We start from the raw sequence: 144,179 nt of genomic DNA on the forward strand, positions 1-144,179 counted from the left end.
TTACATAGTTTGAGATGGCAGGAGCACTGGCTGCTGTAGCATTGAACAGGCCTCTTATCTACCTGCAGCATGCTGGACAGAACTTGTCAATAGGAGAGGTCATCCTTTTTATTTGGTTATTTGAATTATCTTACAATTTTCCTATAAGAGAATAGCTCTAGTCATGAACGGTGCTCACAAAATAATTTCTTGCTGTGTTTATAGATGAAACCACAGCCATGGAAGTAGCTACCAAGTGGGAGCTGCCTGCAAGCTACTCAGTTATGATGAGCCGGATGAGTTGATCCTGCAGTCATGGAACCTATGCCACACACAGAGCCTGAGACCATTTCATATATGCAGGACATATGCACCTACTGAGGTTAAGAGTTATATGGACCACTAACTCCACAATGCATAGGGGTCTCTGGTCAGGATCATTACATTCTACCTATGGATCCACATGGAGCTTACCTTTCCTTAAGATATTAGAGATTCTATGAAGAACATACAGGCTTCTCAGGCTTCAACTACAAGGCACAATAGAGCAGACATGGTCTGTTCAAGATCACTAGCTCCTCGAATACAATACCTTCTGCAAGCTTTTCAATATCCTCTCCCAAACCACCTGTCACGTCCTAGCATAGCAAAAAATCTGCAACTATATTTGTCAATTCAATATTTTGTATGGGTACAGTGCTCTTTGCTAGATGTGTACTTTACCCACTAACTGCCCCATTGTAACAATACATAATGGACATAAACAACATCCACTCCATTTGGAGATTGAACTTACCTACCATCATCTACTGATACGCAAGTTATTTTTGACACACTGGAAGAAAACCCTCTAAAGGGTGGGGCTGCATCTGTCCCGTGTAAGAGAGTGAAAGGAATAAGGGAGTGTCTTTACAAACAAACAGCTGGTAAGATAAGACCTGAGTCTGCTGGTAAGGTAAGACCAATACTGAGAGATAGAAGAAACAATGGGAAGGATTTCCATAGGAATGCCACTGATTGACTTATCCAAGACTCTGGTAATAAACTACAAGAACAGAGACATAAGCAAAAGAAGAAAAGGGGAATTAAGGGAGTCTGCATTAGGGGGAATGTATATTACGCGGGCTCTGCATTAGGTGTTCCGGGAAGTCTGTACCTCTTGAGTACCTCAGCCAATGGAGAAAGAGAGAGGGAAATTGCAGCCAGGAATTAGGACAAAAAGGAGGCTGCATCCTCTTATCAGTTTGAGAGACCCCATGGGAAATGCCCATTACCTCTTCCTTTATTCATTAACAAAGTTACAGCACTTCTCTGTCTCCTTTTTGGACATAAACCTCCGGTGTTTGTGGATTAATTTTCCTGACAAAATGGGGACTCGTCTGGGATCCTTCCACCATCCAGGGGTGGCCTGCAGCGAGCAGAGCTGAAGACATTGTGGCAGGATGTCATCCCCATGCCCCGCTCTATCACATGGCTGGTACATAAAGATAAACTTAGGTTGGGTCAAAAGCCCATCAAGGGGTTATCTCTTGGTGCCCAAGAGTCTGGAGCCTCCAACCTAGAATCCATATCTTGGTATGGAGAGCGGATGTGGAAAGAGATGAAAATAATAAATACATGACCAAAAGACACACTTTTACACTACAAAAGACACATGAAGTATCACAGAGGCAGAAGTTTCCTACACACACTCTGGAAATGTGCAAGGAGCTTCTCCCCAGAGCCTGGACACAGGCTCTGCTGGTTACTTTCCTGGGGATTGAGTGAAAGGATTCAGAGGTATACTTCACCACCATATTAGCTAGGTAAAGATACATTGGTTCTTAAGTTATATTGTTTCTTGTTAGCTGTAATAATAGGTACCTTTTCATGTGCTGCATTTTTAGCTACTCGTAGTTTTCTTTTATTTTATTCCTGTGTAGTATGTAGTTTTGTCCTAAGTCTTATGTCTGTTATTTTCTGTGTCTAATAAATTATAATTTATGTCATATTAGACCTAATTGGCCATTATTAAAGAACTCGCAAATGAGACCAGGTCTTGGGGTGCAGGCCATCCCAGTAAGAGCTACTGCCTGCTGCCACAGGCCTAGGCAAAAGGCAGACATTCAGCTAAGCTCCTGTCTCCATTCGTAACAGGCATGCCTCACGCAGTTTCGGTGATCAGCTCCCCTTGGTGGCGGCTGGCACTGGGCAATTGATTGGGTTCCCATGACTGTCCAGGGGACAGATGAGCAGTGGACCAAGGAGGTCCATGAAGAGTCCACAGGAAGGACCACTGAAAATCTCACCGGTGAGTACAATGGGATCTTCGGGGAGTAAACCTGGGAGGGCACCCATGGAAGGTAGCACAGGCAAAACAGGGCACCCATGGAGGGTGGCAAAGGTAAAGTCAGGAAGGGGCCCCAGAAACAGGGATGACAATCCCATAATATCCCTGAAGAGTTCCTTGGGGAGAATTTTTGGGCTGAAGTTTTGGGACTCTGCCAAAACATTCCTGCCAAGGCATTCCCACAGGGATAACTAAGGAGATAGTGATGGAATATTGTTATTTTGTGTGGCCAGGATATGATTTGCAAAAGGGGATTAAATTGCCACCTTGTGGAACATATAGATCAGATTATGTGGTTATACTTAGAGGAAAATTGGAAAGGATTGCTTGAAAGGGAATGTGGAGAGATATGGTTATGACAAGCAGCCAGGGAGGTTTATGTGTTAAGAAAGAAGGGAGAAGAAGGAAAAGAGGAGAAAGGGAAAATAAGTGAGGATTAGGATGTTTTTCAGCACCTTTCCCTGTCTTGTCCTGCAATTTTGCCAGCTGACCCAGGGTCAGCTGCAGGTCCCCTGCATCCTCAACTTCCGGAGCAAAGGGATTCGGGGAAAACTGTTCCTATGGCTCCGCCTGAAGAGAATGACACTGAAGGGGGAAGAGGGCTGCAGATTGTATCACCACATAGAAGGGGAACACAGTATAGGACATCAGAGTCCCCTGGATCCAAGAGACAGAGGTCCACCAGATGCCACTATGGCAAGTCCTCTTGGGGGGTCAGGGGGGAGGGTTTGAGTTTGTAATTGTACCACTTACTACTCAGGGTATAAGAGTGTTGAAAAAGGAATTACCCCCATATTTGGAGGATCCCATAGGGGTGGGGGAAAAGATAGAAGAATATTTGGGAAATGTGTATTATATGTGGAAGGACTGGGATTTTCTTTTGGGGATTTTATTGGGTCATCAGAAAAATGAATGATTTTGCAGAAGGCTCAGCAGCTATGGGAGGATGAGCACCCACAGGCAGTGGAGGAGGGGTGGACACAATGCACCTATGGTGGATGACGCAATCCCCCACATGGATCCCAGTGGGGCCCAAATAATCAGGCTAGTCTGGCTCCGAGATTACTGTGCTTATTTGATTAGAGCAATCAAATTGGCAGCTCCCAGAACTAACAATATAGCTAAGGCTATGTCGTTAGAACAGGAAAAGGATGAAAGCCCCTCTCACTGGCTGGAGAGGATTAGAGATGCCTTGCATGGGAAGTGGGGGGGGAAGGGATGGATCCTGAGGGACCAGCCTTTGATACATTGTGGAAAGTACCGTTTGTTACTAAATCTTGGCCTGATTTAAGGAAAGGAGTAAGGAAGGATGAAGAGTGGCAGAATAAGCCTCTGGAGGAATTGGTTAGAAAAACACAACAGATATATCTAAGAAGGGATGCAGAAAAGGTAAAGGCGAAGGCAAAAGTGATGGCAGAGTTCTTCCAGCACCGGGGGGAAAAAACCACAGGGTCCAAGGGCCCCCCCTAGATGGAGGGGACAGAGTCGACCACGAGGAGGTGGCAGAGGCATTCCCCCCTCAGCACAGGAGAGCCGAACAAAGCAGCGGTTGAGAAGGGATCAGTGTGCCAACTGCGGGGCAGTGGGACGCTGGAAGCAGGAGTACCCACAGAAAGAGCTGGATCCTCAAGAGGAGGAAGTCCAGAGGATAATAGAAGTGGATTGTTAAGGGTGTCAGGGGCTCCAATTATACCAGGGACCCACCACACAGGAGCCCTTGAGAAATTTTAAAGTGGGTCCAGATCAGGAGGAGGTGTGTTTCCTGGTAGACGCAGGAGCCTCTTGTTCCACTTTGAATTTTATCTCCAAAGGTGGCAGTTGTCAAAAAGATCTTTGATTATTCAAGGGGTGAGTGGAAAAGATGAGCAGGTGTGTTTTTTTCAACTGTTATTGGTAGATGTGGGGGATAGGTTTGAAATACATGAATTTCTGTTTTTCCCAGTTGTGATTGTAATTTAGTGGGAAGAGATTTGATGGCTAAGGTGGAGATGCAAATTAATTTTGTGGGAAATTATACAGAGGCTAACACTGTGGTAACTTTGTGTAAAATGTCTGAGAAGGCTTATGCTGAAATCAACCCAGAAGTGTGGGCAGCCCCAGGAAAATATGGAAAATTAGATATAGAGCCTCTACTAATTACTTTCAAGCAACCAGGACAAGTGGTGTCTAAGAAGCAGTACCCTATCTCAAGGGAGGGAAGGAAAGGGTTACAGCCTGTCATTGAATCCCTGCTAAAGGCAAGTCTTTTGGGGTCATGTATGTCTCCCTATAACACTCCTGTCCTGCCAGTTAAGAAAAAAGATGGAACCTACCGAATGGTGCAGGATTTGAGAATAATAAATGAAATTGTTAAACCCAGGCATCCCACAGTTCCAGATCCCTATACCATTCTAAATCAAATCACTTCCTCACATCAGTACTATTCAGTACTGGATTTGAAAGATGCTTTCTGGGTGTGTCCAATTACAGAGGACAGTAAACAGTGTTTTTGCCTTTGAGTGGGAGCAGGAGGAAGGGAAGAGAATGGTAAAACAGCAATTGACATGGATGGTCCTCCTGCAGGGATAAACAGAGTCACCGGTTTTGTTTGGGCAAGCCTTGCAGAAAATATTAAGAGAATTTACCCCACCCTCAGGAGTTAGGTTGCTGCAGTATGTGGATGATTTACTTTTATCAGGAGAGCAGGAAGAAGTGGTTGAAGAGGCTACTGTGAAGCTGCTTAATTTTCTTGCAGAAAAAGATCTTAAAGTGTCTGAAAAAAAGGTGCAGTTGGTAGAGAAAAAAGTTAAATATTTGACACACTTTTGATTGGAGGTTTACAGTGTATTGATCCAGAAAGAATAGAAGGAATCTCAAAAGTATCATTACCCCAGACAAAAAAGGAGTTATGGCAATTCTTAGGGTTGGTGGGGTACTGTAGAACATGGATGGAAGATTTTACTGTTGTAGCCAGACCTTTATATGACTTTTTAACCAAAGACAGTCGTAATGTTGTGGTATGGACACCAGAGGGAGAGCAAAGCTTTAAAACATTGAAAGACAAATTGGTTAATGCCCCGGTCTTAGCTCTTCCAGACTCAGAAAAAGAATTTGAGTTATATGTGGATGTTAACAGGGCCATGCTAAAGGAATTTTGGTACAAGAGCATGGGCAAACACGATGGCCTGTTGCTTATTTTTCTAAGTTGCTGGATCCAGTGGCCAGAAGCTTGGCCTCATTGTCTGCAGAATTGTGCAGCTGCAGCTTTGATGGTGACTGAGGCCTGAAAGCTGACAATGGGAGGATATCTGATTGTTAAAATTTCACACCAAGCTTTGTTAACTGAAAGATACTCTAAGTGGATGATCAGCTTATTTGGTTGTTATAGTATGAATCTTGTTTAATGGAACAGGAATATTTTGAATTGAGAAGCGGGGAAGAGTTTAACCCAGCCTCCTGTTTGGGCCGCCCTGAGGAGGGGGGCCAGAAAGAAATCCATGACTGCATTCAAGTAATAAACCTCCAGACCTGGGCTAGGTAAGATTTGTGAGACGGTCCCTGGCCTGGAGAAGAGAATGTTTTTATTGATGGGTCATCAAGGGTGATAGACAGGAAGCGATTTATGAGACATGCTATCATCAAGGGAAGGGAATTAAGGGAAGGGGGGATTACCATGTGGGATTACCACCCACATAGTCTGCTCATACAGCAGAGCTGTATGCACTTGTGAGAGCCTATGAATTATATCGGGACAAGAAAGTGAATATTTCTATGGACTCTAAATATGCGTATGGAGTAATACATGCATTTGGGAAACTATGGGAAGAAAGATGTTTACTAACCTGCAGTGGAAAAACATTAGCTCATGAGACCTTAATTTCTCACCTGTTGGAAGTGGTGAATTTACCAAAAAGGGTGGCAATAATACACGTTAAGGGACACCAGGCAGGGAGCTCAGAAGAAGCAATAGGTAATCGACTGGCTGATGAAGATGCCTAAAACAGCCTACATGAAACAGAGGCCAGGGCAAATTAGAAGTAGACAAATTTATTCGAGACCTTCAAGATACACTCGGGCAAGTAAAGTCCCCCTCAAGGGACTACACCTAAAATGGATGCCGGGTCACTAGCTCTTCATTTTTTATAAGTTTTGTCTTATTAGCATATTGGTTCCTAATTCTCCAATCACACCTTCAGGTGATGATACTGACCACCCCAGGCCCTGCTCCCCCCTTTCCACTGTTGTTTACGTATTGTCAGGCCCTAGGGTAACGAACATGTCCTTGAATCTCTATCCAGAGAGCTTTGTTTTGGCTAAATGTGTTGGGAACAGAGGCTTCCAGCATTCTGTAAGAGCACAGAACTACACCAAGTTACAGATACACGAAGAGGAAAAAAACCCCAAAATTATTAAGGCATCAGCTTGGAAAGCTGCACTGCTACCAGAAACCTCTAAGATCATCTCTTTGCTGCCAGTAGCTCCACCATGGCCAGAGAAACTATCTTTTCCAAAAGAGGAGCTTGAGATAATTAAGAAGAGTGGAGTAGAGGAAAGAGAGGATAATTGGTTTACAAAGAATGGTAAGCAATGGATACCAAGAGCTCTAGCCTTACAAGTATTAAAACAACTCCATGGGAGGAGTCATTGGAGCTCTTGGGGTTTGGCAGAGGCGTTCCTCAAAATGACATGCTGCTGTGGGTCTTTTTAATCTGACAAAATGAGCTATTGAGGGTTGTTTGATTTGTGCTAAAATCAATGACAGGGTTACAAAGAAAATTGCCAAGGGAGGGAGACCTTGGGCTGTACATCCCTTCCAAAGATGCCAAGTGGATTTTACTGAAATACCTCAAGTAGCAAGGTTTTAAATATCTTCTGGTAAAAGTATGTCAGCTAGCAGGATGGCCAGAAGCATTTCCAACTGCTTCAGCAACTACAGGATCGGTTATTAAGGTGTTTTTGGAACAAATAGCTCCACAACACGAAATTGTAGAAGCAATAGACTCAGATAGGGGAATTCACTTTACAGGAAAAATTCTTCAAGAGGTCATGGCTGCTTTAGGCATACAATGGAGCCCCCATACCCCCTGGCACTTCCAGAGTTCGGTTTGGGTAGAAAGAATGAATGGGGAAATAAAGAAACTCCTCTTGAAGCTGGCAATAGAAACTAAGATGCTATGAGTACAGCTTTTGCCACTGGCTTGAGCAACAATAAGGGCCAGGCCCAGAGAAGATATTCAGTTATCTTCCTTTGAACTGATGTTTGGAATTCCTTACCCTTGTAGTTCCCAGCCTAGTGGGGGGTAGAGATAAGTGATGTATATTTAAAACAATATGTGGCCCGGATACTGTCTCTTGTGAAATCTCTTTGACCGGAAGCTCAGCTGGCAGAGACCCGGCCTTTGGACTTTGCTGTTCACAACATCTAGCCAGGAAATTGGGTCCTAATTAAGGTGTGGAAAGAAGCACCACTGGTGGCAAAGTGGCGTGGACTTTTCCAAGTGTTACTGACCACAGAAACAGCCATCAAGACAGCTGAACACGGAATGATCCATCACACTCAAGTCAAGGCCTCTAAAGCCCTGGAGATTTGGCCATCTCAGAGGGAGGAAAAGGACGGAAAGCCATGACTGACACTCCACAAGAGTGGACTGGAGCAGTAGCCAGTGTGTTGACACCGGAGGAAGCCCTGTGTGCCTACCACAAACTGTCTGCTGAATTGGTCTGCGTGGGCATCCCTCATCTCGGATCTCCAGTCACTGCCGGGGGGCTAATCCTTGCTGTCTTTGTTTTATGTTTAAGTGGTTTCTGTGCCTACACTCGCCACAGGTGGTGCTGAAGATAATGTAAAAATTAGATTAGATGACTAGATTACACTATTAGAATGTTTTTCTTAATAATCTTACCTTTATATTGTCAGTTAGGTTTGAGCCAGAAGTGGGAGAAAAATTTTTTAACCCTAGGAGAAGAAGTAGCAAAGAACTTAAACCTCCATAACTGCTGGGTCTGTGGAGGGCCAGGAGGATCTGAAGAATGGCCATGGGTGGCCAGCCCAGTCGAACCTAAATGGTGTGAGTGAGGTACATAACAGAATGGGATTTTGGGATGAGGAAGGCAGTGCATGGCAACTTCATTGTTTTGAAAAAGGTTTTTATTTTCTAAATGGAACAGGGGGTGTATACCTGGGAAAAAGTGTTTGTGACTGGACTCTATCTTTGGGTTTAGATTGTTGGGCCCCCAACTGTCCTCCTTATGACTGCTCCAAATACCAAAGCAGATGGAATCAAACACATATTAAGCCCACTAATGGTAGCTAGGTAAGGTGTTCCTACCATAATTACCAAAGCGATTTTGAAGGCTGTAAAGCAGTGGGGAGGGACAGGTTTTTCAACCATTTATTTTTAACCTACCCTCGAGATAATTCTACAAGTAGGACACATGTTGTCTGGGACTATCACTGGGAGTGGCAACACCGGAATGGAACCAGAACTCTTTTTAGTAGGTTCTCGTCGAGATCTAACAAAACAGATCTGGGTTGTAACGGTAGGTAGAAACCTCATATGGGAGCTTGGAGATGCAAATATTGTGACTCTTATGGTAAGGCAACTGTTGTTGAGGGACCGTTAGGCCCAGGAAAGAAGCTGTATTTTGACCCACCAATTGATGATGAAAATTGGAAAGGCCCCTTTGCTAATGGAATCTGGGCCTTGAAAGGGCATTATTGGATTTGTGGCCAATATGCTTATCGCAGGTTGCCTCCAAACTGGTCAGGAATATTTTATGTAGAGTATATTAAACCATTGTTCTTTCTGTTACCACGAGTTCAGGGAAATCAGTTAGGAATCAAGGTATATGATCTAAATAGAGACAAGCAGTCAATAGATGCATTCCTAGCTGAAGGGAGCACCCAAAAGTGGGGAAAAGATGAATGGCCACCTGAGCGAATTATACAACACTATGGACCAGCCACTTGGAATCCTAATGAATTAATATCAGGTCCCAGAGAACCCATTTATAATATAAATTGGATCATTAGGTTACAAGCTGTCTTTGAAATAATAAGCAATCAGAAAGCTACAGCTCTTGACCTTCTTGCTGAGCAATCAGATGAGGAATGTGATATTTCAACATTGGATGGTACTGGATTATCTATTAGCAGAAGAAGGGGGAGTGTGTGCTGTTTGCTGTTTGCAAATACATGACAAACTGCTGTTTGCAAACACATGACAATGGAAAACTAGTGCAACAAATAACAAAGGGAACAAGAAAGTTAGCTCATGTACCAGTCCAAATGTGGATAGGATGGGAATGGGACATGTTTTCATGGTTACCTGGTGGTCTATGGGTTAAACAAATGTTCTTTTTCCTCTTATGTGCCATAGCAAGTCTAATTTTTTTACCATGTATGATACCTTGCTTAGCGCTACTCATTCAGAATGTGATCAAAGGAATGCAGGTGGTAGCCATGCCTACTGATCCAGAAATGGCTATGAAAGGACAAAAATTCATGTCAGTACAAATGATCACAAAACCAAAAAAGACCCAGGAAAAACCATCAAGTCAATGATAACTAAAAGGTTTGTAAAGACCATTATTGAGCAAATAAAAAGAGGAGGGATTGAAAGGAATAAGGGAGTGTCTTTACAAACAAACAGCTGGTAAGATAAGACCTGAGTCTGCTGGTAAGGTAAGACCAATACTGAGAGATAGAAGAAACAATGGGAAATATTTCCATAGGAAAATCCACTGATTGACTTATCCAAGACTGTCCTAGGTTACAATATAGATGTATTCAAGTATTCTATTACCACCAGCTGTGGTCCGTTAGCTATTATACTCTGCTAATGACCCACCCCGAATAACAGACAATGGGCCATTAAGGACCCACCACATGACTCATGGACTTATCTTATCCTATTGTGAGATACTCCACCCAGGAGGGAGGAGCCAAGCATTCCCACCTGGATATAACCTGGCTTTGGAACTGCCCAAGGTAGCCCTGTCTACTGGGTTCCCAGAGGACAAGAGCTACCACTGGACCTTCAGCTGGAGATCAGACCTTCACAGGATCATTGCTTCAACTGAACTACTTCAGTTGGACTGCTACCACCACCCTAACCAGGTGTCAGGTTGTATCTGACTTCGTCAGTGTCTTCCCTTGTATTATTTCACTTATTTTTAATTTTTCCTATTAATTTTAATCCTGACTTCTGATTTCCCACTGGTTTGTTTTCAAACCAATACAAAGACTTTATTAATAAACTACAACAACAGAGACATAAGAAAAAGAAAAGGGGAATGTGTATTAAGGGGGTCTGCATTAGGGGAGATGTATATTACGTGGGGACTTCATTAGGGAAGTCTGTAATCTTGAGTACCTCAGCCAATGGAGAAAGAGAGAGGGAAATTGCAGCCGGGAATTAGGACAAAAAGGAGGCTGCATCCTCTATCAATTTGAGAGACCCCATGGGAAATGTCCATGACCTCTCCCTTTATTCATGAATAAAGTTACGGGACTCCTCTGTCTCCTTTTTTGGACATAAATATCTAGCTATTCTATATTGAGCTTGAATCTCAGAATCCTCACACACTGGACACCACTTCACTCTCAAGTTAGAAACGCGGTACCACTTTTTATGACACACAGCACATTCACACAATGGCCAAGCCTCACAGTAATTGTTTTTACATTCAGGGCAAAGAAGTATTTTTGGCGTCAGACACAAATCTCATTTATTTCACTCAAAGTCAAACTGCTATAAGGGAGAGAGGAAAACAGAGGAAAGGTCAAGATCTTCCTCTTTGCTCAGAGTCAAGTTACTAAGGGAAACAGAATCTTCTGTACTCAAAGTCCAGTCACCAAGGGGGAGGGAAAAACAGTCATAAAGGTCTGTGCATAATGTGATTGAAGAATGTTCCCTTTATAAAACTATATCCCAATAAGTTTCTATTACTTTTCCCTTATTGTTTAACTATATTATCAAATTTTCACTTAGCCACTGTCTTCCTATACAAAAAGATTTAAAAACATACACCAGAACTCTCATCACATTTATAACATGGCCACGTTGCTTTCGAAATCACAAACAATACCACTGGTCTTGACAAAATCTACACTGTGCTAAAATCCATACACAGTGGTGTGACTTCAGTCTCTTAGTCACTTTCAAACACCCACATGCAAAACAAGGGAACCCAAAGCAAAAGCCCAGTGCTTTATCAAAGCTCAATGCTTGCTCTACCTGTATTCTACAAACATGGTATGGGGTTTTTCCTATACTCTTGTTGTATAGCCACTGAGAGGGCAAAAGGTTTTTGTTTCCCTTTATCTTAGCCGCGGTGGCAACAAGCTCTAACCTAGTTTAAACACACACAACAATAACTCTAATCCAAGTTAACTACACAAAAATTTATACAACACATGACAAACACTTACCACAACACAGCAAACACTTTTTACAACCACAACAACAAATTACAACATAAATTCCAATATACCAAAGCTAACAATTCCCAACCATACCCAAATATTCATTCCAACTTTATTAAAACACTCGCTTCATCCCTTCACCAGCTGGTTCCCTCACAAGGATCCGAAACTGTGGTTAAAAAGACCCCCACTCACTTCACAGATCCAGACTATCTAGTCTGTGTCTCATACACACATTCACACAATCACACAAACACTGGTGTTGGCAGCAGTTCAAAAAGTTTCTCTTGCGATCCACTCAATCCACCTCCAGGATCACTAGTGGGCTGCTCTATCAGCCAGAAAATTCTCCCCTTGCCGGCTAAGGATGGCAAATTACCCCACCAATTCCTGGTTCCCCCAGCCGGCTGTTTGCAAGCTTAATCCACTCAGGGACAAAGCTGGATGCAGGGATGTCTCTCTACGATTCATCAGCAGCCCTAGCCACGCGTATACGACTTACAGGCTTCCCTATACCCAAAACACATACCGTTTCTCTGCCGTATCAGATGGTCATTGTTTGCCCCTGCAGTGAGCGGCCGAGGAGCAGAGGTCCTCCAGGAAAATCCCGGGGTGTGCCTTAGGATGTCAGCCCCTCAGTCAATCCTGCAGCCAGGCAGACTTTGTCCCATCTGGATGCCAAATTGAGGTGTGGATTGACTCCAAAACTCAAATAGTTATGAAGTAGGTATGCCATTTATTCCAGCTGGGGTGCATAGGGGGTAGGCCCTCCAAAAGCATGCATACCTCTGCAGCACTTCACTGAGTTTATATTAGGTTACAAGTTTCATATGCATGAAGTTACACAAAGCCCCTATACATATTCATTACCTATCCCCGTTTTGTATTATAATGAGCTCAAATTTCATTTAAATATGGTTGCACAGGTGCAGTGTCACTTGATTGAGTCAGTGGGCTCCAAGGATCGTACGATGAAGTAACCTCGGGATGAACTCTTCACCCTGTCTCCTTGCACATGTTCCCTGGGTTCTTGGTCCAAGTCCAAACTTTAGAGCTGACTTGAGCCAGTTCTGGGATCCGAAAGCAGGATATTCGGTCACAGTGGCTAATTTTTATCAATTATTTGGCATTCCTTTCTGCATCCTTCCTTTCTGCTTGGCAAGAACAAAAATCATTAAGCAAATGATATATTATTTTCAACAATCAGCTTCTAGTAAATCATTATCCAACCTCTGGCCTCCTAAATCAGTTCCAGAAAATTATTATCCAACTTCTAGCCCCCTTAATCATGTGAGCTAACTTTCTTATCCCCTTTGTTATTTCATTGTTATTTCATTGTTATTTCAATGTTATTCCATTGTCATCTATTTGCAAACAGCAGTTAGAGTCATTTAGTTTTCCACACTATGCTTCAAGTAGGCTTCACACAAAGCTTGCTTTCTGGGCACAGAAAACAGTCACTGCAGGGATACTAAGGTAACATAAGGCACCTGGAGGGAAGAGCTCACCCTCTTTACATCCTTCTGATACTGCAGAAGGGCACAACATCAGGTTTACATTCCCCACTGAAATTACTGACTCTCAGGGCAAGCCTGTAAGTTTTAGGTCAATAGTCCTAACATTATATTCTTGGGGAACCGTAGAAAACATTCAGCAGGCACTGCCTTCATCTGAACTGTGGAGACCACCATGGACAAAGCAAGCATAAGAGTGACTTCTGTTTACAAAATACAGAAAGGAAGGAGTTTCATGCCTCTTCACATGGGACAGATGAGGCTGTGAATCTCTCTTCTGCCACCCTAGCCATGGGATGTACATGTCTCTTCATTGATTTAGGGGGGGCTAGAATTTATTAATTTAGGAGAACTAGAAGCTGGATAACAATAATAATTTTTGAACTGATCTAGAAGGCCAGAGATTGGATAATGATTTACTAAGATTTGCTTGCTGAAGACAATGTATTATTCGCTTAATGATTTTGTGCCTACCTAGTATCAGGGAGGATATAGAGAAGAGAGCCAAATAATTGAGAAAAACTACTGAGTGTGACCGAACAGCCTGCTCTCGAACCCCAGAACTGGTACAAGTTGGTTCTCCGGCTTGGACTTGGACCAAGAACCAAGGGAGCGTGCGCAAGGGAACAGGGTGAAGAGTTTGTCCTGAGGAAGACTACTAACTTCATCCCTCATTCATCTTTGGGACCCTCGCCCACAATTAATCCATGACACTGGGCTTGTGCGAACATATTTAAATGAACTTTGAACTCATTATAATACAAAGTGGGGATAGGTAATAAATATGCATAGGAGCATTGTGTAACTTTATGCATATGTAACATGTAACCTAATATAAACCTAGTGAAGTGCTGCTGACAGTGGGGCTACCCCCCATGCACCCCAGCTGGAATAAATGCATACCTACTTCATAACTATTTGAGTTGTGGAGTCAATCCACGCCTCATCATATCCTCACAAAAGAACAAGCCACTTCAAAAAGTAGCAGACAAACAGACTAATAAAAACCAGCCAGTGCTACACAGCCTTAAAACAGTCTAATAGATATTCCTCTAACACATCGCTTACTGCAGTATTGACAGTGTCAAATCACAAATAGAGGGTTCTTCCTTGTTGTTTTGAAGTTATATTTTATCAGGGACAAATCCATCAAGTCCATTAGAACAAAGCAGGGAAGCTCTCTGCTGCCAAGGCTCTACCCTTAAAATATCCCCTTGCCTGTACTTTAAAGTAGAGCATCTCTCACAGTCTTCATAGCAAGCCAGACCAGCATCAAATCAAGACAGTATCCAGGTTCTGTTTCTCAAACTGCATTTATAACTGTGACAACTGATTTTCAGCTCTAGCTGGGCAGCCAAACCAGAGCTGACACGCTGGCTAACACAGTGTCAGAGACTGGAAAGGTTGATGTCCCAAGATATTTTGGGATGCATGTGGGGGGAAGAGGGGCAGGTCAGACCTTGCCCTGGCAAGACAGTGAACTGCCGCCTACCACCCATACCTAGAGCCTGTATCCCAGCCCCACAGTGTCTGCCAATCATTGGCACACCGGAGGCAGTGCTCCACTCTCATCTATCCCTGCTTCTGAGTGGCCAAATTGTTGAAAGATCCACCATAAAATTTTTTAATCAGCGGTTTTGTTCACCTTTGCCACAGGAAAAGGAATTTTAAGTTTCTTAAAATTAAGTTTCCAGGACGTGGTTCCACCAGGCAGGGTCTGATGAAATCAAGTTATCTACAGACTGGGAGTAGCCCAAAAGACAAGGGCCATCAGCGGCCATTAACAGAACATCAGCTACAAACCTCACCCCTGGCTGGTCAGAGACACCTGGTCTGGGAAAAGACAGATAAGAAAGAAGACCTAATTGGCATCAGAGGCAAAGAAATCTGGATCCAATAGAAAACCAAATACTAAGAACTATGCAACTTGAGACCAATAAACACGGAACCAATTCATTTCTATGAGTTTTGACTGTATAAAATATCGGAAAAATCTAGTAAAAGCCATGTCTCATGGAATGATTCTCTCTGCACACCCAGGCTATGTGTGGACGAGATGATTTCTGTGGCACATCCTGGCCAGAACAACATCCTGGCCAGAAAATAAAGTAATGCCTTGACTCTCTAACATTAAAAATGTTGTTCTAGGGTTTTTGTTTTTCCTGCAGTTTCAGTAACAAAATGATCAGAAGTCCCACCTCTGGAGAAGGCCCAGGATGGTCAAGAGGTTTTTAAGGCTTAAAATGAGGCTAGCACACATCTTGACCCTACCTTTCTCTTGGAGTTTGTATTTGAATGCTGCTGGAACCCAGGAGTGCGTAGCTATAGGTATGCCTCTCTATGTATTTTCTTTCTTCTAATTCCCTCTTCTTGAAACATTTTGAGTAACTTAACATTGAATGGCTTTAAAGTTTGCCAAATTAATGGGCCAAATTAATGCTTTGCACAGTGTTTTATGTTGATTGGATGTTGTACTAAATCTTTTGCCGAAGTTCCCTGACTTTCTACAGTTTGCCAGTAAACTTTTGCCTTTTTTTGACCTCTTGAGAATATCCGGTCAGTATTTCTCCCGTATGTCTAACCCAGAGTACATGAACCACTGTAAAGTCCTTTTATTGGGGCCTTACACACAGGTGCTTACATAGAAGCAACAGAGGAGGAAAAGAGTGCACTGGCCGCACCATGCCCAGACTGGACTCTAGAACCTGGCAGAGTAAACTTAAAACAACACCTGAAGCTATGCAAGAGACACCATCAGCTCTCCACTGTACTTCCTAATGCATTTACTATGAGCTTCAATGGAAAACACCAATCCTGGCACAAAGTCGACCTGAGAGACACAAAAATTCAGAATCAAGTGGTCCTAGACACTCCAAATCCATTAACAGCAATGAAAATGCTACTTCAAACATGATAGGAAAGTCCATCTCTCTGATGTTCAACCATCATTATACAGGACATTTCTAAAATGAAAAATACTAGACATTATTTCTACCAGAAGATGGTAAGTGAGCCAACTAGGCAAGGCTCCACTGAACCTGCTATTTGTAAACAGTGAAGGACTGGTGGGTGGTGTGACAGTTGGAGGTTACCTTGTGCACAGTGATCATGTAATTATACCGAGTTTTTGATTCTTGGAGGAGTAAGGAAAGGGATCAGCAGAAACGCTACCTTGGACTTCTGGAAGGCGGACTCGGCCAGTTTGGGACGCTGGTTGACATAATTCATTGGAAAGCAGTCCTGAGGAAGCAAAGTGGTCCAGGAAGGCTGGACATTCTTGCAGAAGGAAATCTTAAAGGCATAGGACCAGGTTATCCCGATGTACTGAATGATGAACCATGGAAAAAAATACTGGCCTGGCTGAAAGAAGAGCATTGGCTGGAACTCAGGAAGATGGCTCAACAGCTCATGAAGAGTACAAGGATGCAGGGAGAAAACTAAAAGGGTCAAAGCCCAAGCAGAACTTAATCTGGCTTCTGCCATAAAACACAACAAAAAATGTTTTTACAAATACATCAGCAACAAAGGAGAGCTAAGGAGAATCTCCCTCCATTATTGGATGTGGGAGGTAACATAGTTACAAAGGATGAGATACTTAATGTCTTCTTCCCCTCAGTCTTTAATAGCAAGACCCATTGTTCTCCAGATACCCTGACCCTCGAGCTGGAAGACAGGAACAGAAGCAGGACAGGAACAGAATGAGGCTCCCACAATCCCGCAGAAAATGGTCAGCAGCCTCCTACGATGTTACTCCCTGTGGGGAGACAGCAGGACCCGGCAGCCCCCTGAAACGAAGTCCCTGAGGCGTGTATCTCCACTGAGTTCGGGGTGGGCGGCCCCCGGGGTGCACTCAGCGTGGTGTGAGTCTCCAGTCACATAAATTCAACAGGAAATGAAGTAAGATGAAAGAACAAACTGGACCCATCTCCGTTCTGCCAGGGAAGTTTATCTGGGGTCCTTAGGTGGGGTTTGCAGGGGAGGAGAGAGGGGGAGGAAAGTGGGGGTAGGTCAGAGGGGCTGACAGCTTGAAGATGGGAGACCCCGAACTGATGCAGGCATCAGCTTGTAAGGGAAAGGAAGGGTCCCGGAGCCAGTCCCGGGAGGTCTGAAGGCAAGACAGGCAAGGGAACACACCAATAGATTTCAGATACAGCAGGATGCACATTTCAAAAAGAACCAGTAACATACAGAGCAGGGGAACAAAGGAAAGCCACATGGAGATTTGAAAATCACATTGCTACACTGCTATGCCACTTAGAGATTTGTTAGTCTACAGAGCCAGATGAGATCCACTCAAGGGTACTGAAGGAGCTGGTAGAAGAGCTCACCAAGCCACTTGACAATCATTTATAGATGTCCTGGCTAACTGGGGAGGTGCCAGGTGACAGAAAGTTGGCGAATGTGATGCCCATCTACAACAAGGTCTAGAAGTAAGATCCTGGGAACTACAGTCCTGTAACCCTAATGGCTCTCCCCACATGAGCCACAGGGTCCTGCACTGCAATGTCAAGGCTGAGAACATCATCCTTGACCTGGCCACCAGTGAGGTGAAGCTGATCAACTTCAGTTGCAGCACGTATCTAAAGGACATGCTGTACACCTAGTTTTCAGGTGAGCCCACACTGCGGCCTGGTCGGGCACCAAAGGTTTTCCTCTTTGCTAGGATGAGAATAATTCTTCAAGTTGCTTTTTTTCATGGAGGGTGGGTGGGGATGGATTCTGTGGCATGGGAGCCAGCTGGGACTGGTGTGGGGAGAACCAGCCCAATAAAAACAACCCATGGAAGATAGCAGAGAGGCATTTGCAAAACCCTCATGCCAGCTGCTTTCATTTGCAGGCATGGAAGGGCTTGCAGTGTTCTACCTCCCTCCTCTACCTTGGCCTGTGATATTTTTCTTGACCAATGCAGGGGTGGGGGAAGATAAAAGGCAGTGTTTTCCCTACTCCTGCATGGGTGTTTTCCTTGCATGTAGTGGTTGAGCCTTCCCAGGTGTCCCTGTGCCCTCTTTCAGTGTCAGGGACTTTCTTTCACAACCCAAAGTTTGCCAACTAAAGTCAGGTGCTGGCAAGAAGGCAGCAGGTCAGATGCAGTCCTCGCATCTTCAGGGATGCCAGGCAAGGGCAGCATGGACCTGATGAGCTCCACCTGTATCCCACGCGAAAGCAGGTGTACAGCCCACCAGAGGGGATAATCTTCCAGTGCTACCATGGACATCCAGAGATTATCTGGTCCCTGGGCATTCTGCTTTATGAGATGGTCTATAGGTTCCGTCCCTTCAACAGAGATGAGGACATCATTCTGGGCCATTATCTTCTTCCCTCCATGGCTATCTTGCGCTGGTACCTGGCTTTGCATCACAGGAGGAATAACAGTGTTGGGAAATTTCAGGTGGCACACAAACATTGTGCTCTTGCAACTAGAGATGAGGTTGATTTCCCATGGTTAGTTGGAGGAGCTGGCACATGTTCTACCATCCTGGTCTCCAAAACAGAGGATTGGGAGGTTTGGGTACAGCTGTGAGCATTTGAACTGTGGCCTAAGGCACTGAAGACCCTTGAAAAGAGGGGCCATTGACCAGCATCTTTTGGTTTCTCTCCCCAGAATGCCAGCACATTGTCAAATGGTGTTTATCCATGCATCCCTTGGACAGACCATCATTTGGAAGACCTTTCAACCATTGTTGGCAGCAAGATGTTTGCCTGCCCCAGGAAACGGCTAAGATTCACCTCCCCCGCACAATAGGATCCAGAAAGTAACAGCTCTACACATCTCATGGCATTAAGAAGCAAAGAAGACCAGACTCTTTCCCTGCAACTGTAGCAGAGTAGGGATCACAGCTGATGAGATGCTTCTGCTGGTCCTGGAGGAAGATGCAGAAGTGGCTAAGCACTCTCCATCATATCTGAGAAGCAGTGACAGTCTGGCGAAGTTTCCACAGACAGGAAAAGAGAAAACATCCCCACTGCAGACCCCTGGCATTGTGGACTCCCTTTCCCAACTGTGGCATTCTGCAGCACAGCCATCCTCAGCTTGGCCACCAGCGGGGCAAAGCTGATTGACTGTAATTGCAGCAGTTTCCTTGAGGACACTTTATACCCAGCTGAAATCAAGATGAATCTATACCTGGTGAGAGAGGGAATGCTCCTGGTCCCAGGCGTTGCACAGTCCAGCCTGGCTGGGGGACTGGAGGTTCCCTGCTTTGCTGAGGTGGGAATAATTTTTCAGCGAGTTGCCAAGTTTTTTTCTGGTGGGGCTGGGCACGGATGTTGTGGAAGGGGAGCTGGTTCCTGGTCTTGCTGACAGCTTCGACCACCCACTCTAGCACTGGCTGGGGTGAGGGGAGCCTGACAAAAACATTGACCCCTAGGGGTAGCAGAGGCAGTGGTTCTGAATCCATGAACCAGCACATTTGCTTTGCAGGCCCTTGAGGAAGGGCTGGGAGAGGCAAAGGCAAGTTTTTTCCCCACCTGTGGGTAGGGGTATTCCTTGCAGATAATGGTTGAGTTTTCCTCAGGCCTGTGAAACAGTGATAACATTTTACCTTGTTCTTGTTTCCATGTTTTTGTTTTTAATTTACTCTCATGTATTTGTTATTTGTTTTTTAAAGGAAGATTCTAGCTGGTGCCTGGCCTGCATTAGAAGTGCTGGGACCATCTGCAGAGTGGATCCATCGTCACCCTGGCCATTGTCTGCAGGTACATCTCCTTCAAGACAGATAAGCACATCATCTGGGATCAGCTCCTCTTCCAGCAGGCAGTCTCTAAAGGTGGGTACCTGGTCTCACAGCACTGGACAGGATAATGGGTAATGGAAAACAACAGCGGGTGCACATGCTTCCCCCCACCCTTGCAGCTCTGAGGAGGCTAATGGTTAACTGTGGGAGGTGGCACAAGTTCTGCCATCCTGCTTTCTTTCAGAAAGGAGAACTAATTGAGAGGTTTGGGTGCAGCTCTGAGCATACCCACAGCATGACTAGGCACTGTGAATGGAGAAGGCTGGACAGGAGCCTTCACCAACTGACCATTTTCCGGTTTCTCTCCCCAGAGTAACAGCACCTTATCACAGCAAAACAGCATCACTCAGCCTGTCAGTTTGGTCATGACGGGGTGTTTATCTGCTGTCAAAATAAAACTTTTTTGTAACCAGAGTATTTCTTTCATCCTTTCCCAAGCTTTTGATCCCCTTCCTCTAGGTTAATCTTTTTGTGCCCTTTACGCATTGGCTATTGAAGTTGGGAGAGGGTTAAGCAACCTGAAAAATGAAACAACAGCTCCTGTTGTTTCAAACTGCAGTAGCTACTTCAGTGACTCCGAACTGCCAAGCAAGCACATACCTTTTTAATGCTGCTGTCTGTCCCCTAATAACACACTCACCAAATCTTTCCAACCAGCCATAACAGCCCTCCACAGACCAAACAAAACCCCATAAACTTGAGGGAAGGACAAACCATGCTGGGTGTTAAAAAACATGCCCTCAATAAAACAAGAAATGGTATTGTGCCATGTTAGTTATCTTTATGTATACTTTCTAGTAACCTTGTACCTTTTTGTGACCAGTAATTTTGTATAACCTGCCATGCAAAAGGCACTAACAATTTTCCCTGTCCCCTTGCAAGCATCTATAAAATTATCTAAGTAATATAATTAAAGACAACTTACACTTTTTCTCAACCAAACCCCAGCTGAACTGATCAAATATAGCAATTTTTCTATAAGCTTTCCATAATTACACCTAATGCTTGTTTTTTATTTGCCCAACAAGCAGTGTGTGTTCTCCTGCAATACTGCCACTGTCATATTCTATTCACCTGCCTGTCACAGATTCATTGGTTCTCTGGTTCTGATTAAATAAATTGTGCTTTGGTAAAATAAATTTTAAAAAAGCTTTCTGTATTGCTATCCAATTGTCACTCATTATTACTTACAAATTTTTTTTCATGCCTATACTTGTATCAAGCCAAAATAACCCTTTTTTTTTTTTTCTCCTTGCTACTGCTTTATCCCGTTCTGGGTATTTTGCTGAATTTGCTTTAATTTTATGGTAGCAAGAACTTTGGAATCTCTTCAATTAACGTGCCCATGCTAAAAGACCTCTTAATTTTTCTTTAAAAAAAACTAATATAAATCTTGATTTTAAGAAAGAATGTACTGATGATTTACTTGTACTCAAGAAAAAGTCCTGATCTGACTGTCATGGTTTAATACTGAAATTGCAGTTTTCCTTGTACCACAAAATGTCCAGCTTCAATGGGGTGGTTTAGAGGAAGTGAATGAGAAGATAGGCCCCCTACCACATACCAAACAAGGTTTTAGCAGAGTTTTGTACACATGAACACAATGAAAACCTCCAAAGTATCCATTTATCTTCAGAATGCCTACCATTAAGTACTAATCAAGAGTTGAGATTTTCTACTGAATAAGTACACAACAAAAAGCAGAGTTAACAACACAGACAATGTGATCACCAAACCATAATTGTCTCCTACTTAAGAAGCAGGCCTAAGTAGTTCTGCTACTTACAAGCTATCTCATCTCAAAGGTAAGAAATTTTATTTTCCAAGTCCAGGAGACATCCAGAGACACAAAGTTTTAGTTTTGCATTGTCAAGATGGCTGTTCTTTGAAATCAGCTCTGGTCAAGTAGAGTTACTAACCCTCTGGATTGCAAAGGTCCTGAAACCTGCCTTGCTTTGTTTGAGAAATACTCCCAAAGAGTAGCAATTTCCAAGAGGAAAACACCTGATACAAGTCCAAAAGAATGATTTGTCTCAGACCAATGCTCCTGCTGACCCTCAAGGAAAGTTCAACACAGGGGCAGTGCCACTTCAAACACTTCAGAATTGACACTGCAGGAGCTACTGATTTTCTACTTGTGATGTACCAGCTTTAAGAGTGGAAGTTCTTATGAGTATTCACTGTCTACAGGGAGTATGCTTCAGACAAAAAACACATCATTCCAGAAAATACCTTCTTCCTTGTGCAGCTCCTCTGCTCCATGGCAGTACTGTCAGTTGCAAACTAGGTTAAGAAAAAAAAATTCAAACTCACTCTTTCAAAGGCAAAAAAATACTTTGTAAGAACAAGAAGATCAGATTTTACTATTCTACAGATTTTGCTCTGTCCTGTTAGCATCTCAGTATTCAAATGAAAACACAAAACATCCAGTTTTGGTCAGTAAAGTGTCCATTTAATAAACTCCTTAGCCACATTTCTCACCCCCTTCCTCCCACCATAAAATTTCAATTTGCACTTAAGCAGATGACACATAATTTGATGGTGAACAACTTCAGTTTTTAAATCTGCACTCTTAACACTAAGAGTATCAGGTGCTAGCATTTGACAAAATTACATAGAAGTCAGATGTGCCCATGCAAAAGCAGATCTTTATATACAGTCCATATTTTTCCTTATAAATTTAAATATTTTAAAAAATGTATTTTCAAAATGTATAAAGTTTAGGGAATACCCCAAATGCATCTTAAAATAAAACGCTATCTGGTTTCAAAGGTTATTTCAACAATGAAGTCTAAATTGCACCAGATAAAAGGCACTTGTGCTGTGTGATGTCTTAAGCAAGTATATGTTAGTTTCGTAATACAGTGTCTTGAATTCATGCAGCTGTCTCTGAGCATCAAGCATCATTAAAGCAGCCAAAAGAGATCATGAGTAAACTTGATTCCACAGTTGTAAAAACATACAGCATTGTGCTCCATCTTTGACTCTAGAATCAAATACTACTGAAAAATTGCTGTCATTCACATGGAAATTCAAACTACATTTCATTCTCTCATAAATTACAAAAAGTATGTCAATTATGAAACTAAACCACCAGTGAACAGCTCAGTGTTCATATATTTTGTGACAATGAAAGTCTGTATTTATAAACTAAACTAGTTATTCAAGGAGCAGTGCATTGTATTTTCAATTTCCATTTCACTGTTGAGATAAAAGCGCAGTCCTATTTGCCTTCATCTTCTCCAGCCTTTTCATTAAATGGCTATTGGTCATCTCCATCTCTTCTATCTTATCCAGTGCTGTTCTTAACTATAAAATGAAAAAAACTATGATCACTTTAGTTTATTTGGACTTTGGGCTGTTCTCAAGTTTTGCGAGAGGAATACAAATATATATTTCATGAGTGCCACAGAAGTTAAGATATAACACTTTCATTACTGCAGGCAGATGAAAAAGATTTAAGCTGTTAAAAATAATTGTGAAGCAACTGAAACAAGCAGCATATAAATTCCAAAAGAAGTAGGTGCCTGCAACCTCCCATTACATGAAAGCACTTTACCTAGAACAAGGTAAAGTACTCTCCACCATTATTACTTGCATACAGGTACATATTCCCATCATAGGTAGCAGGCATCGTCAGTGATGCAGCAGCTCTTAAGCAAGAATGATCAACACTGCAGCTGGATATAGCTTCCTCCCAGAATCCTGCGAGGTGCAAGTTGGAAAATTCCCAGGCTATCATTGGACATAGGGACAATTCCCCTTTCTTGCAATTTTTGTAGAAGGATTACTTCAAAATATTACAAGTTATCACATTTAGAATAAAATACCACTTAGATCTTTCCTTTCAAGGAAGTACAGCATTGAATTGTAGTTAGTATTACTTTAGTGTGCTAGATGTCTTCTGAATGTAACACTGAGACTTGAAAAAAAACCACTCAAAAAAAACCATCTCAAAAAAACCATTTAAAAGCTGTAACTGAGGAGTACAAAAAAAATAGAGCTTGGAGGTAAAAGACAGAGCAGCTCAAGACTGAAAGGAACATACAGCTGAAAAGGAAAACATGTCAGTTACCTCTCGCTGAAGCTTCCTTTTTTCAGCTTTGAGTTCATCTTCTACTTTTTCTGCATTTTCTGCCGCATTTTTATACCTTGCAACCTGCCCCTCAAGTCGTCCAATCTGTAAACCCAAACAAGACAACAGGAACAAATACTCAGGTGTTCTACCTGGGCTTCACCTGCCACCAGCTATTCTTCCCATGACACAGCTGAGAAGATACAGAAGGTTAAAGAACTAAGTAGAGAGAGAAGGGCTGGAATATGAAAAATCAATTGGGAAACATGTGGGATTAAAAACGAAAGAAAGTTGAAAAGCAGAAACCGTATGAAAAGGTGCAAAAAGTAGAAAGGAGACTGAACTGTTAACAGGACATCATGAAAGAGGTCTTGAGCCCTAGCACAGAGTTCAGCAGTAAGGAGAGGGCTTGAGACAAATCCTGATTGCAACCTGCAGATGTTAAAACTCCTCATTGGATTGTTCTATTTACAGCTCCCTGCTACCCCTAAATCCACATGACAGGCTACTACACTGGATCTGTGTAAAGGAGAAGAGATATGCATCTGTGATTTAAAGTATAATCCTTTATGTAATTTTTAGGTAATAATCTGTAGTTAATTTCCAAAAATACAAAAGTATGGTAGAATATAAAGAGGAACCGAAGCTACTAGCTCAAGAAAATAAATTTATGTAACTTAATTACTTGTAAAAAAGTTGTAAATACTGTGGGAGGTACATTATTTACTCTCTAAATCGGAGAGTTATACATCTGTGAGAACAACCACACTTTGTAAGTCAATAACATGGTATTACAGTTCAGCATCTCAGTAGATTTTCTCTTATGGTTAGACTGTGCACAGTTTAATTGCTGGAAATATGAAAAAATATGGTGTCATTCTATGCAAACTAAAGATCAAACAGTAAATGAAATTATGAAATACGCTTTCACAGTTTTTGTTGAAATAGGTGCTGTAATAACAAACATGAAGAAAGACTTACATTTTGTTCCAGAGTAGTTATATCTTGTTCAGCTTTTGAAAGCTTAAATTTGTATTCACTAATTTGTCTGTTGGCATCTCCTAGACAAAAATTTACATTAATACATTAATCATAGCAATTCTCTAAACTAGCTGTTTCCCTTAAAATTAAAATTCATTTAAAAGACCATTTTATCGAGAAGCCCTTACACAGGATCACAAAGAGGTAAATGTTCTTTCAGCAATCTTTGAGAGTATGGAGAGGAAATTTTCCTTTAGTTAGAGAACACAACTACCATCTGTATAAAAGAGTGCACTAAATAACAATCTCAGGTGCACCAGTGAGAAACACACCTTTTAAAATACATGTTTAGATCAGCAAACAAATTCCTTAGAGAAGAGAATCAACATAATAATCAACACACACTGCAAAATGGGTCAGACCACCATAAAAATAATAAGAGCAGCATTCAGCTTAGACATTTGTAATAATATTTGAATAATAAGGAACACAAGGCTTGAACCTGACTGACAAACTCTAAGGAGCTTTGCAAATTATTTTGGTGTTATATTTGAGCCCTCACATTGCCAGTGCTTTGCTCATGTTCATTGACACAAGCACATTAAATGACAGTCTGTCAAACAAGTAAGTTTTCAGCTGAAGAAATAGCTTGCTTGAAATAAAAAGCAGCGTAGTGCTTCTATGAAGCAACTAAACATTATGTTAAATAAATTTTCATGTTTTGCTTCAAGACTTCTAGATGAAGTTTTTATATCAAAGATTGAACAAAATCATCAGGTAGAATATATATTTTAAAAAATCTTAGCTGAAATTCTATTGTCTGAAAACTATATTCAAGTAGTGGCACCCATTCTAGGCAAGGCTATCAACTGGAAAAATAACTTCCCAGAATGTTGTTATTCAGCACTGAAAGAGGCAGATTTTTAAGCTATTCTGCAGTGAAGAATTCCATGCAAGGACAAATACCAACAAAAACCTATTGCCCAACAATATAGTCACTCACAATAGTACTACTGCTCAACAAAAAGAGTTGGCAGTCGTCTCTGCAGGAAGAATAACTTTGAACAGTAACCATATACCTACTTTGCATTTCAATTAGCTGCAAGTCAGAGCCATTCTCTAAGCCTATTATATCTGGATTCATGCCATCGCTTTTAAGGTATTTCTGCCGTTCTTCTTCCAACTGCATCTTCAGTTTTCTAACCTGGAAAAGGAAGTGGTTTTTCATGAAAAAGAGACTCCCAGAAGTTCAGTAGTTGTGTATCTAAATGTTCAATGGTAAAAAGGCAGAGTAGTCCTGAGATGCTGCTGGCTGAGAAGGCTCTGTAAACAAGAATAGCAGAGCCATGCAGGGGAGTCAGTCCCTGAGGTCTGTGGTTGCAGTCCCCCATCCCCATCACAGGGCGAGTACCCTCTGCATGTCAGTGCACAACGCAAACCCACCAGTTTGGTCAGCACTGCAGGGATATCTGCACAGTGCAGGAGCACCCAGTAACTAACAGAGCTCACTTTTCAGAAGAGGAGATGACATTAAACTCTGTTTATGTTTATTAATTTCTTCTACTGAATATCTTTTCTATTCTAAATGCACATGAAGATATTGAACAATATTGTAGTGAGTTTACAATCCACAGCATTTTTAGGGGCTCTTCTCTCATACTCCACCTGTAAACAATGGTCCTAGGCAAGTCTTTAGTGCACATTAGCCTTTAACAGTTCCATTTCATGCTATAGCAGCTGTCTCTCAATTTTTCCAGTAGTCAGGGAACATAGATGTCTCAGATATGTCCTCTGTGTATGGACACTATGACAGAAGTAGGAGCTACTTTCTTGACACTCTTATAAAAATATTGCCCTACAGATCAGCAGTATGTGCGTTAATTTGTAAAACCTCCATTCATGATAGAAATCAAACACATGATCAGTGATTTTTAAATTATACGGGGACAAATATGTGCATACGTATTTATATATATTTAATACTACAACTTATTGGCATTCCAAACAAGTATCTCTACTATAATTAAGGTACATTCACAGCAAAAACAAATGTTGACAACAATGGTTTAAATTTGCAATGTCTTCAACTAGACGGCAAAAACTGTAATAACAATTCTTAATAATTACTCAATGGCTATGTTTGCTTGAGTCCTTTCTTCCCAAAAATGGAGCTGTATTTAAACACAATGACTTTGATAATATTTATTTTCTCTTTGAGCAACCAAAATGATCAGTGAAATAGTATCACTCGGAAATTTTGACAAAAATGCCACTTGAGCTTATGAGCATGTAATTTTACTGACTTTAGCATTTCTGCATTAGACAAAATAAAAGAAAGAAATATGTGCACTAATAGTAGAATCAGAAGCAAGTTAAGATTTCAGCTAACCAGTTAGTGAAATGAGACTTCTTTACCAATGAAGGTTGAGTTCCCATGGATAAGGACACTAGCAAGAGGAACTGCTAATTCCCGGTAGTCAGTGAGGTAAGGAATTGAGTATTTTATTTTGCTTTAGTGCTTATGTATTTGATTAGGCACCTCTGGTGTTTAACATTTATTTATTGCTTATATATAAATAATCTGCAAAATTATACACAAGGTTCATTTCTGAAATGAAAAACTTTTCTTACCTGGGACAGTAATTCCTCCTTTTCTCCAGCCAGTTTTCGTAGCCTGATATCTAAAACCAAAGAACCCAATTAAAAAGCAGATAAATCTGTAACTAGGAATATGTTTTCATAACCTTTTGTTCAATTTCAAATGAAATGCTCTTCAAAGCTAATAGCAGTGGGACCATAAAACTTTGATATCTCACTAATAAAACAACAACCTTCAGCTAACAGCAGAAAAAAGGGAAAATATTTCATTCACACTGTTTATTAATATGATTCTAAAAGACCTCAGAGTTTAGTAAATTTCAAAGCAAATTAACAACTGAGGATTTTTTTTGTTAATACTGAAACAGTTTTGTCCCAATATCTAGAACAGCCATTTCCAACAATCTTCTGATTGTGTATTCTTTTCCCTGGCTTATTTGAAGGTTGTTGTCTCTTCAGAGAAGCCACTAAGCTTTCCCATATGTTTATAAAGTTTGCAAAAAGTGTTCCCAAATGATAAAAAAAGTACCTGGGAAAGGACACACAGGAATGCAGCAATATTTCTACTTAGAAGATCGGTAATGGCTACAAAACAGTCTATCAAGCAACACTATGCTAACACTAGAGCAACTCCCTTAGAAATTTTAACTTTGACAGAAACCAAGCATAATGACATTTGTATATGCCTATGAGGGAGCCACAGCAAAAATATGCATCAAGTCTAATTTCTGTCAATACAAAAATATATAACTATACATATTATGTACAAGTATAATCCAAGTATACCCAGATGGTTTTTTACATGTTAACAGAGTTTTACAGTGGATTGATCTTGCATACAATAACTTGCTCAACCTAAGGATAAAAGCAAGTAACTTAATCCCCAACACCCAATTAGCGTCTCTGTTGTCCCTGTCACTTTTTGAATGTTTTTAAAACTTCTTTTTCTAATGGGTGTGATAAAGACTGCACTTGCTGTTCTTTCATAGATTACACATAATTCTAAAGAATTATTTTCATGAAACACTAATCCAAACAAATAACTAATACACTTTTAAGCAAGATTATTTTCTGACAATATTAAAACAGAAACTGGACCAAGAGAACTAATCAGTTTCAAAAATCCAAGCACAAGATCATCTGACAATCAAAAGATTCATCTGTCTTTTTACTTAGAACAAACAAAAACTAAAATCAATCCTGCAAATTGTGTAAGCGTATATTCCAGAAGCATCACCGGTACTCACATCTGCAGCTGCAAATCATACCCACCAAGAACAAGAGGAAACAAAGACCTCAAAAACTCTATAAAGTACGCTAGGATGTTTTTACCTAGTGGTCCTTCTCCGGCAGATTCCAAGACCTGAGCAGCTTCCTGTGATACGACTGTTATTGTGCCAACCACTGGTTCATGGTTTACATCACCATTTGGTGTACCATCGGGAATTATAACTAATCCATGTTTCTAAAAATGCAAAAGAAAAAATAAACTAATCATACAACAGACATGCTAAAATATAAATCAACAGAAAAGTTTTTTAAGAGCTTTTCCAGTTCATTGAAACAATTACAATGACAGGGACCATTTATCCTACCCTAAGGTCAGGTTATCAGACTGCACAAGAATAGCAACCATTCTTCCTCTTTTTTACTGACCTTGATTTCACGCCCCATTCCCGGATTTCTGTTACTGTAAAGTAACTGCTACCAACATACCTGTCCTCTCTTCATTGTTTCCTTCAGGTCAGCCAACTCCTCTCTGAGCTCATCACGCTCATTCTTAATGCGGTCAAAGTAATCTTTCTGTCTTTCTAGGGCCTGGGCTCAGGCAAATAGCAAGAAAAAGAATGGCACAGAGAAAAAGCGTATGACAGATAGCAGAAAGATTTTCTACAAGTAAATACAAAGAGCTCAATAAAAGTAAAGAAATTAAAAGTGCTTTTAAAATATGTATTAACATACATCTATTGATAACTGCCTTCTACAAGTTGCATATCTAGCTTCATGCTGCATTTGTCATTACTTTATTTTCAGGCAAGTCTTAGTAGATTTTTTGAGATATTTTTGTTTAGTGAATTCTATTTTTTGTAAATTTTGATAAACTAAATTGAGTACCAAAAGTATGTCTTCTTCATACAGGCACTCTGTGGCAAGAAAAAAAAATTGCTGAAACTCAAATGGCAAAGATCCTAAAACATTGTATCTATTAAACTAATTTCTCTGCCTTTTATAAGGCACAGAAGTAGAAATCATTCATCATAGAAGACCTTGAATGTATCCACTCAAAAATAGTAGTTTATTTACTAGTTGCTTATAGGTTACAATACCATTTACTAAACCCAAAGTAATCAGTTTCAGAAGAAAAAAAAAAAAGTAGCAAACACTAAAAGCACTATTTTAGCAAAAAAAGGTATAGCAGCTAACAGTGCAACATGGATGTAGATAGGTTTGCCTACCTATGCTGGAGCAGTGTTACCTGGCAGTTAGTCAGATACTTTCACTTGACTGGGCAGCATTCAATACTACATGTATCACAAATAATCCTCACTGTACAACAACTGCAAAAGTATACACTCATTTTTGCAAAGAAAATGATCCAACTAAACCTTACATTATGCATGAATGTGTAGGAATGGACTGATACCAAGAAAGAAATGAAGGAGTATACCTTTGTACTGTACTTGGCCACGTAACAGCAGTATGCTGAGTTTTAATAATCATCTAGAATCTGTATAATAGAGCAATGTTTTAAAGTAATGCTCAGTTTCAACAGAAAATTTTAACAAGTGCTGTTGCACATCATTTATTAGTATATAAATGGAACTTTTAAAATAAAGGCAATTCAACATGTGTGAAAACATTAGCTAACGTCTTAATTTAAAAATTCATAAAATGTTGTTTTATTTCCTAGCACACACTAGATCCAACTACATTATAAATAGCATGAAGAACCTTAATCATTACATCATTTTGTGCTCTACTTAAAAGATACATACATCTTTTTAATTTTTGAAGAATAGTGGCAGAGATGGAAGGGGAAGTAAGCTCACCACTTGAGAGAATGGATACAGAGGCCCAGAATCACAGATAGATTGTGTATACTTGACAGTGTCCTGTGATGATACTGACCTTCCCAAAAAATATTTTCTATCCTCATCCCCTTATACACAAGCGTTGGAAATCAGAAAATTCTGATGGGGAAAGAAATGAAACTAATACAGCTATATATTTTCACCTATGTAGAGCTTAGCAATCATTATTCAAAACTTCAGTAAAAATCATAGTGGTTGTATGCTCACGGTTTAATTTAATATGACATGGATTTTGTACAAAATCTACTTCTGCAATTCTTCTGCTGGGGCAGGGGACAGAAATAAGGATAACAAAGCTCTGCAGGCATGTTTTAACATACTGGTATGAACAAGATCTGATCATATGGAACAATGCAGAACATTACGTCTGGGGTCCTATTTTCTAAATATGCCAAAAGCCTTCATGAAATATATACCAAACTCAGAGTTGCCATTACATTTAAAATTTGGAACCAGTAAAGAGTAAAATAACTGTATGTTTCAGGAATATGACCTGAAGCTGTAACTCAGTATCCTCAAACTGGTCCAGTTTAAGATCCAATATAACCACAGATTTCAATCACTGCAGAAACAGGACAACATAAGAAGGCAGGTGTAAAACAAACTCATGCTATTTTTGTTCTGTTTACCTCCCTTTCTTTCTCTGAAACAGCCAAAAAGTCTTGTGTATGTTGTAAAATTAAGTCACAATTCTAGTTATAAACTACACTGTAAAGCTTCTCAGAGCCTTCTAAAGCTGGAATAGAGCAAAAATTAGCAAAGCTGCTCAGCATTAGGGAGAAAGGCTCAAAAGCTCTGAAAAAAGTAAAGTGTGTAAATGTTTATAGATGCAAGAAAGAAAAGAGCAGCATTTTTACATTTTCAAAACTAAGAGTCTTCAATTCTGAGAGTTCAAAACTAACTAGAAAAATAACCATTTATAGTGTTTATAAGAACACAAACCGGTGCTTATAACAACACAAACTGGCAGTGCAATTTTGGCTAAAGAAAAATATATCTATCTTTCTTATCATTCTGACTGGTAGCTATATTTGATATGGGATATGCTTGTACTAACTCTGGCAATGTATTTGAAAGAGCACAAAAATAATGCACAAATTGAGACATACAAATGTGAGAAATAAGTGTGGAAAGAATAGGGTAAATTAAAAATAAAAGGCTTTCAGAAGATTATTCAGAAAACTTCAGAATGTTGAAATTTTTTTATGACAGGAAAGAAAGACTGAAATATGAAATAAATATAAGACAATATAGCTTTTAAACTGGGCACCATCAGTTAAAATGCAACTTTTCAAAATGACTTGAACTCCAGCAAATGAAAAGATTTCAAAGAAATCTGCATATATTGAAATATGGTGTAAAATTCAGGTAGAGAGAAATTACCCCAGAGCTGTTAAGAGGCAGACAATTCCTTTTTAAAGACTTTCCAATTAACTCCCTATCGCCACCAGGCAATCTACTTGGGTCCCAAAACAGCCACAAGGTCAGAGCCATCTAGTGACCACTGAGGGTCAGGCTAACTCAGTTCTACAACTTGTGCGTTGCCCAGAAGCAAAGCTGACAAACCCTGCCTGACCTACATTAGCTGCATAGTATCAGCACAGTTCTTCCTGTACCACCTTTCTTCCTATACAGGAACCCTACAGATGCTCCTCAGATCACCCACAACCATTGTTGCAATTACAACTCCCAATTCCTAAAGCATTTTAAGTGCTATATCACAAAACCAGCTTGGTTCAGTGTTGCATCCAAGCTACCCAATCCTGCAAGGATCAGAAGCATAGCACCTGAATGTGCAAGTTGGTTGCAGAAGATATATCAATATCATATTTTTTAGCACTAGGCATGCAATTACAATTTTTGTAAAAAATTATAAACTTTTATGTGTAACAGTTCATGTTACAGATTTAATTAGTGCTACTTATCATTATGCAAGTAAAAATAAAGTGTAGCTCATTTTCTGAAAAAGAGAATGACTGCAAAACATTTTATACATTTAAGTTGGGAATGGCCTTCATTTCTTTGGAGTACACAGCATTCCTTGGGGTGTAGAGGGTATCCATCTACTTCTAAATTAAAAAAATACCTTTCCTCCCATATTTGAATCATACCCCTATTTTTTTATCTTTCCAATTAATTGTCTCCTGGAGATCAAACACTTCTTTGGTTATGGAGTCTATATTCTCCTGCATACGTTGATTCTCCTGTAGTAAATAGGATGAGGGAGGAATAAAAGAGGAAAGAGAAGTAAGGAAATGGAAAAAAAATCCCAAACATTAGAACAGATAAAGGAAACTACGTAATAAAAGTCAACCAAAGAGTTTATGAGCATGAAGTTACAGAAACAGCGTGCAGCTTAATGTGATGTATTTCTCATTAATTCATGCAAGAAAATAGTATTTAATTCTATTCAATCAATGTTGATGGGAAAAGCTAGAGTTACTTTTCTTTAGCGACTGTTCACACTGCAGTCTGTGGATAGAAACATTATTACCCTGCTGTAATTTCCAGATACTTTCAATTTGGAAGAGAAAACTAATGCTACCAATTGATTTTATTAATGTTTTACAAAATAAAATAATCTTCTTGCAAGTATAAAGAAGGGAACATCCAGGAAGCAAAAGACAACTGCTGACTGCTTCCTGATACTATATCAATACCTATCAAGTGTGGTCTTATTTTTTTAGCTGACTATCACTGCATTTTGTTGCTTGCCCTGCAAACATAATTAAATTCTTAGCTATGAAGATGACATAAGAATTTTAAGGGGTAGAGACAATTTTTTCTGCTCTTAATGAGTGAACTTGATTTCACACCTAGGAATGGAAGACAATGTCTTTCTGCAAAAGTCTACATGGCTTCAGCTAGATTTTCTGTTAGTGTTAATAGATGGGGAAAAGATACAAGTAAGTGGTAAATATGGGCCAAATCTTCAAAGGGACTGATGTATTTGTGAGTATTTGACACATGCTAAATTCTACCAAAGCAAAGACTCCAGACAAATCTACTGTATATTGATTCATATACTTAAATCCCACCAAAACCCCAAACAAGAACATGCAAAGTTGTTCTTTAATTCTCATCAAAGATAATTCAGAGTAAGCAACAGAGCTACAACAGAATTTTTAAGGGTTTTTTGCTTGTCAGCATTTATCTGACTCAAAATGCTGATACTTAGGATTATCTTATTTCTTTTCTTCTGCTAGTAAGTCATATCAACTCCAGTTCATGAAGCATAATACTTCCAAAACAGAACTGGGACTTTTCAGAATCCTTTTGGAGTACTACCACCTAGAGAGCAAAAGAACATAGTGAAGAAATAAAGGATCAATGAACTATCACACAGTTTTTGAAAATGACAGTGGAAACTTTGGCCTATACACTTAACGATAATCAATTTTTACTAAAATGAAAAGACAGTGGGAAAATTATGTAATAATTGAACTACAACTTTGGGCTAAAATCACTGGGAAATGGACACGCACATACTGTTGTCAATATACATATTTTTCTTTGTGGACCATTTTAAAATGAAGACTGATAACAGCTCTGAGATTTTAGCGTAGGCAGGTTTGTTTCCAGAAGATAAGGGGAAAAAGGGAAAAAGAACAGAGTGAAAGGGCAAAAGAACAAACTGCCACACCCAGCAACATGGTTGTGACCCAGTAACATGCTGACCAGTGTTGCTGTATATTATGCTTGACTGGTAAGCAAACAAACATTCACTACAACAATCTTCAATGGCTGATACTCACAAAAATCTGAAATAACTGAAATGGACACTTTTGAGAAAGGCAAAGAATAACATCGGGTATTATCCATGCATCAGAACTTCTAGCTATGGAAAATTATTTTGGCCACACAAATATTAGTTCTGCCCTCACAACAAAAAAAAGATGCAAGGAGAATTCATGAGAGAACCACAACTCTCACAAGAACCAAGATTCTGCAAGATGTTGAAAACCTTGCAGAGACATTTTCAGCTTCATAAATTTAGGAAGATCAGTAGCCTAAATTCTACCCACTAAAACACGATAAATTCTTTCTTAAAAATGCAAGATAATACTTCATCCTGTTTTGTGTATTATGGCTGTTCCCATTCAAATTTTACACTGTATTTATTTGCACAAGTTCTATCATACACTCATATGAACATACCTCTATCAATTCATCTCTCTGTCGAAGGCCCTCTTTAAGTACATCCAGCTTATGCTGCAGAACACTGCAGGTATGTTTCTGTCTTTCCAATTCCTATATTAAATAAATAAATTATTTATATTTATTTTCAGTTATGTAAGAAATTACCAAAATTATTTGAGAAATTCTACTACCAAGCAGTTAAAAAAAAAATCACTGAATCAGTGGTGTAGGTAAGTTGTCCAGATACAAAGATGTTATTTAATAAACTGTAGAGAGAAAAGATTCCATAAGCGCAATACAAAAAAGAAAAGCTAATCTGAATGTTTTCAACTGTTCTTACTAACTAGTCCAGATTTCTATAGTTTATAATTAGAAAAAAATACCTTTGACTTCTCTTCATTCTCCCTACAGAACTCTGCTATCTGTTCTTCTTTCTCCTCAATAACATCCTTTAAAGTATCCACTTGGTAAACCAAGTTGTTTTTCTCATTGTCTAGTTGAGCATTGGAAACCATAGCTTTCTTGTACTTCTCTTCAACTTCAGCTAGTGAATCCTACAGACAGCAGAAAAGTTTGCATTAGTCCAACTTTTTGATGCATTGTTATAATGTTAAAATACCACCATAATACTAAAGGATGAGATGTTAGACAGTAAAATTATGCAACCATTTTTGTTTCTGAAATATATTCTTTAGAGATACCAAGTCCCAGTTCAGTTCCATTACTCAAGTTAGGTCATACACAACAATGAAAAGTTATCATTACGAAAGCATGAATAATACAAGATAATATTCCACTTGCATTTTCTACTCTGCCACATTCACAGCAACTCACAGCGATACAACAGTAATATCACAGCTTCACTGTACTGTCAAGGCATGCATGAGAAAACAGTTCAGAATGATGCAACAAATCTAAAAGAGAGAACTTGGACAATTAAATCACTAAAAGAGATCATGAAAATATTTCCAAGAGTAACTTCAACTTAAAGCTCATTATTTAAGTAGTGGCCTATGACCTTAGATTCAAAGTTTTAAGATAGCCACAGTAATAAGGATTCACTATTTAAACATATATTTTATCTTTGGTTTTTTTGCTAAGAATTTTTTATTAAATACTATATCAAGATTCACATATTTGATTCTTTACCTAAAGGAGCAGATATGCCTTGCTATACAGCCTCTTACACAAATCTCCCCCATTTACCATTTTATCCCATTTTTAGTTCTATTTTTTTTTGTCAGAGCTGTAACAAATGTCAACTATTTAAATACTTAGAACAACTATCACTCTGGGCACTTTTAAGCATGTCATTATTTCAATATGCATGATTATGAGGGCTGGGACTATGTGGTAATAGCTGCAGGTCCCCTACACCCCTTTCATAATGACTGTACTTGTCACCTATTGCCCTGCCTTTCCCACCCCACGTGGTCCTGGCCACTCCCTCCAGTTTTCCCTATTGGTTCCTGTACCCCAACTCCACCCATGTACCTCCCCTGTACCCAGAGGTCACTGGGCCTGTGTGCTGTCCCTGCCCCTCTCTGTTTCCCTATAAAACTCCTAACCCTCTGCCATCTTGCTGTCTATGCTCCACGTGTGTATGCATGTGGCTGTCTATGCAGCACATGTGGCTGTGCATGTGAGGCCTTCACCTTCGAGGCATCTCTGCCTCTGGGAGGTCGTTGGCCTCTGCTGCACCATGCGAATAAACATCTTCCATGGAGATAACACACAGACCCTCCTCGCCTCCTTTATCATCGCTGGTTGTGGAAGGAGACGAACCAGAGCTAGCCTTATGGCTCCCCGGCTGGTGAGAGTGCAGTGTCCAGCCCTGGGACAGAGGGTTTGGAGCTCTGAGGTGCTGAACAGGGCTGCGTAGAGACACTCTAGGGTAAGGTCTGCTTTAACATTCCATAAACCACAACAGGGCTACATGACCTTTAAGGCCCATTCCAACACTTTAACATTCTATGATTTAAAAACTATAAAAATTGATTTTCAGAGTCCTAATTTTAGAAATGAAAAAGAACTATTAAGCCAATCCCTTGACAAAGCAGACCTATGCTCTACTAATCTTCTTGAATTTCATGCAATCTGTTCCTGGAAGGCGTAAGTAGCATTGTCTCCATTTTTAATTATTTGTATTATGACAGTAGAAGCACTAGCACAAGAAGGGCATGAAGCTGGGGTTTTCCAGAAAACAAAACACTAGGACTAAGATATTAAGAGAGAAGTTGGCAACAATCTAAGTTTTCTAAGAAAATACTGAAGACTAGTATCTGTTAAATAGTTAAATTATGGAATCATTTTTGTTTCAGAATTATATTCATGTTTTCTCTTTAGAAATACCAAGTCACAATTCAATTTTATGCTATAAGAAAGACAAAAAAAACCCTATCCTCAAACCCTATTCCATGTTGTAAATCTCCAGTTTGGGAAAGCTGTCCTTAAAGTATGAATTTTACCTTTTATAATTTTAACCATAATCACATGTATTTATACATTTCTATTCCGTTCACTGAGTTCTGGAATTTTCTGCTGGAGAAATACTGTTTTTTGAAACCCCAGAAAAAGTAACTACATATCAGAAGAAACAAAACAGGTTTAAGTTGTGAAAATATAAGAAAAGTACCATTATCATCTGGGAAGTAGTAGCAAACAGCAAAGATGGCTCAGGATAAGAGAAAAGAAAAAAAAAATATAAACGTAAGTTGATGCAAGTAATTCTGAAGATTAAAATCAGACAAAACTTCTTCTGTGATGCTGTAGATCTTGTAAAGATTGGCAAAACAAAATGCTAGAGGGCAGCAAAAATATTATTTCAAAGAATAATCAAGTAAAAAACCAAAAATATTAGGATTATAATGAATGCTTTGGTAACTTCACAGGGAGATATGAAATTTAACAAAAAAATGCCGCTACGAAAAAAGTCCAATTTGATTATTTCTGTGAAAGTGGTGAATGAGGCCATGTAGTAATTTAGGTTGGCAGAGATCTCTGAATGCCATCTGGTCCAATCTCCTAATTAAAGGGGGGCAACCAAGCTCAGGCTACTTACAGCTCATCTCCATTTTAAGTACCTACATAAATCTAGACTGCAGATGGTCAGCCTTGTTTGCTTTCCTTGTGAAAACTCTTTTTTCTTGAGTTCTAATTGGAATTTCTACTCTTACAACTAAACTTTTGTCAGTTGCATATTTCCCTTACTAAGATGTCTTCCCTCTACTCTCCACAGCCTCCTGTCCTATTGTTGATGAAAACAGCAACAATATTGCCAACCACTCCTCCAAGACTTACCAAAGCCCACTGTCTCAGCCTCTTACTGTATGCCAGGAATCCAGCCTTAAAGGCATGACTAGGTTGTGACTTAAAACATTGGATTAGGATGTTATACAAAAAAGTAATGGCAGGGAAGAGAGGAGGGTGAATCTGCAGTTACAAAAGAGGAAAAAATTGATTTGGATGCTAAAGAGTGAAAACTGTTTCTGAGAGAGAAGCTAAGCTATGTATAAGTCCCTCACGGGTTAAAAAAACTAAAATATTGCAAAGACTTCTTTGCAACTGTCTTCTTTTCAATTATTACACAGTTCCCCATGGTTCAAGAATTCCATGTAGTTTCATGAAGTCTTGCAGCTTGATTTGAAATAATTTCTGAAACACTTGAAGGAGGCTGTAGGATTTCTAAGGATGAAGATGAATGGGATGGAATGCAAATAGATAAGGCTCTGCATATAACCTAAAGCTATGAAGAAATACCGCCCACAACTTTATCAGTAAAGTCAAAGTGCTATAAAAATTAGGTTGCTTGAGCTAGAACAAGATGATTCAAGCCAACAGACATCAAGAGAGTGCTCTGCTAACAGCATAAAAGAAAAATTTTGAGGAAAGAAACAGGATTCTTGCCAGTTGATGCAAAGAAATACATAAAGAAGCAATAAAACTGAATCAAACTGAGACAGGAAAAGATTTGAAGACCTAACTAAACCAGAACTAGCCACATTAGAGTTTATTCTGCTGACACCCAGCATATTTGCAGCCAGGTAAAGCCCAAACTTTTAGCAGCATAAGGGCAACCAGAGAGCTTAGAAGATAGTGGGATTACAAACCTGTATTAGTCAACCACTGGAAAAGGCCAGTCAACCAAACAAAACCCCAACATTTAAATGCAGTGTAAATGCAGGTGTCGTAGTAACTCTTCCATAACATACACAAGACAAAACTGATCAAGTACAAGTTGAGAAAAAAGCAGCATCTTCCTAAAAAGGCTCCCAAAATAATCTATGGAATGTGAATTAACTTAGGAACACATTATTCAGTATTAGCAATAACATAAAATGCAATTCAATTCTGAAAGTGAAGCAGAGATGAAGATCTTAATATTGCACACTGTGCCCTTTGGTAACTGTAATGAATTACAATAAATAACAATCCATTAGCCATGAGTCAGAACAGTAGTCATGAGATGCTGGTCAACACGTAAAGATGCAAGAGTTAGATCCATTCTGAAAATATGAAGCAGTCTCACATTACATTCTATCTGTGTCTCGTATGTCCATGTCTAATAATCTTGTAACCTACTACTCTTTAAAGTACTTTTAATATTCATATGGCAATATAACTAAACCAAAACATACTTCATCTGAGCGTATTGCTATCAGGTTGAAAGTGACCTTTAAAGGTAAAGTTATCCTTTAAAGAGGTAATAATTTTTGCTACACGAAACAGCTCAAATTACATATTTTCTCCTTATTATATCATCTAATATATTGTTAAATTGAAGAAATTCAAGGAAGCTGATAAATACATCACTGTTACATATTGTGATAATGGCTGCAAGTTCCCCACACCCCTTTCTTAACGACTGTACTTGTCACCTATTGTCCTACCTTCCCTACTCCACATAGTCCTAGCCACACCCCCAGTTTTCCCTATTGGTTCCTATACCCTAACCCCACGTGGCCCTGGCCACTCCCTCGGGTTTCCCCTATTGGTTCCTGTACTCCTAACTCCACCCCTGTACCTCCCCTGTACCCAGAGGTCACTGGGCCTGTGTGTTGTCCCTGCCCCTCTCTGTTTCCCTATAAAACCCCTTACCCTCCGCCATCTTGCTGTCTATGCTCCACGTGTGTTTATGCTCCACATGTGGCTGTGCATGTGAAGCCTTCGCCCTCGAGGCATCTCTGCCTCGGGGAGGTCGTTGGCCTCTGCTGCACCATGCAAATAAACATCTTCCATGGACACAACGCATAGACCCTCCTCGCCTCCTTTATCATCGTCGGTTGTGGAAGCAGATGAACCAGAGCTAGCCTTATGGCTCCCCGGCCGGTGAGAGCACAGTGTCCAGCCCTGGGACAGAGGGTTTGGAGCACTGAGGCACTGAACCGGGCTGGGTAGAGAAGCTCTAGGGTAAAGTCTGCTGTAACATCCTCTAAACCGCAACAGTTACATGCTCTAGTACAAGAAGCATTTATTCAATTCAGTCTCTATATGGATATAAAACAAACATGAACAATTCTCCTTACTTTTACGTGAAACCATTGACAGACAAGAGGAAAGAACAGAAAAAATATCCTCAAAAAGATTTGTAAGCCCCATAATTTGTTGTATTGTATTTCCCTTCAACACAAAACAGTGAAAAGTATGATTACTTTAAATTTACTGCACTGTTAATTGTGTGAAAATGTACAAAAGAAAGGCATACATACGGGTTTAAATGAGTCAAAATACAGACAAGTCTCATGTGGAAGACTACACCTAGTAAAGGTAGTTCAGTGTGCTGCTGCAGTGTAAACTGCAGTGTAATTTCCCCCCTGTGTGGGGGGAAATGGCTGGAGCCCCCAGCAAGAGCAGTGATCTGGCACTGACCCTTTGCATAACAAAGGGCATACAGACCTTGGCACCAGCCAGGTGACCAGCACACTGAGAGATACAGGGGAAGCCAGTGGCTCAACAGGAAGACCCCAGACTACTGTGTGCATGGACTGCGGGGATACGAAAACCCAAGGATTGCTTAAGTGCAGGGTCCCTCCTCGGCAGCACCCAGCTTGACCTTGAGCTGGTTTTGTGTAAATGTGCCATGATTAAAGTGCTTAAAGAAATCAGATGTCCAAGATTCTGTTATGGGAAACCCATGGCAGAGCCTGTAAGGAAACCTTGACTGACAGTGTGAAAAAACCAACCTGATTTGATTTTAGATAATATATTATTATAGAAACATTAGATTTAGATAATATAATGATTTAGATAATATAAGGGGAATATAAACCATAAGCATAAATAAAAACTATTTTTAAATGGCAAGGAATTAAAACAAAATTTTCTCCTGCAAGCAATATGCCTGCCCAAATTAATTGCAGCACATCTTTCAAAATTATTACTGTGTTTTTGCTTTAGAAAATGAAGTATTTGCTGAAACTTGGAAGACTAATTCTTAAGTTCTTTGCCATAATTATCTCCCCATTCTTTGTTCCCCATTCAATATCTAGTAATTATTTTTATATCCATTTATTTGCTTACAAACCTCTAAAAATATAAACTGAATATCTCATTATCTTAGCAGGAAACACCTATATATAAATTCCAAGTTTCATGCTCTTTAAACCTTAATCAAATAATGAACATATACAATCTCATGTACATCTTAAGCTGATGCTCTTAATGCATTAGAAGTTAGATACATGCTTTAAAGGAATTTAAAAATTCGTTAGTGAAGCCACTATGTTAGTGAAACCGGTGATAACTCCATTACCCAAAAACGCCCATTCAGAATGCATGCTTGGGAGGAGCCCTGATACCTTTAATTCCTTAAGTCCCTGCATGTATCTCCCTTCTACATCATGTATCTGGTCCTTAAGATCATAGATATCCTGCAGGACATAGGAATAAACCATTGCATAAGAAGTATGGGGAAATAATTTACAAGTTGAAGAAACATTAAAATGTTTACATGCACTTCTGTGAAATGACAAAGCCTGCACTAATTCCCAGAAATTATAATTAATTCACAAAATTTTGATGGAAATTAAGGTTTTGTTCATAACTCTGAATCTAAGCCATGTCAAATAGGATAGAATTGTTTGAAATTTTACATAAACAGCGTCTTATCTTAATAAGCCAAACTTTTAAACCATAATTATGAAGACAAAAAATACCAAGATAAATTACCAAGAAAGTAAAGAAATCCTTCATGATTGAAAATTACATCCTCATAACATTTTCTTATTATTACAGATGTTCTGTATTAAAAAACAATCTTCCATTTCTCTGAAAATGCAATTTACCCGTAATTCACTGAGGGAGGCATCAGGATCCACCAAACTACTTGCATCGCCACTTCCTCTCCTGGATGAGTTGCCACTCAGAGGAGTTGCACTTACTGAATTGCGAGATGATGGCTTAAAAAATGGAAAAACATTGTATCAGCAATCATATGGTTATTTCTGGTATACTTGACAATACTCTTTATGAATTTCTTCACAATCACAGAAGAGTTTTCTCTCTTGTTTTTCTTAATATTAGCTTACAGGCAGTATTTTCCATTGATTACTTTCCAGCACTTGTGTTTCTTCTTGGTAAAATGTTGGTTTCTCGTTGATGACTTAGTATATCAGAACATTAGAATTTTGAGTCATGTGTCCAGAAGGCCTTCATAAGATGGCTATTAGTGCTGAAATACTGTAGACATTTACAACTTTACTAAAAATTATAATTTCTGCCATCCAGGATTCAGAAGAAAGTCTACAGTGAGAATCTACCATGTGGATTTTTATAGCCCTAGCCTCTTAAAATTTAGCTCTTCCTGATAAGTATTTCTCACATGAAAAATAAATTGCATAGAAAATTATTACCTGCCAGAAGTAAACTAAAGAATAAATTTTTTTCCTCAAGAAACAAAAGACACAAAGCATTAGTTTTGGGTGATAAAGAAGTGTATCTAAAAATATCTTTGCAAGTTAACCCTGATGAAAAATACACAGTATTTATACTTCTTGAACTATATCAACATTTGCGAATTTGCGGATGAACACTGACTTTAAATAATTTTTAAATCAAAAACTCTTACCCTTGAAAATACTTCTGAATGTGGTTTTTCACTCTTTTCTTCCAACTGAAAGAGAATAGGGAACATGATTACCTTTTGTAATAAGGGACTTCTGAATCAGGATCTTTTGTTCAAGGACACCGAGAAATATTTAAAAATTAAACAATTAGTTAATTAATAAAATTAAACAAGAATCAATTAACAATTAATAAAATTTAAAAATTTAACAATTAAACAATGTTAGCACAGATCAGGACAGGAAAAACAATATTCAGCCTAAAAAAGTTTTTACCTCAACTGCAAAATAAACTACTGCTTGTAATGAAAAAGCCAGAAACTTTTCTTTAAAGTTTTTAAAAAGTAATTACCAGTATTGAAAAACAAAACATGTTTTACTATTTTAAATTTCAACAGAGTAATAACTACAACACTTGCTGGCATAACAGATGCAAAACTTCATGCAAGTACACTTAAGGCAGTAAGAGACAGCAGTGTGAATGTCCTAGTTAGTAGAACATTTTTTCTTTCAATCTCTTTAGTGAAACCTGCAAGTACATCACAATAAAAACGGTTCAGGTAAAAGCCTATAACCAAAGTGTACTAAGTAAAAGCCTACTAAATCATTTCCATTCATATTTTATGTATTGAAGACTAAGCAAAAGAACTGCCACACTCACTTCTTATTTAGGAAACTCTGCTATTGCAAAATTATATTGTAGACGTCCTCATTTTCTACATTTCTATGAATCAAAATAGGTGGGATTGGACAAATATTTAGCATGGTATCTCAAGTATCTTGCTTCTCTAAGAACATCTGTTTTTCTCCAGGCCAGGGAAAAGAGTTTTGGAAGTCTGTTGCAATCACAGAAGAAACAAATTCTACTTTATAAGATTTTTCTTTTTCTTTCTATTGTAGTTTCTACAAAAGCAACATTGCCTTTTCATGACAAATTGACCACCTCCAATGATGTACTGAAATTACAGATTGCAAATATTTGTCGCCAGTATGATGATAAAATGATGCGAAGAATCCAATTGATCTGAAGTATACATTTAAACTAACCTAATTAAAAACATAAATTTGGAATCTAATAATACATAATGATGATGATAACAAAACCAACTGAGAAGGTAGCATAACTACCTTCTGTCTCAGCCTCCATGTTTCTTTTAGCAGAGCTTTAATTTCAGAATGTCAGCTTTACTATAGGAAAAAATAAACTGAAGTTTAAGATGGAGAAATTATTAGTCTCTCATGCTTTGAGAATGTACAGATGATAAATAACATTAATTATTACAAGTTATATAGTACTGCAAAAGTATTAAAATATTATCTAAATGCAAAGTCACAGAAAGTGGTTGTAGAAGTACTCTAGATTTCAGTCTCCCATTCAAAACAGAACCACTGCCAACAGTCCAGGATAAGTGGCTTGATCTAGCTAGGTCTCATCTCCTGAACACAGAGGCTCTCCAGCCTTGCTGTAACCTGACAGACTGCAATAAAAACCTACTTGTGGAGCTTCTTGGAGTGTCTTGTCTGAACTCCTAAACTGCAGTATAAGGTTGCTAGCCCTTGTTGCACTGCTTGGCAAGGGTATGAAGACTTTGGCTCTCACCTAAGCAAGCACTTGCACACTGCTGATTACCACACAGCATTCCTTTTGCTCAACTAAATAAGCACAGTGCTCTCAACATCTCTGCCTACCTACTGCATGTGCTAACACTGACTGTTATTTCAAAATATATACCTATGAACAGAAATTTAGCTTTTTTCTCCACACTATTAAACACAAAAGTTTTGACTGCAAGGAACAAGAATTTTTAGAATTTGCAGCATTAAGAAATAGAAGGTGGCTAGGTTTGGTATAAACAGTGCTCAGCCTAAAGGGATGCACAGGAAAACCATCACGATAATTTTCCTGTAACATGACCTACTGACATGGGATTCAATACAAGTGCATAGCCAACAAGGAGTGCTTCAGTAATGGATCCTGACAAAATCTCATATGGGATGAACGAACACTAAAATGCACTAATGTGGGCACAGTTCTAAGTATTTTTGTCACTAAAAGAAGTAATAGTATTCCAAAAGTACACAAAAACTCACTAGCATCATTAATTTCCAAAAGAAAAGAAAGTGTCATATGTTTGGGTCTTCAAAAGATTCTTAAGCTTATCACACACACACAAAAACTTTAAGCGTTACACTTGTCACATGCTTCTAGCAATAGGCAAAATCTCCTTTAAAATAAAGCAGCATGCTTTTAAAAAAATTACTCAGTACATTTGAATAAAAAAAAACCAGCCCCAACCCTGCAATAACCCTACTTGCAATTAAGTAACTCGGAATGCTTTTACAGTATTTACTCTTCCAGAGTATGAAAAGAAAATTGACGGTTAGTAGAGTGTAGCTGTATTCACCACAGTGCAACAAAAGCATTACACTCACATTATTCAAAACTTGGCCATCATCTGCATTGGAAACAATGCTTCCCCTGCGGTTGGAACGACTAAAATAGTCAGCAGCAGTTTCACTTTGATCAGAAAAATCAGAGGACTTCAAAAGATAAAGACAAGGTAAAAGAGAACTAAAGATGACACCACTGAATGAACAAAAGTTTATCAAAAACAACAAAAAAATCCTACCTTAAATCTCCATTATTGCACTAAAAACAATGAACATTTATAATTAATTTTCCTCAATTAGAATAATATTAAAAAAATACAACCAGATACCAGAAGGTGTAATACTAATTTAGGATTAATTTAGTACAGAAAACACAAACTACAAAAATTACCTTTCAAAAAAGTCTGCAGATCATAAAAGACCGATTCTATAAGTTGATTAATAAAAATTATTTTTCTCTACAAATGTTGCCTTTTTCCAAATCAACACAAACCCAATGGTACTAGTTATAAATATAATCTGGGCTTCTTCTCTTTCATAACTTTAAGACTGCTTGCACTAGAAGGCAAGGTTACTCCCCAAAGATGTATGTCAGACAGGCACCTAAAAAGGTGGGGGAAAAAATGCTAGTGCTACCCATTGCTTATTAAAATAGGCAAAATATACCTAAGCACATTTCAGCAATTACAACTGCCATGGGAATTCAAGTGAAATGTTCAACTGAGAAATGTTATGCATGTAAACCACAGTATTTAATGAGAAGAGTAGGTTCATCATAAGCTTTTTGATAACTTTCTACTTCAAACAGCAGAATATTACTGTGAACATTGTATTTAGTTTTAAAATTTATTATTAAAAATCCTTATATGAACAGTTTGAAAATACATTGTCTTTATCTAATTTTCAGTATTAAAAAAATCACTTCTTTATACTTGAGGTATGTGTAGCCTCATTCTGATTAAAATATAGTGAGATGTCTAAAAGTTACATATGTAACAGTTATATAAAAAGCAGTTTACTGATGACTCAGATTATGCTATTTTAGGACTACAGAATTTGTATTCGTTGTCACTGATATGGTATGTTCTATTTCTCTGACAAATTTTCCAGCTATAAAACTTAATCTATATTTAAAATAGTATCTTAATTTTCTTTAAATGTAACTAGGTAGATAAATTTTGATCACCGGAAATTTGGCTAAACTTTCCTATTTCATTTGCATTTCACAAAGTATAAAGATACTGAAGAGATTTCTTCCTAGGTATTATGATTACAGCAAAAGAACAAACAACTCAGGCTACAATCTATCACAGCACTGGTCTTCTACTCATAATTGACTTCTCTTTGCTGTTGAGAAGTCCATATATCTGATAAACCTTGATATTCCTCCTTCTATACTTTTTGTACTAATATTTTTTTTCAATGGCTTCATCAAAATTGATACGTTTTAAGATGGAGATGCATCATACAGTTTCCCACAAGTATTTTCTACCTTTTCCCTCTCTCCTACTTTCTCTTCTGATTTCCAGTGAATACTAAGCTGATTTCAAATGCACTATCCAGAGTAAAACCGAAATACAAGCCACAGAAACAGTAGGAAATGAATGTTAAATTATTCATTTTTACCTCATCTGCTTTTCTGGATTATTTCATTAAACAAATACTTTGAACTCATAGTGTGAGTGAATGGTACCTTGGCATTATTGGTATAACATACACACAGTGAGATCTGATACATATATATATATATATATATATGTGTGTGGGTGTATAGGTATGCATGCATGTATGCATGTATATATATTCCTACATATTTAATAGTACATCCTTTCAATAAATGACTCAGTGTTAAGAAAAACTAAGGAGACAAGTATTTTCACAGTTCAAGAGATTACAAATGTATGTCACCTCCTGTTCGGTTTTGGAACTTCATAAAGCAACAGCAAAATTACCTTTTTCCTACACCCTCAAAAATTTACTCTGATATCTCTTGTAGCTAAAACATTATTTTCTGACAAATCTGGTTTTATTTGTTTAGTACTTGCAACACTGTTAAAACTTTTTTGTTTTGTGTACATGACAAATGAGCAGCTGTATCAATGAAACTAAGACAATTGTTCCGCAGCAGAAGCAAAACAAAACTATTTAAAATAATTTTGCAGCACAAAAAGCCAACTTTGGAGTGACAATTTTAATGTAATACAGACCCAGAAACTAATTTCTCTCAATTTTGGATACTGGTCACCATAAACATGAGCAAGCGTTTTACTGCATGATGTAAGTTTCCATTAGTCCTCTTCCCCAAAAGAAAGACTTTTCCACGTGTATGTTTCATGTGCTTGCCCCATCTATGACATAGGGTGGTAACCCCAACAATAGTTCAGTTACTAGTTGCTTCCAATTACATAGATTACAAACATTAAAAAGATATTTAGAGAAACAAATTCCTTATTGCTTCTACAGTTCAATGTCTTATTGTTAAAAATTAACATCTTGCTAAAAATCACATCTCTGACAAACTGAAACTTCTTATGTGGAATGGAAAAATCAAGTCTGTGTATTGTTCAGTGAAATGATGCCCAGTGACCGTACTCATAACTGTTGATGTGTTAATACCAAAGCATTCAGCAAATCATGCAAGAGGAACGCTCACCACAGGACTACTTCGGACTGAGCTTGCTCTTGAAGAATAACTGTATTCAGATGGCTAAAGAAAAGTTATGAAGGACATGTTCACAACTTTAATAGATTTTTGTCTGCAGAAAACAGTTAATGAAAGAAACAAACAAAAGCCTATTACACTAAGAGTGCGCAAACTATTTGAGTTATATTATCCATCACCACACAATGAGGCCTAAGAAAGAAGGAATGCAGTACCATTTATATCTAGTCTTAGCAATCATGCCACACTCATACTCTGATTCCTTTGCACAGTCAAATAGTCTCCTATCCTATCTATGCATTTCCAGTTAGTGTCATACTACTAAAAAAACCAAACAATTTTTAAAGATTCTCAGCAGCATTTACTATTACTACTAGGCATGTCTATTTCCATGTGTCACTCTAAGAATTCCCTTGAAAAACAGCCAAATAGTTTAAAAAAATCAAGTCTTAACTATTTTCTTAACTAAATTAAATATTTAAATTGAAATTTGGTTTTAACTGCTCTGAAGCCTGCAGAAGTTTTAACACAGCCTGGGAACTGAAGCTATGCTGTACACATATCAGTTTTATTTTATGCTCACTCATGCAGGTTCTTCTGAAGCAGACTGTTTAAAGGTGCAAGGCTGAAATCTATTTATGCAGCGGGTAATAAAAGCAGCTCTGAGCAATGCAACTCAAAATGAAAAGAAATACAATTTCATGCTGCTTTGCCCCTACCTATGAAGTAACCTCTAGCAGAAATTAGAATTATATGTATATCAGAGCTATATGTAAGAGCAGTTTTTAAGGTCTTGTTCTCTCCCTGAAACTTCTGTTTTCTTGAGAACACACACAAAGCCAAAAAAGGTAAATCACCTGTTTGCAATTCAAGCGCAAAACAAGACCTCATTAACAAAAAATACTTTACATGAATATTTGATGACACTTTACACAGGTTTAGTATGTCTCTAAATGGCAATGTAAGTTGGATTTGAACTATTGTAACAGCAAAAGGTAGAAAGTTTCAAGCATGCATGTCATTTTTTAAAGATAATTTTTTGTAGAGCTATCTTAGCCATTCTATGGCACTACTAGCTACTTTCTATTTTGTAAAGATCAAGATTAGGTTTTCATGCTATTGCATTTTTGTATGTTCATTAAATTTAAATATGGCATCCTAATGAAAAGTATTCAAGGTGTGTTTACCACAAATTTCAGTAATCTTCTGATAACTTTTCCATCCAAATGCTTAACTTCTTTAAATACAGTTTTTAATATTACACATGCAGTTGTTAACTTAGTATACTTGGATTAACTTGTTCTAACCCCAGTGTTCTTCAACATCATTGTTGCATTCACCAACTTTATGCTTGTCTGGAAAAAGATGAGTAAAAAACAGCAACTACTAAAATACTTTAAGGAGGCAATTTAACAATGTTAAGAAAATTAAACTGAATGCCTCCAGAAAATGACACACAGAAACTGCGACTCTAAAAATATCCAAAAAATGCACATGTAATACTGTTAAGCCTCATGGCTATACAATACAAATTTAAGGCAACCATGCAAATGGTGCTTACAAACCAAACTGATACTTCTTATGAAACCAGTGTTTAGAGGAGACACCTATGAAGAAAAGTGTGATTTTATATTTTTGTGGGCCATTCAAACATCTAAAGATAAGTTAAATATTATTTTATGTTGTACTAACCCTGTAAGTCCTAGTTGCTGCCACTGGCTCACTGTATAGAGAAGATGACTATAAAATAAAGAACAGAACAAATCAGAAATACTATTTCTGCGTACATAATTTTTTTTATTGCTCTACATTCTGCAAAAGCTCTAAAGATTTAAATACTAAATTTTATATCTGTACTAGACAGAAACTTTCAGAAAAGAGTGAGAGAACCTCCAGGAAAACCCGTTATCTTTGAAATAAATTTGAACGTTATTAAAGCAATCTAGTATTCTTGCAAGTAGATTTGTGGAAGAGAGTGAAAAAAATTAAGTAGTTTTCAAATAACATGTCAGTTTCCTCTAGCTAGTTATTTAAACCTGGCCATGGCCATAGCTGCAGGTACTGGAAGATATTACTCATCTCATGACATATCAGTGCTTTATCATTTATATTAAGGTGGGGAAAAAAGTAGCTCAATGGTGCTAAACATTTAAGACCTTGTTGTTGTTTTTAAAAGACAGGAATTTGAAACAGCAACAGTCACAGCTGCTGGTTGTTTTCTGCATATCATACAACAATCATGAAACAGAAGTTATTTTAGATTTAAAACCTCACATGCAGAAGAGTAATCTGCATGTTGGACATTAATTTTATAAAACACAACCTTTACAAGCAATAAATACAACTGTAACTATTTTTAACAGTAATATTTTGACGTGTCATAGCGGGGACAAAGATAAGTTAGCATCATATGGCGTAAGTAAGCAAACCAACATATACTTATTTCATTAAAAATAATGAAATTAATATAGAAAGAAGAGACAGACCCGAACATGGTAGAAAGGAACTGGTTTACTATATCCAAGGCTGCTAGAATTTCTTTGATCATAGTAAATTCCACTCTGAGGGGTGAGGAAGGAAAGAAGAGAGAAAACAAAAGTTGCATCTGTAGGTTGCATCTTGAAAACGAAAGTTTTATCTTAACATTGCCCAAGTGTTCCCGAGATTAGAACTTGTACAGAATGCTGTAAAGTTTTCCCAACTGTTGACCCAAAATCCATATAACTTTCTTAAGTAAAGAATAAAACCCCCAAAACTACTTTGTACTCTGTATATCAGCATTATCTGTATTTCTAATGCCATGCTCAAACAAAATAGTAAATAATGTTCGTATTTTTTTCTCCGTAAGAAATAAGAAAACTCCAAAAGCTTGACAAGTACAGCAATTATGAAAAACATAATTGACAAGACTTGCTAATAATTAGTACAATTATTTATTTAATCTCTTTTCATTAGAAACCATCATGAGTCAAAGCATTTTTGGGGAGAGAGAAGGATGGAAACCCGTAATTAATAGGGGCTGGATGTTTATGTGATATCAGCATTAGCTGGAACCCTAACACTGTTCTTTACACCAAGTGCGCATAGTGAAAATCTAGCAATTACACTTTGGTTTATTTCTATTGGGTTTTGATGCTCTCTACACAAATTGCATATATATGCCCATGTGGAGCAAAAAATTCATACACATGTACAAAAAAGAAAAACCAGACAGATGTGAAAACATGGCAAAAGGTACTGCTTCTAGAATACAGCACTTGATATCCCAATAGGCAACAAAAAGCAGAAATATTCATATTACTCATTTGTTTAGAAACTAAGGGAACAGGAAAATAGGACCTCAAAAGCACATAGAGAAATGCTGTAGTAGGATAATAAGTAAATACAAAATTACTTCAGCCTTGTCTCAACACAAACACCTACTGCTGTTCCGACCCGCCCAAGCCCTAATGCAATTGCTAATTCATTAGTACCAAAAAGTGTCTGAAAAATTACACCCAAAATGTTTAATTTACTGACACTATATTCACATGTTATACACCAAACTTTCTAGAATAGTTTCTGCAAGATCACAATAATCCACATGCCTTTCTCAATAGGCACTGGGTTAACATCAAGGTCTATGGCAAATTCAATCTGCTATACACCGACATTCAAAATATTTCTAATCATCGGATAGGGGACAAAGGAGAATAATAGAACACATATCTCCATCCTGACTGAATAAACTTTAACCAAGAGAAGTGCCACTTTTAAATAGTTCCAAGAGCCTTTCCAGGCCTCCAGCAGAACAAGATTTCTATTCAGCAGATTCCATTGATGTTATTGCAATGATATGAACACAGTTTCAAACACAACTTGAGGTTAGAATTTGATCAATGTAAGGTTTCTTTTTTCCTAAAAACATTTATGCAAATGTCAGAAAGCTAACAAATTTATCCATAACTGTATCGGTATATAAGTCTACACACTTAGTATATTTATAATGAATATTATACTGGAAAACTAACCAATAAACCTTCATGGGAATAAACAGCTTTCTTCTTTGAACTACGAGATTCACTGTAAGCATGACTCTAAGAATAAAATTTAGAGAATTAATACCACTATATAGCAGCATTTTCAATCTTAAAATATAAAGAAGTCAAACATAAGGATTTAATGTTTTTATCACATAAAACAGAAAGAACACAGGAAATTCTAACTACATTATTAGAAAAAATAGGCCATATCACCGTGTTAAAAACTGTAAGTTTTAACTTATAAGTGAAACTATAATCAACCCTATTCTGATTAACACAGGCTTCACTTAAAGCTAGTGCTCACATTTAATAGAAAAATTTAAACCAATACACAAACTAAAAAAGCTTAACAATACAGACTATTTTAAGCACTATATTGTTTGCCTATTTGTAGCTAATTCAGATAACACTGCTGTTTAAACAAATACAGCTTTTTAAGCTGCTTACATATTCCTTCTGGTGGTACTTGATGCTTGACTTTTCTTAAGACACGAACAGATCTTACATGGCATAATACCACTGAGAATGCATGCAATCTACTATCACTTCATAAAAATATGAAAGAGGTTTTTTAAGTAAAGGTATACAGACCAGCTGTGTTTTCTCTAGATTGAAATAATTTTTCATTAGAACAAAGTTTGTATGTGGCAATGCAGAATACAAATAGATGCATACACGTTTTTCCCCAAGAATGTCCTCCAAGTCTAATCTGGATGTCTCTTCACTACAAAGTTTAGAAATAACAACTAAATACTAGAAAGTCTTGACTGCAACAGTTGTCATTTCCCCCTGAAAAAACTTATATGTGTAGTCTACAGAAAGTGTTAGAATCATAAAACTATTCCAGGTCGGAAATGTGATAGTACAAATTTATATACTTTTTAAAATCAATAATTCAAAGCCACTAGTTAATGTCATTACACCTTAAAAACAAAGCATAAAAACAGTCTTCAAGGACATGCAAAGGATTAACATATAGGGACCAAATATCTTGCAGATCTATCCTTAGTGTTGTCATACTAAAGTAAAAGAAAATTAAATTAAAATCAAAATCATAATGTTAATTTTTTTTTTCAAAGAATGACTGAAAAGACTTATAAGAAAATTACAAGAAAGCATATTCTACTAATTATGAAAATTTATACATGAAGGAATGCCACTTATTCTACCTGAAGTGCATTCTGAGGCTGGAACACTTCATAAGAACTAATATTCTTCCCCAACAGCATCCCAATTTATGAAAAGTAAGATGATTTTGGACAGCAGTAGGTTATGTGAAGTATTTAATGTCATTTTAGTAACAGATTTTTAAATAATTAAGCCAAGTCTCACATGGTAGATTGCATTAAACTGAGACAGTATTTACAAGGCTATGTGACAAAAGGCTCATCTCCACACAGGCAAAGCAGTCCAAAGGATCATCAGCCCCCTTGTTCAGCTGTGCAACTCATCATGATGCAATAACTTCCCTGGGCACCTTATAGACGCAGGAAGGTCACTGCCTATAGCATACAGGGCATGAAAGACATTACAGGAGGAAGGGGAAATGGCATGTTGTGATCAGGGAGGAATTAAAGGGGGGGGAAAGAGGGATAAACGTGTTTTTAGGAGGAGGAAGTATGTGAAAAAGAAGGAACAATGTGATGAAAGGGCCAGCTGTGTGTAAAAAGAATGGGAGTCTACCAGATTTGGCAACTCTTGAGAATACTAACAAAAGCAGCTTCATAATAATAGTTTAGCCAGCGTCCTGTGTTTCTTGTCACTCAGTAACAGCAAAATTTGTGAAATTTATACTTCTTTTTTCAACTTAGAAAACTTAAATTTTCACAGAAAACTTGGGTTTTTTCCAGTTCACTTAAAAATTTCACAGGTATTTTGACTGTAGGTAATGCACAATAAAGCTTAGTATCAACCAACACCTATTCAGAACACAGTAGAAAAATGAAATTGAAGGTAGTTTGAAAATATTACATTATATACTGGTAGCCTGCTGGAGTATTGCCCTGTCTCATTTTCAACATGAGGACTAATAAGAGGATGGCAAGAAAAATAATTTATTCTTGTCTATTGATACATCTGAAAATTTCTTCTAGACATCAAATTAACACCAGCAATTCCCCAGTTTTAGATTTTATATTTGTTTATAAGTTAATATAGGCCAGATACAGCTAATATTATTTCATATGGTATTCATATTATCTCAATAGTTCCAATACATCCAATATTAACAATCTATTAAATGGTATTTTAGTATTATAGATATAATTCAGAGACTATGGTCCCTTTTTGTGTTACTAGAAGTATTACTTACAGGACCCACAGGACACTGATAATTTAGAGACTATGGTCCCTTTTTGTGTTACTAAAAGTATTATGTACAGGACCCACAGGACACTGTATCAGTTTTAACCAACTTAATTATTCTTTTTTTTAAAACAGTTTCTATCTGTAATTATTACTTCCAGTCAGTAACCTCTGCTATCAGAAAATGAAAACAGATCACTCAGATGTTCATTATCACCCTGACACTTAACTTATATCTTTTATAACTATTAACAGCTTAAGAGTCTACTAACAAATGTTTAAGTTGCTTAAACGAGGTACACCACAAATACACAGAAACATCCTTTACTTAAAAAGCAAAATTTCTGTATTTCACCCTTGTCTGTTGTTCTAAAATCACAACAATAAAAGAGAAAAATGTTTCCTGTCAAAACCTTCAACAACATGTTTGTACCTATCAAGGCTCATGCACAACCTTTTTCACTTTATTTCTCTTTTGGGGACATTGGGAGAGAGCGACTGAAGAGATTAATTCCCTTCACCCCTTTGTTCTGTCTTGAAGATAACTTCACTTAGCACTTTCTTTGAGCTCTCAATTTGCTAACACAAAGTGATTGATTACATCAATCATTGCAGCAGTCCCATTAATATAATTTTCTATAGGCATGCTTTCCCCAAACTACTGCTTTGGTAAGTAGACAGAAAACATTATAATGTGAACACATCACATTTTAAATAAAAAGCATGCTCATTCCAGGTTACACACCACCAGATCTCTCCTTTTGGAGATACTTGCTCAGCTCCTGTGAGATGCACTGACATCTGAGGAACTCTTGAGAATGAAATTATAAAAATATATCTAGATATGAAATAAATTTTTACATTTAATTCTGTTAATCTTCACTGAATGACAGAAAATAATAATTTCTGGTTAAAATTCTAAGTAAGCACCCCAAAAATGAGTTTCGTTATCTGCTCAATTCAAACCCTCTTGTTTAGACAATGGCTAATTAGTTTGTCTCAATTTTAGCATATTTGCTATGTCAACCAAGATAAAAGCAGATCTGAGCAAATCTGTACCAGCTCACAAGTTTCTACACATTGCACATAGCATATTTCACAAGTTTTTTTGATAAAGCATTTACTGTTCAAAATTATTTGGTAAAAATACCTGTGTGGCAAATTGCAAAACACTTAGCACGAGGACTTGGGTGACATTACACAAACTTCAGTTAATCAAAGAAAACATTTAATTGATGAGACCTCTTAGCAAGCAACAATCACTTTTTTTTAAAGTCACAGAAAGAAACAGCTCGTTCCAACTTCCAAAATACACAGACCCAATCCTTTTATTTCAGTAATTTGTCCCTTTCCTGGCCGACATGTGCAGATCAATGACCAGCTGATTTCTAGGCAGCTCTAAGACCAGGAACATGTTTACATAACCACAATAAGACCATTCTTTAGCAATGTATATGGCCTAAAGATGATATAAAAGAGCCTATACAATAAATATTTGTTAGCAGTCTTTGGGATACCTTACATAATTCAGCTAATTTTTTTGCTGTTAATGAATAATATATTCCACCTTCTCAAAGAAAGTAAAAACCTTTCATCATACCAAACCCTTCTTCAAATTGTATCTTAAGGTACTAACACCTTTTCCTTCACAAATCCTACAGAAACACAGTAATACCCAACGTGCAAGAAAAGACTGGAAGATTGAAACATAAAAATAAGCTACCTTGTTAACACTGACGGAAACAAAATACCAGATAAATTTAAACATTATATGTGACTTGAAGTAATGACTAAAACTGCAAATACTTAGGTGACTTGAAGCTTCATCCTTTCCATAAGAAAATGAAAGCAAAACCAAACCTCTTTTCCTTTGGTTTGGTTTTTAAAGACCATGATCAAAAAGAAAATGTAGACAGTTTGAACACAAACCAAATGTGAATGTCGACTGGACTGGGGAGAGCATCTGGCCCTCTCTGTATCTTCCTGAGAAAGAAGAAATGCAGAGTTATTTCATAAGGAAGGTAAAAAAAAAAAACCCTGACACAATACCAGGAAGCAAAAGCGAGCAACATGCTGTTAGCACTTTTAACACTATGTATCATTTTGAATAGTCCATGGTGGCAAGTAAACTCATTCAAGTCAGAAGCGCTCATTTCCCCTGACCTGGGTAAGTAAGATACTACATTAGGGGATGTGAATAAGGCAGTTTAATATAACTAATAATTAGCGTTCAGTAGTCAGTCTGTCTTTCTTTCTTATGATTAGTATATTACTGCAGGAAAAAGCAAAATTATTCAAATTACGAAATAAAAGTAAAAATAAAGAGCTTTACAAAATTATAATAGTAAGAAATGTACCATATAAGTACTACATTCATATTTTAAATAATTTACAAATTTATTTTAGTCCTAATAGAAATTATTCTCATTTTCCTCATATATATTTCATACTTTTTTCTCTATAAGAGGAACAGTTTCTTAAGCAAATTAATCAGTTTTAAGTTCTACAGCTAGTTCTGCTTTACAGTGACAATGAAAATAATAAACCCAATTTATAAAATCTGAGTGATGACAACTAGCAAGGGCACTTAAATATCTTTCATTCTCTAAAAAGCTGAAATAATGTTCATTTTGGTTCACACAAAGGAGTATGTGAGAAGAAGCAAGACAAAAACCACAACTAATTTAAAATTAAAACATATTTCACATGCCATAAGCATCTCAAATTGTTACAGCATGAAAACATGTTAAGAATAACCCTAATTTTAAAATGCCATTTGAAGGCCACAAGAGGGCTCTAAAAGTAAGAGTTCTTCTTAAGTTACTTATTTCCTACAATTTTCAGTATGTTGAACTATTCATAAGATTTTAACCCAGTTATCTATAGAATTAAAGGCTTTGCCTCCAGATCATAGATGGGTATCTAAAGACTAAAACTGGCTTTCATATTGCTTATGGTCATATGGTAATCATCTACACTTTCACTGGATACATTTATTTGTTTAAAACTATTTCATGGCTATTCAATAGGCCTACTTCAAACTCTGACAGAGAATTCCCTGGAGGGGGGGATAGGTTCATTTCATAATGGCATTTTAGTCTTCTTCTCTATAGTGTCTGTTTTGAGGTTTAAAATGAATGTGCATGCTATCTAACTTTTCAACACAATATAGTTAGATCATTGCCAATTTTAAATATACTTTGTATCTTTGGTTTAAATGGACAAGTACCTCTCACTGAGGTCTGCAGCAGGCCAGAAGTTTGTTACTTATGTAAGATTCCTCTTAATAAGGGTAACAAGTCACTTTCCAACGTTCCATCAGAAAATTGAAAGCCAGCGTTAAGTGTTCAGCATATCCAGATCAAAGGATTAAGTACTACAGTACACGTATATTACAAACAGAGAGCTGCTGCTGGTAAATATCAAGCTTGATTTCTAAAAATTTAAGTTTGAATTATGCACATTATCCAATATAGAGGTTACATCTCCCTGTCCAGGAAAGGAGTGCATGTCTGTTCAGAAATCTCCTGCAGCAGATGTCCTTCTTAGGACTGCAAAAGGAAGGTGACATTCAGTTGGGTGGCTTTAATTTTGAGTGAGATTCCTCACAAATATATCCTAGGTTCCACATTTTGGAAACCCTTGACCTCAAGCAAAGAAACCTTCAAAGGTACGTTCCACCAAGAAATACAGAAACCTGTGTTGATCTTGAGAACACAAGAACTAATATATACACAATTATCAGCCAGGTAAAGAGACCACATAGAGTCAGTACAACTTTGCAAATAAAATTCTAATGACAGTCCTAGAATTTCTCAACAGAGGTGCTGACTAACTCACTGTAGTTTTAACTATTTGAAATTATGGCTAGTCTTAGCATGTATTACTTAAATCTTGGTGCTCCAAAACATTCCCATAGTGAACACTTTCCTAAAAGCCAAAAAATCCACTCATACCTCCTATTATACCCTTTTAAGAAGCACATGAATTTTGTGAAAGGAGCCCTCCAAAGAAACATTGCAATCAAGTCAGTCTCACTCCAGTGCCTGGTGAAAATCACAGAAAATCTTATTCTGGGAGGTACTGAAAAAGATCTGGGGGACAACTCAGTCATTGGTCACAGCCACTTTGGCTTCATGAGGCGAAACTCGTACTTGTCACTCGTGCTGATTTCATTATACAACAGGGTAATCCACCTAGGTGACCTTGGAAAGCCAGTAGATTGAATCCTTTTAGAATTCAGCAAAGCTTTTGATACTGTCTCTTAAAGGATTCTTCTGGACAAAATGGCCTGCACACAGCTGGATAACCATGTCACGCAATGAGTGAGCAACTGGATCACACAGCAGGCTTAAAGGGTTGTAGTGAATGGGGCGACATCAGACTGACATCACTGGTGGGATGCCACAGGGCCTCCTCTTAGGCCCAGGCCTCTTCATAAATGACTTGGACACAGAACTCTAAGGAATAGATTGCCAAATGACACCAAATAGGAATAGCAAGTTTGCCAAATGACACCAAAAGGGAGGAGCTCGAGGGCAGGGAGGCCCCATGGCAAGACTCTGGCATATCAGAGATGTGGGCAAGCACCAAATCATATGAAGTTTAACAAGGGCTGCAGCTGGGATGGGGCAACCCTGAATGTACAAATAGACTGGGGAACAAGACGCTGGAGAGTAGCACAATGGAAAGGGACCTGGGGGCCCTGGTCAACAGAAAGTTGAATGTGAATCAGCAATACCTGGGCAGCCAGGAGGGCCAAGTGTGTCCTGGGGGGCATCAGGCACAGCACTGCCATCCGGGCAAGGGAGGGGGTTGTCCGTCCCACTTTGCTCTGCACTGATGCAGCCTCACCTCGAGTACTGTGTGCAGTTTTGGGTGCCCCAATAGAAGAAAGATACCAAGCAATTAGAGAGTATCCAAAAGAGGGCAATCAAGATGGTGAAGGGGCAGGAGGGGAAGCTGAGGAGTGGCTGAGGTCACTTGGTGACCTCACTTCAGCCTGGAGAAGAGGTGACAGAGGGGAGATGTCATTGTGGTACTGAACATCCTCACAAGGCAAAGTAGAGAGGCAGGGACTGATCTCTTCTGTGATGACCAGTGACAGGACCCAAGGGAACAGCTGAGTCAGGGGAGGGTTAGACTACATACATATATAGTTGAACTACATATATACGTAGTTTATACGTGTATGTGTGTATACATACATATAATTTATACTTAATTTGACACTTTGATACACAGCAAACCATTAGTAAATTACTTCCTCCAAAATCCCATGTTAGTTCTTTGAGTGGCAAAAACGTGCACAACAGGTGATTTTAGCCTACCATCCATTTCTGGGTATGAGCCCATTTTCTACCATATGAATGCTGAGAAAACTACGAAATGTAAGAAGAAAACCAAAAAAACCATTTACAATATAAAATTAATCACCACACAAGACTGGATTCCTAAATTGAAAAGTCAGAAAAATCTACATTAATTGCCATGTAATCTTCAGAATAATAGCAGATATCTACAGCAGTTCAAAAACTGAAACTGAGGCAGGAGAACCATATAAAATTGAGGCAAAAAGTGTTTTGCATATTTCACTTGTTATTACCACAGGGAAAAAACCCACAACAAAAAAGTATCAGCATTACATGGATTTGAGTGTGTATCATTGTAAATAATAAATTCTCAATCTTTTACACGCAATGTCAAAACCTGAATTAAACGCAACAACCAGGAAATAACCAGACTGTTAAAACCTAGTTTCTAGGATTTTTTTTTTCAAGAAATGCACACCTCTTTTTTCTAGGAGAAACAAGTGGAGCAACACACAACTGTATGTGCAGATACTATCCCAATTTTATTCATTTTTTTTTAAATAAAGATCTTGATAGTAGGTATTTATTGCGAATACTTCCAATATAGCCCAATCCTAATGCTGAAAGTACTCACACAAGACGGAATTACACCGAAAGACAAAATCTTATGCAAATGCACAAACAAAATACATTAAGAATTTTGGTAAAGGTTTGCAATAATTCCTGATGAGTTACACTACCTCTTTTTGCTGTCGCTCCAGCTCTCTCATACGTATATCTCTTGCTTCTGCTCGAGCTGCCCGTTTTGCTGCGAGCCTGGCTTCTGCCTACAAGCAGATGGAAAATAATTAAAGTTTAATTTTTTTTAATAATGGTTTGAGTACTCAATCTCTTCACAAGTACACATTCAGATTTTAACATCATAATACAGAAGTATAAAGAAATCAGAGTTTTCACAATGAAGTTTCAAAAAGGGTATGTAACTAACTCTAAAGATATCATTGCTAGTCAAAAGAATCATATGTTCATTAAAAAAGTCACAGAATGGCTTGGCTTGGAAGGGACCTTAAAGATCATCTAGTTCCAACATTCCAACGCCCAGATCAACTAAATCAGGTTGCTCAGGGCCCCATCCAACCTGGCCTTGAACAATTCCAGGGATGGGACATTCACAACTTCTCAGCCCAACCTGTTCCAGTGCCTCAGCACTCCCATAGTAAGAATTTCCTCCTAATATCTAATCTAAACCTACTCTCCTTTAGTTTAAAACCATACATTCCCTGATGTCCTAACACTATCTGCCTGTGTAAAAAAAGTCACTCTCCCTCTTTTTCATAAGCCCCTTTCAGGTACTGAAAGGCTGCAGTGAGGTCTCCCCAGAGCCATCTCTTCTCCAGGCTGAACAATCCCACCTCTCTCAGCCTGTCTTCATAGGTGAGGTGCTCCAGTCCTCTGAGCATCTTTGTGGTCATCATTGAGTTCTTCTGCTAGTCTGGACTCACACCTGCAACTGCCCCAGGTTGTTGTAGAGGTGCAGTACCTTGTACTTCCCTTGTTGAATTCTTTGAAGAGGTTATCATGGGCCCAAGTTTGTCCAAATGCCCCTGGATGGCATCCTATCATTCTGTTGTGCCAACTGCACCACCCAGCTTCATGGATCTGCAAACTTGCTGAGGGTGCACTCAATCCCACTGACAGTGTAATTGATAAAGATATTAAAGACCCCTGGTACCAAGAATGGCCCTTGAGGGGCACAGCTCATCACCAGCCTCCACCTGGGCATAAGAGCATTGACCACAACTCTCTGGCAGCATCCATCCAGGCAATTCCTTATCCACTGAATAGTCCACCCATCAAATCCATGTCTCTCCAATTTGGACATAAGGTTGCTGTGAAGGACCTTGTCAAAAGCCCTACAGAAGTCTAGATGATGTCTGTCAGTTTTCCCTTGAAAATTGTTACTGTCACTCCATCATAGAATGCCACTGGATTGTTCAGTCATGATCTGCTCTTGGTGAAGCCACACGGGATGTCTCAGATGATCTCCTTGTCTTGCATGTGCCTTAACCTTGTTTCAATAAAGACCTGCTTCTCAATCTTCTGAGGCAAAGAGGTGAGGCTCATCCATCTGTAGTTCCCTGGGTCTTCTTTACTACCCTCTTTAAATATAGGAGTGACGTTTCCCTTTTTCCAGTCACTGGTGACTTTGTTCAACCAACATGGCTTTTCAAATATAATCCAGAGTGGCTTGGCAAGATCAGCCAGCTCCCTCAGGACCCTGGGATGCATGCTCGAACTGAGTGCAGGAATATTACTATCACTACAACTTGAAAACTGATGTCTTACAGACTTGAAAAGGACTTTAGCTATGCATAGTATTTGAACAGGTACGTGCGCAACTGAACAATCTTTGGCCACAAAAAGGCATTAAACCAAAAAGAAAGAATCAGAGATACTAAACTACTACTGCTCATGCCAAATTTAAAGCTCGGCTAAACTTTGGAATTATTTCAGAAAGCAAACATCACTCATTGAGGATACTTCAAATAGCAATCAAAATCAAACTGATTATTGAACAAAATACAGGGGAAATAAATTAATATTACCGTTCCTCAAGAGTTACCTTCAACACTGACTATCACCACAAGGGGACTTCACTGCTATTCCATTCAAGCCCTTATACTCCCAACATCTTCCTTGGACACAGCTCCAGCACTTGGAACCTACTGTAAGCCAATTTAACTAACCATCATAGCAGAAAGTTAAAAGCAGCAAAGACAGTAGTTTTCTGAGTTTTCTGTGTGTTACTGAACTGAATTGGCTTGTACAAGGACCTTAAAAATAGACCAAGCAAAAGGTATAAGCAGAACAAACAGCAGCAAGACTTTCCCCCTTTCAGTGGCAAAAAACTTACTTCTGCACTGCTCGTGAAACCTGGTTATTGGTGGATACAGCTGAATATTCTCCACCTTCTATCCAGCCTCAACAAAAAGAGTGTCTTTCAGACTCTATATGCTACCTCAAATTTAATCAGTTAATTACATGAGGGAATAAATTTTGCCATAAATCTAATGTTTGAGGAAAGCTCAAGCTCAGTTATTTCATGTCTGAATTGAAAAAAAAATTCTCTCAAATTCTTGAAATATTAAACCACTGAAGACAGGTTTTCACCAAAAAATCCAGTTGTCTATGTAACGTTACTTAAAAACTTACGAGAAACAGCAGCAGCCAAAAATTCAGAACTCCTAACAACCAAAACAATTACAGAAGTTCTTAAAAATGTAAAATTTAATGGACTGAGGATAAGATTTTTCCTGCTTTTGCCACTAGCACAGCAAATGTTTATGTAAAACATTGGAAACCTAAAAAACTATTTCACTACACTTCAGGAAAATGAAACAGGTATATAGCTTAGGAGTTTAACTACAACTTATGATTTAACTACAGGCATGAAAATATCAAATAATGACAAGACAGAAGGCAGAGGCAGACTCACTATAGCTTTGTTACTCAAAATAATTTTTCTTAACTCCAAATGACTCATTAAGGCTCCTTTTTCTGTATTTTGCACATTCAGATAAAACAATTACAAGGCTGTGTCAACACTCCTGACCACCATAATGCAACCTTTTTTCAGAGCAGCATAAAGTTACTGTTCTTCCTACCTGATGACAGGACACAAGTAAAGCATGGAAATTGCCATGCAACAGTAAATACTTCCATTTGTAGCCCATTATCACTCTGTTGCATATAAACTCTAACATAGACAGGTATGCAGACAGAGAGAAAAAGGACTCAAGGAGCTGTTATGTTTGGGTTTACTTTTGTCTGTAAAAAAAGAGATATATTCATTTGGCCTTTAGGTTCTGGCAAGGCTTTACTGTTAAATGTACAAAGTTAATTGGTTTGCTGATTCATGCTAAAAATCATTTCATATTTCACCCCTCTCCTAGACTGACAGCCAGAGACATAACTTTAAATTCCTACTGCAGAAGGGAAACTTCATTTCTTCTAATTTACTAAACCCTTGATAAAACACAAGTGAACTCTCCAAATATTTGTCATAAAATGGGTGCCTGAAATTGCAGAAAAGAAAATCTTTCTAGAAAAAAATTTTAGGAAGAAATGGTTTGCTATTACATTCATGTTTAACCTGAGCAACTAGATACCTCTAAAAAGCACACAATTTCAAAAAAGACAAAAATTTCGGCAAGTTAACTGAAAGCACAGCTCTTAGGCTTCCTTCACCAAACTTTAGAGCAAGAGATAAATCACAGTACCATTTGAAAGGCCATCATACCCAGTAATCTTTTATTCTCAGCAGATCTGTTAGAGCACAGGCCTCATGCTATTGATAATAGCACTCATACAAGTCCTCATAGCTATATAATTGAAATTCAAAATTAACAATAAGAGAAACAACCATAATTCAAAATGACATAGTTTTCTTCCTGGGTGCTCCTATTCACTCTGTTGCCTTATTGAAAAAGTCCATAAAAACTGTGAAACAAATTAGCACCAACAAACCCTTCACAAATAAAATTCATCAGCTACACTGAAATAAAGTCTTAAACGTCTGTTAAGGAAAATACAGAGCCACAATAGCTTTGGATAGAGTTTGGACTACAGAAGCAGCACAGAAATACTAGACAACTAGTTTGCTGGGTTTTTTAAAATAAACCAGCAAAAGGACAGGCAGTCATGTTATCATGCTTTTCAATTCAACTAGTATTTGACTTGAGAAAGCATACCAAATACATCACTATTCTTTGCTCATAGTAGCTTGGGAGTTAATACAGATTGCTTTCCACAGCCTGCATTAAACAAATTCCGGTCTTAGAAATGTATGGAATGACCACTACAGTCTTGACTTCAGTTTCACTTGTCTTTTTTCTCCATATAATCTTCAGACCAGACACACATTAATAAAATATACTGTGATAAATATCTATTGTAATAATATCTAATTGAAGTACAGCTTATTAAAAAGTGATATACCAAGTTTCTATTTTTCTGAAGTCAAAATTCAACTGTGTATTGTCCAAGATCTAGCAAATCTGACGCTTTATTTCAGAAGCTTCCTAAGGGGACTTCCAACTGATAAAAAGAAATGGGATAGTAGAATTTTCTTGAAGACTTCAACTGCAAATAAAGTATGAGGTATCCAAACCTGGTACACTTATGCTGGTTGCTAAAATGAAAATAATGTTATAAAGTCTGGAGGGCAAATAAGTATATGTATAGATACAGTAATTCAGCATGGAATTTATTCAGAGAATTGATCAAAAAAGACATAGAGGGCTACACAGGAGGTCTTTGTAATGAAAGAAATTGGGTAAAAAAACAAGGAAGAGGCACTTAAGACTTTGCTTGGGTAAGAAAAAAGGACTAATTAATAAATGACAATTTTTTATAACTAAACCTGCAAATTCTCTTTTGTATATGAACACACTCATACTACTCATATTTACCTTCTACGCTGAGGACAAATATGTGTTTTTTAACCAGTCCTGTATTTCTTTGGGTATTAGCTGTGGTTTAAGTAACAAAACAAAGCAATGTGTTCACCACTGAGTTCTGGAATACCTTATATCAAAATAGATACCAAAAACCATTACATGAACAAACAAACAAACAAAAAGAAAAAAAAAAGTAGTATTTCCTATCTGTATAAAAAGCATTTCGTTCTAGAAGCATATGATTATCCTGGGTGTTTTCAAGCAGTTAAGCAGTATCTTACAGCAGTATTCCCTTCAGTTCATTTATTTTATTACATATCTTTAGTAAATATAGAGGTAGCAAGACAATGTTCTTCTTCCAGGAGGCGACACAGTTTCCTGATTTTCCCCTAATAACAATTAAAAGCTACTTACAGTCATTTAGAAAGCCATCTCTGCTACTTCAATTTTTTCATTTTTGTTTTTAAATACATATTCTACCACAATCTTTTGAAAACTTTTTATCTCAACTTTCGTGGATAACATGTAGTTCTTCAGTTAAATCAAAGATATTTTTGGCAAGAAAGAAAGAAGAAAAGAAAGAAGATGAAACTTTAATTTTATTGCCTTTGTAAAGATTGAGTCTGGACACTCCCCTTTCTGATGTGTTTTTCTTAGTCTCTTCGCAGCAATTACCACGTTCTTTCCCAGTTAAGCAGCATGACATTAACACAGAATTGATATGTTAGAAGCCTCCCTCCATGTTGAGCAAGGAGAAGCATAACATCTATCTCCATAGTGCAGATAGGCATCTTTCTCTTTCTCTTGCCTGCAACAAGGAATTCACTAGAAAGTAACAGTATTTTATTTTTAATTCTCATACTCTGGGAAAGGTGATTCATTAATTAGCTCAGATTTAGCATAAAAGCGTCACAAGGTTAAAAATATTAGCTATCCAAAAATGTTTCACCTCTGAAAAAATTAGAATTATTTAGTCACCATGGGCTGACGTAGAAGTATAACATAGAACTCGTTTCTCTCTCTGCCAAGGGATATGCAGTCCTGCAGTTTCCAACGCAGGAGCCCCGGTTAAAGAGCATTTTACTTCCACCAGACGGTGGCGGTGAGGGCGCCGACTGCCCCTGCTGCGGGACCCGCTGGTCCCGCTGCTCAGGTGCATGGGCATAGCACTAGGACACCCTGCCAGCTCTGGTCAAGCATCACAGTGAGCATTTTTCAAATGTTCGCCGTAATTCTTAATACATAACTACACACAGCAATTTAAATTTTATTTCATCATTTCTCATTAAGCAAACAAAGGACTCTGTGCTTATGGCAGGGGGGTTGGAACTAGATGGCCCCTTCCAATCCAAACCATTCCACGATTCCTTTTGCTGCTCATTTCTTCCATATTCTCATTTCCACGCTTTTTGCCCTTATCTCCATATTGTTGCACGAAATTAAGGCAACACCATCACTTATGTACCAAAATATTTATTATGGCTCCTCATAAATCTCTTTTCCATTTACTTCTGATGTCTCTACTCCAGTTGCTTACAAACCAAAGACTATAAACAACAAATTCTTAAGTTTCAATATGACTTAGGGGTTTAAGATTCTTTATTTCTGATGTCTCATTCTTTTTCCATTTATTGTACAGATTCATATACATATTAGAAAATTTCTAGAATATCTTATATCCTATAAAATATCCTTAACCACTATTAAAAACAAAACCAAACAAGACTTTGAATTAATACTAAAGTAGAAATAGCCAACTGAAAAAATTTGCTGATCTCTTACTAAAACTATTTTAAAAATCACCTAGCATCTACAAAGGCAACATACATTGGGTCTTGGCTTGCTTTCTTAACAGAAGCTGAACCTATATGAAGAGAAAAACATGTACTAATCTTTAAATAGATTAATATGAAAAAGACTATGTTATTAACTGTTTTTAAATTCATGACATAGCCTTCAAACATTTAAAAGTATTCAACTCTTAGCTTTGTCTACCATGGCAGTCAGTAACATTACATCTTCACCAAAGTAGGAACAGCTGTACTCTATTCAAAGTTTGAGCAACTACAGATTAAATTTTAAATAAAAATGAATCTTTACTCTCTCCCATGAGAAAACACATCTTAGAAGTTTTCCATGCTACTGCTATATAGTGAAAATAGTTACAAGAACAGTTCCTGAAAAAAAAACCAAACAAAAAAACCCACCACCAAACCAAAACACAGAGACAAGATTCTACAAGGCAGAAATCCAGTGAACACTGTTGCAGGCATTGTCCACAAGCTCTAGCTCTCTGTCATCTAGTTACACAGCCCTGAAGAATGGAAGAGTTGCTGATGGAAACACACAAATAAAGGTTATAACTGGTAAATCCCAATTGTGTCTTCAAACTGCTGCTTAGCAGTTTGAGGATGGTAAGACGACACTTCAGACTCTTCTCACTCTCTGCCATGATATTCATTGTATTTGAGCATGAACCACAGCCAACGCAAGAACATAGAAGTGACTGAAACCTCTGTTCTTGCATATTCAGACTGGTTTTGGAGAAAGAGCACTGATGTAATCAAAAGAGATGCCTGGTGATGACAGGTTACTGCAAAATATTTAAGATTAACACAATTTTTCTGTAAATTACAAAGACAAATGAAGCAGTTATGCACAACTCGGTCAAAGATATTCTGTCCACAAAAGAACTTAACAAGCAGAGAATCCCCACAACAAACCCACAGGGAAAAGAGATTTTGAGATTGTATCAGCTGTATTCAATGTAGACTGTAAACATAACCTTAAGAATATGAAGCTCAATTTTCATTTATCTCGTTACATGGGAAATCCTTTTTGCTTAACAAATGAAAATATAATGTTGCCAGGAGCCTGAAGTTACACTAGACACTCTTCATCTGTACTTTGGGAAGCTAGAACTTTCCACAAGATGTAAGAAACTGCCTTCTACGCCAGGTGACTTATTCTTTATCAATCTGAGAAAGCTAACAGTTTCAGAATCCATTACAACAACTAGAGCAAGGACCAAAAGGTCAGATAAAGGAACTTTATATTTTCAAGAGATAGGCTTTTTCTTTCTTTTAGGAGAAAACCTGATTTCAAATTAATCTTGCTATAATTAGAATATACTTGCCACTACTCCTTTTTAATGTAGTTGGGTGCTTTTGTACCTGGAGCTCCTTTATTTCCTTGCAGAATAATGAACAAGCTATCAGCACCTGCTGCCACAGCTTTAGAAACAAACATGATAAAGCGTTGTACCAAGGTAAGACTGTTAAACTGATCAACTGTGAGTAATCTTACTTCAGACAGTGTGTAATAGGGAGAGTGCATTTCTTCCTAGAAAGGATGATAGATCCCTGTCCCTGGATGTGTACGTCACCTTTACTCTTCCTCAGTTCCAGTGAGCAGGGGAATTCAATGCCAGGAAGAGTAATATACTATAGTATAAAAAGGAGGTCCCAAAGAAAGAAGTTTAGTAACTCAAAAGTCTTGGAATAAGGCAGAAATGCACTCCAGTGTTGAGGTTTTAGCACATTTGTGTCTAACACAGAGACACTGCAAAAAAGCTTGTCTCAATGCAAACTCCTACACCAAGGAAAAGATGTGAAAGAGCTCTCTACATAAGAGAGGTTAAGTTATGTAGACAGCCAACAGAAGAAAAGTTTTCTGATTCAGAGGAAAGATGGAAAAAAAAGAAAAAAATCAGTCTGACCAAGCACCTCAGACCCTACAATAGTGCCCTTGTCTTCCATTAAATATTTTCATATAAAATGACATCAGATTCAATCGGTGCAGAAAATTATTCTATGAAAATGAACTAATTGGATCAGTGCCAAAAAATTCTTTAAATCAAATTTCCTAGAAAGCAAGGTTTACTGGTACCAAAAGGAAAATATATTTTTTTTGACACATGCCATAGAACAAAGAAATCATAATTTTGTCAAATTAAAAGTGGTAACGAAAAATAAGAATAGCACTTTCTGAAATCTGAACTTTTAGAGAAAAACCACCCTGAAGTGTCATACGCTACATTAGAGTCACTTTACTAGAGTGTTTTGTATTATGAATTCTGGTAATTCCTAGCGGCATTTTGCGACTGCTCTACATCCCAGAGCACCTTTATACAGTTTCACTATGCAGATCATCCTGAGTGCAGCGTTTGGTTTCTGCATATTCTGTTTACCATCTCTTAATACCTAGAACACCTTTACGAAGATTTTCCACAGAAGACACGTGGATTTCAGGACTCAATTAAATTCTAATAAGTAATGTCTTCTAAAAAGATGTGATGTAAAAGAGCAAAGCCCAACAGTAATTTTAAGTAAGATAATATTTATTATATCCTGCTATTGAGATGTCTTTTTATAGGTTAAACAACAAGTTGATGCTCTGTACTGGAAGCATGCAAATACTCAAAGAAATTTCAGGCCATATTCTTTTTCATTTACTGTTTTCCCAAAAAAATGAGATTGAACTTGATGAGTGAGATCATACATGATCCAGAGTCCCACACAGAACTTAGCAGATACAGTGAGACCTTCCATTAGAATTGGTGTGAACATGATTTTCTGAAAAGTTACCACCTAAACTTTTTTTTTCACTGACAAAGCACATCTTTTGCCTACAGTCTATGATGGATACTTTTGAAAATGCCTAAAGAAGCTTTCTTTTCAGAGACCTATCACCTACCTTTTTTGTCTTACATACACATATACAGACAACTATTTACATTACAAAGCCAGCTAGAATCTGCATTTTGCACTCATTTACGTCAACTAGAGTGAGGAGTTTTGTAGATCATTTAGTCCAAAGGGCCTGGATCCATGTGTATACAAACAGCACTAAGGTTTTTGGTCCCTAGTCACAGCATTTCCACCGAAAAACTCTGGCTCAAACAGACATCTCTAAGACTCTAAATTCCAATTGCCTTTTTCCTATATCTGGGGGGACGAAATTCCCCTTTGTATCAACTTCTTGGCAATTGCACTCTTTTGCTGGTTATCTCAAGCCCTCTTTTTTTTAAGGTGGTGAAATTCTTGGTATAGTGTACATATTAGGCTTATTTGGAAATAAATGTGACTTCTCACATTTGAAATAGAATCTATTACAAATATATTTTAATAATGACTACTACACATTTGTCGGGGGTTGAGAATTTCTTCCCATTCCTGTTACTAAGCAACAAATGGCCCGATGTTCGGAGCGATCAAGCCTTTTGTAAAAGACAAAGGCTAGGTTTGGGCAGGGCAAGGTAAGGGAGAGCCGGTTCTGGGAACTCACTCTCGTGGTTCGTGGTTCGGACGCTGACGGTAGAGGCTGCTGGCTCTTTGCTTTCCAGCTGCTACCAGAGGAAATCCAACTGTGCCCTGTTTCTCTTCCCTCCTGGCTGGGTGAGCTTTGATTCAACTTTTCTCCTCACGGGGAAGGGCACGTTTTCCCCCCCCGGGCTGCGTTCCCTCGTGGCTGCTGCCGGGAGAGTCCGGCTGCCTCTGCTGCCTGCCCCTGCCCTCTGCCGCACGAGACCACGGCGTCTGCTGTGACTGTAGAAATTCTCGCTGGCCGGAGAGAGAGAGAGAGCGCCCGCTCCTGCTGCCCTGTTCTCTCGCTGCCCCGAGCTGTTTCCTGCTGCCCTGCGTGTTTTTCTCAGCCCGTCCGCCATTGCAGTTGCCGGACGGTGACCTGACCCTGCGCCACAGCGCCACCTGCAGCCGCTCGGGAGTCATCGCACCTGCCCTGCCCGGCCGGGAGCTCAACAGCGCCCCTGCTGCTTGCAACCGTGATTGCACCACACGGGAGAAGGCTCAGCAGCTCACGTTATCTGCTGTTTGGTTTTCTGGTTCTAGTTGTGGTTTGCTATTATTGTTATTGTTTGTTTATAGATACTAGTAAAGAACTGATACTCCTTTTTCCCATACCTTTGCCTGAAAGCCCCTGATTTACGAAATTAAATAATTTGGGGGGAGGAGGGGAAGAAAAATCACATCCTCTGCTCTAGGGGAAGGTTCAACCTCTCTTGGCAGACACCTGTCTTTCAAACCAAGACAACATTAAACACTAATACACTCCACTTACCATCTATCTTAAGAATACTACACACTGTAATAGGATAAATGTGTATTTTTTTTTAGTTTTACACTTGAGATGGCATCTGGATTTTTCCTTTATTTTTAAGTGTATCTTTAAGTATCTGTAGAAATAGCTGCTAGGCTTAAATGTAATTCTGTGAAGTTACAATAATCATACAACTAATATCTTACTATGTCAACATTTCAGTAAATGTGATTTTTTTTATCAATAATACTCTTAGCTTACATTAATCACCATATTTTTGGCTAATTACACTTTTTAATGCACACCGTAAAATTAACTCTTTCTGGATAATGAGATTGCTTTCATCTATATTTCTGAATTTAGTACACTTTAAAATTAGCAAACCTCTCTGGCGATGTTGCTCAGAGCTTCATCTTCTGCAGAAAACCTGTCTTTCACTGGAGTTCTCTTCCGTCCTGATCCAGGAGTTCCCATTTTTATTCTCTGGATCTGTATTTGAAAACACAGACAGAACAAAGCTCAGTTTTCTTTCAGATCTGGACTTAAAAACAATCAACCAATCCACACTCAAAAATGTCATAAGTTTTCTAATCTGCTGTCTTCTGAAGTGGAAGCTTTACTATAGTAGAAATAAAGACACCTTTACACAAAACCCCCCATTCTTTTGCCTAACAAGATTCACAGTTTGGGAAATGAAGGGAGAAACGTATTATCATCATATACCCAGAATACATAAAATACTCTCTTTACTTTTCCTCCAGAAACCTCTTATGAATTGCAAGCATATAAAAATGACCAACAAAATAAAACACACCCCGTACAGCCACAATAGGAAAAATGTGACACAAACCACTCCCTCCCCAGAAACCACAACTACTTTAGTGTTTTTTCAAATATCCTACAGAATTCCTACTTCCAGACATCCAGATCCTCCCAAATGTCAGACTAAAATTTGGTGATATTCCTGCTATTTGACAAGGTACGTATCCTATACAGGGTTTGAGAAAATACCTCAGTTAGAATAGAAGTTTCTATTTGCAGGAAGAAGATATCTAAAAGGTAACTAGTGTTGGCTATCCTTTTGAAACTGAATTGGTACAAGAACTACTGTACTTACTGGATCCAACCAGCAAAGATTCAGTAATTGACTATACGTTATTCAAAGGGGAAGGAGGAAAAATCCCAAAGTGGCAGGGGTATTTTTGTACAAGCAGAGTTTTTACTTTATTACTTTCAGGCAGCAATCACAAAGCCAAAATATATCAGGGTATTTTCTGGCACTCAAAGACACCAAGTAGCATCACAGCACTTTTTTCTTATATTTTGCCTTCTACACTTTTTTACCCCCCTTCCCTTAATAACTTTATACCATTAAGTCCTCTCTTTTCCTTACAGGCAAGAAGATTTTTACCCTGCTTCAAATTTTACAGGTATTTTACTACCTGTGCTCAGTATTGTCACTGCTAATCCATTTAATAAGAGTGTACTTTTAGTCTTTAAAAAAGCAAGTAAACTTATGTCTTGTACTCAGGCAAATTTAGATAAGTATACGCAGAAACAATTTGGAGATCTCTGTGGCAAAGGTTTAAGTTCAGAGCTACAGGTTGTTGTCCACGTTCAGAAGGTCTCAAAAAATCTGCATACTTTTTCAGTAACTCTTGTTGGCTGACTTCAAATATTAAAAGCAGATACAGCCCAACTAGAAGTTATATCAACACAAAGTAATACTCCCCCTACTACAGAAGGCTTTAACATTACACATTAGCCACAAGAAAAATCATGAAATGTTTATTACAGTAGATGGGTTCATATAAGAACAGAAATCCAGTCTATCTACTAGAAATCACTAAGCATAAAATTATTTTAATTGGCACATTAAAGGCCCTATTTCTTAAAGTATTTATCACATAAGTAAAAACTGCAGAATAACTACACATACCATAGACTTGAACTGCATTTGTTGACATCCTTTAAACAAAATACCATTTCTAATAGCCAAGAAGCTTTGGTTTGTTAACTCATGGAAATGCTCTTAGCTGGCAGACTGATTTGGGGAATGCAATGGGTTATATAGCTAATTTTAGTACAGCTATTTTCAGTTTAACAGGAAGTACTAATTTATGGAGTAGTAAATTCATAAAAATTAGATGCTGATGCTTTAAATGAGGAAATGACTTCATCTCAGTCACTGTGAGGAAGGCAAGAGTAATATCTCTACCAGCCATCTGCCATGCTTCTCACCTAGGAGGAGCACAGAACTCCTGGCTGAGCACAAACACAACACGGAGCAGGACAGATTACCCAGAAGGTATACAGAGATGCTGCCTTTGCCCACAAGGAGGAATTAAGAAAGTAAAAGCTCAGCTGAAGCCAAAAACTAACAAATGCGGATAAGGACAAAGAGAAAGGCTATTCCAAGGACATGGGGAACACAAGAAAGACTTAAGGAAATTGGAGGGCCACTGTTTAGTGACACGGGTGACAATGGCGGGTACTTGCCAAGCCCCACCCTTGGCAGAATGGTCTGGATAATAACAAATGTGAAGATCTGAATCTTTTGTGTGTGTGAATCAAATAAGCAAAATTGTCTGACAGGGTATAGGCCCAAAACTGTTACTGTTAAAGAGTAAGAGGATCATCAGTGACATTAATCAGAAACTAGGAAATTAGACCAAAGTATTTGAAGTAAAGGAGTGCTCTTGAAAATAAAAACTAAATCAAATTGAAAGTCTATACGAGTAGCAGAGACCTTGGAGAGGTAAGAGCATCAGTCAAAACCTGTTTTGATGGTGTCAGAAGTCACTCCACTGACTGCATCATAATATCTGTCCAGGCCGAACAATACAGCATCCCCCCTAGCGGATGCAAGATCCTGCACCCCAGCTAGCAGGTGGTCAGTACAAGGAGGGTCAGTACACACCTAAAGTGCGTGAACGTGAGCTTGTTAGGAACACTCTCACTGGCACATGCATTAGGACATAGCACAGCACACATTAGAGAACAGCACAGGTACACGCAAATCTAGGGTGTCCACATCTCCAGCAGAAAACATGTGCAAATAGGAGACCCTGGAGTTGAAGAACAGAACAGTTAAACACCAGCCTAGAACAAGTTATGAAATGTCCATCCCTGAAGATGGTAAAAACTTAACAAGGCTCTGAAAAACCCTTTCTAATTGACCATACTTTGGGCAAAGGATGACCTACAAAGAGTCCTTCCAAAAGAAAATACATGACTCTATAGTTATTGCTCTCAACTTTGAAACTAAACCTCAATATAAGCTTTCTTTAATAAGATGTTTTAATATTTCTTCTAGGCTCTTGTCACAATTTCTTCCATTTCATGTAACTTTTAATCAGGCTGATGTATGTCAGAGTATTTAATTTCTTGTTACAAAGTTCAGTACTACAGAAACCTACATTTTGCTAATATGCTAATTAGTCTAATATTAGAAATATCATGATGTTACTTTTCAGGAAAATATAAGATACCAACACTTCACATGCATGCAGAAATACTTCAGAGATGTTTCACTTCAATAACTTTCTGATTACACAAGAAATTATTTTGCTGCATAGGATAAAGAACTTAATACATGCTGTAACACTACAATGTTCACAAAAAATAACTAAAGAGAACACTAAAACACGACCAGACAAAGAACAGTTTGCTATTGTTTTTATTGTTTAGAATGGTTAATACAAAGAGAAAAGAACATTATAATACCTGCTATATTTACAGTTCAAAAATCCTGAGTCACATCTATTACATGTCTAATTCTATAGGCATGGTTACACATTATATTACACAACTGATGAAGTGACATCCTGTTATATTTCATTCCAAAACACTGAAGTGTCTGAAGTCCCCAAACAAACCATAAGACTTGTGATGAAATCCCTCAAATGCCCTCTCATTTGTCTTCAAACTGTATATATACAGTTTATCTCTTCCACAGGTCCTTGCTGTCTACTTCATGTTACCTTCTGACTAAAGGTTCTCCTTGCTCCTTTTTGCTTCCTAGAAAAAAGTCTGATTTGTCTCACATTAAGAGAAAAAAACAAAAAAAAGCTACACTACAAGTTAAGGACCTATCACTCACCACCTTCAACGGCACCACCTGTTCTAAATGCCTGGGTGTATGCCACCATACTTGGAACTACAGACATAGGATCCAGATACCTTAGTGTGAACAGGCCATAAATAACAGACAAAAACTCCCCTTTTCTCTTTCAAGCAAGACTACAAGATAATTAAAATTCACCTGTGTAGACACCCTCTCTGTATAATAGATTCAACAACAGAGAAGAACAGCACCGCTCTAGAACTTATGTCTGTCAGAACCAGAATCTGAATGCAAAAGTATTAGTACTGCAAAAGCTGCATTCATATTTGAGAAGGAGCATATTGGAAAGCACAGTCTTGTTTGATCTTCAGTGCTTTGTTCAAGCAAACTTCAAAGGAGACAAAACAAACAGACATGGAAAAATTTAAAATTATGCAAGACAGACACAAGACACTTCCTCAGAAGACCCTATACAAGGGTACTCTCTTTGCAATTAATGTGTTTCCTCATAGGTCCAAAAACACCTGTGCAACAAAAAGGGCTGCATGATCACAGGGGAATGTAGGAAAAGAGGGAAATAGGTTTTAATGTACTGACTGAGTTTTAATGCAATAGTTTTGAGGACTCATTTAGAATTTACATTCAAAATAACCTTGTTCAGAATATCAACTGAAACAAGAACTATTGCCAAAACTGAGCTGCTACTATGAAAAAAGTGAAAAAGCCCAACATTAAAAGGAAAATGCAAAGACTGAGAAAAGCATATAATTACAATCTGCAAAAAGATTACAGTGCTTACCACTATATTGGAGGCTAGGTTATTCCAGCTGATGAATAGTGTTTCTGTTTTAAGAAGCTGCTCATCTCTAATCATGGCCCATTTAAAAAACTGTTAGTACAAAGTTTCTGCCCTGAGCAGACAAGCTCATGTCAGCTTTTTCAGAAAAAAAAATTAGTCTTTACTCAACTGCCCAATCCACCCCCTTAATGCAGTACATTTGCAGTTTACTTGCCATTTTGAAATCTGAGAAATACAATTTATGAGTTCATGGTGTTTAGCAAAAGAATTACAGTACCTTAGAGGGAGTTTAAAGCCCTCATTTTGTTGGTGCTATGAAGTTAGAGACCAACAGAAAGTCCCCCGTTAAGACAATCAAAAAGCCATTATGCAGTTTACAAGAGTCTGCAAGAGCCTGATGAATCCATGAAGTGTAACTGTGGCTAGTGCTGGCAAACTTAACACAGTGCAAGACAGTATAGGTACTAAGGCATCCTACAGCCCTGTAGAACAACAAGACACCTCCAGACCTACCAAGCTATCTTTGGTGACCTTCATCAGTCTCTGAAAATTACAAAAATTCAAAACCAACATCTTCAAGTGATGTAATTTCAAGTGGTGGCGACTTCTTTTATGAAATATGAGTTCTCTGCTGGTCAGTTGCCAACAGCTGCAACTGGACATACCCTTAATGCACAAAGTACATTATGTACATGATATTATCATCAGTGACATGAAGCATCTGCAAAGCTCTTACAATGGTGACTTACGATTGTGAGAGATGATCTCCCAGGGCACAGTGTAAAGAATATATAGGTATCAGAGAAGCAGTGTAACACAGACTGGCTTTTGCAGAATCAATACTACCATAAATGCAGAAGATCCAGGAATAAACTAAGAATTCAAATGGAACTTTAAAACATTAGGGTACAACAGTACTAAAATAAACACTATAAAAATTATGAAAATGCATAATAAAAAAAAAAATCACAAGGAGCTTCCATAGCATTTATTCTAAAATGAAACAACCATCATTTTTATACTGTCATCTTTTTCAAAAAGAGTATCCTTTCTGTCATTTTGCAAAAGAATGATTCATTGCTCATTAAAAAACAGAACACTGCTACTATATTGAGGCTCCAATTTTTTTTATGAAATTGAAAGCCCCATGGTAACAACCCACATTCTGTAACAAGCTACTGCAACTATTTAAAATATTTTTCCCTCACCAATTTAATACACTCCTACACTCTTTCCTACTCGTGCTACAGTTACAGTACAACCACGAAGAGCTACTGCAGCAAGGGAAAGAAATTGTCCTGGGTACCCCTTGGAAGAAATAGCAGTTGGACGAAACAGTTGGAAGCTGACATCATTCCTGCCGACTAGTTCGCTGCTGTGGCAGCACACTAGCTAGGCTTAGAAACGCTTATTGCCCTTTCTTTGGTAAATACCCCTTCACCTCTTCCTTTAAAGCAGATCTAACTCTGCTAGCTTACCTCAAGGAAATGTGAACTTATCATCATCTTTACAAGTAGAAAGTGTTACTTACATAAAATATTTTGAACAGCATGTAATACATAAACACAAACTGCCTATTAACTACACTTACACATTACCTAGTTTCTAGATACTAAGATAATAAAACTGAATTACTTTCTCAGAAAGCAGTTCTAATAATTTTTTGTAATGCTACTGGACTGCACTAATTCACTACTATCACCACATATCGTCACATTAGGATATTACAAGCAACAACATAGTATCAAATCTATTACTTATTTCTAATCCTCTGCTGATGACCAGATGCTCTGTGATAGACCAGAGCCATTCAATTATATATGATACCAATCTAGGTTTTTTGGTATATGCACATGCCAACTTGTGCACTATGTGAAAGTCTAGACCTTAATACGCTCTACAAATCCTCACTATACAGAGTCTAAACAGCACTTTCTCAAAGTTCACATGTATTAAAGTACTATGCCATCTTCTGAGAGAATGAGACTTAAAAAAAAGCTTTTTAGTCAGTTCACAAGAAATACTGGTGTTTAGGTCAACAAACTACATCTGACACATTTCACACAACCATCTTCTATTCATAAATTCCCAGTTACAGCCAAGAATTCAGTTGAGGTAAGAATGACTTCACAGTAAGCTAAACACCTCTAAACCCAAGTAACAGGAAACAATAGCAAAAGGATGTCGTCTACATCAAACTATTTTGTAGTACTAAAGCACCTTTTATCTTATATCATCACTAAGCAATTACATTAACCAAGAAACCAGACGCATATTAAGAAGGTAACTGTTTCTAGGCTGCAATACATTTAATTACAACGCAATCAAGACCCAATGAGAATTTAAAGAACTCATACAAGCATTGATTTATAAATACGATTTGTAACAAACCTCCCGCCCCCATCTCTAGATGTATCATCCTAACTGATACATTAAACGGAGAAAAATAACCTTTCTCATTTCGAGCAAAAAAGGTCTGTAGGTTTTTCTAAAATGAGCAAGTCATCGAGTAGATCATATAGTCAACATAGGACTACCTCGTCTACAAAATGTTTTTATTATCAGTGAAATACGTAACACTGCCCTTCAACGAGACGTGCTAGGATTCAAACTGGAAATCACTTAAAACACATGGAGCAGATCACAGTGCGGAGCTGTTTTCGGGCTCCTTCCAAACTCATGAATGCGCTCATCTCTCTTATCATCCCCGACAACCTCTTTACAATTATAGCAACAGGGTATACTAAGAATAAAACAGCGTGCTCCAAAACAAATAAAAACCCCCAAAAGACGTCAAAGTCAAAAGTCAGCAAGCCTGACTGACTCCCAACACAGCTCGCTGCAGAGGGGGCACGCCCTACTGCTCCGGGAACAGCGAAGCCGTGGTAACGTGCTTCGAGGAAGTGCGAGAGAGAAAGGCACCAAAATACACACAGCGGTAATTTCAGCACATCTTTTTTCCCCTAATTCTGCCGTTTCCACTCAGCCCCCGAGGGGCGCACGGCAGCTTCCCGCGGGTCAGGGCGAAGGATCGCGCCCGGCGAGCGGCAGCAGCCCGCCGGAAGGACACGGGCCAGGCCGGGCCCGGCTTCCCCTGGCCCGCCCGCACCAGGTCTGACCGCGGCCACACGGAAGGGGCCACACACCGTCGCCCCAAGCTTCCCTTTCTGTTCACCGACCTGACCACGGAGTTCCGGCTCAGCAGCTCCTCCAAACCTGAAGAACCTAGTTCCCCCCCGCCGCTTCGTCGCCCGGGTTTTGTGTCTGACATCCTTCCTCCCCCCGGCCCATGCCCTTTCCCTGCCTGGGCCCCAGGGAGCCTTACCTGCGGGCCAGCCTGCCGCAGGACCGGGATGCCTCAGTAGGGAGGGCGGAATTGTTTCGCTCTTCCCTCCACCGCTTCCAGGGGTATGAGGGGCTCGTAGGTCCCAGAATCACTTCAGGTTCCTTCCTTCCCTCACTCTCTACGCCCAGAGATAGGGGAACAGTGGCAAAAGCCGCCCCAGGGCGACCACAGTGCACGCCAGACACGCACCTGCCACGGGCCGCGGCAAAGGAACTGCTACCTCACTTAACCCTCTCCACCGTTCCCTCCCACCCGTTCCCCATGAGGGGCTGGGGAAATCGGAGCTGCGGGCACAGACAAGCCGCTCCGCTCCAGGCCGTCCTGCTCTTCCCCGCCCCGCACTCTTGCCTCCTCCCCTTCAGCGCCGGGCGCTTACAGCCACATCGAGAACCCGAATGAGAGACTGCGGTAAATTTGAAACCGCCTGCAGGGCCCTGCGGAAGGAGAAAGGGGCCCGCGCTGAGGAGAAGAGCGAGCGCCCAACAATCGGGGCGCAGGAAGCACCGCGACCCACGCTGGCAGAAGCACCTAGCACATTGCCCCGGCCGGCAGGCGAAGCGCGCAGGCGCCGCGGGGAAGAGGACGAGAGGGCGGTGCGCCCGCGTGCGCAGAGCGGGCGCGGCTGCGCGGGCTGTGGTGAGCAGTGGTGGGTGGTGCTGCGCCCCGCCCCGGCAGTCTCCCGTGTGCTCGCTTGCAGGGTTCTGGGCGTCTTTTCGCCGTGTCGTCAGCTGCTGGAGCTGCGGGCGAGGGTGAATGAGTGCGCCCTATTGCGGCCTTTCAGCACAGGGAGGGCGAGGTGGCGGTCCGAAGGAGCAGCGTCCTCCTCTCGCCTCGTTTCTCCTTTCCTCAGCAGGCAGCGAAGTGGGGGGAGGGAGGGTCGTGCTCTATAGTGTGTCGTGCTTCAGTGCACGCTGTCCGCCTTGCCGCCTGTTATAATCGGGCAGGCCGGCTTACTGAGGGCTGTGGAGGGGAGAGGTAGGCCTGACACCGTCTGCTATGTGCTTCATGCTCGGGTTTAGCTAGGACTTGTTTTTATTGAGCGGCCTTCCCCAGGGAACGGCCGTGGGAGAGTTCCGGGAGGCCGCGGCCACCGCTGAAGAACCGCAGCACGACTCGCCAGCATCAGCGGCGGCCGGGGCGGTGGGAGCCGCCGTGCTCGTTTGTGTGCCCAGCTCCCACTGCTTCCGCATGGCGCAAGAGCGTTTCGGAAGATTTACGTGGATGGGTGCCAGACAGGGTATAATGGGTAAAAATCGTATGCAGACATTAGCTCATACTGGCCTAAACACGACCAGACCTCTGTAATGTCAAAATTTAAATACAGGGAACATAATCCCTAAGGATAAAATACAGAGAAAAAAATTACTATACCATTACATATGTTGCAGTTTGTACCGAAACGCTCATGAAACTTGATGAGATTCTACTGTGAGGTAGACTTGGGATCAGATCTGTAGTAATTTGCTTTCCAACACCTACGTCGTGAAGTGCAGGGTGTCTCTTAAGAGTGTAGAGATTATTAGAGGAGATGGCATTTTGATGTTAGAAATCACATGGAAATGGAAAAGCACAGTTAAAATTACAAGCATAGTGGTAAGACTCAAAAACGTGCAGCAGTTCTAGACGGAGTTCAAATGTCTTACTAAAATAAGCTCAAGTGGATGTGCATAAAGTAAAAAAAAAGGGATATACAAGTGATATACAAGTGAATTAAATCTATTAAAGTAGATGTATAACATATTTCTTGTGTTTCATTTGTGTTTTATAACTCTGTGTGAGAAACCCGACACTATCTCAGTCCCTTTCCTCAGCTGATCATACTGCATAGATTCACCGTGCTTATTTTTAACATCACATTAATTTCTGTAGTAGTAGAGGATGCTCTCACTGAAGAGAGGTGAAATAGAAAGTTTCTCACGGACCATCTGTAGAAAACACCAAAAAAAGGTGCTGGCTTAAAACCTTCATTTTTATTTGACATTTATTCTTGCAGAAGGACTCACCTGCTGATTTTCTGGGCTTTGTGGAGAATCTTCATTCAAAACATCTTGTGTTGTTTTGGTTTGCCCTAGCTGGTAGGAGGAGTCTTTTATTCATTCTTGAGTAGAGGGTTTGTGTAGAATTTTCTGAAATGTGTCATGACCTAGGTGTGTATGGGATGATTCTCTATTAATGTATTGCTGTTTAAAAGGATATTTTTTTCCAATCATTTGTACATTTTTCTAAAATGAAGTGTTGGTATTTGCATACTGCTAGTCTTTTGATATCATAGACTACACATTTTTCTTTAATGATACAGCAAAATGCACATCTCCTTGATAGTGGGCATGCATTTTTGTCTCTTGAAAGAACAATTGTTTACTTGACTGAAAAACAGTGCACAGTGCAATTAAAACAGGCAGTGGTACAGGATGGCACAGTAGCAATTCTGAGTTCAGCATTGTTAATGAGTAGCTAAACAGTCAGGTTGTATACAGTATCATTAAAAACCTTCAATTAGAAGCCAAAACATGAGAGTTATGTTTGAACTTTTTCAATTAAATTATTGCAGTTACAAAATGAACAATTATTTATGAATATGCCTTGATTAAATGATTACTGAAGCTATTATAAAGTTTGTTCTATTGATAATGAGTTTCTGCTAAAAGTAAGTAAATTAATGAAGAGTCTCTGGCTCTACCTTTGAATATTTTTTTTCTTCACTGTTACCATCTTATACAGTACATTAGTGTAGACCCCTTATGATATGTAATGGGACTTGCTTATTTGCTTTTCTCTGGAAATCTCTCTCTAAATCAGTTTTGTTCAATTAAGGCATTCCATGGGTGAAGTTTTAGTTCTTTTCAGAGTGATTGTCATGTAAGATAGTATATCTAGGAGGAATCTGTGAATCCGTTAAATGGAATACTTTGAACTTTCTCTCCTTCTCATTGCTGCCACCCTCCCTTTGTGGAAAGAATAGTTTCCAGGTATTAGTTTAACTGATAGATTGGTTTACTGATGAAGATTCATTGGTTTAAAAGCACTAAATCATGAAATTATTGACCACCTCATGAAATTATTTCTGTCCTTTCCATTTTGTGTCCTTCCTTTATAGTAGTTTCCATCTTCTCAGTCCCAATACCATCACTCAACAATTCATTTGATGCAATTTAACATACTCTTCCCCCCACCCCCAGCTGTAGTAGATCCTCTTTTGGAGATTCCCAGTACTGTTAGTAATTGCTTGTTGCCCCCTCCCGACAAAAAGGGTGTTAGAATACTCCCTTGTAGAAAATCAGGTTTTTGTGTCTACACTGCACAAATAAGTGTAAACTGCTTTTGTAATGTAGGAAGCAAGTCTTGCTTGTTTATTTATTTTGCTATTCAAAAGAATTATTGGATGTGCATACAGGAGCTTCTGCCAGGTCCTTTCAGTCTTGTCATCCCCCGCCTTTTGTTAAGAGTTTAATCTCTACTAAAGATACATTTCTGTCATCAGATACACAGACACAAATATATATTAAATAAATATTTTCAATCTTAGCATTTATAAGGTTTTTAAAATTCCAAGAGGAAAAGAAGCAAAAAAGATGTCTTTTTTGGATGACCTTTTGTATGTGATCTTCTCTCCACCAATTTTTTAGCTCAGTAATTGTTGGAATATATCTACAAAATCCTTTAAATCTTTTGTAGAATTCATTGGAGTACTGAGGGCCTATTATCAGGCTCTCTTTGTAAGGTTTTTGCATATATATACAACATTCACCAAGTAGTGGAGAAAACCCAAGCCTTCAAAATTCCTGGCTGTTTTTCGTGGGCATATGCATATTTCACAGCTGTTCTTATAGACTACAAAGTTTCTGGTAGTGATAGGTGCTGCAGAATGAATGAGATTTAGTTTTTCCCTTTAGCTCATTTAATTTAGCACTGGGAAAATCTGTAGGACACAGTAGGAATTATGCACATACCTATGCATTTTGATGGGGATTGGTGCTCTAGCAGTAGAGCAGTGTGAGTTTCCATTTGGTTCCAATCCATTGCATCCTCAGCAAGAAAAAGGTTACTCTGTCTGTTGAATAGCTGTGGGTAGAGCTAACTAAAAAATGTGTATTCCAATGTTTTCCCAAAAAATCTAGACAACCAAGTAAGTGCAATCTTCTTTAGAAACGTTCTGTTTTAACACAGATTAGTTAATTGACCAAACAATTGAAAAAAGAATGCTCTTGATATTCTCGGTGTTTATTTTCAGAGTTTTGGCAATATTTTTTGTTTGTTGGTTTGTTTCTGTGTTTGGGGTTTTTTTTAAGTCTTTCAGAAATAAGGTAAGCCCTAGAATAATGTGATTTTTGTTTCAAGTGTATTTATAGGAAGTTTTTGTTTAATTGCTATGGATTAATATCCATGTTTATATAGTAAAATTTTAAGCACTGGAGTTTCTCAACAGTGTCCCAGTATCAGCTTGTTATTAAGAACAAAGGGGAAAATGCATTATTTTGATCAATCACATTTAGATGTAGATAAATTATGAAATATCTTAACAAGGTTTGCCGATGAAGACTTTTTTATTAGTAAAGAAGGATGTGAAGCTATATTCTAAAATAATCAGTTTAAAAAATAAAGTTTTACTTTAAAATTTGAAGCTGTTTATACTATACATAGCAGTATATTTAATATTCATATAGAGCTTTTCCATTCCAGCTAGAGATGCAAGTATCATCATCCTTACAGAACTGACAGATATTCTTCTACATGTCATTATGTTCTGTTTGATCTATATAGAAATACTGATGAGTTCGTACGCTAAGATCATTCTTGAGAATTCAATCTCAAGTCTGTTGTATCTATTTGTTGTGTTTTATATATCCCCAAGAGAGATTGTGTAAATGCTAATTGATTTTACTGATGACGTACAAGCCACATAGAGGAAATCACCTTGCTCTTAAATATGTTTTATATGTAAAAAAAACTTACAGAAGTTTTATATGCTTTTGTTGAGCATATAAAACTTAAAAGTAGTGTGTGTGTTGTGTAAGTGTGCATCTTTTAGTATGTACTCACGTATTTTTCTTCGTCACTTTTCTGACTCCCATTATATTTTTTAATTTTAAAAATGTCATTAGAATGTAAAGTATAAATATCACTTTTTAATATGTTTACATTTTTATAACACACTAAAATCTAATGAGCATTTATCACAACTCTTCTATGCCTGATGTCCCCACAACCCAACTTGTCTTCACCTCCTACAGTGTTCCCACCGGGTATGCAGAAGTGAAGAACTTCTTAATAACTTAAGACATATCTACTATGGTTTTCTTGTCTTTTTTAGAAAATATGATAAAAATTAAAATGCTCCTATTTAAAATTTGAGATTCAAAATCTCAAATGCATGGATTCTTCATATAGCAAAAATAGCTTTCACCAAGCCTTCATTCATTTTCTCCAGCAACAAAGTTGACGCTGTGTAATGTATTTTTTAAATAACCAAATGGAATAACTGACAGCCAGACAGAGAGAGATGATTCTTTTCCATTAATGTTGAGACTATGCTGCTGCTCACATATTCAGTGCACCTCTCTCTTGGTGTATGTCTAACATTAATTTGTGTCATCATTTGATGATAAGGGTGGGTTTTCCTTCATACAAATAGTGTTAAAGTGGAGAACCAAAAGGAGACTGAAATTTAAATTCTAGATGTCAGGGTCTGAACCGCACCTTTGAGATTGTCCAATCCGTATATCGCTCACTGAACCAGTCAACGGTAACCTTGTATCTTCTTTGTAGGCTTAATCACCGTTGCTTCTGGTCCAGTTTTTTTACAGCTCCTGAGCAGTCACTGCCTCTTCAGTCAATGGGAGCTATGGATGCTCAGCATTCCTGAGAGAAACAGCCCATTCCAATTAAGCAAATTTGGTTTAATAATTCTTTTTGCTGAACTGCAAAAATCAGAAGGCTGGAAATAAAGTAATATTTGACTATAAGGCACATGCACCTAAGGTCTAGGGCAAAACCAGCTTTGCAGGTAATGTTAGAGTCGATAACAGGTAAAATGTGTGAAATAAACATACTTTACAAATGTTTCTTGGATTTTTGTGGGTTTTTTTAAAGGCAAATTTATATTCTTGATATTTTATAGGAATGCAGTGCTAATGGAATTCGAACACTAGGAATCAATGAGGGGGAAGAGAAATGTGGAAATTTCACAGAAATGTTCATAATAATTAATTTAAAATAAATACAGTTTAAACCATATCTTACTTACCCTGTAAAATATAGCCTGATTAAATTTGTCTTTAATTTAGTAATTTACTTATTATAGGATTTTTACACAGCATATCCCTCTGTTATCTTCCTATGACAATATGTAGATCTTCCCTTCAATGAAATTAATGAAGCTACTCGAAAACTCCAGATGTCTAGTTGTAACATTCAAACTAGCCAAAGTGAAAATTCAATATATAATTTAAACATTTAAACAAATTAATTAAACTAAATTACATTTATAATACTCCTTAAATGTACACTGCATTTTAGAGCTTGAACAGACTTAATTACATAGATTTTTGCAGCAGCTTTATCTTTATGTGTACTTTGTGTTGAATTTTCTGGGGGCTATGGCAGCTCAACCTTTGTGAGCTAGGAGTAAAAAGCAAATATTTATGTTTCTGTATGTAACATATAGTTCTGATCTAAAATTAAATTTAATATTGTGGAATTCTGTATTTGATGAATGAACAAAAAAAGATTACTTGCAATTTCTGAGATTTTGTTTGGCCTTTTCAGAAATTATTGAGATGATCTTGCAAATAGTCATGATTGTTAAGGGACATCCTAAACTATATCTGTGCGTGATACCTATGCAATTCTGTGAGACTTGAATTATATTAGCAAAAGTCAAATCAATTGAAAGAGAGTAAAGGAAGCCATAGATGATGCAAGTGGAAGAATCTGTCTTTAACTGCTTCTAGGCTGAACAAATGTAAAAGCACAATAAAAGCAAGCTGATGTCACTCTAAGTATATACTGGACAATTCTACTTCCAGGCATGATTTCATTCTCAAAAGTGACATGATAGTCTTGCTCAACATTTCTGTAGAATTTGAAAGGAGAGCTAGAGTAACTTTTGTGATGATTCATGCCTGAATATTTTGCACTCTTACTGTTCTGACTAGCTCAGTTAAAAAAGTGAGGGAGAGCACACACAAACTGAATTATATTTACTTGTGCAGACTTGTTTATAAGCATCCATTTAAGAGAGACGGTTACTCATGCAACCTGAGCTCAGCTTTAACAGATGTCACCAAAGGCGTACTTTTTAAAAATGGGATTACACAACTGTAATCCAGATGCTGTTTGGCAAGGAGGAATTTTGTTACAGGGATGCAAGAAATTAGATGGGAGCAAGAAATAATGCTGGGTGATTAAAGGAGCCAAGGTTAGTTTTGTACATTTGGCAATTTTCTCTGTAAAAAAAAGAACAAAACACCCGCCCACGCACCCAAAAAAAACCCCAAAAAGCCAAACCCCATCTCTCTACATGACTGCAGAAAGCATATGTTGGGTCAGAATCAAGGCACAACAAAAAGGGACTTTTTTCATGCTGTTTTTGTAGGAGATTTTCTGAGCAAAGCTGTACTTTGAACCACTCCTTAAGCTTTTATACAACAACTTAGCTTTGGTACTTTATTACAGACATCAGCTTATTTAATAATTTAAGACTGAAAACAAAAACTTTTAGGATTTATTAATAATACTAGAATGGGTTAACTCACCAATTTAAGAATTCTTCAAATCACCAACAGAAATTGTAACTTTTGATTTTATATATAAAATACAGATACATGCGATATATATAAACTAGAACATCATATACTAATAAATTAACTATTAAACTAATAGCGGCTAAACAGAATCTCAAACAGGTCCCAGTGTCTAATGACAAGCAATTACTTAAATAACCATTTCATGTTGTTAGCTTATTCCTTCACCAAAAATGTCGTGGTATTCTCCTAACTTTCCATGTCTGCTTTGCTTCAAAACTTTTGAGAAAAAATTTAAATAGATATGAGACCAATAGAAGTAAGATGTGTACTGACTTTTCAAGCTTTGCCTGTTTCCTTAGGGAAATATAACAGTTCTCAATTCCTGGTAAGCAAGACACCCATGCATATTTTTAGAACAACCAGTTCTGCATCTACATTCATCTACTTTTTATGTTATGGAGAGAACATTCAGCTGGGTTGCTTGTAAAAGATGGTACCAAGTATAACCAATAGGATGATGACTGCTATCTGAACATAAAAGTATGGGTTAATGTTACTAAAGTTTAGTTGATTGAAACTACATAATACTTGTGTTCATTATAATTTGTCATTGACAAGTGTAAAAGTAATATTTGCAGTATAACCTAGAATAGGAAATAAAGTGGCTTCCTAGCTACGTGTTTTTACTGATAAAACAAGCTCACATTTTCTTTAAAAAAGGGGAAAAAGGCCCCAGGGGAAAAAAATTAACTTCCATGCTGGAAGAGGAAAAGCAGTAAAAACTTTTCTTCCAAAGTTGGTATTTGAGGGTTGCACTTGTTTGTGTTTGTCAGATTTAAAGGAGTAGCAGCCAGGAAGGCTACTAGGAGTTATTTTGTAAAAAGTTAGCTCAGAAATTATTGAGATCAAGGAAAATGTTGTAAATGAGACATTGAATTGAAACTCATCTGAGTTTCTTGTAGTTGCAATTATTTTACTTACTGACTATTTCTGGGCAACTTAATACAAGATGAAAGTGCAAAACTCATCTAAACTCTTTTACTTCGTCCTTTGACCATGGTGGGTGAAAATAAGCAATGAGAGAACTTTGCCTGGAAATTTTGTGAAAAATCCAAAAGGTTTTAATTTGAAATTATTCCTCTGATAATGACAAATACAGATTACAGCCCAACATACAGCCTGGAAAGTAATGCCAATGGCTCACCCAGCTGCTCTGATGTCAGCCCATGACTGGCACAGTGCTGAGTCTGTATAAGATCAGCAGCTGGTCAGAGGCACCGTGGGCTGTTGGGAACCTCAGCAGTGAGGGTGCAATGCAGGCTGGCCACCTGGGAAGCAGCTGCTCTCCACCCTAACCCAGGCAGTTGGCTGAAAGCCAGGATTGAGAACTCCTTGGTTTTGCATAGAGAAGACATGGGAGTGGAGTTTGCAGGGGTATAGTAGAGGTAATAAAACAGAGAAGTAAGTGCAAAAGTATGAGCTATTACTGCTGTCAGCTGATGAAAGCCGCTGCTGTTTGCAGCCACTTTTCTGGGAGGCTCTTCTTGCATGTTGCTGTAGTAAAAGTACTCAGAAGGTCAGGATTGCAAAGATATGAAGGTTTTTACACACGTGTATTGAAAGCCTGATACTTACCCTTAGGAGGGTACCACTGCTGTCACTTCTCAATACTGTGCTGTTGTCTCTTACAGTGAGGCCATTTTCTGATACTTTTTCTCTTCTGTATTTGCACCATGAAGTCTGATTTTGAGTTCCATGTTTGAATTCTCTTCATAGTTTATATTTTCAGTATTTATACGTTCCCCTACTTCAAAATAAGTAAACAAACAAAAATATACTTAAATATTTAAAATAAAACTGCCAGAAGTTTATGTTTAAAAGTAAACAATTCATTATTTTTGTTTAAAGACTATAAATATTTTCTGTTAACTAATGCTTGACAAGTTTCTCATTCTTAAAGAAAGCATTATTTCAATCATCAAGCCATCATTTGCACTCTTCGCCCTTCCCTCCTAAAAATCATATTCTCTTGAAACGTTGAAGGTATTGGAGGCAAACTTCAGTTTTCTATGCCTTCAGTATTTTTATCTTCAAGCAGCCTTCACCTTTGAGCAGTCTTATTTTTAGACTAAATTAACAAAACAACAACAGTCTTCCACAATGGCAGAAATTAAACTTAAGTTGTCATTAGTGGATTTTATTTCATAATAGTTAAATTTCTTGTCTGCAGTAGTAAACAGACATGAGGGAACTCTCTCCCCCTTTATTATTTTCTTTGCACCATATGACAATGCTTTTCACTTGGTCTTTTATTCTTTTGTCCTCTTGGGGCATCTCTGCATGGATTGGGTTTACATATTTGTAAATTGGTGCTAAAAAGGACAAAATTACATTCCAAAAAGTGCAAATCTGAACTTAAAGTTAAGAAATTTTGCTAGCTTTTGGACAAAGAGTGATTTGAAGACTGTTCATGTACCTGTCTCTCTGCTCTGGGTTCTGATAGCATGTATGACCTCTCTGTTCTCTTTTCTCTGAGGCTTCTGTTGAGCAATGACTGTGTTTACCTGTATGATGTCTGCTTTTCCAGTTTGCTTTTTGGAGACTAGGTATTCTCCTGAAGTGGCAATTTCTCCTTTGAGCTCCAGAAAAGTACCTCCTTGATTCTGAATAGTTGATTCTGAGGTATTTCAGGCTGCTTAGGTAAGAGAAGTCACTTCTAAAACCACTCAATAGCTTCATGGTAGGTTTGCAGACTTTAAAGTGATGGCAACAAGAGAATGTTTTGAAAGTATACACTGTGTACTCTACATTACTGACACCACAGAAACTAAAGCATTGTCATTTATGGTGTTCTGTTACTTCATAATGTTCACAGTTCTCTCCTTATACCTAACCTTCCTGCATGGCCCCTGCTTGAGGACATGCTAAGACAGAAGACACCAAGCCCCATATGGCTTGGGGGTGGTATAGTACCCAATGAGACTTTCTGACATTGTTCATACCTGTTAGAAATTAAAAGGTTTTAACAGAGTGTCCTAGGTTGCAATATAGATGTAGTTAAGTATTCTATTACCACCAGCTGTGGGCCGTTAGCTGCTATCACCTGCTAACGACCCACCCTGCATGACAGGCAATGGGCCATCAGAGACCCACCGTGTGACTCATGGACTTATCTCATCCCATTGTGGGATGCTCTGCCCAGGAGGGAGGAACCAGGTGTTCCCACCTGGATATAACCTGGCCCTGGAACTGCCTGAGCTAGCCCTGTCTACTGGGTTCCCAGAGGCTCAGAGCTACCACTGGATCTTCAGCTGGAGACTAGACCTTCACAGGATCACTGCTTCAACTGGACTACTTCAGTTGGACTGTTACTACCACCCTAACAGGGTGTCAGGTTGTATCTGACTTTGTCAGTGCTTTTCCTTGTATTGTTTCACTTATTTTTAATTTCAATCTTGACTTGTGATCTCCCACTGGTTTGTTTTCAAACCAAGACACAGAGGTTGGCAGGAAGGAAAGCAGTATGTTACTTGCTTATTTGTTCTTAATGGACAAGCAAAAGTCTGGACTGCTAGACTATAAAGAATGAAATATCCAAAAAAATACTTTGAATAATAAAATAATTAATGTATGAGCCTTCATATTGTGCCTAATTAGATAAACTTAACCAATTTTTAGTAAATGGAGGAAGAGAAGAAAATACTGCATGAAACATTTTCAGTGCAACCATTAGAATACACTTTGAACAAGAATTCTTTAAGAGCATGATGCTGGTTAGTGCATTATGACAGCATGTGAAGAGTTATCTTTCTTCCAGTATCTGAACAGAGCCAAAAGGAAGTTATGCATTCCTTCTAAGAATTTGTGTGCATATTTTTAGTATACTTAAGAAATTTTCACAGTTACCAACAGTTTTTCTCACCATAATAATAGTCTTTTTCTGTTTTCTTGTTGTACCAACGGCAAGATTATCTTGGTGCTTTGGATTGTGGCACTTTATATTGAAGAATGAGGTGAACAGAGGTCTAGGGAATTATATGATGTAGAAGTAACATTACTGTCTGTTTTGAATAGGTACAGGGATGAACTGAATAAGGTAGGATAATAGAAGAACAATAAATGACACTTTACACTTGTAAATCAAAGACTATTCAAAGATTCTATTCTAGGCATTACTGGTAGGAGACAGAATTATATCTTGGTGTTTCCATGAGCTCTGTGTATTCTGACTTGAGTAGCCACAGCAGGCCTCCCTGCCTAAGCATGTCTGGTCTTCATCTCACGTAAATAATTCAGCGTAGCACTTCTGTGAAGAAGCACTACCACATATTTAATAGGAAAGAGTCACAGAGTAAGAATCATAGTGTAAATTCTTCAATAAGCAGTGACTGCCATCATAATTTGGAGTTTCTTTGGGTGCATGGAAATTTGCATGCAAAAAAAATGGAAGTATAAAAAGAAATTGCCTGAAATCCTTTAATTTAGCCAGAGTAATAAAACACAGTTGTTATCTTTATTCCAGGCTAGTTTACTCTGTGTTGTAGTACCAAGCAAACTTATAAAACTTCTAGTGTCTTTCTACAGCTGAACTTTCTGATTATGACCTCTGTCTGACCCAAGTATACTGAATATAGTTTAATACTGAGACAATCCTCATTAACACAGTATCTGTTTTTTCTTATCTCCCGCAGGTGCTATTCCAAATGAAGTTTCAGGTGCTGCAGGACAAGTTGAGGTCAGCCTAGTTTTTCATAATAGAATAATTTGAGTTCATATTTGGTTTATTAAAAATTTAACTGTATAATTGCAACCCTTAGGTTAAACCCCCTTCCCCTTCAAGAGGCATGGAAAAGTTCAAGTGATTTGAAAGAAATTACCAGAGGGATTACTTGTGTGAAGATTTGACACAAAAGCGGTGAAAAGGGATTTTTTAAAGTGTTTCTTTTTCTTGTGTAACATTGCAATACTTCAGTTACAGGCATCAGAGTTTATTTTGGATAGTTGGAAAACTGTTACTTTGCTACTTAGAAGGTATGTACTCCCTTTTAACAGATGCACTCATCTACAAGTAATATTTTATATTAGTAGATCAAGATGTTATATTTTATATTAACAATTAAACATAATTATTCTGTGAGCTGTACCTGATTTTTTAACCGAATATCTCTGGCCTTTTCCATATAAGCAGGGAGAGACTTAATGTGTGAGAAAGGAGTGTGGAATCAAAGTGACAAAATAAAGTGAGCAAAGCCTGAGAGAGAACAATTTGATTATTAGAATTTTAATTTAACTTGAAATAGTGCATTTTAAGAGATGAAGATGCACACCCACATAGTTGGAGCATTCTGAGCAGTTTGGTAATTGCTTCATTTTAAATATATTTTTCGAGTCAAGGATTTTCACATCTCAAGATTCTCCATATGCAGTATTTCTTCGCAGACGGGGGAAATAAAAAGAAATCATGTCAGCATGTCATCCTTATATACGGGTGAGCTCCTAGAAATCATGAAATAGCATGAAAGTACAACAAGGGAAGCATCTCTATTCATTATGTATGTGCACAGTTACATAACAATGTCTTCTAGCCAAAGGATTAAAAATACTTTAAATTATAAATCTGAGAACAGTATCGAATAGTTCATGCTACAATTGCCTAGCTGTCACTAAGTTGCTGTGCAGTATCTTGAGTTTTCCAGAACATACGTTACTCACCTGTAAAATGACTTGTGTTTATTTTATGGGCATGCCATCAGACCTACCACACATTGGTTTCTAAAGCACTTCAAGAAAGCCAGATATCATGTGTGCAAATCAATACTGAATAACTGTGCTTCTGTAGTAGTTCAGGAGAGATGATGAAGTATTCTCTATTTTCAACTGAATGGCAAGTTACTCTCCTTTATGTAGAAGTGCCCTATGGGCCTGTTATTGAGAAGTAGATCAGACATGGAAAGAATTTCAAGCCTGAAGCCTTTGATCTTTTCAACCAGGTATTCCACCCTATTCAGTGAGCGGCAAAGCTTGTAGTTAATCATGGGAGCTAGAAAAGGGTGTTAAGGACAAAGAGAAACACCTTCCTCCAAAACATTTCATTGAAAAGTGTAAGTAATAGGGAATTAAGTGTGCTAATACTCAAGCAACAATATAGCAGTATCCAGATATTATCTTAAACGCTGGCAAGTTTCTAATCTGAAAGTGGTGTTCTTAGAGATCGATTACTTTCATAATCCTTATGTCCTGAATGCAAGCACGAATTGATAGATCTAGCTACATAAAACTGTTGTCCTTTTGCTTTGTGAAATTGTAATGGCTTTGTGCAAACACAGAACAAAAATGCATATTTACTCTGTTTTGTAGGTTATAGAAACTGTGATGCAAGGAAGTAGTCTAATTATTCCTAAATTGTTACTTTCTGTATTCTACATACATCAGTTTCATAAGTTTGGGGCCACAGAAGGAAAGTATTTTCATTAGTGACATATCAAATTATACAGCATTGTAATTGGGAAAAATACTTCCTGATTCTCCTTGAAATAGCTGCTTATTTTGATAGTGGCAAATGTTATTTAGAACATTTCTTTAAGAATCTGTTATGCTATGACTTAATGACTTTTCTCAGCCATGTTCTGCTGGGTGCAGCATCTCCAATGATGTGATTTTAGATGTTCTGTATTTTAGCTAAAGAAATCATACATATTAGGGGTTTTTTAGCTCTTCCCAACTCAGTGTCTCAAGACCTTTGCATGAATTCTTACCCCTGCTGACTAGAAATTATTAAGCAAAATCATTTGCTGTTTCTTAATGATAGTGTTTAAGGGGAAAATATTATCATAGAATAAGAAAAATGCCAGCAGTCCCAGTTGTGTTTTATGAATGTGTATCTCAGTATTCCTAAAAAGCATCTAAATAAGCAGCCATTCCTTTGACCTTTCTATCAGCAGCTGGGCAAGATAAGAGAGAAACTAACCATGTGACCACGTGTTTGCAGAAAATTGCATAGGATCACTGTTCTTCATTAAAATACCAATAGAAGCACTAAGATGCAAAATAGCTTGCCCGCTGTGGGTGACCAGGACACTGGAAGATCTAGGAATAGAGCCTAGGTCTCCTCAAAACCAGCCCATTCCTCTTCTGTGAAGCAGCTCTGTCTTCAGGAGTAAGTTATTTTCTCTTTTTTGATCAAGGTCCCTGCCTGTTGGAAAACGCAGTTTTCCAGCAAAATTTATGCTAACCAAACAGGCCTGAACGGAGCCTCAGCATAGCCAGGCCTCAGTGAAAGTTGTTTTGAAGAGCTGACGCTTGAGAACCACAGCTGTGTTTCTGAGCTGTGGGAAGAATGTCATGAGAAAGATTAGGGAGTCAGAAGTGTTATGAGAAAGAAAAAGGGAGTCACCGGGAGGATCCCTGAATGTGTGAGAACAGACTGCAGGTGTGTGTGTATCTATGAATAGTAACTTCTGTAACAGTATATAAGTTTCTCGTTTGGTGAAATAAAATGGAGCTTACTTTATATCTCATATTGAGACTGCCGTGAGTTCCCTCTCGCCGCGATGTCACCTGCCCATATAGATTTGTTTTGTGGGGTTTTGTTTGGTTGGTTGGTTTTTGTTTTTTGTTTTGTATTAGGGTTCTTTTGGGTTTTCTGTTGTGTTTTCTTTAAGGGGGGATGTTTGGGGTTTTTTGTTTATATTGTGATTACAGAAATAAGAATGAAAGTACTCAAGTGAGCATCTGCTAATTTAAAATCAGACTCCTTACTAGCATCGTTGTTGATAAAAGTGATTGCTGGTTTATGGAATCACTGGCTCCCTTTTCATGGTATTAAGAGTTTTTAAGGTACAATTAAAGATAGAATTTAAGAGAAAGATTCTGACACTCTAGACAAAACAGAAAGGGAACACCACTTAACAGGATAGTGACAAAATTAGGATTTTTGTTTTAGGAAAGTCAGACTCTTGCAAGATCAAATCCTGTCAGTTTTAAATATCTTGATCTCTTATATTCCCATTCACAAACAAGGATGTCTTGCACAAGCCAGTTTACTGCAGTGGTTCTTAGTAGCTTTTCTTCAGTGGCTGAGCTTGCACTTTGTACTTTTGGGAAGAGAGGTAGATGGCATGAAATGTGATCTCTTAACAACTTTCCCGTTAAAACAGAGAGGTTCTGTTCTCTCCCGAAGTACAGTGCAGTAGTGCCTATTATCTTTTCTCTCAGCAGTGACTCAATTCCTCTTGTCTTCTCAGTGTGAACAATTGCAGTCTTTGGGTTACCTTTCAGCTTTTTCAGACAATGCTTCACTCTTTTCATAGCCTTGTGCATTTGAACACACTCACAAATCTGGCTTCGCCCTCATGCCACTCATCATCTTTATTCAATTCATTAATGAACGTCTTTCCTCTGTTTTCCTTTCACTGAGTTCAGGCCAATATCTAGGCACTACAGATGAGCATATGAGTGCACAAATAAAAAGCATAGACTGTTTGCTAGGAAGTCAGGTGTGGCTAGCACAGGCTTTTCCCATGAGAATTCTTTTTGTGTTTTATAAATAAAGATAAAGTTTGGATGTTATTAAAAACAGTGTCTCAAGATTTGGACGGTGCAGGCCTGGCCAATCAGGCCTAGGGGGAGGCTTCTGGCCGACCAATCTGGGTGACTTTTGAAAACTCTATATATATGATGAAATCAAAACAATAAAGGTCTTTCCTTCTTGCCACTGAGAACTGACCTCTTTACTCTGCTAGCTGCTCAACAGCGACAGTCAGGCATGTGGTAAAGAAATTTAATATTTGATATGCAGTAATTTACTTAGAGTAACCTATACTTTGTACACAGGATTATACAGCCGACATAGAAACTTTGGGTTTTGTTTGTTCCCTGATCTGAATGGTGTTAAACTCTCATCTCATTGTTGGTTTAGTTTTGCATTTGTAATACTGACAATGGCCGTACAGTGGCATAGTATAATCTGCTAGAACAGTGTCATCTGGTGGTGGTTGTAAGTCACAACATTTAAATATAGAAGTAAAATTAGCAGTTGGATCAGGCTAGAAAAATGCTCTGATTATCCCTTTTATTTATACTAAAGCTTTTAGGTTCTAATCACAGCACTATAAAGGATTTACTTTGCACTACTGCTTCTCATTCTGTAGGTTGCAGGTACAATGAGCTGCCACAATTTTCACTGCACTGTCAGGTAGTGTGCTGTGTTTTGTAACCTTTGTGCTGAAATAAAGAGCAAAATACTTCTGAACTGAAATTGATTACCTGTGCATCTGTGCATGATACACTCCTTGACCACTTTAACATCAACAGTATTTTGAATTTTAGGAGTGGGAGTAGAAACTGCAAATATTGCCAAATGCAACATTTCATAAACTGTGTGTAAAGTACATGTGCTCTGGGCAGTAATTCCTGTTATGTGATCAGTGCTCCCTTTTTCTTAGTTTTTTGTACTCTATTTCCAGTTCTTGTGAATTTATTTTTAAAATAACTCCCTCAATGTCAAATATTATCCAAGTGGAATAATAGGAATATTCAACATTGTTTTAATAGCATGATGATGAAGAAAAATTCAAACACAGAAAACCTCTTTTCCTAGAAAATATGAACCAATATTAAAGTATTATCAGAAATGTTACATACGGTACATTTTTCTATGTATTTTAATATTTGTGTTGGATAACTGGATTGAAAGAACTAGCTGCTAGCAAATTCATATGTCTTTCATAATTTATGTCCATGGCTTTTTTGTGACTTCCAGAAAGCTACAATCTTAGCATTTTAAAAATTAGATTAGATTGGCTGAAGACTACACACACGAATACTTAATCCATCAGTAGCAACTAAGATAGTTGAGATAGTATCAGTAATTCAAATATCAGAGTTACTTGCTAGCTGAACTTGAAGAAGCACTTAATGGTATTACTTGACTTTAAAGTTAAGCAAATTGCTCACCGAAGACTGTATGTTTGTGAGCAATCTGAAATAACTTGCAACATAAAACTTTCCAGCTCCTGACTGCCTTTGTCTCCCTTGCACGAATCTCTGGTTCTCAGGGGAAACTCAGCACAGTAAGTGAGCAGAAATTACTTGCTCTTTTGCCAGGTTAGTTTTCTGGAGACTGAACACACAGAAATTACTAAGGAGATGGTCTGACAAGCACTGAAGCTAGCAAAAGGCAAGGAATGAGATGACAGGAATGTGTGAGCCAGTATTGCAGACAGTAAGAGAAATTTAGATTGCTATGAGAAGTCTCTCATATTTATGCTCTATTCCCTTTTCTACAGAAATACCTTAACAATGGCTGTAGTTTTAATTTGAAACAGACCTTTATTCTTAATGATCTACCACAAACAGTGCCTTTTGCAGATATACATTTATCTTTTGCAGACAACATCATAATGTCATATTTCTCTTTTTTAATCTATGTTAACTGGTGTACTTAAGGAAGATAAAAAAGGAGAGGCATACCTTCACTTTCAAGTACTACTTTTAACTTTACAAATGAAACTGCTAGGATCAGATGAACTCTCTAGCAATAAGGTACCTGTGACTTCTGCTCTGCGTCAGGCGGCAAGCCCTGAAGTCACACGGAAGAAGGCAAGCCGCCGCGACCCCCACGCGCTGGACCGGGCGCTGCAGTGATGCCCGTGGGCGCAGGCACGGAGACAGAGCCCAGCAGGAGACGAGGCGATATTGAAAGAGATGCAGTCTCCCAGTTCTTGGAATCCAGGGTTTATTTGGTAGGAACGGCGGGGCGAAGAAGGCAGATGGAACCGGGAAGGAACGCGGGGGAGGAAGCGGCTGGATTCCGGATCGCGGAGAGCCCCGAGCGGAGCTATGCATGGGGTTAAGAGAGGGTGCAGGATGGGAGGGGTTTACACAGGAGAACCAATAGGAGCACGAAGGGTACAGGATTGACAGGGAATCCAGGGAATGGGGACGTGAGGAGGGAAGGTACAGAATTTTAAAACTCGATGGTAAAACTCAGCTACATGGAACAAAGAAGAACTTTCTAGCTTTTAACTCCATATAGGATAGGAGGGAGGAGATGTACAGAACCAATGCATACGTTGTCTGATGCATATTAAGGATGCTAGCTGCAAGGTGTCCTGGGCGTGCATCGCTTTGTCACTCTAATCTAAAGATCTCCTCACACCCAGGGCTCTTCCTCCGTTTCATTTGCTTCCAAGCTCATCTGAGCCAGAGCCACCGCTACAGGTACCATTCAGTTAAGTATGGGATTTTGACATTCTGTGTGTAAGAATGTAGTTTGAGACATTTCCCCCAGGACATCTGTGGAGAAGTAAATGCTTTAGAGTAAATGTTTTGTATGTTGCAGTGTGTTTTGATGAAAGTTGCCCAGATGCTAAAATATTTAAAGCCCATTTAGGCAGCTTATGATAGGGTTTTGCAGAGTTATCATATATATCTTCAGAATTTGTATACTACTGCTTGCTTAAAGTGGGATACCACTTGGTATTATTGGACCAATGTTAGACACATAGCCATGTCTCACAAAAGATACCAATTCAAAAGCACCAAAATTCACATTGATTTTTTTTAAATGCCACCAACCTATAGATGATTAAATGATACATACAAATATTATTTCATCTCTTTCTAAAATGACGTTTAGGCAGCTCCTGCAAGGAACAGGAGGTGATTAAGTACTTTGAAATTTACACAACAAAAGACCTTGCTGTAGTAAAAGTCCCCTAGAAAACATCCAATTTTCATAAGATTACTGGATTAGTATTATTGCAACCCATTAACAGTGTTTCAATTAATAAATCTCCTTACCATTTTCTGTGACTTCTGTGACCATTTTCTAAGACTTTAGTGTGGGAAACAGTTACTTCTTTTATCATAGATTTTAGTCTCAAATTTGTTCTCTTCCACATGGCCTTTAGTCCTACAAAAACATCTGTATTATGAGAACACTCAGAACATACCATCACAAGCTTTAAATTTTCCAAGAAAATAATACAGAGCTCTCTTTTGTGTTGTATACATTTTTTGAATGAATTTTAAAAGCTATGCTTTTCTATTTGATAGCTATAGGAGCAAGCATCTTTTCAATTATGTATCTGTCCATCAAGTTCACATACTACATTTAATGACTTAGGTTTAAAACAGAAGAGTAATCTAAACTGAAAAAGAGAATATGAGCTAGCATTTCTGATCGAGAACATAGGTATGAGAGGATCATGGATTTATTAGGTTATTGAAAGTTGTTAAAGGGTTTTCGCAAAGCATTCATCAGACAATGCACCTCTCACTTGATAGCCTGTGAATTTCATGGGCATGCTGCTGCATGTCATATTTAGAGGGTACAGAAGCTACCTCACTGAAGTAGAAAAATGTTTAGTTTTTATGGAAGCAATAAACTTTATTGCCCATTTTATCTCATTTCCTCATGGACTGCTATTCAGATGGTTTTGCCATTTTAGTGCTGGAGATTTTTTCCTATACCTATCTTCCAACCTACAGAAAAGATACCCTACAAATCTTCAAGATACGTATCTGGCTATTACAGTTTGTAGGTTCAGACTAACTTTTTTGAGGGTGTTCGAAGCCAACAGTTGTTCTCACCAAAAATCAGTAGAGTGTGCAAGTCACTGCTGTCATCTGAAGTATGCATAGCATAGTTCACAGGAACACACACACACAAAAGATCACTAACAGTCACAGTTTATTTACAACTAAACAGATTGCTGAGAAAATATTTTTCTTTAAACTTGTAGCAAAAAAAATTAGGAAAACCAGCAGTTTATTTTTGCTGTAGGTGTATCCTGGTTATTTTTTAAGTCAGTGTAACAGCAAATGGACAAATCATTTCCTATCCACTTTTCCCCCTCAAATTACTTAGAGATTTCAGGACCATATTTCTGTGAAAACGTTTCTGGACATCTGTGATTGCTGCATACAGCCTTCTTAGTAGAAAGCTGTATAGAAGACCATGTGGTTCATAGTTTCTTGCAAACAGCACCATGTGTTTTTTAGCCTTTATACAATGTCACTGTCAGAACAGAAGGTTTTGTGAAAAACGAGGTTTCACTCTCCTGTTAAAATTTAAAATTTAATAAAGGATAACAGGGGACCAAGACTATAAAGCAAAGTAACAGCACTGGGTGCTTGGCCCTTAGCCAAAAGCACACCACGATTACAGGGTCCAGGCTTTACATAGTTAACTATTGCATCATCTAAATGCATATTCATAGACAATTATACATATTCAAACATTTCTCTAAACTAGTTTGCATGTTCCAGGAACTGTTTAGCATGGCCCTTCCTATGATTCAGCTTTTAAGAGCATGCGCTTTCCTCTTGGCTGTGGTTTTGTTCAGTTGTGTTATCCCCCCCAGCCTGAGCCTTATTCCGTGGTCTTTGCAGATGACAGCTGCTGATAGTTGAAATGTCAGTGGCAGGGGTCTTCATCACACCGTTCATTGTATGTTATCCAACCAAGCAGGCAGCTCAATTACTGTAAGTTAACCACAAATATTCTAAAATAACCATATCAGCTATTTCACCACTCTAAGTTTAGTTAGTAACAGGAATAAAGGCATTAGTTATTATCACACAGCTATATCTTTATAACAAGGCTACTTTTGTAAGAATTAAAATTATACACATAGCATCTATTTTAATATTTGTGAAAAGCCAATATTTTAATATGTATTTATCACAGTTTCAAAATAGTCCCATTGTTGGAGAATGAATGCCGGCTACTGCTGACAGCCCTCTGTATCTACCCTTGCAGCACTGAACACACATGCAGAAATATCATCCAACAAGGGATCTAAAGCCAGAGGTTTTAACCTAAAGCAGCCAAGAACATTTCCGCCCTAGTTTCATGGAAACAGTAGCAACAATGGTAGCTAACAGTGCCTTTCCACCCTGCCATGGTACTTTAGTTGTAACAGTGTATCTCAGTTTACAAACAGAAGACTACCCAAAAACGTTCCAGGGTGGACTAAACGAAAACATCGAGACTTTCTTATCAACACATAGGTGTTTAGGCAGTTTTAAAAAGCAACTTTTGGACATTTTTTTAGTAGGAAGCTTTCACAAACCCAAGAACCGAGCACCTTTTTTGTTACGTTGCCCGGTTCTTCGGCTTGTGAAAGCTCGTCCTCAACACTGTCGCTGACCAGCTCAGGAGGACTCACGCGAGGGCTTACAGACCCTCAGGGTCAGCATTCTGGCAAATCAACCGTCGCGGTGGCGGAGTTTAGGGTACGGAATCGCATGGCTACGGCGACGGAAAGGCGCAGCGAGGCGGCGGCTTTTACCGCTCCGTTTTTCCTGCCTCCCGACAGAAGCGGTCACTCCTCCGTCCGCTCCATTCCCAGGACCGCAACGCCTCCCGCGCCCGCCGGGAAAGACGGGGCAAGTGAGGCCAGGCAGCGCCGCTCCGCCCCGCTGCGGTCCTGGCGCACCCGGCCGCCCGGGCTACACCTCTGCCTGCGGTGCGGAACGAATAGCTCCGGGCGCTGCGTTCGGAAGTTTGTGCCTCGTCGCACACCGTGCCGGCCGGAGCGCTAGGCTCCACGTTGGCTGCGCAGGCGCAGCGGCCGTGGCTGCCCGTGGCCCGCGGAGGGAGACCGAGGGCGGAGCGGCGGTGGCTCCGCGGGCCAGGGCGAAGGGAGATCGGGTCCGCCGCCCCCTGGACGCCCCTCGCCGCCTGATCGGCCGGGTCGCCCGGAAACCATACCCTCATCCCCTTCTCCCTCCCGCCACCATGTTCAAGAAGCTGAAGCAGAAGATCAGCGAGGAGCAGGTGCCGCCGCGCGGAGCAGGGGGACGTGCAGGCTCTCTCCCGCCGCAGGTACGGCGGGGGGGTGGCACTCGGAGACGTGTCCGCCGGGCCGTTGTGAGCGCTTGTCACTGCCTTTCAGCCGGCGGGGCAGGGCCGCGCCTTGCCCGGGGAGGCCATGGCGTCCCGCGGGCCGGTCAGACCGACCCCGCTGCCGCGGGAGGGTCGCGCCGCGCAGGCCTAGCCGACAGAAGACTCCGGGGTCGGTCGGCTGGCGGGCGTCGCGCCCCGGGTCGTTGTCAGCGTTGGGCGGCTTCGCTTGAACTTTGACATTTAAGTTTGCTGTTACCGATCTGCTTCCTGTCAGAGACCGTGCTTCGTTTTGGCCACTTTACAAAAGCTGTCTTGTGGAGGAATGTAAAAACCATCTCTTGCTTGAGCATCAAACAGCATGAAACAGAAATAATTTTTTTCTTTAGCATTTAAAGACACTTCGACGTTCACTGAATGATAATCCAGCATTGAGATCCCCAGTTATCCTTTTGTCTCATTTTATGTTTGTTCTTTCAGTTCTTTAAGTGCCTTCTGTTCCCATCTTTTAGAGGGCTAGTTTGCTTACCTCAGCCTTATTCTTACATTTTTTTTTTAACTGTAGAAGAATTGAGAGTATAGTATAAATCTGAGAACAAGGTGTTTATTTATTTGTTCTAGTGATTTTATTGTCCATTTCTCTCTTGTATGTACTTTTGCTAAATTACTATAAATGTTGGATTCTAGAAAATGCTGTTTTTAAGTGATAATACTAGATAGGACATGGGTCTAGAGTATATCTCTTAAGTGACAGTGAGCAAAAAAACGTTGTGATGATTTCATGTATGTGTTCAAACAGAATAAATTCTCTCTTAGCAAATTTTGGGTAGAAAGACTTCAACAAGTTAACTTCCTACTTGCAAAGTCTGCTGATAATGTCTGCCTGTGTCTCATTGCAAGTTTAAGTATCCTTTGCATCTTGGAATCTAAAAATATAAAACTGATATAAACTCTGAATCCTATGAATGTTAAGCTGCAGGCAGGTAATTTAGTTAATTTGACATATAGGTGATTAGTTGCCTGGGCTTGATCTGAGTGTAATTTGAACCACTGGGAAATTTGGACCTGCACAGTCTTAGTATTAGACTATGGTTTCAAAACTGCTGACAGTCAGTTATATTGTGTTCTTTGAATCACTCATTTGTGAAATAGAGGTAAGATTTTTTAAAATGGATCTATTGTAAAGTTCTATGTTACTTGTTCAGTCTTACTTTAAGGCCTTCCATAGTTATTAATTCTGTGCCTTCTCTAGTTAGTGAAGTATATTTTTGTTAGTTGCGGTTTAGAGTGCTGTCTTAATTGCTACATGTGGTGAGCTTTCAGTACAGTGTAAAGACATTGAACTGCAGAGTTTACTGTTTTCAATAAGCAGCAGCTAAATTATGATACTTTGCACATAGTAATCCACTTATTTCAGGATACTCAGTGCATGTGTTCAAGAGTTGGTACTTGCTGAAAATCATCCTACTGAATAAATATGGGCCTCAGTGCATATGTGCACCCAACAGTGTAATATACTTCAGTCTTTATCTGGCTCTTGAAAAATTAACATTGACAAGTACCCTGAAACCTGATACAAGAGCTTATGATAAATTATACCTAGTCTGTAGATCTAGTCTGCTGTACTATGGACAGAGCAGATCATGTAACTCAAGGATTGACATAAGTGGAAAGGCAGAAGCAAAAAAAATTCAACGTTTTTATTTTCATGTAAAATAGTTGTCTTGCAATATTTCTTACTCCTCAGTTGTTCTCAACACTAGGAGGAAATAGTTAAATTTGATCTTAGATGTAAAATAGATTTGTTTTCTCACTTGTCGGATCTCATTTGAAAACAGATTCTGTGAAGGAGGAAGAAGTGAGGTTTTGAGGCTTATAAAATATACTGTAGTCTAGCAAAAGGTGTAGGATATGCTTTTGTTCCTTTGCTTTTGGTAATTCAGATGCTTAAAATGCATTACTTCCTGTCAAAACATTTTCAGACCAAATTTTCATAGCTCTTTTCTTTTCTATACCCTGTTGTAGAGACGCTTCACTCACTGTGCTCTATACCCTCTCTGCTCCACTCATATCCCCTACTTTGAGACCTAGAACTTCACATTTGTGCTCTGATTTGTAGTGTCCAAGACTAAATTTACTAACTTAAAACTAGCGTAAATCTGGAGCTAAAATTACTCAACTGTAACTCTTTTTTTTTTGAGGAGGTGTTTGTATAATATGAATGGTTAGCTAACTGATGTTATGTGTATCTGTCAGATTGAGAATACCTGCGCTCCACAGTCTGCGGGACACATCTCTTTCTGACTACTGACAGGGAGGAAAAAACGCTAGTGCCATTACAGGTGTCTTGGACTGATACTTGTCACCTGACAAACAGGGATGAAGAAAAAATTGAGATGGTCAATACTTTGTTTACCCCAGTCTTTAATAGTACTGATAGACCTTGGGCTACCTGGTCCTGAGTCAGAGGACCATGACTGCAGGAACATTGACTTTCCATTTGTGAAAACTGGAATTTTAAGGGACAATTTGTGTCAGTTGAATGTTCATAAGTTCATGGGGCCTGTGGGATCCATCCTAGGGTACTAAAGGAGTCAGCAAGCATTATGGTAGGACCTTTCTCAGTCATCTTGGGCATCTGAGGAGGTAATTGCCGACTGGGAGCTAGCCAGTATTATTCCAGGTTACAAGGGCATGAGAAAATACCCAGGAAACTACAGAGTTTCCCTGAGGACCTGGAAAAATTATTAAGAAGATCATCCTAGATGCTATTGAAAGACACTTAAAGAACAGTGGAATCATCAGACACAGTCAGCATGGGTTCACAAGGGGAGAATCCTGTTTAACTGCTTAAATAACCTTCTGCAGTAAGTTCACGTGCCTGTTAGACAAAGGGAAGGTGGTAGATGTAGTTTTTCTGGGTTTTATAAAGGCTTTTGGTACTGTTCTTCCCAGCATTCTTCCAGACAAGTTGTGCAACAGTGGGATGAGCAGCTATGCAGTGCACTGGGTGAAGAATTGGTTGAAGAGCAGAGCTCAAATTGTTTCAGGGAACAGGACAACATCTGGCTGCTGACCAGTTACCAGTGTTGTTCCTCAGGGCTCAATTCTAGAGGCAGCTCTGTTCAGTCTTGTTATCAATGATCTGGAGGCTGCAGTTGAATGCACAAATGGTTTGGTGATGATACTAAACTGGGAAGTGCTGCTGACTCTCCCATGGGATTAGAGGCTTTGCCTTGCAGAGGGATCTGGATTGATTGGAGTATAAATCACCAATGGCATGAAGCTGAGCAAGGCCAACCAAATGCTGGATTCTGCACCTGGGATGGAGTAATTCCAGACATGAGTCTGAACTGGGAGAGGCGTGGCTGGAGAGCAGCCCTGCAGAAAGGGTCTGGGAGTGCTGGTTGGCAGGAAGCTCAATGGGATCAGCAGTGTGTGTGTGCCCTGGCAGCCAGGAGAGCAGACCTCATGCCGGGGTGAGTCAAACGCAGCATCACCAGCCAACCCAGAGAGGTGATTATCCCACTGAATTCAGCACTGGTGCAGCCTCACCTCGACTGTTGTGTGCAGTTCCGGGCCCCACCATTTATAAAGAATAGGAGAGTACTTGACCGTGTCCTGAGAAGGGCACCAAAGCAGGGCAAGGGACTGGCAGGAATGTGCTCTGAGGAGCAGCTGAGGGCACTGGGCTTATCTGGGCTGGAGAGGAGGAGGCTGAGGGGTGATCTCACTTCTCCCTACAGCTTCTTGAGGAGGAGAGGTGGAGAGGGAAGTGCTAAGCTCTTCTCTCTGGTACACGGTGCCAGAGCATTCAGGAATAAGTCAAAGCTGCATCTGTCATGGGAGGATTGGACTTGACATGAGGAGACACTTTTTTACTCAGAGGGTGGCCAAAACCTGGAATAGGCTTCCTGCAGAGGTGGTCGATGCCTTCCCCACCCATGCCTGTCAGTGCTGAAGAGGCGTTTGCACAGTGTCCTTAAAGCCGTGCTTTCACTTCTAGTCAGCCCTGACTGGTCAGGCAATTGATCCCTTCCAATTTAACTATATTACCCTGTTTCAGCTCTTTCTGGTTTTGCATAAGATCAATGAATATTTGTGCTGCAAAGCTTAGTGCCACTGAAATGGCTGTAAATTGACAAGAAATCTGAATGCAGCAGTGAGAACTGTAGAACCATTAAGGGCAGGGTGAAGATGTGTTCATACTGCTTCTAAACAGTGACAAAGTATCCATGAATGTTTTTGGCCCTCATCATACAGAAGGAAATTTATTTCCAAACAAACTTCTTTTAAATCCTGGCATTGGATTAGGGGATAGGAATAAAAGGAGAGTAGGCTGTCAGCGTGAATAAATTGGTTTTTTTACAAACCATATGAATACTTTTGCTATTATTTTTTTTCAGCAGTACGTAAAGCTTTCATGGTGAATAGCTTTTTGGTACTAGGTAAGCTGTTTGACTTTTGAGTAGTATTTTCAGGTTGGGATGTTGGGTCTAGCTCGTCAGACCTGTAACTATGACTGATTTTAGAATAATTTTGATGCAGAAAAGAATGAATATAGCTGCCACTCCTGGTTCCAGCAGTGTTCAGCTGATAGAAATTCCAAGAGAAGGTAGAGTCAAGACATGCATGTGCTTGCCTTATATCCTGGGTTAAGTACCCCTTGGCTTTCCTTTTCCTTTTCCTTTTCCTTTTCCTTTTCCTTTTCCTTTTCCTTTTCCTTTTCCTTTTCCTTTTCCTTTTCCTTTTTTTTATTTTTTCTTTCCTTTTCCTTCTCCCAGCTGGAACTTCTGGTCATCTGGCCACTCTGGGCCTTGATTAGGGCTCCAGAGGCAGAGTGTGGCACATTGCCTCTGATGTGCCAGGGATTGGCAGCCGCTGCAGGGCTGGGATACAGGTCCAGTGGGATGGAGTGTGTGGAGCAGGGCATCACCTCAGCAAAGCAAGGTCCAATCTTTCCCTTTCCCCACATGCATGTAAAATGTTTTGAGCCCACAATCCTTCCTAATGAGAGATCTTGCTAATTACTTTTTTTTAATAGATATGCTTGTTGATACTTTACTACTCATTACATTTAAACTGATTTTGTATTTGAAGTTTGAACTATGAGGCCGTCAAGGTAGCTTGTGTTGAGTTGGTGTGACTGCTGAGAACCTCTGTCTGTAAAATTTCTGTGAATAGATGTTTAGTTCTGATAGGAACAACAAGTACATGTTGACATCAAAAAATGTAGCAATTTCTTCTGCCCTTTTTCATTATTTAGATTCAATTTTATAAATGCTATAAATTTATATCTATATAAATTTGTATTTCTTCTTGTGTAATTTTTTGTTGTTAATTTTCTAGGTTCTTAATCAGATGCTATTCCACTTGTAAATGCTTGAATACCTGTCAAATCACAAAGCTTTTAAACCTTAAGCAACTGTAATATGTTCCTAAAATATTAGGAGGCTTGTTTTTCACATATAGTCTAAGAGGACCATAGTCAGAAATAATTAAAATAGCCTATTTTGTTGCATGTTCCTATGGCTGATTCTTGACACATTCTGTCCTGGAGACCTTGTAGTAAGGTAGAACTTGTCACAGATGGTTGTTTTCTTTAAAAAAATCTAGAGTAGGCTTTACTGAGATGATATAGTTAGTAATTGTTGAAGTAAATTATGATACAGAATAATGAGTTCTGGAGTTAATAGTATTACTTGTTGATATAAATGCTCCGTCTGTAGGTCCCTTCCAAATCCTCTCTGTCAGCTGGCAACAGAATCAGGACAACTTCATTCACAGATCAGAATGATGAAGGCACTTCAACACCAGACAAAGAGGTCAGTTGAGAACTGTTTCTCTCTTTTTCAACTTAAAAAAAGTCTTACTTTGTGTCCTTTGTTGCATTTTTTTTCTCAATCTCACGCTTCTCTGTGCATTTATAGGTATGAATAGTCTGTATTTTAGGTTAAATTCTAAAGTGTTTAATATTAATAAAACAGATCTTTAAGCTTTAGTGATTAACTCCCAGATTAAGAAACATTTTAAATCTTCAGGTCTTAAAAGTCTTACCTCTGAACTGAACTCAGTGTGATAGTGGGACAGAAGTTTGGTTTTTTCCCACTTTCGGTTGAAGAACTAGGTGAATCCAGGTAATTTGAGGTGGATGATCCAAAAGGTTTAAACAGAGCATTTGTGATTGTTTCTAACCATGCTAGTAATAATTATCAAACCCAAAATTCTTTCCCCCACCCCACTTCCTCTCTCCCCTGCTCCCAAAATAAAAAAAACAACCCATCCCCCTTCACCCTTCCAAAGAAACTAAACAACAAACCAAAGGGAGTCTAAATTATCAGTCATAAAATAATCATTGTCAGGATGATGGGTAACCCTGACTTGCATAATAAAGCAAACAGAGAAGATAATCTGCACTTATCTTGTTTCATATTGAGTACTGTGGCTCTTTTGAAGTGGCTTGATTAAAAAAAAGCAACAAATACAAGCAAACAAAAAATTTCCGTGACTTAGTGAGCATGAACATAGGCTGGTATCATAAAGCAGGGTCTTTCTGTGATTGTGAGAACTTTTTCAGAGGAAATGTTTTGTCCTAGTGAGAAAATTCAGTTGCTATATTTTGCCACAAAAAATGATGTGTTTCCTTGCAGTGGAACAAACCTCTTTAGTTTTTAACACCACATTTTCTTTAGGAGATAATTAGCTATACCTGGAATTTGTAATAGATTTCATTATGAATGCTGTCAGTGATTACAGCTTGGCAGTTTGCTTCCTGCAATAATAGAAATCAAAGGGAAAGTACCTCATGATTTCATTTTGTATTTTGGTGTTTACTGATAAATGCTTATTTTCTCTACTGTGTTATGTATATGTGTGTGTGTGTATGTATATACGTATATATGTGTGTAATGACTTTCCCTGTCCTTGGAGAAAGATTTTCTGTTAACTGGTGTTTCAGAATGTTAGCAAGCATTGTCACCCAGGATAAATTATTAAGTTTTTCAGTAAGGAGGATTTTCTGTTCTTAATGCAGGGTATGGAAGTAGCACATTGCCACATGAGAGCTACTACTATGTCATAGAAGGAGTGAGTTGGTACTGCGAGTTGATTCCTCTCTTTTTTAAAAATTTGTTGTATAATGTGCAGGATGTTAAAGAATTGATTTGGCCAAGGTTTTCTGACTTTTTAAGCAGCAAAAGCGTGCAACTGAATCACTGTTTTTTGTTTGTTGTTAACTTGGTGCTGCCTTGGCAAATGGAAGAACTCTTCCTTCCTTTTTCAGTGAGAAATAAAGGAAAAGATTCACTGGTAATACTCCTCACCCTTTTATTGTACTTATGTCAACTGTCTTTCTGCTCAGATACTTACTGGTTGATTGAACGGCAGAATACTTACCTTAACTTATGTTCATATTTGAAGGTGCTTGCTTTTATTCCAAATCTGAAAAAGGTATGTGAGCCTGAAGGCTTATCTTCTTTTTCAGTTTAATCAATTGATTTAGTAAAAAAAGTAATAGTTCTTTTCACAATTTGGATAGCATATTTAAAAGATAAATATATTTTGAAATTTTATTGGATGCTGCAGACATTTCACCTGTATCAGTGCTTGCTGTAGTGTTAATAATTTCTATTGAGAACTACATTAACTTCATTAGATATGTGTTGTCCCCAGCAAACTCCATTTTCAGACTGCTGTTCCAGACAAACAGGAGAAACAAAGGATTCCCCACATGCTAGGCTACAGTGGAAGAGCATTAACCTCTAAATAGACTGGTTAGAGTGGAATGACCAGAGAGGGAGAAGGAGAAATATGATTAAGAGTGGAAACAGAGGTACTAAAGTACCCTCAGATTTACAGTTATCCTTGGTCTTAGGGGAGCTGCCATAACAGTTTTACTTGTGAAACACATCCTTTAATTAAAAATTGAGGAAGTAGTGAAGTTCCAAGGGGGTGGAAACCTCTTGTTTTTTTGGCCAGGACTGTTTTTACATCAAATGGAAAATTCTACGAAAAATTAAGTTTCAATGATTAAGACAAGAAATTTCATTTCTCAAAAAAATTCTCATAAATGTTGGCAGTATGATTAAAAGCAAATAATCTTTGAAATTTGTTGGATTAGATTTTCATAAAATTCAGTTCAGCAGCAGTATTACTATGCCTAAATCAGATGCAGATATGGCATACTGTCACTGAAAATACATATCCTGATTATATACGCACCTTATGTCTTTTGGAGGGCATTTTTTTGCAGTGTTCTGATTTGACAAGACAGTTGTTTTATGTGCAGGTGTCAATGGCAGTGGCATTAGAGTGAGCTGTTGGACAACATTTAATACACTGAAAATATTTGGTTGAAGAGTATTGTATACTAAAACATTCTTGCACCATATGAATAATTGCTAACTCTTTTAGTACTGAAAGCTAAGCAAAACTAGTGTTTCATAATTTTGTATGTTTTCTATCCTCCCCTGTGAGCTGTTTTAGTATGTCTTTAAATAGATCAGGTTTTTGTATTTTTATTTCTGTAGTATGAAAGTTACAAGCATTACACATGAACTCTTTGGTTTATTCATGGAATATTTATATAATAAAAATGATTTCAGAATTAATTACAGTTGTAAATGACATCATTAGTCAGATCAACGAATTATAGTAAAACATATGTGCAAACATTCTTGCTTTATAGTCTACAGTGATAAGATTTTTTTTAATATTTCAAAATTACGAGATGTTATCAGTGTAAAATAGACCTACGACTGGTATGCTCTATTTATGGAATACCAGGTAAGTTTCTTTTTCATGCCGGTTTTCTTCTTCAGCTTGTATTGTATTGGATGTGTGGATCTCTAGTAGCGGTGTTACAGAAAACCTCATAATTTTTTCATTTATAGAAAAAAGCAGACATCTGACTAGTTCCATATTCTGTTATTGCAAGTAGCTCATAAAATATGACTACATTGTGAGGTAAAAGTACTTCCATAGAACTCCTTCAGACAATTTGCATATCCAATGCTTTCTGAGTTGGTATGCTGCCATTTGAAACAGCCTTAGACTATTAAAATGTGCTTATTCTTCCCTCTGTCTTGCTGTGGTGGTATATAACATAGCAAAACTGCTTATGTGCAATTACAGAAGCCTGTAAGTGTTAACATACTACAATTCCAGTCTTTTCCAGGGAAGGATAGTGTTCATTTTCCAAACTATTACCGCACTGACTTTTGAACAGAGTTTTAGGTGAAATACATCTGTCATATTCACTATAGTTCCTGGAAGTTAAAAATGTTCTTTTTCTTCTACAGTATACTTGTTTACAAGTATACAAGGCCCAACTGCAGAAGTTAACAAAGCTAATTCCCTATCAGCTGACAGCAAACAGCTGATAGATTGCTGTGGATGACCTACGAGTCATGCAGATCCAAATATCACTGACATCCTCATGAGTGTTATGGAAGTGACAGCAGAGCACGGTATATATAGCTCTTAGAACTAAAGATAAATTAGCCAAGGTACTTTTTGGTCTCACTTTAGTGGTATATAATGACTGTGTTATTAAATTAGTTGAAATGTTTCTCTAGCATTGGCTATTAATAAAGCATGACAAGTAAAACTGAAATTATATTCATTCAGTACATTTGTTATTCCTGCATCTTTCCTGTATTCATATACTTAATTTGAATTACATCTAAATAGGTGCTGACATGCAAAGATGGTAGTGGTTCAGATATATCTATATTTTTTTCCTTTCTGATACTTAAGACTAAATTTTGGAGGCTGTATAAACTAGTTTAAATCTAAACTTGGATTTTACAACTCCTGATACATATATCAACATGCTTAGATTGCTCATCAAAATGAAAGGCAAACCAGAAAAGACCTTGTATTTGATTTCTGTACAACCTCTTTTTTAATTGCAGAGAGAAACCCCTGAACTTTTAGCTCTTCAGTTTTTGCTGTTCCCTTATCACAGCAGAGATGAGGCATAAAAGGTTATGTTGCAAATTGCGCAAACCTTTTATAAATAAATATTTTGTAAATAAGAAAATTACCGAGTTATTCACAACTTTTTTTCCTGACATTTGCCACCTTGGTCAAATAACCAAATTTATTTATTTATTTTACTCTGGGGTGTGAGTTCTTTTCAGTAAGAGTCAAAACTGAGCCTCTAGCTGATAGTTGATGTCTTCTAGCTCCTTGAAGTAGATGAGGAAATAGTGGTTTTTCTCTAAGATGAGTTTTGTAGTCTCATCCTCTTCCCTCTCTCTTTCTGTGCTGGTATATAACATAGTAAAACTGCTCATGTACAATTGTAGAAGATTTTAAGTATTAACATACTCAAATACCCATACGCCATGATGCACTTTGCTAACAAAATGTATGAATTTTCAAATTTCCTTGGTAACAGGTTAATACAAAATTTGGAACTACTGATTCTCTTCTTTTTCTGAAAGGGAATCATGATTAGCTTTGGAAATCAAACATATTATATGTATGTAACATTCAACTACTAGTGTAATATTCAACTACTGCCACCGCCAGAGCTATGAGACTTGGGTCAAACTCTAATCCCTGTAAAATTTTGGGTTTTCTTTCACAGCATGTTAAGGAAGCCCTTTGATCTAGGAGGCATTTTGGCCTTTGAACCCCACTTGTCATAATCCTTGCAAAAGAAGATTTGAGCATGGTAATTCTTCAGAGGGAGGAAGAATAATAAGAATAATAAGAATAATAAGAATAATAAGAATAATAAGAATAATAAGAATAATAAGAATAATAAGAACACAGTTGTTTCTGGAGTTCAGAAGGTCCTTAAAGATCAAGTAAGGCTGCTTCACTTAGGCCAAACTTGAGGGTTACAAAAATGGTTCAGAATGTTGAAAATACAAAGGTTATTTAAAAAATAACTTTATGTGTCCTTTGATAATACTGACGGTAACATCATCTGGCATTTGGCTTCTTTGACCATTTTACCTCATTTGCAACATTCTATCCAAGATAAAAACATTTGTTGCTTGGTAGGATTTTACTTGCAAAAAGCCAGAATAAGAATTAAATATTGTGAGAAAAAATCCCCAGAGTCTCAGCCTGTTACGGAAACTTTCCTGTTTGACCGTCCAGGAGCCATTCTGGTGGTCACACTTGCACCACCCCAGGCTTTTGCTGCTGTGACTGAAGCCCCTTCACTGCAGGCAGCTCCACTGAGCTGATGGCTGCCCCACCCGACTCCCCACACACTCACCATGTGAGATAAGTTTCCCTCACTGGCTTGACCCAAGGTTTCCCATAGCAGAGTCCTAGACTCTCCATCCTTTAGGAAATTTTATTGTGGTGCAGCAAATGAGAGATGGAGTTGGGTTCCTCCTGGTAGGGACCCTGCACAAAGGAATGCCTGGTTTTCATTCTGTGTGCTTGTTTTAATGGTGATATTTGATCTGGGGTCTTCTCACTGTTTATTGGATTTTACAGAGTCTCTGGGTGACTGGCTGCCATCAGGCTGGGATGGCAAGTCCCTGTGCCCTTTATTGGGCAAAGGGTTCATTGCTGGGGGTTTCAGCCATTTCCCCCCACCCAGGGCACAACCTGTATCTTGCAGTGCAACTGTACACTGAGCTACCTGCACTGGATGTAGTCCTCAACAGCCTTTAGCTTATAAATTTGGAGCCTGACATTAAGGTCAGTATGAGCTAGGGAGATGCTTTATCCTGAAATATCACAGAGTCAGTAGGATTGGAAGGAACCTCTGGAGATCATGTAGTCCTACTCCCTGCCAAGGCAGGGTCACCTAGAGCAGGTTACACAGGAAAGGAGTATGTCCAGGTAGATTTTGAATGTCTCCAGAGAGGGCGACTCTATGACCTCCCTGGGCAGCCTGTTCCAGTGTTCTGCCACCCTAAGTGTAAAGAACTTCTTCCTTATGTTGAGGTGGAACTGTTTGGAGTTTAGTTTATGGCCATTACTTCTTGTCCTGTTGCTGGGCACCACTGAAAAGAGTCTGACACCATCCTCTTGACAATTCTTTTGAAATATTTGTGTGTATTGATTAGATCCCTTCTCTGTCTTCTCTAGACTAAACAGGCCCAGCTCCCACAGTCTTTTTTTGTCAGAAAGATGTTCCAGATGCCTGATTATCTTTGTGGTACTCTGCTGGATGCTCTCATGAGCTCCTTATCTTTCTGATTCTGAGGAGCCCAGAACTCAACTCAGCACTCCAGATGTTTTCTCATTAGGGCTGAGTAGAGGGGGAGGATCATCTCCCTCAACCTGCTGGGCTAAATCATCCTGATGTACCCCAAGACACCATTGGCCCTCCTAGATGCAAGTGCACTGCTGGCTCATGGTGACCTTGAGACTCCACCCAGACTCTAAGGTCCTTCTCTGCAGAGCTGCCCTCCAATAGGTCAGCTACCCAACTTGTACTGGTACTTGGGGTTATTCTTTTCCACGTGCAGTCACCTCATTGAACTTCATTAGGCTTCTCTGTGCCTAATCAAGATCCTGCTAAATGGCAACACAGCCTTCCGCTGTATGAGCCACTACCCATAGAGTATGTTTGAAACAAAATGTTCTAAGATCTTAGTAGGATTTCTGTAGCAAACTTCTAGTGTGATATGATGGCATTCTTAGGATTAGAGAAGGTTAATTAATGACTGATGTCTTTGCATGTGCTGTTTGCCGTAGGCTTCATCTCAGTTGGATTCTCTACTTGTCCAGTTTTATTGATCACAATCCCTAGTGCTGATGGCCTAGTGCTAATGTAGTGCTAGTGATACATGAGACAGTTTAGCACCAGAACTCTTTAATGTTTTGGAAGCTATTAAGATAATTCAGAGTGGGTTTTAGGACAAATCCTGAAGCACAAGAATCCCGTGTGGTAATACTGTTTAATTTTGGCTGACTAGCAAGTTGTTTCTTCCCTGTTTGCAGGCATAGGTGAATAATTTTTAGTGATTTGTAATACCCTTTTCCCTAACCTCCCCGCCCCTAAGTTAACTAGACAGTTGGTTCTTAAAGTCATACTGAATAGATGGTTGAAAAAAAAGAAAAATATAGATAAAAACCCATTAAAATATTGGAAAGCATTAAGTAGTGTAATTACAGGACTCACTAGAGAGCTCTGCCTGTAATTTAACTAAATATGTAGCAGGTTAGCGTCGCTGTTGAGCCACTAGCAGAGAAGAAAACCCGGATTCTCAGCGTGGCATAGAAAAGAGAGCTTTATTATTTTGAATCCAACCTATATAGACTTTTCAGAGGTCACCCAGATTGGTCAGTCAGAAACCTCCCCCTAGGCCTGATTGGCCAGGCCTGAACTATCCAAATCTCGAGACACAGTTTCAACAACATCCAAACTTTATCTTTGTTTATAAAACACAGGAGAAAGTTCTCATGGGAAAGACCTGTGCTAGCCACAGCTTAGGAGCTGTCAGAGTAACAAAAATACTGTAAGCAAGTCCTTAAATATTTTCATTGTTGGTCATCTAACATCAGAGAGTGGAGGATGAACTCACTAATGGGCAAATGCAGCCAGTTCTAAATGAGTTAAAGAAATACCACCCTTGGACCATGGTTGAATATATTTTGTGTTTGGGTGCTATTTGAAGTGGGAAACTCTCAGCTACTGAAGAGGAAATATTTTGAAATTTCATATTGATACAGTGATCACTGTTCTGCCTCAGTATTGTTCTGCCCTGCTTTTTTTTTTTTTTAGGGTTGGCTCAGAATCACAGAATTAAGTAGGTTGGAAAAGACCTTGAGATCATCGAGTCCAACCTGTGACCTAACACCACCTTGCCAACTAGACCATGGCACTGAGTGCCACATCCAGTCTTTTCTTAAGCACCTCCAGGGATAGTGACTCTACCACCTTCCTAGTGTTATAAATGAAAACAAGTCAATCGAAAATTTAGTAGCAAAAATTTTATGTAAAGCAGATTCCAAAATAGCAATGATTATTAAAATACAGAATTTAGAATATAAGGCTGGAGGCAATAAGCAAAGCAGTGCTGGGTGTGTCTAGGAGTCTCTGCTCCACAGACAAAGCACACCTTCTGTTTAAAACTCCTCCTTTTTATACATTTTTCAGTTTAGTTTCTCAGAAATTCCCACTCCTCTGAATTCCCGAGTTTTACATCATGCTCTGTCTTCTGCGCTTGCGTTCGCTGTTGCTGGGGTCTGTTGCTGGGGGTCATAAAGAGGATGGTCCTTTTGCGCTTGCGTCTTTGCTGTTACGAGGGGTTCTAAAAACCACAGAGCAAGCAAAAGCTAGGAAAAAGGGGGGTCAAACTCAGGTGGGCTAAAAGGCAGTTACAGCACAATTTCTATAACTCAACTACAAAAATTTCATTTTCTATAAAGTATCAATACAGTCTGGTATCTTTCCATGCTCTATAAGGAAAATCCTGTCTTTGAGTCTCAGTTTATTTCTTATAAGGACAACCCTACTCCTCATAGCAGTCTGTTGCTAATTGTTTCTAGGGCTAATTTGAGATGTTTTATTTCTTGACATGAATCATACCTGCATATATTACACTAGGCAGCCCATTCCAATGCCCAGTCACTCCTTCTGTGCAGAACTTCTTCCTCATGTCCTTCTATACCTCCTAAACCTAAACCTCCTCTGGTGCAGTTTAAGACTGCCACTTGTTTCCTCGAAGAAGAGACTGACCCCCGCCTGGCTACAACCTCCTTTCAGGGAGTTGTCGAGAGTGAAAAGGTCTCCCCTGATGTTGCTGTTAAGCCACTAGCAGAGTAAAGAACCCAGTTCTCAGTGGCAAGAAGGAAAAGGACCTTTATTGTTTTGATTTCATCATATATATAGAGTTTTCAAAGGTCACCCAGATTGGTCAGTCAGAAACCTCCCCCTAGGCCTGATTGGCCAGGCCTGCACCGTCCAGATCTTGGGACACTGTTTTTAATAACATCCAAACTTTATCTTTATTTGTAAAACACAAAAGGAATTCTCATGGGAAAGACCTGTGCTAGCCACACCCTGAGCCTTCTTTTCTCCAGGTTAAACAACCCCAGCTCCCTCATGGGACTTGTGTTCCAGATCCTTCATCAGCTTCATAGCCCATCTGTGGACGTGTTCCAGCATCTCAACATCTTTCCTAAATTGGGGGGCCCAGAACTGGACACAGTACTCAAGGTGTGGCCTTTACCCGTGCTGAGTACAGGGGAAGAATTACTTCCCTAGTCCTGCTGGTTACACTAGTCCTGATGCAGGCCAGGATGCCACTGGCCTTCTTGGCCATGCGGGCACACTGTTGGCTCATGTTTAGTCTGCCGTTGGTCAATATCCCCAGGTCCCTTTCTGCCTAGCTGCTGTCCAGCCACTCTGTCCCCAACCTGTAGTGTTGCAGGGGTTTGTTGTGGCCAAAGTGTAGGTAGGACCTGGCACTTGGTCTGTTAAAGCCTATGTTGCTGGATTCAGCCCATCTATCCATCTTGTCAAGGTCCCTCTGCAGAGCCCTTCTACCCACCAGCAGATTGACACTTGCACTCAACTTGGAGTCATCTGCTGGGCCCAACACAGATCCCTGGGGTACATCACTAGTGACTGGCCACCAACTGGAGGCAGCACCACTCACCACCACTCTCTGGGCCCAGCCATTCAGACAGTTCTTAACCCAGTGAAGGGTGCACCTGTCCAAGACATGGGCTGCCAGCTTTTCCAGGATTATTCTATGGGAGACAGTGTCAAAGGCTGTACTAAGTCCAGGTAGACAACATCCACAGCCTTCCCCACATCCACCAGGTGGGTCATCCGATCATAAATGGAGATCAGGTTGGTCAGCCAGGACCTGCCCCTCCTCAATCCATGCTGGCTGTGTCTGATCTCCAGGCTGTGCTGTGGGATCACACTCAAGATGATCTGTTCATAATGTTGCTGGGCACCAGGGTCAGGCTGACAGGCCTGTAGTTTCCCAGATCCTCCTTTTAGTCCTCCTTTTGGGCATCACACTGGCCAGCTGCCGGTCATCTGGGACCTCCCCAGTTAGCCAGGACTGCTGGTAAATGATGAAGAGTGGCTTGGTGAGCTCTTCTGCTAGCTCCCTCAACACTCTAGGATGGATCCCATCTGGTCCCACAGGCTTGCAAGCATCAAAGTGGCTCAGCAGGTCACTAACTGCTTGCTTCTGAATTACAGGGGGTCTAGTCTGCTCCCTGTCCCTATCTGCTAGCTCAGGGGGCCAGTTGTCTTGAGGATGACCTGTCTTATTGTTGAAAACTGCAGAACAGAAGGCTCCTTCCCTTCTTTGCTTGTCTTTACTCAAGTGACAGGAGGGTAAAGCCGAGATGATTTAGAGATGTTCTTGCATCTGATCAACGTCAGTGAAACTCAACAGAATTTGTAATTACATTCTACTGTTTGTGTAAACTTTTGGTTATGATGGAGACACTGGAGTTGCATGTCAGCAAACTCAAGCAGTGCTGCATCAATTTCCCTTTTCTCAAAATCATAACTGTAATATGAATTGGCATATTTTTGGCACTGGATAGTTTGGATCTTCTTACCTTGCTAAAAGAGCTGCATATCCATATCAGTCTACCAGGTAGTTTGAGTGAATTTTTAAAATGAGCTTGTGCTGTTGCTTAAAGCTCTTTGTCATCTTACCCGTATGTTTTGAGTTTTATAATTAAAGTTTTGTGAAAGAATTTATGTCTGAGTCTCCTAAACTTGGCTGCACTAACGTGGTCATGGATTTCCAGGGATGACTGAAAATCTCACTATTCGTAGGTGCTGAACAAACTGACAGCCCATTTTTTGGGGGGATGAACTTGTTAGAGATCAAATAGGAATTCTTTTTAATGCAAATTTTTAGTGTACTAACTAATGCAATTATAATGAAGCAAAGTAATGCTATGGTGAAATGTCACAACTTAATATTTTGAGAAACAAGCACTAGCATGCTGTTACTGTGAAGAGATAATTTTAATTGTCAGTGATTCCTGAAGTTCTTGATGGTCATATTGTTCAAAGTGTCTTAACTAAGCTGAAGATAATATATGTTACACGTTAAAAATGTTCATAATCTTTTGGTTAATGATATTTGCCTAATCCGTTTATCAATGCTTTGCAAACTGTGTTTCATCTTCTTAACTGGTCTTCTCCAAACATGCAAAGTAATTTTTATCTTAAAAAACCCATAATTTTATTTGTGAATTTGCATGCTTCTAATTCATAAGGCCATCAGGCTTGCTTGTAGTATTGCTGCTGTATGTTTGTACACTTGGGTATACATAGAATACACCATTTCTTTTTATGGCATATGCCCTTTAAAGAGGAGTAAGAATTCCTACGACCATCAACACTTGAAGATTTTCTGGAACCATTACCACTTGTCAGTTTCCTTATTTTTGTCTTGTCTGAAAGCTCAGAGGAGAAATAAAACTTATTTGGGTTTTACGGATCTGAATATATATATATATATTATATATATATATATATATATATGTATGTATGTATGTATACACACACCCACATATATATACATATTTATATAGATACACAGATATGTATGTCCATATACATGTATATATGTATATATATATATAAGATGCTTTAAAACACAGCTTACTCTTAAGAATTTCACTTCTAACAGGCTGAGAGAGGAGGATTGGTCTCACCAAACTCAGTGTGAGGTTGCTACCACAGTGAATATACAGGGCAAGTGTGTTGAGGCTCCAGGGAAGTGAAGATTGAGAGCAGGAGGAATGTTACCATCTTTTTCATTAGCACCTCACCTTTGCAGTAACATAAAAGTGAGAAGTTTCAGCTGAGTTTTTTGTATGTAACTAGTTATTGGCAAATCTGAGGCTATTTACTGTATATGGTTGTCACTGAACATTTATGAGTTCTTACATTTTCTGAAAGGGTTTTGTGAACATAAGTTGAAAGTCATGTAGCATTTCAGATCTTACCCATGAAAATATTTTTCTCTGTAAATTTGAATTTATGTAATTAATCTGCTATAGCACTGGAGTCAATGTAATCATTACAAAAAAAGTAAATTAAACTCCTAACTTATATTAGTATTGATTCCTAAAAGTACTGTTTATACTTTGATAGAGGGGTTTGTCTCATTATTTCAGAAGTTTTGTTTTATTTAGTGTTTTGGTTAAATCAGCACTCAGCATAATTCTGAAATCTAAAGCTGTAAGGAAGTTGAACTTTGAACTTCTCTATGTGAGTATAAACATGTGAGAAATACTTTTCTGACCTTGATTACAGCATCCTAAAAGCAGTAGATTGCATTACATTACATGTACATATCCAGTTTGAATTCAAATTCCAGTCTCCTTCTCTTCATGATTTCACTTCTAGGAATTTAAATCTCTTCTTAGATACTGACTTGATAAAATGGTTAAATTCAACTTGTAGTGTTTTTACAAAAAATAGTCTGCTACTAGTTTGAAAAAAATTGTAAGGAATTTTTTAAAATGTAAATGTAATTCTAGTGTATAAGAGCACTAGATGATAGATAGTCAAAAGCAGGCATTTTATATTGTATATAATTGAAATACTGATAGAATTTTTAGAGTAATGAGTTGCTCATGAATATCTGAGAACAAGTAAGGCTCAGTGATATATGAACACAACTCATCCACAGAAGTTAAAAAAATTACAATATCAATGCCTGAAACATAGTCTTTATCTTGAGCTAAACTAGGATATGTCTTTTAAATTGCGTGCTTTTTTAGTTCTAAATTATCAAAACTGTATTTTGGCTTTTCTGAAATGATCTAGTGCATATTTTGTGGTTATGTCCCCCCTTTATCAATACCGGTTGTCTCATAAACTGTTGTATTGTTTTATTATGCTTTTAATAGCATGGAAAAATGGAGAAAAATTTTGAAATGTTCTTTATTGCTTGATTTATTTTCATTTTCCTCCTTTTTGCATTGAATGACAGCTGTTAGCCGGGATGATAGCAGAACCTGCTTTTCTCTCTGAGTATACTATCTTTGCTTTGGATCCCACCAAACAACCTAAGCCACAGAGTGACAGTGTGGTGAGTCCTCCCCACCCCTCTTAGCGATGCCTTTAGCAGGTGGAGGAGAGTAATGTACTAGAAGGCAAAACTTAGTTGCTTGTGGCTTGTTCTCACACAGACCTCTGTCTTAACTACCTTGTTGCTAACCCCGCACTAAATTTCACAGATACAGTACCTGATAGCTCCTCACTGGTGGGCTGTATGGTGTGAATTTATTGTAACATTTAAAAACTAACATATTTTCTCTTATACAGGTAACCATATCCTGCACAACTTTTAAATTACTGTTGCACAAGTTTGTATGTTTGTTGCATAGAAATTTCATCTTCATATTTGTGTATGTCTGTATTTATTTCAAGATAAATGGATAGAATTAACATTGGAGTTGGTTATGTGTAAAACTTACATGTTTTTTGCTGTACACAGGGAAATGTAGCATGTCACTTACTACTAATGACAGGTAGCAGGAAATAAGTATTTCACACAGACAGAGAAATTAATCTATGTCTAGTTGGTAACCTGGCAGTTATTATTGTGAGGATGAATAGGGGTTTTTTAATAATTCAAGTTTACTTTAAATAGATGTTTCTTTGCCTGGAAGAGTTGTCTTCACCGAATATAAGTGGAGAAATTCAGTAAGAAAAGGCAAGAAGTGAAGAAAAAGAAACAGGCATAGGGAGAAAGTCAGACTTCTGCTTTCTGAAATAGGCACATGCAAAGCTGTGTTCTTATTAATGGCACAGGACTGGAATGGCATTTTTCACATGCTTCAGAGGCATGGCATTCCTGAGTCCATAGTGATTCAAAACACAGTATTTTTTAAAATCCCAACTCATCCTGATACTTCACGATTAGTTTGCTTTTTCTGTTTAGTAAGTGCTCTTTTGCTGCTCATGGCTTAAAATAACCAGTCATTGAGAGCTATAACAGGATTGAAATTTAATAAGCAGGACATACCACAACACACCATGTTGTGTTGGACTTGTCTCTCTCAGGCTAAGCAAGATTGGACAGATACAGTATTAAAGTGGTGATCCGTGGAAACTCTTAATTTGTTGCAATTGATATGCTTGTTTATCGCATTCATCTAAAGCAGAGGTTCATTACTACTTCTATCATAGTGTTTTCAAGATTGAGCTTTTTGATGGGGACCAAATAGGACATGCTGAAATCTGTAGTTTTGCAATAGTTACTATTTTTTTCCTCAATTCTGGATATTCTGACCATATTCCAGGTCCAACAATCACTTAAAGATTCACTGCAAATTTAATTAAGCGTTTTTAGTTTTCACTACACAACAGAATTATCTCCAAAAAAAAATCATTTCAAATAACCTGTTTGTGTGAATGCTCAAATATTTTCTTTATATGATCTTTTAGTATGTACTTTAGTGGCATATTTACTGGCTTGCATATTTAAATGCAAGAGTGCATACATGCAAGTAATTGTAATGTAACAATTAGTGTGTTACCAATGTATATTAATAATATATTACCTGTAAAACTCATTTTGTTCTCTGAACTTTTTTAAAATTCTAGAGTGGTACTCACAGTAAGAATTGGGAGGTGGTGAAAACAACAATAGAAAAGTTTATGGAGAATAGGATGATTGATTTAAAAAATATGTTAAAGAAACCCCCACATTATATATGTGTAGAAAAACCTAGGTACACTAAAAATGCAGGAGAGGGTAGTTTCACCAACACAAACAAATGCATATTAATTCTGCTAAAACAAACCAGTAATTTAACTGTATATGTGGTCTGGGAGTGAATGGCATAGAAAAGTGACTGTAATTTTGGATGTTTTTGGCATAGATGAAGTTAGTATAAACTCTTTACTAACTAAACTGCAGAGGTTTTGTTGTATGAAGAAACAGTTCAAAATATTCTTGGACACAATGGGGTTTTTTGAAAAGAAAAATTAAAGGAAAATAAGGGAAGGAAACATATATTAAGCTATCCTTCCTTTCTCCCTCCATAATTACTCGGTTTTGGAATACCTGAGAAAGTATTATTATTAAAAACAGTAAAATGCTTTCAAATACAGACATTTAAGCTTTCACTTCTCAGGCTTGCTAATCTCTTTATATCTTTGAGAACTAAGTATGATGAATTAGTTTGCATTCCAGAAATAGGGAAGTAAGGTGGCACAAATGTTACTAGAACACCCTAATGTGCTCCAGTTGAAACTGAGCACTGATTTATACATCTTCATAATAAGAAGCCACATTTTTGTTACAGATTGTAAATATAGCCATCTTTGGATAGAGATATGGATGTTATGCTCTATGAGTTTGGGAGGAAGGATTTCCACTGGTCTCCAGAAACTCTGATGTAACTGCTGGTTTTAAGACTTTCAAAAAAGCTGCTTGTGCACTATGATTCTAATTTTGCTGAAAGCTCTCTCCAGGCTTATGAAAGGCTGGGGTTTTTAAGCTCTTCGAAGGCTCTTGGATCTATACTTATGTATAGCAGCTTCCATTCATGCTCTCCATTCAGAGTGTGGATACCCAACTACCCTTTGCACTAGAGCACAATGATGTAGACTTGCAGCAGCCAGATACCTATGGTGGTCCATTTTTTATATAAAAGATTGCTAGTGTATCTCTTCTATTACTTTCAACAGAAAGTCTAACCCCAAGTATAGATTCTTCTTTTGTTCACGTAGATTGTATACAAAGATGCCTCCATAATGAGTAGGAAAATTTTGAAGTGGCAGCACTAGTTTTGTTTTGGAATTACATTTTTAAGGAACTTTATAGGTCCTTAAATAACAGCTTTTTAACCATCTTCATAGAAAGGAACAGCATCCATTGGTTTTATATTCATAAAAACCTTATTAAATTTAATAAATCTGCTTTATCTTGTGTTTTAAAATAGAAGTTAAATATTAAATTATACTTATGAATTACCTGCACAAACCCTCTATAGTTTCCTTTAACTGTTTTTTATGTGTATCAGAATACATGATTTTTGAACGAAGTGAGTATAGTTAGTTTTTAAGTCACAGAATCACAGAATTAAGTAGGTTTGAAAAGGCCTTTGAGATCATCAAGTCCAACCTATGACCTAACACCACCTTGTCAACTTGACCATGGCATTGAGTGCTACATCCAGTCTTTTCTTAAGCACCTCCAGGGAGAGTGACTCCACCACCTTCCTGGGCAACCCAGTCCAATGCCCAGTCACTCTTTTTGTGAAGTCTTGGTAAAGTATTTGTCTTCCTCTGTTGTCAGTACTAGAGTAGTACAGCAGATGCTTAGTAAATTATAAAGCAGAAGATATTTTTTTTGTTTGGATTATCTTATCATTAACTTTTCCAGTTAGGGAAAAAAAACAGATAATGGAGCCAAGAATAAAATGTAGAAGTGCTTTAGTTTAAAACCTGTAAGAACTGTTAATCCACTAGGAATAAATCCACTGCTACAGGACAGTTTTCTGAAGCAGAATGCAGATTTTGTTCAAGCCAGGTGAAGCACAATTTCCCAATCCAGACTTCTTGTATAGCTCATTTTGTCTGCATCTGGGTAACTCTTCAGTTCTCTGGTTTCCTTAACTATCTGGATTTCTCTTTGTTCTGTGGTATTTCTCTACTGCCTCAAATTTGCTCCATGTCAGACATTTTTTTAAGCCCTTTTACAGTGAATCATTCCTCTGCCACATTAATGTTTAGGTATGCTTGTCTGCATATCCAGAGGAGAAGCTGGGAGTGTGATTATGTAGGAGATTATGTACAAGGGTGCTTATGATTAAGATTTCAGTTCTATGTACACCATAGATTTTCCAGCTTACATATAACTGTCAGAGTACAGCTTGATTAAAAATTAAAGAGTTACACTGCTCTTAAGTGAATTTACCCATATTTTGTTTGATATGCCTCAGTGTTTCACTTCTCTTGAAAAAATCCATGTCCAAGATTGTTTCTAGCCTATTTTGGTAATTCTGTTGGACTGGATTTAAACAGCAAAAAACCATCTGGATTTATATAAGTTAGAATCATAAAATACCCTGAGTTGGAAGGGATCCACAAAATTGACCGAAGTCCAACTCCTGGTCCTGCACAGCACAGCCCAAAGAATCACAGTGTTCATGAGAGTGTTGTCCAAGTGCTTCTTGAACTCAGACAGGCTTGGTGCTGTGACCACTTAACTGGGGAGCCTGTTCTAGTGCCCAACCACCCCCTGGGTGGAGAACCTTATTCTAATATCCAGCATAATCTTCCCTGACAGAGCTTCATGCCATTCCTTTGGGTCCTGTCACTAGTCACCATAGCTCCTGTCCCTCCACATCCCCTCATGAGGAAGTTGTGAACTGCTATGAGGTCTCCCCTCAGTCTCCTCCAGGCTGAGCAAGCCAAGTGACCTCAGCTGCTCCTCATACAGCTTCTCCTCAAGGCTCTTCATCATCTTTATAGCCCTTCTTTAGATACTCTCTAATTGCTTTGTATCTTTCTTATATTGTGGTGCCCAAAACTGCACACAGTACTTGAGGTGAGGCTGCACCAGTGTAGAGCAAAGTGGGATGGACAATCCCCTCCCTTGCCCAGCTGGCGATGGCTGTGCCTGATGCCTCCAGGACACTGTTGGCCCTCCTGGCTGCCAGGGCACTGCTGATTCACATTCAACTTTCTGTTGACCAGGACCCCCAGGTCCCTTTACATGGTGCTGCTCTCTAGCATCTTGTTCCCCAGTCTGTTTTTACATCCAGAGTTGCCCCATCCCAGGTGCAGAATCTGGCACTTGTTTTTGTTAGACTTCATATGGTTGCTGATTACTCAGCCCCTCTAATTTACTGAAGCCTATCTTGCAGGGCTTCTTTGCCTTCAAGGGAGTCAACAGCTCCTCCCAATTTAGTATCATTGTCAAACTTGATGTACCTTCAAGTCCTGCATTCAAGTCGTTTAGGAAGATGTTGAAGAGCACTGGGTCGAGGATGGAGTCCTGTGGAACCCCACTAGTGACAGATCTGCCATCTGATGTCACCCCGTTCACTGTAACCTTTTGTTCCCGACCCATGAGCCAGTTGCTCACCTGTTGCATGGTGTGACATTTTGTCCAGAAGGATCCTGTGAGAGATAGTATTAAAAGCTTTACTGAAATTCAAAAGGATTACAAGTGGTTTCCCTTGGTCAGCTCAATGGGTAACGTTGTCATAAAAGGAAATAAGATTTGGCAAACAGGAGTGTTCCCTTGTGAGCCCATACTGGCTGTGGCCAGTGGCAGTGCTGTCTTGCAGTTGTTTTTCAAAAACTCCCAGAAAAATCTTCTCTGTAATTTTACCAATCAATGAAGTGAGACTAAGAGACCTGTAGTTTCCAGGGTCATCGTTCCTGAAAATTAGGACTGGGTTAGCAAACACCTGAACACAGAACACAGGAGAAGCAGGATAGACAGGCTAGGAATAGAAATGTCTAAACTCTGTAAAAAAAATGTCTAAACTCTGTAAAAAAACCTCTCAAACAAATCCAAAAAAAACCCAAGACCCAAAACAAACAAACCAACCAACTCAGGACTATTGGTTTTTGTTGTGTTGGTTTTGTTGTTTTGGGTGAGTGTTTTGTTTTTCTTTCTTTGGGAATGCAGAAGTTTTGTGTAGGATGTTTTTCTGAAAGTCTAATTTTCTTCCCTTGCTTGTTAAGAGTTTTAAACAGCTTGTTACCAGCACTTCTTTTCCAGGTAGTTTCTGCCCCTCCAGTGCACCTAAACAGAGAAAGAGTGTCACAGCCAACTCTTACTCATATTGGCTGTAAATAATAGTCATCAATTCGATTTTTCCTGTTATAATTTTGTCTTTTTGGTTTCTTTGATTTATGCATAAATGTTATATAAATAATCATTATGAATTACTTAATTGGAGATGTCAGCATTTGCAGATGTCTCATACTAAACCATGCACAAATAGGTGCTTTGTAGTTCTGTATATTGCAGCAATCTGTTCTGAATTTAACCAACTAGCTTGTTTGCACGAAGACATCTTAATAAACATTCTAAAGAAAGTACTAAAAACACAGGCAAAGAAAAAAAGCGCAGATGCTGTTTGTAGCAGTCAGTGAATTACAGTCCTTGTAGTCTGTTTCTTCTAACAGTTGTTTTTACATCCTATAGAACTCAACTAAACAACCACTTCCTGGATCCACAGAAAACAGTGAACCTGTCTCCCCACAGGTATGTGGAGGCTATGGGGGTTTTGTTGCCTCCTTCATCACTGTGTTGTGTTTGTGTTGCATTGGCATAAGTGCCCAGGATATATCTTCATGAAGAATTAAGGATGATACATACTTGCCTGTCAGGATGCTCTGATACTTTGTTTGTGGATGCTCTGATCCCATTAGCTGGTATTGCCACTGATGTGTGGAGCTTTTTTTTTTTTTTTTGTAAAGACAGATGAGCAGACTGGCAGCATTGAGATGCATTTTTTGCACAGCCATCACCGGATACAGAGCATTAAACTCACTTTTAAAAGTAGAGGGCCTATTTCATGTCTGGAAGGCTGTGTTCTAGCTGAAGGAAAAGAACTGATAGGCTTAAAATTATTGTCACTAGTGATAAAGATGTAGGTCATTCTTTAATATGTCTCAGGGAAACATTTAGCTTGCCAAAATGGGATTAGCAGTGGCTCTTGGCTCATGCCTCCCAACATTTGATTGTAGGGTCAACATTGTGCAGTAATGCTTTCATATCACTTCTGTAGCACCAGCAGTATAGGTTACCACAGCACAGAATCGTTTGATATAGAATTTAATAAGTACTGCAGCTGCATAAATCAGTAATTTCATTTTATGTAAAAATCATAAAGCCATTTAAAATAAAAATAAGAAAACCATCTGTTGAAGGTGGTTTGCTAGAACTAACTGTCATACAAGGACTTCTACAATAAATTTGATCTCTTCATAGAGAGAAGGGAAAGCATCTGTCTTCGAGATAAATACATTTTTCTGTGTAATACATCAAGAAGTGAGTTGTGTTTTTCAAGTTTGAGACAATAATAAATAACCATTTCTGTTAGTTACACATTCTTCACTTTTTAGAGGGATTACACAGAAATGCATCCTTTTACAAGTTTAAATCAGAGCTGTAGTTTATTAGATTTAGTTGCTATCTGAAATTGCGTACATCTGGTAGTTGCATGCTTGATTTTTCTGCACGAGGAGATGATTCTTTTAAGGGAGTGGCAGCTGTTTGGTGTCATCTATATGTTAGGCATCAGTAATATCTTTACACAGGTCAGGTCTCTTTCCCAGGCTTTAGTGTGTCTGTCTTCCTAAAAGCAGTGCAGAAATAATTCCTTGCATTAAATTTTTGCAGCAAAGTGACAGTCAGTCTTTTGCCCAGAGGCTTCAGCTTCGAGTTGCCTCCATGGAGTCTTTGTTTCGAAGCCCAGTAAAAGAGACCCTATTCCGCTCTTCTTCTAAGGAGTCCCTGGTACAAAGTTCTTCAAGAGACTCACTGAATCGACTAGACTTGGAAGCCCTCAGTCCCACCTTTGATTCACCTTCTGACGTTGAAAGTGAAACAGAAGAGCCTCTGGGAAATATGGACAGCTTCAGCAAAGAACAGTTGCTGCAGCGTCTGCGTAGAATGGAGCGCAGTTTGGGCAACTATAGGGGAAAATACTCAGAGGTAAGCAATGTGACTGGTTTATCTTGGCAGAAAGGGGAAAGAGATTAGGCTAACAGATACTGCAGCAGTGGACAATCTTTTTGTTTTCCTATTTGGAGCAAATGATTCAACTTACAACTAACATGGAAATTAAATTATTCTAAGTCTATTCTAATTATTTTTGACCTAGATAGGTCAAATGTTTTTCTGGTAATAAAACATGGAAATCCTTTTCTTCTCTTGTTTTTAAATAATTTCCTGATGTAGATGTTAGTTAGTGGCTACTCATACAGAGCAGGCCTATTAAGATTTCAACTGAAGGCATTATCAGGGGGTGGAGTTCACTAGAGAGGTGAGCATGACTTCTACTCCCATGACAGCAAATCTACTTTTTTTCTGAAACTTGTTCTTGAAATGCACAGTGTATATTCTGTCCATATAGATGTAGGCTTGCAATAGGCAAGCATTTTGTTTTCAAGATATAAGTTCTATTGTTCATGATTTCCAAGTGTTCCCTGGGAAGAATTCATCCAAACACCTTTTTTGTTTTGGTATTTTAGTGAAAACCAATTATATAAGTAATTCATGACTCATTTGCCAAATCGTTGGGGAAATTAAAGCTGTCTCAGTGATGGTGGTGTTTTGGTATTGGGATTTTCAATAAGTTTTGGTTTTTTATTTTTTTTTTTTTAATTATTGTTTTTTGAAGTATGTGTTGTATTTAAAACTGGATGTTTGGGTTGTTTTTTACTATTCCTTTAATGTTTGCTGCCCTCAAATGCAAAAATTTCTATGTAGACTTTTGTCTACTGGTGTTGAAATCCCTGGAATCTAAAATATGCATAGTGACTGCAGTATTCAGCATATGCCTAAAAAAGCAGTCATCTCCCAGTAATTTTTCCTTTGCCTCCAGCTAGTGTAATAACTATTTTTTTAAAGTTTATATAAATAGTAGTTGCTAAAATGAAAATTCCTCAGTTTGTGGGTTTGTTTTGGTGCTTTCTTTCTTGGTTGTTTGTTTTTTTTTGTTTTTTTTTTTATTAGTGTAGTTGGTCCAACAAGTCCTAAATTTCTTTATCAAAAAGGCTTGGGTTATTTTCCTGGTTTTGTGAATTTCTTTTGTTTTGCTGGAGCTTAGAAGAAACTTGTTTCAATATATAATGAGTAATTAAGGCCGAAATATTTTTTCCATTTTAAAATAGGATGCAAAGTTAGCATTTCAAAAATATGGTAAGGGAAACCATCCATAGCAGTTTTGGTTTTCTTTTAAGGGCAGAATCAATATGACTTTGAAATTAAAAGTAATTTTGAATTCTGAAAATGTTTATTTTAAAAAAGAATTTGAAGATATATTTTGACTTACTGGTTTCTGGTTTTAGTGTTCTGGATTTGTTTTTCTTCAACTTGTCATCAATTTGAAAACAGAATGTTGTAATTCCAAGTGCCATTATTCTACTTCAGCTTTGGCACTTGTAATCAAATATTTAAGTAAACTAAGTTGTGCAATTACTTGTTACGTCCTTTTGTCAGCTTACAGTGAGAAATAAAGTACTGTCCATTTTCAATCTGTCTTTGTTGGATATGTGCAAAGCACATGGGATGAAAATGTTGCACAGACCTTCTTTTGTTAAATTTAGAAATGTATTTTTTAATGCATGCTCTTTGTAAAATCACTTTTACTTAAGCTCTCTGGGACATGTGCTCTTACAAGTGCTCATCCCTGTGGGGTAGCTGTCTGGGATGTAACCTTTTGATACTGTTGGCTTTTGACCCACTGTATTGAAGCATGGTATGTGGTATGACTTCTCAGGGTATGGAAATCTGTGTATGAATGCTGAGTAACATCATTGTTTTGTCATGTAGGCTTTTATTTTTTAACATATTGGAGATATTTTATAGATAGAAAAAGGAAATATTGAGAAAATTTATGTTTCTATCAAAAGTGCATTCTGAAGTGAAGAGTGGAAACTGCAGGTAGTGATACAACTAAGGAAATTATTTTGATGGCTATATGCAGATGCATTATCATTTTTCTATCTGTTTTGTGCATTTTAGCTAGTCTCTGCCTATCAAGTTATCCAGCGGGAAAAGAAGAAGTTACAGGTAAGCATTACTTTTCATCCTCTCTTACCTGAATGCTTATTGAAATTTAAAATGTGTAGTGCCAATAAAGATTTAATTTTCAGTGCACTGTGTGTGTGTGTGTGTGTGTGTGTCTGTGTGTGTGTGTGTGTAACAGAAGACAGTTTCTTAGCTGGGATTTCTAAGGAGGCCAAGCTAAAATTGATTTGTCAAAATAACTGTGAGGTATTGTGCTCCAGCCTTTTTTTTTGCATCAGATGACTTTAGATGATAGATTGATAGATTGCCAACCCACAGTTGGTAGTTTATGATAATACTTGCACATCAAGTACGACTAGAAAGGTAAACAAATCATTACCTCTGTGAATTCTTTGACTTTATTGATACATTTTAAAGTTACATTTTATACACCTGATCTTTATTCTTCCCTTTTTCTTAAGAGCATTCTGAGTCAAAGTCAGGATAAAGCACTTCGCAGAATTGGAGAACTGAGAGAGGTAATTTCCTTTATTGATTGCATGTTTACTTTTTATCACAACTACATACGATCTTTTTATGCCTAGCTTTTACTTCTTTGTTTACTTCACAAAATATTTTCTATTACATTTCAGGGTATTCTAATGGGGTTTTTTGTTGTTTGTTTATATGGTGTTACTCCTCTGGCTTTTTCCCCATTCAGCAGCTTATTGCTATACTCTTAGGACAGAGCAGTGCATCACAAACAGAACTACTTCTGTTCATTGTGAAGTAGGTAGAAGTGTGTGTGATTCTTGCAGTTTTGTTGGGCCTAGCCATAGATGTCCCTGTGCAATTTGTTTCTCTTCTCTTACTGACAAATACTAGTTCAGGGAAACTCAAGTAGTAGGCACATTTTAGTAATAATTTCGATGACTATAAAAAAATTAGGATAATTAAAAAAAATAATATCCATCCTTATCTCAGTTGTAATACTAACATTGCTTTATGGATTTTAGTATAGTTTGGTTTCAATCATAAAATCAGGTAGGTTTTGTTATGACTTGCCTCTTTGGATTATAATAAAATTAAAAGGAGAAGCTCTAGTGTATTTGGTATTGATAATAAACACACTCTACCTAATTAAAAACATGTGTAAATGATCAGGCAGAACAGATTAAAAGGACAAGTTCAAAAAAGCCATTTTGTCAAAGCCTGGTAAAGCACAATGTGAAGCTGAAGCCATTTTATTGCCTCAAGAGCCACTGCAGCCCCAGGTTTGGAGATGGGCATGCAAGGGCCTCTGTCCGTGCTCTTCCCTTGTTAAAGAGCTGGGTACCATTTAGCCAAAAGTCACAAGCTTTGTCTAGCTTTGTCTGCTTCTGGCGTGGTTCATGCAGCAGCACTGGCATGCAGGTTGCAGGAGCCATTGCTGAGGTCCCACCTTTGCCTGAAGGCAGACTCACTCCAGGCAGTTGGGTGTTTTGCCCACAGACAGGCAACAGGACCTGTCCCCTTCATAGTGATGGATGGTGACTGTGAGCATCTGGCCATGTGTGTACTCAAGGCTCAAGCTCATCCACAAGGAGCTATCCCTGTGAGTAGACAGGCAGCCAGTCGTTTCAAAGGAGGTCACTGGCAAACCGCGGGGCACTCTTCAGGAATCTGGGGAGTAATTAAGGTAAGCAGGCTGTGAACTGTGTGTGCCACTGAAGTAGCATTTTGGTTCAGATCTGTGCTGCTTCTGCCCCAGCAGCTGAGAACAGTGGGCCAGTGCTGGGTGTACCATGTTTACCTGAGCTGGAGCCTATGCCTGGGCTGTCACTGTGTCCTAAGTTAGTGCATAGGAGGGTTAAAACCACAGCATTATTGACAGAAGTAGCTTGCCAGTGTTTTATCTTTTTCAGATCACTACCAGGTCAAATGAAAAAGCTTGTTCTGTGTTAGATCCATGTCTGCTTGCTCCTGTAGGATTTATTTTCCAGCTTATGACTTGTTAGTCAGGAAGGCGTATTTAGAACAGAGTTAAATCTTTGGCATATGAAAAAGGGTTGGACATACACAGTTTATTTTTCACTGCTGTCATAGTCTTTGTGATTCATATTTGTAGATAAGTTATGCATGTATTTCAGATTTATATATATAAATTTGTATATATGTTTCATATAAAGTTTAATTTCATTCTCACAAATCTTGTAGATTTAAATATTCCTCAAATCTAACACTGGAATTCTCTTTCATTAATTGATACACTTCAAAAAGTATTTTTCTGGTATTTTGGAAGCCCAGGTGTTGCAGCATTAGGTAAAACAGACAATGAAGGAGAAATTACAAATGAAATGGTAAGTTCTCATTGTGGAAGCTAAAATGGTCCAAAGTAGTTAATTCATTGATGTGGCAATTTGTTACCAGAAATGAATTTTAAAAATCCTTGTCTTCATTATACAGTCTATTTTCCTCATAAATACATTGAATCAGGCAAGTTTCTTTTGAGATGACCATGTAAAAGTAGACTAATCTCCTCTGTGGCTAAATTGACAGTGTGACATAGTCCCTAGAAACCAATGTGTCTTTTTTCTTACCTTAGTTTTCTCTTGTTAGTAGTAATATCTCAAAACCAGTCTTCAAGCAGTCTTCAGTGTTCTCCTTCTCAGAAAAGGATCAGATGGGACTTTTAGAGCCAAAGAGGGTAATTTCTGTGTTGGTTTCAATAAATCTCTTTGACACTTGTTCTCACACTGGTCTGCATTGCATTGTTTGTATGGAATTGCATCTAAAGCTCAGAAGCACAAGGCAGAAGTGTGATCAGTAATTGCTGAGAACAGGAGGCAATGCAGCATTAAGAAGTGGATATAGTGGGGAGGAATGGTTTTTGCAGTGATGCTTTCCCTCACTGTCCTGCCTGTGCATGGCTGGGCAGGCTCAGCTCATACAGCTGTGGTTCTCAAAGCTGGTATCAGCCTCATCTATGGCAGGGCATTCACTGTTGGAAGTAAGGGATGGATAGCAAGAGAGCATAAAAACAAGATTTAGACTTGGAGGGAAGCAGCACAGGAAGCATCCAGTGCTCTGTGTTTTGTCTCATATGCTTTTTCATCCTTTCTTTCTATCATCCTCTGTCTTTGCCTGGCTAATGGAACTCATGTTTATGGGTGGCGATTGCTTTTATGCAAGTGATCTTTGCAGAATAGCAATCATAGAAGCATTCTTTTCATGGAGTAAATCACCAGAAAGATATATGTGGATGAAATAAATTTATAAATAAAAAACATTTAGAAGTTTAAAAAAATATTTGCAGTGCATTCATGATACATGTCTGGTTCTGGTTCTCTCAACAAGCAGTTAGATGTGAATTAATTCAAGTACGTTTATTTTCTATTAGAATGATAATTGTTTAAAGAAAGTTAAATGTTTGAACTTTAAAAGCATAGGAAGTAATTAGAAGAAACCTCCTTCAGGAAATATAAGACTGCGTAGATACTACTAATGCATTTAAGCATTATCTGCAAGTTTCTAAGAGTGTTCAGGCAAAAAAATGCATGTAAGTATCAAGTAGAGCCACATATTTTAATTATTTGGCATTCTCTGCCTTTCTCATTTGAGACACATTTGTGGAATAAAAAGACTAATTTTCATCTCTTATACATGGCATTTGTCATATTAGAATGATGGCATATTGAATGAGCATAATCTATTTTACATTCCTGCTCTTTATGTTGACTTAATGTGCTGGCTAAATGAAGAACCTACCAAAGTGCTGTCCTCAGCTTCCAGAAGAAATGTGTGCATGGAAGATAGTTTTGCAGTAGCAGGCTTGAAATGATCCCTATACAAACTTAGTTTTTGGAAGAAAGAATCCTTGGTAATTTCACATCAAATCTAGACTCTTGCTATTTTAATGCTGGTATTATAATTGGATGTTTCTATTATATTGTGTGGAATGTAAAAGAAATATCCATGTGATGGTTGTATTCTGGGGTCACAACTATGAAAGGTATTTTAGTTAGTATTTCATAATATTTTTGTAAGACTTCTGAGTTCACTTTTCAGTATTCATTTGAGATGTGTTTATTCTCAGGAGCTCCAGATGGATCAACAAGCTAAGAAACATCTCCAAGAGGAATTTGATGCTTCCTTAGAAGAAAAGGATCAACTTATTAGTGTCCTGCAAACTCAGGTGAGATAGTTTACCCAGCAGATGTTGTTTAAAACTGCTCTTCTTACTTTTTGTTTTTAGCTATGTATTTCCTATGACGTGTATTTGGGCTTTATTATAATTGCTCTGAAGTTGTAAAGCTTCTTGAAAATTTAGGATTTTCTAGAAATTGAGTGTGTCTTAGTGGTAGAGGATACCTTTGTAAAATTCTCACTCGTGGTAAATATGATTGACTGATTTACACTTAAATGCCCTTGTGATGTTTTTGTTATCAAGACATCAACATTAGCAGGAGTCTGAGCTAAAATTGCTTTTGCAAAATTCATGTGTTTTGCTTAATTAGTCTTTATTTCTCTATGCATATTCATTCTATTTTTGTTAATTGGAAGCATAATTCTGACTTTAAAAAAATGGTAAAAAAATTTGGATTTTTTCTTTTTCTACTTGGTAATATCAAAAGTAGTTTAACTCTTTCTATTTTTGAAGATTAAAAAATGATCTGCTTAGAATCCTTTTTGTTTAGGTGTTGTTGCTGAAACAGAGATTACAGAGTGGTCAGATGGGCACTGAATTGCCAGATCAAAATGTGCAATCAGAATCAGAAGTTCAAAGTCCAACAAAAGAAGTCAGTGCAGAAAATATTGTGGAACCAGGAAGCAGTGGTAGGTGTTGTGCTTTTTCAAGAAACCTTACATTTTGGGAAATAAACCTGCTGTTATTTATGATAGAGTAACAGTATTTAGGGCTGACATGTCTTAGTGAAGATGTATTTTCTAGAAGAAGACAATTGTATTGAAAACAATGTGGCAGCTAGAGGACAGGATAACCCTTCTAAGGAACTAAATTTTCATTAGAATTCAAATCTAATATGTCTTTCCTTTGTCAGTATTGATAATAACATTATAATTATTGCTTTGTTGGTAGGTGTTCTTACTATCCTCCCTTAATACAACTAAGATTCTGTCCCCCATAAGTGAAGACCTGTCCCTGGAGTTTAGAGAGCAGATTGGTTGCCAGTCTCTTGTTTGTTTGTAAGTTTGGGACGTTTTCTCTTGTTTTTTCAGAAAAAAAGTGAAAACAAAGATCAATTTTGATATTCCTGCTACTGAATAACCCTAAGTGTTCCTCATGTCAGGAGGTTGTTTAAATTAATGGGGCTCTCAGTGTTGTGTATATTTGATTACTGAGCAAGGCATGTTATAATGTTGATATATATAATGAAAGTGTCGTTCATTGATACCTTCTTAAAAGGGTAGGGTTAAAACAGGTAAACATACATCTTGAAATTATATTTGTTTGGCATCTGCTATGATTTTTGTATGTAGGGATGAAATGAAGTGTTCTGTGAGAGATGTTCTTATCTAGTGCTGTGGTTTTTCAATTGCTTAGTCAATAATGTAAGACCGAGGATTCAGGATGTTTTCTGTGTGTGAGTCTGCCTCTGGATGAAAGTGTCACTTATGGTTGTGAACTGAACCTTTAAATTTGTCTGATCCTATTTGCATGCCTGTAGTGGGTTGATGCTGGCTGGGTGCTGGGCACCCACCAAAGCTGACCACTCACTCTCCTCCACAGCTGTACAGAGGAGAGAAAATTTAACAAAGGGTTCATGAGTTGAGATAAGGCCTGGGAGAGATCACTCACTAAATACTGTCATGAGCAAAACAGGCTCAACTTAGAGATGTGAAGTGAATTTATTACTAATAAAATCAGAACAGGGTAATGAGAAGTAAATTAAAACCTTAAAAATGCCTTCCCCCACCCACTCTCCTTCCAGTTCTACCTCCTTCCCCAGCAGGGCAGGAAGACAGGGAATGGGGGTTATGGCCAGTTCATCACCTGTGGTATCACCTGCTGCTCAGGGAGAGGAGTCCTTCCCCTGCTCCACCACGGGGTCACTTCCACAGGAGACAGTTCTCCATGAACTTCTCCAGCGTGAGTCCATCTCATCAGCAATGGCTCTCTGCGAACTGCTGCAATGTGAGCACATCCCACAGGCAACAGTCCTCCCCAGGCTGCTGTAGCGTGGTCACTCTTCCATGGGGTGCAGTTCTTCAAGGACAGGCTGCTCCAGGGTGGACTCCTCTCTCATGGGGCTCTCACAGGGTCACAGCCTCCTCTCAGGCATCCACCTGCTCTGGCATGGGCTCCTTCATGGACTGTGGATGGATCTTTGCATCCCTTGGACCTCCATGGATTGCAGGGGTACAGCTGCTTCACCATGGTCTGCACCACAGCAGGGGAATCCCAGCTCCAATGCCTGCAGCACCTTCTCCTCCTTTTCCACTGACCTTGGTGTCTGCAGAGTTGTTCCCCTTACATGTTCTTGCTCTGCTCTTCTCTGGCCACAATTTTTTCTACACAATAACTTTTTTTTTCTTTCTTCTTAAATTTGTTATCACAGATGTGCTGCCACCATTTCTAATTGGCCCAACCTTGACTAGCAGCACATCTGTCTTTGGAGCTTTGCCAGGGATTGGCTCTGCCAGACATGGAGGAAGCTTCCAGCAGCTCCTTGCATAAGCGACCCCTGTAGCTCCCCTCTACTAATGAAGCTTGGCCATGCAAATCCAGTACGATACCAAATACTCTTGCAGCCTCCAGTGTGTCAGAGCAGAAGCACACAGTAAAATACTACTGAATGTGCTAGCTGTACAGAGTGATTCAAACTGAAAGGGAGTAGGTTTAAATTAGATATTAGGAAAAAATTCTTTACTGTAAGGATGGTGAGACACTGGAACAGGTTGCCCAGAGAAGTTGTGGCTGCCTCATCCGTGGAAGCATTCAAGGCCAGGCTGGATGGATCTCTGAACTACTTGTTCTAGTGTGAGGTGTCCCTGCCTATGGCAGAGGTTGGAACTAGGTGATTTTTAAGGTCTCTTCCAACCCAAACCATCCTATCATTCTATGAGTATAACTCAGACCGTAAGTTGAACCTATATCCTGCTAAATGTAGTATTGCCAACCTGGATATTATAGAACTAGTGTCATACCCAGCCTTGGGAAAGCAAGAATCTGTATGTGCGACACTTGAGACGTGTGATTTGCTTTGCGTCACATTTTTTCCTACTTGTGCATATTCTGTTAGTAGCAGCAGGCAGGTTTTTAAATCATTATGATTTTTAATTGCATAAAAAATCTTGTTGATTAATAGTTTGGTTTTGAAGCTGATAAAGTAACTGGGGTTTTGTACAAATTTGGTACAAAAGACTGTGTTTACTTTTCTATGTGTGGAACATTTCTGGCACTTACAATAGGAAATAGGAAGTTTTGCGGTTTTCACAACTTTTGTTAGAAACCCATGAGTCTACTGCATTGTGAATGATGAATGCAGATCTGCATTTTGGAAATGGCGTGCATATGGTAATGTCGGTATGTTGTCTTATAGAGGGTAACGAAGATCCTGTTAAAACACTGGAAGCTCTTAATCAGAGGGTGAAGCGCCAAGAGAACTTGCTACAAGGTTGTAAGGAGATTATTCGGTCACATAAGGAGCGCTGTGCCCAATTAACCAGCGAGAAAGAGGCACTTCAAGAACAGTTAGAAGAGAGGCTTCAGGAACTGGAAAAAATGAAGGTATGGAAAATGCTCTTATCTTTATGGATAACTATGAAAATATAATAATCCAGTATTTCCAAAATTTATTAATAGGGCAGACCATTAAACAAACGTTCCCTATACTTTTTTGGAGATAAAGGTGCAAAACCCACCTGGAATTAATACACTGAGCAATTACTCTAGAGTGGTGAAGTGAGGTATGAAACCTTACTGTATGAATAACCATCACAATGGTATCAGAAATACACAGTTTCAGGAAACAGGGGTGAGGAAAAGACTGTCTTAGCACAGAAGACTGAAGGTAAAATGAGAAAAGTAGAGTAGAGCTAATCTTTTCAGACATAGTGAAAGAGGCATTATGTTAATTATGTAAATTTACAGAAAAAACAGAAAGGCAGGGCAGTAGAGATCACAATACAGCGAACGTAAATGCACTTCCAAAGCTAATAAATTAGTATTTTGCTCAATTTTTCTTTAAAGATCATTAATGCTGAGTATGGAGAAAAAGTAAGGTGGCTGATTGTAATGGAAACCTTAAAATGTGCTAAATATAGCTGTACTTAACTTCAGTTACAGAGGTCAGATTCCCATCTCTGTCTTCATCTCTGAGCACTAGCCTGATTTGAAAAAGCTCCGAAAGACTTGGATATTTTAATGACCTTTTCTAGAACAAGGCTAGCAGTGGTCATTTATGTTGCATTGCTGAGATCCTCTTGTAAGCCAGTTTTAAGATGCAGGTAATAGAGCGGAAACCTTTAACATGTTTCTTGTTCTACTGTAGCAATTCAGACCTCCATGTGTGGAGTCTCTAACAAAGCCTTCAGATCTCTGAATTACCACAGAAGCCATAAGGCAGCCTGCCTCTGGGAGATGTAAAAGTAATTTAAAATTGCCCACTTTGATTTCCCTGGATTGTGTTCTGTGTTCTTCCTCCAAGGCATAGTGCAGGGTAAGAGTGAAAGCTAAGCTTTTTGTCAACCAACTTGTGGTTGGGATCTTTTTTTAGGACCTCCATATGGCTGAGAAGACTAAACTGATTACCCAGCTACGTGATGCAAAGAATTTGATTGAACAGCTAGAACAAGACAAGGTAAACAAAACTGTAGGTTTTGAGGAAGATTGTTTAAAACACAAAATATCTTGCTTCTTGGTATTAGAAGCTGGTTTTAGCAGTCTGAGGGTTTGGTCCATGCTTTAATAAAAAAATAATTTAGGTTACTTGAGAATTTTATTGTATATATACCATAAGGTGCATGTCAGTGAGATTATACTTAATACTGCAACATGATATTATTTGGGATGATGCAATTATACTGAATACAGTTCTTGATGCCAACTGTAAAACAAAGAAACCCCAAACACTAATGAAGATGAGCTACAATGAAATGAATTAAAAAATAACCAGTAAAGTAACTATTTTCAATAGAAAGTGAACAATTTCTCCGTTTTTAGCTCCTTAAAAGTTTTTTTAATCACAGTCTTGGTACCTGGAGTAACTTCTGGTGGTGTAATGAGCAACATGACTAACACCATATGTGTGTATTCTCAAAGGAGAAGTACACACTCTACAACACAGAATACACGTTTCAAAGGAAAGTGTCTGTACCAGAAGGAGGAAGGTTTTGGATGACCTGTTGTTGCTGGAGTTCTTTTCACCACTAGATAAGTTTTGGATACTCTTGAAAATAATCCCTATTCTTATCGTCTTTTTGTTAGCATTTTCTGTTTTCTGATGTACAAAAATACCATGATCTCTGGTCTCATAGTAACAGACCGTAGTTTATTCCTTACAAGGACTGTGTCCTGTATTGAAATTCTTTCAGCTATATGTTTTATTTATTTGCTAGCTTTTTATCACAAGGACCTTTTCCATAGGGCATGGTAATTGCAGAGACAAAGCGACAAATGCATGAGACATTGGAATTGAAGGAGGAGGAGGTAGCCCAACTGCGTGCTCGAATCAAACAAATAACTACAAAAGGCGAGGAATTAAAAGAACAGAAAGAAAAATCTGAAAGAGCTGGTAAGAAAATGCAGAGATTATTGGCTTTCATATTTATACATCAGAAACCTTCATGGTGGTCTTTTTCCACTATTTATTAGTTGTTATTTGCAATGGATATTAAGAGATCTATTCTACATATCACCCTTGCTACCATCATTACTAATTTCACTTCTGGACAGCAGAGTTTAGAGATGTTTTTGACTGGTTTATGTGTTACCAATAAAACTGGCGTTAGGAAGGAAACTGCCGAAAGGCAACTGTACATCCCTTTTTGTAGGAGAAAAGATTGTTGGAGTTTTTTCTGGTCTAACTTAAGAAGAGAAACTTGCAACTACCTATAAATTGTCATTATAATGCCACCAGTATTTTGCACAGAAAACATAGCAGTGAGTGTGTAAGAGTTTGTGAAGAAGTAAAAATAAGTATTATAACTATAATGAGCATTTTCTTTCAATTATTTTTATGGAAGCATTTATGATTTCTCTTAAGTGAAACAGTGGTGATGATTCCTTTTTCTTCAGGTTTGGAACAGAGTATTTATGTAACTGTTACATGGTATAGTTTGTTTTTTTTGAAAATTAGGTAAAATTTTGCTTGAAATGAAGTTAAACCATTGTTTTTTAAACAGTGAAATTGTTTTGTACTATATCAAAATTCTTTTAGAATAATATAATTGCTCTCATGGGCACATAAAGAAGCTCACTCTTTTGGCAGAAGCTTAGGTGTTACTTTGAATAAGATACTGTACATATTTTCTTTAAAAAGCAATGAGACTTTCAAACAATAGAGTTCATAGTGGTTTATTTTAAGTCTACATAGATTTAGATTAGAACTTGCAATTTTAAAGATTTAATTTGGATAGATCATTCTGTATTGCAGAGAAACAGCTGGAACATCCATCTTGTGAAAGTAACAAACATTTTGATTAGGTGCCTTCCTTTCTTACGCTTTCAAGGTTGCATGTGTCATTTTAGTTCTGAAAGTTCATACTTCTGAAGTCAGTCAATTCTGCTAAAGTTGTATTTTGTTTGGTACTGGGAGACTGGGAAGCTCTTCCTAATGATTAAAAAAAGAAGCTGAAGAATCTTTTAATACTTCTGTAGACACAAAGTTATTGTCATAGTTGTTTGCAGTAGTGTTTTTTGAGGCAGCAGAGACAATTATTAATTATGAATGTAGTATCTACACACACTGCTTAATACAGTAATTTCTTCAGGTTTGCTTGGCCAGAAGCTGAAATCGGGCCAGAGATGATGCTATAGACAACTGGAAAACTGTTTATTGTAATGAGAAATAATTTAATTTGAATGAATAATGTGTTGAGTACACTACACTTTTCTAGGGGGAGATTTGTGTGTTAAATGTGCTCTTTTTTAAACAAAAATCTTAAGTACTTTGGTAGTTTTTACAGTACATAAGTATCAACTTTACCTTTGCATTTATTTATTATAGTCCGTTAAGCATGCATATATAAGTGTTGGAACTCTCAGAAAATTAGTTAACATTGCTTTTAAGACAGACAGGATTGTAAGGTGTTGTTAATTAAATTTTTCTGTTACATCCTTGGCTTAATGCATTCCAAAAATGTGATCTACATTGGTAGTGTGGTTCAATACAGTTGAACTTAATTATTTGAGGAAACCACCTTGCATACTGGGCAAGCCTGAAATTGCTTTTAGGTCACAACCTTTGAGTTGTAATGGTTTTGTGAATTGGGCAATTTCATGTATTTGAGGTTAACATTTAAAGTTCTGGTTTTTGTATAGTTAATGTGAGGTGACTTTCACAGAACTACAGAATGGGTAAGGTTGGAGGGGACCACAGTTGTCGTCTCATCCAACCTCCCTGCTCATAGGGTCATCATAGGGTCATCATAGTGCACATGGCACAGAATTGCATCTAGACTGTTAAATTTTAGACATCTTTTTCTATATCATGGTTTAGTGAAGAACTGGTTTCATGGAATGAAGCAGAAATGTTAATTTCATTTATGTTATAGCAAAACAAGGAAAAGCATAATACACTTGAAATTTACTTTTGTAGTCTTGTATTGGAGGCTAAAAAGTGGTATAGTTTTCCATGTCATCTTGCTTAGTGTTACGTCTCTGGCATTTTTCTTTGTAAATCAGGACTTAAGTGAATTGCTCCAGAGTTTGATTTCATGTGAATGCACTTTTTTGTAATGAAATAGTGAAAATATATATATGCTTATTTTTTGTTTTGGTTTGTAAACTGTAACTTAGTCTCCCCAGTTGAAGTTTTGGGGCTTTTTTTGTAGTTAGAGGTACATTATGTTAAAATCTCACAGAGCATCTTGTTTTTGTGCATCCACACATGCCAATAAGTGAATCATGGTGCCTTTCCCAAGCCTTGTATGAACAGGACTGGGGTAAGGGCTGTGTTTTCTTACATTACACATTGGGTGTTTGAAGTGGGCTCTAAAAAGTAAATTCTGTGCTTCTCAGGCACTTCTACTTGAGGTAACTGCAACACTTTTTTTTTTTTTTACTTCAGTGAAGGTCTTTTTAGTATTTGTAAATTTCGCGGTAAACTTAAGTTTGTTTTTCCTGACATTACATAGCATACATCCTTAATAACTTCTCAGGATGCAAACTGATGTTTTTATATTCTGTGCAGTAAACAAAGTCTTTAGAAAGGAAGTCCTATTCTTTGTAGGCAGCATTTCTTTTGCAAGCTTAATTAACATATGCTTTGCAGCTTTCCTCAGTAAAAAAATAAAAGGCTTGGACTGTGCATTTAAAATCCTGCCTAGATGCACAAATCAGCTATAGGAAATGATTTCAAACTTTTTTTTCAAAATTTGGGCATGTTGCCTGCTCTCAGTCCTCAGAAATGGAACTTGCAATCCCTCCTTTGCCAGCCAGTCTGGTGCTTCTCAGTTTTTAGCTGTAGGAAGAGAAGCAGTGGGCAAAGAGAAAAGGTCTACATCACTGGGGCAGGAAGCGAGAAGGCTTTGCAGCACACATGGGTGTTACTCTGGCGGGGAGGGGCAAGGCGAAGGGAACCGAGATTGATACTTTGGGGTGGCATAGATAAAGTAGTCAACTCTCCAGCACACGTTTTATAAAAATCAGGTTGGCAACCTTGCACTTCATAAACTCTGCTCAGGCTCAGATTTCCAGCTTGTCTGTCTTTATCACATGAGTAGGGTTTTGCAAGACTCACCTGAGACTCTGTTGGTGTGCTTGTTTCTGTTTCTCATTTGCTAATGTGCCTTCATGAGACTTCATTCAACTAATACTTGGTTGAAAGGCCTTCCCTGAGCAAAGTTTTGCAGGCTGGAGAAGAACACAGAGGCAATGACTTCACTCTCTGCAGTCAGAGTAGATGTATTTGAACAAAACCACAGTTTATTGCAGGCTGTTATACATGGTAGAATTAAAATCTCTCACATATTAAAAATAACAGTGACCACATTCTGTCTACTTGATGATAGTGTAGCTGTCTGCTCGTTTGAAACTTGGTTGTGTCCAGCTACACTAGAATTAACTACTTTGAATGAAAGTACTCTGTTTTGTTTAAGGGCTGAATATGCCTGAGATGCATATAATTTAACTTTCAGAGAGCTAAGTGTATTTCCGTGAAGTGTTGCTTCTTTGTGCTTTCATACCCTCTTGGCTTTTTAACCATCAGCTTTTGTCTAGTTTTTGTATTAGCATCCTGCTTGTGATTATGATGATGCAGCTTTTGTACTGCTTGTTGCTCAGCAATTTCGTATCAGCAGTCAATCTGAGAACCTGGATCTTCTCTTTGGCTGATCTGTGGGCTATGACAAATGTATTCTCTTTCCTTTTGCAGAAATAACAAGTTTCTCAAATGAAAATAAAGTACACAATGCTCAGAGCAAGTAGCAGAATATGTGTATGGAAAAGTGAAATAACTTAATGTT

At 38.4% G+C, this 144,179-nt stretch overlaps 2 protein-coding genes and 1 long non-coding RNA gene across 28 annotated transcripts in view; 1 reads left to right on the top strand and 2 right to left on the bottom strand.

The window, feature by feature from the left end:
• Positions 1-22,392: 22,392 nt before the first annotated feature.
• On the bottom strand, positions 22,393-79,851 carry LRRFIP2 (LRR binding FLII interacting protein 2). Of its 12 annotated transcripts, XM_085051605.1 has the most exons (24): positions 79,306-79,851; positions 74,036-74,183; positions 71,500-71,604; positions 60,340-60,426; positions 59,618-59,668; positions 56,217-56,270; positions 51,972-52,037; positions 50,448-50,522; positions 49,654-49,701; positions 47,953-48,006; positions 45,342-45,449; positions 42,914-42,958; positions 42,132-42,245; positions 41,646-41,717; positions 35,232-35,402; positions 34,867-34,959; positions 32,820-32,912; positions 29,333-29,434; positions 28,949-29,081; positions 27,650-27,699; positions 26,102-26,222; positions 25,019-25,098; positions 24,038-24,142; positions 22,393-23,271 (listed from the first exon to the last, which is right to left on the bottom strand). In XM_085051605.1, the coding sequence occupies exons 3-24, from the start codon at positions 71,587-71,589 to the stop codon at positions 23,161-23,163; spliced, it is 1,923 nt and encodes a 640-aa protein (XP_084907731.1). In that variant the 5' UTR covers positions 71,590-71,604; positions 74,036-74,183; positions 79,306-79,851; the 3' UTR covers positions 22,393-23,160. The 12 variants fall into 12 exon arrangements, with proteins under 12 accessions (XP_084907731.1, XP_084907732.1, XP_084907730.1 ...); XM_085051606.1 differs by lacking the exon at positions 74,036-74,183 and having other exon boundaries at positions 79,516-79,851; XM_085051604.1 differs by lacking the exon at positions 74,036-74,183.
• Positions 79,852-100,138: 20,287 nt separating this feature from the next.
• Positions 100,139-101,566, bottom strand: LOC146441391 (uncharacterized). The gene is made up of 2 exons (XR_014849892.1): positions 101,165-101,566; positions 100,139-100,557 (listed from the first exon to the last, which is right to left on the bottom strand). It is a non-coding gene; the product is annotated as an uncharacterized LOC146441391 (long non-coding RNA).
• Positions 101,567-101,667: 101 nt separating this feature from the next.
• The window catches only part of GOLGA4 (golgin A4), an 82,062-nt gene continuing 39,550 nt past the window's right edge, over positions 101,668-144,179 (top strand). For 10 of the 15 annotated variants that reach the window (XM_085051643.1, XM_085051646.1, XM_085051644.1 and 7 more), the window contains exons 1-12: positions 101,668-101,904; positions 107,652-107,747; positions 120,834-120,932; positions 127,020-127,079; positions 128,220-128,534; positions 130,569-130,616; positions 131,036-131,092; positions 134,629-134,727; positions 135,230-135,368; positions 138,095-138,282; positions 139,271-139,354; positions 140,140-140,287. In XM_085051643.1, coding sequence (XP_084907769.1) covers positions 101,818-101,904; positions 107,652-107,747; positions 120,834-120,932; positions 127,020-127,079; positions 128,220-128,534; positions 130,569-130,616; positions 131,036-131,092; positions 134,629-134,727; positions 135,230-135,368; positions 138,095-138,282; positions 139,271-139,354; positions 140,140-140,287 — 1,420 coding nt within the window. In that variant the 5' untranslated portion in view covers positions 101,668-101,817. The remainder of the gene's footprint in view (positions 101,905-107,651; positions 107,748-120,833; positions 120,933-127,019; positions 127,080-128,219; positions 128,535-130,568; positions 130,617-131,035; positions 131,093-134,628; positions 134,728-135,229; positions 135,369-138,094; positions 138,283-139,270; positions 139,355-140,139; positions 140,288-144,179) is intronic. The other 5 variants (XM_085051652.1, XM_085051653.1, XM_085051656.1 and 2 more) reach the window with 3 other exon arrangements.

The sequence above is a fragment of the Lichenostomus cassidix genome, chromosome 2 (genome assembly GCF_008360975.1).
Source record: "Lichenostomus cassidix isolate B80296 chromosome 2, HeHo_3.0, whole genome shotgun sequence".
Lineage (NCBI taxonomy): Eukaryota > Metazoa > Chordata > Aves > Passeriformes > Meliphagidae > Lichenostomus > Lichenostomus cassidix.

Excerpts from the sequence above, each read along its gene's own strand:
- LRRFIP2 (XM_085051606.1), bottom strand. The coding sequence starts at position 71,589 with ATGGGAACTCCTGGATCAGGACGGAAGAGAACTCCAGTGAAAGACAGG. Across the intron at positions 29,082-29,332 it reads AAACAATGAAGAGAGGACAG|AAACATGGATTAGTTATAAT; the intron begins GTATGTTGGTAG and ends TTGCATTTTTAG. Across the intron at positions 26,223-27,649 it reads AGGAGGAATTACTGTCCCAG|GTTAGAAAACTGAAGATGCA; the intron begins GTAAGAAAAGTT and ends TTCCTTTTCCAG.